Source organism: Trachurus japonicus, chromosome 7, assembly GCF_045865225.1.
Source record: "Trachurus japonicus isolate A0001 chromosome 7, Traja_1.0".
In the NCBI taxonomy this organism is placed as follows: Eukaryota; Metazoa; Chordata; class Actinopteri; order Carangiformes; family Carangidae; genus Trachurus; species Trachurus japonicus.
In genome coordinates this window covers 24,844,767-24,954,968 of record NC_140913.1, presented here as the reverse complement: position 1 = coordinate 24,954,968, position 110,202 = coordinate 24,844,767, and the positions used below count along the sequence as shown (strand labels likewise).

At 41.1% G+C, this 110,202-nt stretch overlaps 6 protein-coding genes across 17 annotated transcripts; 4 read left to right on the top strand and 2 right to left on the bottom strand.

Annotated features, from left to right (window-relative positions):
• Positions 1 to 1,631: 1,631 nt before the first annotated feature.
• On the top strand, positions 1,632 to 10,038 carry abtb1 (ankyrin repeat and BTB (POZ) domain containing 1). Its single transcript, XM_085782297.1, has 12 exons — positions 1,632 to 1,862; positions 3,526 to 3,588; positions 3,675 to 3,730; positions 3,855 to 3,999; positions 4,207 to 4,366; positions 4,479 to 4,524; positions 4,811 to 4,927; positions 5,662 to 5,774; positions 5,870 to 5,968; positions 6,502 to 6,669; positions 7,651 to 7,851; positions 8,881 to 10,038. Exons 1-12 carry the CDS (start codon positions 1,807 to 1,809, stop codon positions 9,085 to 9,087), a joined length of 1,431 nt encoding a protein of 476 aa, XP_085638423.1. The 5' UTR covers positions 1,632 to 1,806; the 3' UTR covers positions 9,088 to 10,038.
• Positions 10,039 to 17,809: 7,771 nt separating this feature from the next.
• On the top strand, positions 17,810 to 36,302 carry slc6a6b (solute carrier family 6 member 6b). Of its 3 annotated transcripts, none has more exons than XM_085782296.1 (14): positions 17,810 to 17,868; positions 22,431 to 22,660; positions 22,774 to 22,908; positions 24,876 to 25,110; positions 25,681 to 25,813; positions 26,548 to 26,682; positions 27,214 to 27,317; positions 27,494 to 27,618; positions 29,240 to 29,352; positions 30,581 to 30,718; positions 31,159 to 31,261; positions 32,645 to 32,745; positions 32,888 to 33,058; positions 34,565 to 36,302. In XM_085782296.1, exons 2-14 carry the CDS (start codon positions 22,432 to 22,434, stop codon positions 34,718 to 34,720), a joined length of 1,878 nt encoding a protein of 625 aa, XP_085638422.1. In that variant the 5' UTR covers positions 17,810 to 17,868; position 22,431; the 3' UTR covers positions 34,721 to 36,302. The 3 variants fall into 3 exon arrangements, with proteins under 3 accessions (XP_085638422.1, XP_085638419.1, XP_085638420.1); XM_085782293.1 differs by having other exon boundaries at positions 17,810 to 17,896; XM_085782294.1 differs by lacking the exon at positions 17,810 to 17,868 and adding an exon at positions 20,269 to 20,334.
• Positions 36,303 to 40,842: 4,540 nt separating this feature from the next.
• LOC146984829 (glutamate receptor-interacting protein 2-like) lies at positions 40,843 to 74,267 on the bottom strand. 10 transcript variants are annotated; one of them, XR_015036177.1, is made up of 24 exons: positions 73,797 to 74,267; positions 67,992 to 68,072; positions 67,115 to 67,250; positions 64,687 to 64,832; positions 63,854 to 63,937; positions 63,665 to 63,740; positions 62,818 to 62,963; positions 60,576 to 60,723; positions 60,308 to 60,477; positions 56,843 to 56,971; positions 56,421 to 56,582; positions 54,924 to 55,110; positions 53,202 to 53,347; positions 53,015 to 53,095; positions 52,558 to 52,621; positions 52,011 to 52,156; positions 51,222 to 51,366; positions 50,719 to 50,858; positions 49,642 to 49,824; positions 49,352 to 49,511; positions 48,156 to 48,734; positions 47,046 to 47,270; positions 43,451 to 43,597; positions 40,843 to 42,961 (listed from the first exon to the last, which is right to left on the bottom strand). XR_015036177.1 is itself a non-coding variant. In XM_085782287.1 (24 exons), exons 1-24 carry the CDS (start codon positions 73,972 to 73,974, stop codon positions 42,761 to 42,763), a joined length of 3,402 nt encoding a protein of 1,133 aa, XP_085638413.1. In that variant the 5' UTR covers positions 73,975 to 74,267; the 3' UTR covers positions 40,843 to 42,760. The 10 variants fall into 10 exon arrangements, 7 of the variants coding, with proteins under 7 accessions (XP_085638413.1, XP_085638415.1, XP_085638411.1 ...); XR_015036175.1 differs by having other exon boundaries at positions 50,713 to 50,858; positions 67,115 to 67,253; positions 73,797 to 74,210; XR_015036176.1 differs by having other exon boundaries at positions 67,115 to 67,253; positions 73,797 to 74,209.
• A 3,742-nt stretch (positions 74,268 to 78,009) lies between these two features.
• On the bottom strand, positions 78,010 to 82,632 carry rpl32 (ribosomal protein L32). The gene is made up of 4 exons (XM_085782284.1): positions 82,605 to 82,632; positions 81,819 to 81,919; positions 81,535 to 81,716; positions 78,010 to 78,177 (listed from the first exon to the last, which is right to left on the bottom strand). Exons 2-4 carry the CDS (start codon positions 81,912 to 81,914, stop codon positions 78,048 to 78,050), a joined length of 408 nt encoding a protein of 135 aa, XP_085638410.1. The 5' UTR covers positions 81,915 to 81,919; positions 82,605 to 82,632; the 3' UTR covers positions 78,010 to 78,047.
• A 146-nt stretch (positions 82,633 to 82,778) lies between these two features.
• ssuh2rs1 (ssu-2 homolog, related sequence 1) lies at positions 82,779 to 87,653 on the top strand. The gene is made up of 13 exons (XM_085782283.1): positions 82,779 to 83,317; positions 83,418 to 83,485; positions 84,091 to 84,189; positions 84,745 to 84,820; positions 84,974 to 85,103; positions 85,283 to 85,343; positions 85,963 to 86,084; positions 86,183 to 86,245; positions 86,338 to 86,420; positions 86,528 to 86,620; positions 86,753 to 86,858; positions 87,095 to 87,202; positions 87,296 to 87,653. Exons 1-13 carry the CDS (start codon positions 83,295 to 83,297, stop codon positions 87,434 to 87,436), a joined length of 1,173 nt encoding a protein of 390 aa, XP_085638409.1. The 5' UTR covers positions 82,779 to 83,294; the 3' UTR covers positions 87,437 to 87,653.
• Positions 87,654 to 87,976: 323 nt separating this feature from the next.
• Positions 87,977 to 107,358, top strand: dcaf1 (ddb1 and cul4 associated factor 1). Its single transcript, XM_085782282.1, has 25 exons — positions 87,977 to 88,211; positions 89,805 to 89,925; positions 90,030 to 90,106; positions 90,211 to 90,284; positions 90,378 to 90,491; positions 91,530 to 91,667; positions 91,869 to 92,465; positions 93,113 to 93,214; positions 93,323 to 93,481; positions 93,920 to 94,099; positions 94,292 to 94,501; positions 94,679 to 94,848; positions 96,296 to 96,420; positions 96,868 to 97,103; positions 98,338 to 99,416; positions 100,037 to 100,235; positions 100,744 to 100,826; positions 101,335 to 101,419; positions 101,512 to 101,745; positions 102,357 to 102,450; positions 103,548 to 103,652; positions 103,838 to 103,911; positions 104,030 to 104,125; positions 104,213 to 104,486; positions 106,019 to 107,358. Exons 2-25 carry the CDS (start codon positions 89,813 to 89,815, stop codon positions 106,072 to 106,074), a joined length of 4,674 nt encoding a protein of 1,557 aa, XP_085638408.1. The 5' UTR covers positions 87,977 to 88,211; positions 89,805 to 89,812; the 3' UTR covers positions 106,075 to 107,358.
• The last annotated feature ends 2,844 nt before the right edge of the window (positions 107,359 to 110,202 follow it).

Genomic DNA, 110,202 nt, shown 5'->3' with positions numbered 1-110,202 from the left:
AAGATTCTAGCATATTTTTGTTTTTATTATTTCATTTAAAAAAAATCTGTTTATGATTAGCTATGTGTTTTGTAGTTATTATTTTTGTTATTGATGTTATGCTATAAATGAAACTTTGAACAAACTTAGGTCAAAGAAGAAAGTGATATTTCAGTAGGGGAATTGTGAACAACATGATCAAAATAAGAAGCTAAAGAAGTGCAGGAATTATTGAATGTGATTTTGATGCACACAAACATGTAGCTAATCCTGGTGAGATCTGCCTGAAATAGCATTTGTCATTGGAGATGGATACAGATGTTATTCTGAAGTGCAGTAAGGGGGATCAGAGTAAAATACTGTCAGGAATGAAAAAGTAGGCTACTTTTAGTAAACTGTCCCTCTGATCTTGCAGGAATTACCACAGTATTTCCAGTGATCTGTTTGACCAGCAGCCAGGCTATGATGGTTTTGACGTGATCCTAGACACCAAATGATGATGATCTACACTGTTACCATGATATTCCGGCACATAGTTCAAAAGGGTGTGTAGGCTTGTTATCCACCTTGACTTATGGCCATCTTGATAATGTGCACTGCATCATTATTGCACTATTGACCACCTCAGACAACTTTTATGTTTTGCCCTGTAGATAAAGCAACGATTAAAATTTCCATTGTCTTGAAAATATTCTGTGTTGCTGAACCATATAGCTACTATTCATATTTTATTAAACGTGTTATTGATGTTAAATAAAATATCTGAATTTATGAAAATGAGGGCAGGTGTTTGGGTTGTAACATTTTTGTATTGAAGCCTTTAAAAAACGACTTTGAAAAACCTACAAAGAGAAACACAACAACTTTTTTTTAATCAACTTTATTGACAACAAGAGTATACACAGGACTGAATACAGTTAGATGAAATAAGTGTATACAACATTAATACACAACCAAACAATCATAAATACGCCAGGGGATGACAGCAAGACAGAAAAAACATAAACTTAAATAAATATTTTTGTAAAGCTTACAAAGATCATACGTTTTAACAGCTTTTTTATTCTCACAATCACAGAGGGAGGAGATATAGGCTATTGACCAACATATGCAGACAGTTCCAAGAAGTTTGGCTTCTTACCAGAAAATTTAGACTTATGTATATAAAATTTGGATAAAATAATTAACAAATTAATCATATAAAACTGAGAATTTAGTTGTTGTTTTTTATCATATTCAGTGTAGCCAAACAAAACATTAAGAGAAACACAACAACATAAACAAAGAAGAAAAACGGCTGACGTATGCTGCATTCAGGTACTTCGTGTGAGCTCCGGAAATGTATCAGCCCTGAAGGCGAATTCTCTCTTATTCAAATACGTCGTGCCTGCGGGAAGAAATAAACCAATAAACAGGACTTTTATCGCCAGAAAAGGTTATGGAATCGTGGATGTGTACGATTTGTTTAGTAGAAGGCGTAACTAAGTTCTTGTGGCAGCAGAATTATTATAAACACTGATCGTTTTTGCCGAGCGTCTTCAGTTCTCCGACATTCTGTACAGCAAGCGAAGGCCACACGCTGGTCACGTGACCGACGGTCCCTTCTCAACCAAAACACCGAGGAGCAGCAGCCGAGCCGAGCCGAGCCGAGCAGATTGTAAACAACAACCGAGCAAGCAGCAAGAAGAAAACTGTGACAGGGCAACAGCCAACGACCCAGCAAACCCCCCTGAAGCTACTCACCGAGCCCCCAGCCCCCCTGTCCTCCAGCAGACAGGCCGCCTCAATGCATCACAGAGGACCGACAACAACAGCACCGAGGAGATCATGGATGTGTACGATTTGTTTAGTAGTTGCAGAAAGGGCGACATTTGTAGAGTCAGGTAACCGACTGCCTGACTGACGCTGCCTGCTGCTGCTGCACTGTCCATGTTTTGGTTCGGTTGTTTTTGTTTTTGCCCCCCTCCCTCCCCCTGTCTAACTAAAGTTTAATTTAATTTACTTCACATTGTTAGCCTTGTTAGCTTCTCCATTTGCTCAGAAAAAAAAGCGGTAGTCGTCATTAATTCACTTATAAGCTAATGGCATCGTTTTTGCAAAGAGGTAAACACCGCAGGTTGCTAACATTAGCCTCGGTGACCCCCAGCTCGTAATGTTTGTGGGTCAGTCCAGTAGTGAAACTGAGGCGCTAACTTAACTTAGCTGTCACTGTCGGGTCCTGAGGAGATGGTACAGTATGTGAAGTCTTTTTCTGCCCAGAGGAGACTTATGACTGACTGATAGGAGACACTTCACTTCCTCTGCCCTGGGGCTGACACTCCCAAAGCTGATTTAAGTTAAATAACATCAGCTACTAACAGCTAAGCTATCTACCTATCAGTCTCTGCAGAATATAGTATAGCTGCAGAATTATGTATAGGCTATAATACAATCATTTCTAATGTACAGTACAGGCCAAATGTTTGGACACCTTCTCATTCAGTGTGTTTCCTTTATTCTCACTGAAGGCACCAAAAAAAAAAGTGTGAAATAACTGAAAACACGTCTTTTCTTCTTTGTCTTCTTTGTCTTCTCTTTCTTCTTCCTCTCCTTCTTCCTCCTCCTCCTCTATCTCTGCCCCCACCAATTCTAGTTTCTTCAAAGTAGCCCCCCTTTGCTCTGATTACTGTTTTGCACACTCTTTGCATTCTCTTGATGAGCTTCAAGAGGTGAACCTGACCTGAAAATGGTTTTCACTTCACAGGTGTTGAGGTGTTGCCTTGTCAGGGTTCATTAGTGGAATTTCAGTGAGAATCTACAATGTAAATAGTCATGAAAATAAAGGAAATGCATCGAGTGTGTCCAAACTTTTGGCCTGTACTGTATGTGTAGATACAAATTACAAACACACTGTGCACAGCAATACAGAAATAGGCTCCGCCCACCCTCACAAAGTCTCCCAGCATCCCCGTTTAAACCAGAAATTAACAATTTTACAAAAGTATGACCATCTGCGGTGTCAAATGCATTCACAAATACTATGAACACAGAGGCACAATGTGTTTCCTCCTGTTTGAGCTGGTGGTGATCAAGTCGTGTAATATTAGTGTGACAGCTGCGATAAACTTACAGGCTCTACAGGTTCTTATTCAACTAATGAGTGACAGAAGTGGGGTTGCATTGGGGTTGAATTTGGACATTTGTTATTGAGATTGATTGGTGCCATCTCCACCTCTAGCAAAAGGGACAGCATGGGCCCATTTCCAGACACTAGGAACTAGGAAGTGATGTGCTGCCTAGAAGTTGGTGTAGATAATCCAAATGATACTTAAATCGTCCACCCATAGGAATATGCATACAGTTTTAATTATAGAAGGGGTCTCTGGGTCAGTCACTCAGTAATAATAACTCAATAACTTGAATTCCGAAATCTTTTAACTCAGTTTTATTTATTTATTCAATTTCATCCAATTCAATTTAGTAAATTCTTCAGGTTATTATGAGCAGTTACAATTATGTAGACTCCAATGCACCGCTTTAACCACTCCCTCTCTTCTTTTCACTCAGATACCTTGTTGAACAAAGAGATGTGGATCTCAATGTAAGAGACAAATGGGACAGCACCCCTTTGTAAGTACAATTTAGCCGAGAGGTTTTTTGCCTGACAAGCTGTCATTATCTCAGCAACTTTAAATGCGATCCCTCTTGTTCTTCAGGTACTACGCCTGTCTGTGTGGTCACGAGGAGCTCGTCCAGTACCTGTTGGCTAGTGGTAACACAAACATAATGAACTCCTCCTACATGTCTAACTGTGCTAACTTTGTTTCTGGGCATCACAGCGTCACTGAAATGTTACTGTAGCACCACTATTCTTATTTTCTTCACTTTGCTTTCAGGTGCCAAATGTGAAGCCAACACGTTTGATGGCGAGAGGTGCATGTACGGCTCCCTAAATGACACTGTTAGACGCCTACTTAAAGATTATAAGTGTGTTAGTGTCCGCGCCATGCAGCGGGATGATTTCAACTACTTTCTGCACATGTAAGGGTCAAAAGTCCTCATAGTTATTCATGTAAATTATCCAGCGTGGCTATAGAGCAGCAGTCAAATCATCTGTTTGAATAAAACAGGAAAATGAGATTAAGCACAGTATACTGTACCACCATTATAGTCTGTTCATTGATCGATTTGATAATCTTCACACAGTTTGTTAATCTAATCCAAATGTTTGTATGTTTTTTGCTCTAGGTTACTGGAACAGGGTCAGCACAACGACGTCAAGTTCCTGGTTCATGGACAAACATTTCTGGCCCATCGCTGTGTTCTCAGTGCACGCTCAGAGTACTTCACTGAAATGTTTGAGAGCAAATGGAAAGGAAAGAACTTGATAACCCTCAAGCACCCTTTGGTAGATTAATATCTAAATATCTGCCTGCTTTGGTATTACATTGCCATTCTGTCATACAATATAATACATATTATATTGGTATCTATATGAATGAAAGCTGTTTTGATTTCAGATCAACCCTGCAGCCTTTGGAGCCATCCTGCGATTTTTCTATACAGGTTTGTGTCTTTTAGAGCACTAAACTCAACCAGTGTCCACTGAATTAGAAACTCACTAATGCATGTTTACTAAAAGACTAGTAGCTGCAACTTGTTGTGTCGGCCCCCAGTTTTTACCATTGTCCGCTGGACACCTTAGTCTGAAAACTAAAAACTCTTCATCTTTGACAGTAGAAGTAGGGTGAAGCATTTTGTGAAAACAGAAATAGTAATGGAAATTAAAAAGAAAAGAAAATGCAGGCAAGTTTATGTCTTTTCCTCTTTCCTTTTTTCTTTGATGTTACAGGACGAATGGATATAGATATAAGCCTTGTGGAGGACTGCAGACGACTCGCTAAACAGTGCAAGATGTCAGAGTTCATGGAGGAGCTGGAGAATAAATGCAAACAGCTATATGAATTTGGTAAGTCAGTCAGTACTTGTGATGTAAGTTTCAATCAACCAATAAATCAATTTGTTTATTTCGGGCATGTCAATTTAAATCATCATCATCACACTTCATCTTAGTTCAAATAATACAATACACATGGCCGAAAGGGAAAGCGGGAGAAGCAAAAGATGATCTAGTCCCGCCCCCATTACCCACAGAATAAAAATCTTTATCATAATCTTTTCTTTTCTTTTTGCTTTTTTACATTTTGATATAACATTCTTTTACTTATGACATTTTGACATAACATGTTACAGCAGTAGGTAGTATACAGAGCTGAAGTTTAGCTCTAGACAGTACATACAGATTACGTGTGTGTTTGCACATGTGTCCATATTTGTCCGTCATGAGTGAACAACAGTCTCATCTTGTAGCTTGGCATGTCACAAAGTCACAGAATGGTCCAATCGACAGAGAGCAAAGTCCAGTGAACTTATTATTTGTTGGGATGGTGTGAGAGCCCTTTTTTTTCCATTTTCTTTTATTCATCCATCTCCTCTGCAGCCTTCGCCGCGTTTAACTTCGCCATATCCTCCCGAGTTTTGGCCACGTCAGTACTTACACTGGCAGTTTGTTTCTGTAACACAGAGATTTTTCAAATATCCTCAAAATACCGAAACACATAGGAATTATGACAGTCAGTGTGTGAGTGATGAATGATGATGTACATGTATGTCTTTCTTTCATTCTGTTCTTCATACTTTCAGTGTCCAACAAGCCAGGAATCTGTGTGAAAGTGCTGAGCCTGGAGCCTCATACCTGTCAGCTCCAGGAGGAGATGGCTCAGTTAGCAGATTGTGCGCTGCCCACCGAGCTCAGAGTGAGGACAAGCTGCACTTATTTTACTCTTTGTCTTCAGCTGCTGCTAGTACTTGTAACAGTGTTCATGAGACTTTTGTGGTTGATTCTGCCCAGGTTGGGTTTGGAGAACTGCCCTTTAACCGTGTCGACCGCTTCCCTACTTATCCTGACATCTGCTTCAGAGTCGATGGTTACGATTTCTTATGTCACAAGGTACAAACTGTAAAATTCAATTCATATTTTCCTCAGCTACATTGCAAACCCTTACACCCTGCCAAATCCTTTAAAGGGACAACGAGGAGTTTTGGAAAAGCGAAGCGTTTTCACACTACATTTATGAGCCTCCGCGCGCACCGTACATTTCTTTGACCGGGCGCAAGACAGACTCATGTTTTCATTCATCAAGAATTTAAGTCAGAGGTTCGAAGAGGTTCACATACCGCCGTAGTTCCGACCATAAACGGTGATTTGGCTGCGTTATTGTCATGACTCGCCACGAAGGAAACGCTGGTCGGCTCAACCAGCATTTCCGCCACCACTAATAATAACAAAATAACGATAGAGACAGAACGATATATTTATCGAAAATGGGCCCATTAACAAGTGTGGGTAGCGGAGATTCATCCACATTAACGTGAGACTTTTTTATAACCAAATAGAAACTCCTCGTTGTCCCTTTAAATGAAACAATTCACATTATTTAGATTTCTTTTTGTGTGTGTGTGTGTGTGTGTGTTTGTCTGAAGGTGTTTTTCTGTGGGCGTAGTGATTACTTTAAAGCCTTACTGGAGGACCACTTCAGTGAGGGGGAGCAGCTGCAGTCCCAGCCCAGCACCCCGGTGATAACTTTACACAACATCTCCCATGAAATCTTCATCGACGTCATGTATTACATCTACACAAACGTCACGGAGGTGGGTGCACAGTTTCTGTCTGAAGTTTGAAGTGATTATTTTTTGGAGTTGAACTTGAACTTGTCACTTGAGTGAGAAAATCAGGCACGTAGCCGGGGGTCTTACAAAGATGGTTCACCAGAGCTTTTAACTTTTAAAAATCCACTAGATACTCAGCACTGATAACAGATAGAGATAAAGTTACCAACTCCCAAGATGAGCTTTTAACCACTAAATTTAGCTGCTGCATTGTTCCTGCTTGTAGAGGTTTTTGCTGTTGCTTAGGGTTTTAAATTTTAATGCAGGTCTTTAAAAGGAAAGTTACTACCACTGTTGTTCCCAGACCTCTGCTAAATTTGTTGTCTTTGGCTGGATTTCACCAGCAGAGCCAGCTCTACAATCATGACTGACTGAGTGATGGTGTTGCCACCACTTCCCAAGTTCCCAGCACAGTGCTCAGGCTGTAGTTTACACAGCAGCTCTGGTTTCCCAGCAGGAGATTAGGATTTATTGGGAAGTGTAGGAGCACTTTTTCAATACACTCAGCCTCATTTCTTATACGGCAATTAAACAACTTTCATGACATGTGTCGTTATTAGGAAAGGAATAACTGAACATAAGACAGACAGCAGAGAGAGCCGGAGAGAGGTAGGGAAGCCATTGGTAACAAACTCTTAGATGATAAGCAATTATAAGAAATTTCTGTTATATACTGCAGGCATATTCTGACAAAAATGTGATATGAAAATCAGAACCAAAAGAAATTCACCCATTTGAAGTAGAATTAGTTATTATGAGCATGAAAAATGACTTAAACTGGTACAATTGTGAAAGAGGTATTATGTGGGATTAAAATGTCTTGGAAAAAAACTGTAGTAAAGCTGCTCTGTTGGTGATGTAGTGGAAAACGAACAATGCGTATGAGCTTCTTTTGCAACAAAGGTATGCTTCTTGAATGCACAGAATTATTGTCTGACACCTGACATTGTTATCGTTGTCTAGCTAACAACAGAGAACGTGTTTGACGTGCTGTGCGTGGCCGACATGTATCTGCTGCCGGGGCTGAAGCGTCTGTGTGGGAAGACGCTCGCTAAGACGATATGCGAAGACAACGTCTTGTGCATGTGGAAGACGGCCAAGCTTTTCCGTCTCTCCCGGCTGGAGGATCACTGCACAGAGTTCATGGCCAAGATCATTGAGCGGGTGGGTGTCTGTCTGTGTTGATACTAGAATGGGCTTTACCATGTGTGGATAAAGAGGCATGTGGCTGGAATATTCAGCTACTGACTCACAAAAATGTCCTTCTTATTTTTACTGCATACACACAGTTACTGATGCCTGGGTAGCATCATTGACACAGATTAATTCATTCATTCATTAATTAAAACCTTTATTTATTCTCGAAAAGGACATTGAGGTTTGCCCTAATTTGCAATGATCACAGCAGTATTCAAATCTAATCTAATGCACAATTAGAACAAGTCACAAATAAACCGTGTATAGTTCGGATGGGACACAAATGCAAAAGGTCAATTCAAAAATTACAAACAATTACAGACTGACGTAAGGAGGTTTGAGATTATGTTTTTGTAATGTCCATAGGATGAAGGAGTGTGATCATTCCAGGCAGACTTAACAAGTTCAGTCTAAAGTGATCTTAGACTTTTCCCTAAAAAAAAATAGTAAAAGAACTATACTATATCTATGTATCTACATATGATCTTGATCACCAGAATTTGAAGAAATATTAGTGCTGTAATTTTTTTCTAACACTTCCTATACAGCACTTCTTGCACATGTACAGTATTGTAATTAGATCAAAAGTCACAATCAAGACTGTCCTCTTACAGTAGGTTATACCATTTTTGTTGTTATTTTTTGACTTTATTGCCATTCACAGATGTTAACAGGCAGTTTTAACTATACAGAACAGAGTAAAATCGCACTGAAATTGGGCTTCATTCCACACAAGGTAACTAAAATAAATTAAATTAAATTGCAAATGCTACATGGGGTTACACCATATCTCCATATATCACACACAGTCATCAACAGTATATGCCTAAGATAGCACTGATCATTGGTAAACTGGGATCCTGGTGTTTTGTCCAATAAGAATAGAGAGTATTCACAATTTAACAGCTCTCACTTTACTCAGCTCTTGATTTTCTAGTCAGGCAAATTCTCTGCATAAATGTACCTGTGCACCTGTCGTACCTGTATATGTCACAGCTGGTGGAGCAGGCCGAGTTCGCCGAGATCATCAAAGAGGATGCCGCGTCGCTGGAGGAGCGACACGAGACCGACTCCGTCCCCCTGGTGGACGACATCCGCTTCCACATCGCCAGCAATGTGCAGACTTACAGTGCGATCGAGGAGGCCAATCAGAAGCTGGAGGCCTTGGAGGAGTTGCTGTCCAGTATAAATATTGACTGTTAAAGGGTTAGTCGGGTCAGTTTGTGGTTGCAGCTGCAGGGGACTGAGGAGTGAGATTTTTAAGATGGATGCTTTAGCAGGAGCTGTGGTGAATCTGCAAAGGAAAAAAACTTTAAAAAACTGTGAGAGGTGAGAAGAAAAAACATATGCTTCCATATGTTTGTAGGAATTATTTTATTTACAGTACATTGTACAGAATATATATTTTGAATGAAATAGAGCTGGTTCTGATTTTACAGAGGCATATTCAGAGAAAGTTGTTTCTGTTGGCTGCTTTAAGTTTGTTTTAGTGAAATATACCCAATCTGAGAAAAAAAAAAGAAAAAGCTTTAGTATCATGTTAATCTGTTTGCAGAATGAGTTTGACAAAATTGTGTGTTACATATATACACAACAGAATATCTCTGTTTTGCACATGCATGAATTTACTTTTGGCATTATTTGAAGCCCCTGGAATTTAGACTAGCTGGTCATGTAGCTCTTTTAAAATAGTTTGGCCACAACAAAGTTCAAAACATCGCTTACAATGAGCACCACTTAATTTTATTTTGATGAGAAGGAAAGCAGAACGAGTCCATGCAATGTACTGACTCACACTTGAAGCCTATAGGTTAAAAGAAGTGTGCATGCACTTATTAAATCCAGAAAGTATTTTATTTTTAATTTTGAACTCTTATTTTGAAGTATAATAGCACTTTTATGATGGATTTGATGCACACAAGCAGTTATGATTTGTTGACCTGCCTGCAGCTTTTATTATGTATTTAATTGCATTTGGCAACCTCACTAATAACAACCAATGACATTCCTCTATAACATGAATACTTACACCTACTACCCTGACATACTTCTACACTTTGTGTCTGTTTAAAATGGTACATTTATTTCCCGCATAACATCATACCTCTCCTGCGCAGTATGTGCGCCAGAAAATAAAGCTGTTACTAAACTGTTTGCATGTCAGTTTCACCCTCATCAGACCAAAATAACGCAATAGATGATTTCAGAATGATGATGTCACGAATCTCCCAGCCTCAACCTGCTGTTATAAATGGATAAATAACTGCTTTTGGTTTTGGCAATTAAACACTGTATAGCAAGCACAAGTAGTTTTTTGTTTTTTTCCCCCAACATATCTGGTATAAATCTGGCACAGTGGCTTCATTTGAGTTCATTGCAATGATCTATTAGCCACGTTAGCACTGCTAACTATTGTTTGGATTCTCATCATATCACTCACACATTGTCATGTAGCTTTAAGCCGATATAAGAGCATTGCTTATTTATGTACAGTCAACAATAATGTCTCCTATGAAAACATATTAAGACTCTGCATTGTAATTCATTAGCTTTATACAGCACCTTTCACTCATGAGGTGTTCACAGGTACAGCTGTCCATAACTGCAGCTGCTTCCTGCTTTTTAAGGTTTTTCAAAGGAGGTTAAATCGAAAGCAACTGGACTTAGTTATTTCCAATAAGAATAGAGTATTATTTCCAATAAGAATAGAGTATTCACAATTTAACAGCTCTCATTTCCTAGACAAATAACTAAGTCCAGTTGCTTTCGATTTAACCTCCTTTGAAATACTATGACCTTGACAAATGAGAATATGCACCGGCTTATTGCTTTTTAAGGTGTGTTTGTGTTTTATGCTTCTAGTACTGCTTATCAGTTGAGCAAGGTAGAGCAGTGTCAGTGACATGCATTACTTAATCTAGTTAGTGTTTGTGTTTAGCCAGAAACCAAAAAAAAAAGTCTCAAGGCTGTGTGGAGGTTGTAAGTTTTCAGCGCAGGATTTAGGAGAAAGTAAGAGAAGAAAAATAAAATCCCTTCCATTTGTTCCATTATTCTATTCAAAATATGAGGATTCAGATGCATGAAAAGAGAAAAACTTTCCATGACTCCCCACTCTAAGATGAAGTATAGTAAGTTACCTATAGATGGCACCATTTCTCAGCTTTTCACTGCAGCTGTAGTGAGCTGAGCTGCCTGTCACAGCGTGGTGGTTTCTTCCAGGAAATACAGCTTTTCATGCGTTGTGGGGAACAAATAAATTCTTTATCCTCGGCTCTGAGCTCATGAGAACAGTTTTTGAATGGGTCCATTTTTCAAATTGCTTATTCATCACAAGTGGACAAAGGTGTGTTGAAGGTCAATAAATAGTGAGGCACTGTTAACATGTTAGCACTGATTTGAATATGTGCATATATATGTCTGCGTCAGTGTACTTGCATTGTAGTTTATAATTGGGGTCCCCGTGGGCTCCATCACTCTGATTTCAAAGAGTCTTGCAGGCAAAGACAAGCTGTATGTCACCTTAATGGAGCCCTGAGGTTCTGAACAGCGGGTAAGCTCAGACTCCCCCGGGGAGTACACTGTGCCGCCGAGCTGCTGTTAGGACACATTAAAGTGCAGCTCAACCAAAACACTGAGGCAATCCGTTAGATAACAAAACCCTTGGCCTCCAGCCCAGCTTCTTGAAGGCTTACATGTTGAAAAAGACAAGAATAAACAACACAATTAGTTATTACCCCAGCAAGCTTCCTTTACAAATGTTTTATGTTTGTTGCTAAGTAACTTTGTTGTTTTGATCTTGGGTGGGAAAGTCCAGTTTATTGGGTTTTCAGACCAGACGGATGAACGGTGTCTACAGGAGGATCCCTATATTTCTCGTCATTTTATTCAATTTCCATGGAGACTGTTTACAAGCCTCTCAGTGATGAAAGCTTAGTGACTCAGTCGGTTCCTGCTGAATGGCTCTGCACCTCCACACTGGCCCCGGGTCAGAGAGTGACAGCGTGAACCCTGAAAGCCGTGAGACTGGGAGATTTAGAAGAGCTCTTTGTCAGTTAAATCTGACTTTTAACGGCTGCAGGGATGTTGAATTGGTCCACCACTTTGGTCCACACTGAAATATTTAGCAATTAAGGACAGATTTAGATGAAATGTTGATTGTTCCCAGAGGATGAACATCAGTGAATTTGCTGATCCTCTACCTTTTAGTTTTAACTGTTATTTATATGGTTTTACAACTATTCTTGGGTGCTACTAGTGGTGGTGAGAGCATGCTAACATGCTAAGCTAAGATGTGTTACAGTAAAAGGTCCTTCAGAGGCTTGTCGCTCTTGAGTCTCTCCACCTTTATTGCACAACTCAGTCCCGAGTTGCCAGTGACTCACACCTGAGTCCCGTGGTCAGGTCATTTGTTTGCACAGCAACAATAACATTTTTCTTTGCAACCTGTCATGCAATTAATCAGATTGCCCTTTTGACCCTATGTGATGATATTTTCGAGAGGAGTTTTACAAGGCCGAACCCTAATAAAGGTTTTTGACATCACACTTTAATTGTCTCTGATGGTAATCATCACTCTTAGCTGCTGTGACTCTGTGTATCTGGTGCAGAATCATCTGAGAGTCAGATGTTTGACAGCATGAAATGTGTATATCATCTCATCAGCGATGCAGAATAATCACATTTTAATGTGGGCTATGCATGATTAACCAGTAGATATTGCAACACTCATTTTCCTTTTCAAATCAATGGCAACATATGAGTATCCAATTCTCAGTTCTTCAAATAAAGTCGCAGTCTCCTTTAAAAAAACCACACTGACTTGTGCTAAAGCTGATATGTCTGTCCAAGTTATGACTCAGGCATCTGTCATGTGTCCTGCACAGTCCTTAAAAACAATTTTTCTGCAGTGACTATATTTTCCATGTTGAAAAAAAAAAAAGTCCTGAAGAATAATAATAGGTCAAATCTCTTGGTGGCTTTTGTTTGATATGGCACCATGTATTTATTGTTAATACAGATCAATAGTAAGAGGTTTGGTTAGGGACAACAACATGTTGAGAATAGCTCTGTGTTTTGCTCCAACTGTTTGCTCTCTCTCTGGTCCTCCATGCTGACTTATTCACGTGGTTTCTTACGCTGCATCAAATTCCACCTCAGGTGCTACATGGCTGACGTGCACAGAGCATGCAGAGTTGTGTCGGTCATACCATCTGTGCGCATGTTTTCCCAGGGTCAGACATGCTGCCATGATGCTCTTCTATATGTGGCTCACATGTAAGATTAATTTCATTTGGAGCAGATGGAGAAGGCCACAGGTGGTCAGATATAGTCCATTTTATCATATTGTCTACCAATAAATGACAACATTTCAATATCAGTGTATATGACGTGGTAAAAAATATGGTTACGCATTGATGCATCAGTGGTAATAAAACTAAGAAAAGATAGTATAACATTATAATACCAATATAGGTCATTCATTCTGCATAATAATCTACTTATACCTTTATTTCTTGCTACATTTTTGCATACACAATCATATTTTTATTAAAATTAAAAGAGATTAAATGGCATGACATTAAAAAAATAAACAAAACCAGACACAAATATCAAAGGATGGAGAAATAGAAGCATAATTATACCATATGTACAAGGCAATGCTTTAAGCTGCGGTTAACGTTTATTTTAGCTCTGAATAGTTCCTCCACCACGAAACTAATGCACAATCTCAGGTGCTTGCAGGATCTTATGATGAGCTTCTATAACACAAAGTCTATGGGATGTCGGCCATCACTGTGTTGTATTCTGTGATGGACACACCTGCACATTTGCGACCTTGTCCCTGAGTATCGATACCGTGTGTCCTCTCAGGCGATGGAAGACAATAACTCAGTGTTGCTGTCACTGCCAATATCCTAATTTGCTATTAGTTAGGGATTACCACCAAAGAGAGAGAGAGAGAGTGGTAAGCCCATGCTTAGCCAGAGACTGACCTGAAAAGCGTTGGCTCTCTCTCCCCCACTCCTTTGTATATTCCACTTTTATATTTACATGAGTGAATATGTAAAAAAACAACAACCACACACAAAACAAAACAACACTGACACACAACACGATATAAATGCATTATACTGTGGTTTTAGCCCCAGTCTGACACCACAGCATGCCTGCATTTACATTTCACTCGACAGCCTTAGGACTTAGGCCAATGTAGTGCAGTCGCAGCCAGCCATTATGTAAGAAATGGCGCTGTAGAGACAACACACTCACTAAATTAAACGACAGGTTCGCGCCAAGATGATCTCTTTATAGGATTGTCTTTAAACGAGAGGGGTTCGGCAGCCAGCCACTTTCCCCTACATTTCCACTCTCATGTCATGCACATACCGGGGGCCGGTGATGCCTATAGAGTTTCCTGAATGTAGATTGCTGCTCAACCTTATCAACCAGGAATTCTGTTTATCTTCCCGCTGTGCGTGGAGGTTCCTCTTGGTGTGACAGTCAGATGTTTACACTTAACATAGCCCTGGTAATATGGGATTAAGCCTTATACGCTCCCTTGAAGTATTAACAGCCCAGACACGGACAAGCAAGTGAGCAGCGGTCTTATTAGTCAGCTCTGACGAAGACAGCCGGCTCTAAGAGAAAGCCGAGCGTATATCTGGCCCTTGTGTACTCAAATCCTCCAAAACAAAGCATCCCTAGCTGCAGCACATGTAATCTTGGGGGGATTTATTCATCAGATAAATGCCTTAGTCTTCATATCATCCCTCGTCATGCTTCTATCTTGTCTGTGTGTTTTTGTACAATAAAAATGCTCCACCTGAGGTGAGTCACAAGGTTGTCAGTGGAGAGCACAGGCAGCTCTGCACAGAGATACAAACAGCGTCTACATGTGAGACAGGATTACACTGTTACCATGTGACTGGCCTGCCCTTAGACAGACCTCTAACAAAAGACAGGCTAAATCTATCCAGGACAACAACCTTTGGCCCTGAACTCTTCAGTGTGTAAACAATCAGACAGTCATCTATCTATCTATGAGTTGATGCAGCAAAACCTGCTGCAAGGACGGCGGATTCTGACCTTGGAGGTACAAGCACCGGCGTCTTCGAAGGTGTTTCGGATTTGATGTTTTAGTGACCGATGCAAAACTATGACTTCTCAGTGGAGTTATTACATCAGATATTTGTGCACGGACTATTTAGCAACACGAGTTTAATTTAGACCTGAAAATATTTGGTCATGTGATCACCAAGATCCCCACTGACAGATATGGCACTGATAGGCTAGCCTACTGCACGTGATAAAGTTTCAGATCAATAATAAACACGGATGTTCCTGGTAAATTTGCTGATGAACTGTCCCTTTGTCTGCTCTTCCTCTTCTTCTGCTCACAAAATGTCCCTCTGCTATTTTATGTCCTGGTCAAGCTGTAAGGTTGTCATTGTCATTCATACACTGTCATCATTGTGCGCCTTCCTCCTCTGGCGTAGCCCCAAAGTCTGGGCCCTGTACATCTGCAGCCTCAGTGGCCCCCATTATAAACATTTAGTGCAAAATCTGCACGATCATCATCATTTTTAAGTCGTTTCAAGCTGAATTACTGCATAAAACTTTCACCCTGAGGTTTTACAACAGTATGGGACATTATGTGTGTTACAGTTTTTTGGTCTTCATCCACAACATTCACTATTTGCACATGTGATCAATGCAGAGATTCAAATATATTTCTTTTCGATTATATTTCTGCTAAAAACATCATAGTCTATTCTGTGCTTTGTCACTGCTTAGATTTGACTCCTACACCTCTTTATTTGCTCTAAATGCTGTAATGTATTTGTCGCATAATAAAAATGGATGAATAAAAGATCAATAAAGTTGATGAATATGTTTTTATGCAAGGAGCAAATTGCACCATAACTGTGAAATGTATAATTTTAAGTTTGTAAAATGGATCTCCAACATGATTTCTGCCTGTGAGTTGTAAAAATAAAATGTTATTAGTCATATTATGTAATTGTTACAAACATGTCTTAATGATAATGCTGAGGTTTTTCCCTGCAGGCACGTCTGCTATGGTGATTAGACAAGTTAGACAAACAAGTTAGACAAAGCTCTCACTGCCCCGTGTGTGTTCAGCTACTTTAGATTCAAGGATGTTTTTTTGCACAGCTACAAACCGTGAGCGTCCAAACTTGCATTTTGTGTTTTTTTTTCCATTCACTTTCCTGTTTCCTGGCCTTTTCACCCTCAGGCATCAGAGAGCAGTTGTCCTACTGACAGAGTTTTTGTTCTCTGCAGGGTGAAACCATCACTGAAACTTAACGAGACTTGGTGGCGACTGACATAAACTGTTGTGAATAAAAGCACGTGCGGCATAAAAATAAAGAACAAAATAATCTTTTCTTTTCTTTAATTGAAATTGCGTGCACTTTCTTCATCAGTTGCACAATGCTTTGCTTCATCTCTGGTTCAATAGGAAAAAAACAACTGCCTTGGTTTGGTATTTCTCAACACCATGTGGCTTCACTTCCTCTTTTTAATCAGTCATACAGTTAAAGTTCAACTCAAGGGACTATTCTCTCTGTATTAGTCATGTGACCTTACTTTCTGTGCACATCTATTGTATTTATTAGACTACCATATTTGTGTTGTATATTAAGTGGTTCAGTGTTATTTTGGTTTATTACATTTAATCAATTACTGATCTCCCTCATGATAACCTTCTTACTAACACACTGTTGTTTGTATTTGTGGAAACCGTTTGGTTACACCTACAGAGACACCTCACCTGCAATAAAGGAAATACATGTGCCACGTGGCTGTGCCACCTGTTTGGCATAGTTCCTGCTCTGGATTAAGACAATACTGAGCCACAGTGAACTATATGCACGAGTCCTGCAGACATGTGCTCCATTGGCATAGATTAGAGGGATTTTATGTTAGATAATGATGTTATAAACTATTAACTAACTTCTGGTTCTCCAGGTGGTGAAGACACTAGAACATAATGATCAAGAGTCAATAGTCATAACAGCTGCCAGCTGCAGTCATACAGGCACAAGATGCTGCTCTTATGTTGTCAATGATTCTTATAACCAACAGACTTATCCAGGTTTTCTGTTCCTCATCTATTGTAATAATACATGTATAAATGTTATCGACCACTAATAATTCGTCCCACATGTGTTGTATTCTTTACACCTTTAATCTAAAATAGGGTCTTCTCAATTCTTGATTAAACATAACAAAAAAATAAAATAGGCTACCTACAGATAGCATGTAAGTAAGTTAATGAATTGTCAATAAATGCTCCAACAGTCCATCAAATCTGCAACTGTAAATGTTAAGCTGTTTATAATGGATCTGGTCCATATGTCCTGCAGGACTTTAGGGTGGTCAGACAGTTTACTGGAGGGGTCTGCAGGGAAAATGAAAGAGAAAGAAAAGGACTTACTGTATACACAATCTGTCGATACAAAAGTCTGAGTCCTTCTAAATACCTGATCTAAATGACGTAACCAGTTAAACATTAACCATAAATCCGGTAATTACGTGTCTTAAAAACAGTTATTTACTGTGTAGTTTTCATAAAATGGCGCCATGCTTGTTTTAAATGGGCTTTACCAGTAGTGTAGTATGCTATTAGACGTTCACGTTGAACATAGGTGCGAAATGTTCCCTGTATTTTTTGCATATCAGCGTGAAAGGCAGCAGTCGAGCTGCAGCACGACCTGCGAAGAGTTCATCGATTTTACTGGTTATTATCAGCCAGACCGACAGAGAATCAGGTGAAGGGCGGACCGAGGGCGTCTGTCGCTTTAAGAAGTTGTTGCATGGAGAAGCTGGTGATTTTCCACTCAAACCAAACTGATATTAACGCGCACCAGCTCATAGAAACTATGATCTCAGAAAAATAGATGACATTGTCAAACTCAAGAGCGAGGAACAACAGGCTGCTTAGAGAAACTAGGAGGACAGGTAACCCAGCATCTTCATCACATATCACGTCAGTAAATCAGGTTTATTGTGTTTTTTATTCAACAACTGAAACAAGAGATGGGATAGAAAAACTATGAGTGTTTTTAAGGTAGTTTTAAAAAAAAAAATATTATTATTTCCCTTAATTGTGACATTTAATTAACACAGTGTTTTATTGTTGGGCTGTAGATTCATTTATTCTCTGATATGAACTGGCCACACTTGCTGTTTTTTTTCTTGATGACATGATGCTGTGTCCTAATTGTTTCCTCGATGCTTCCGCTACATATAGCTACATATAAATATAAATACAGAGAGGAGGGAACCCGCGTTTTAACCTCGCCGTAAAAACAACTTGAGTAAATTATCTGTCGGTTATAAAGAAAAAGCAGCTTTTGGCCTTTGAACCCGCGGCTTCCTCTGTTTAGAGCTGATAAGACCATGTTTCTGTTTGATCATCTTTTGGAGGGCTGCCGTGATGCGTTCAGGCGCATCCGGACTCCACAGTGACATGTGGAGAAAAAAAAGCTCCAGGTGCAGCTTCACTGTGAACAGTCCCACTGAATGAATGAGTGGCTGAATGGATGACTGAGTGATTATCTGTTAGTCACTGTGTGGGCCTGTAGAGGTGAGTCTGCTGAAGTACAGTAGGTCTGATGAACTAATACGTTTACTAGCTTATATCTTCTGCTTACTGGTACATACTTAACCTACTTCCTCCGTCTCCGCCCCGTGCAGTCAGTGCATGATTGATTGAAGGGTGTCCTCTAATAACCCCAATCCGCCCTCTCAGCAGGATGAAAAGCTGAGGTCCACATCCATCCACCTGTTTGAGCTGCTGCAGCTCAGAATAAAGTTTCCAAACTGGGTCTGCGAGGAGTTCTCTCTAAAATGAGGAAGTGGTTCATTTGTGTTCACAACAATTTAAACCGATTATTGGTTGTGAAAATGCAACTTTCCCAGTTAACAGTTCATAATTAAGGTCATAATATATATATTTTCAATATATATTGAAAATAAAAATGTATTGTAGTGTATCCACTGTGTCCAGACTGTGAGCATGGTACAATGATAGTGTTTTTCCGGCTAAACTACTGTAGGAGATAACATTTTCTGCATGCATCCCCTATCTCTTCTCACAGCATTATCTTCACATACACACATCTGCTCCTGCATTGACTTTAAAGCCAATGCACAATCAAATCTATTTACTTTGAAGACTGGATGGCGTCGCTGCAGCTACCATCAATAGAAATGAGATCCAGCCTCACAGTTGTACTCAACAATAACCCAACCTTTCATGTTTAAGTTGCATAAGTTACGGACAAACACAAGGTTTTAATTTTATTGAGGAGCACTGTTTGATTTTTTTTTTTTTTTTTTTTTGAGATTTTTTTTAAGATGAGCAGCCACATGAAACAGGCTTCCTGTCTCTTGCAGTGTCTCTGTGAAAAGTTACATAACCAAAAATAGTACACAGAGCATGACACGAACCAAAATACGGCATAGTGCAAAGCTAGAGCAAGAGGTGTGAAAACTGTGCGTGTGTTTGTATTTGTGTGTGCAGCTTATCATCAGTTGATCCTTGTCCCCCCCCCATTTCACTGTGTAAATCCTGCGGAGGAATTTATTGGTTTTTAATTGACTCTTTAATGCCAGACCTCGTCAGGACCACTGTGAGAGCTCAGAGTAGTGAATGGTGTCTAAACAAACCATAGACAAGCAGAGGAGACATATTTCCTTATTAGGCATTGTTATAAGCTGATACTGTACTGGTTTACATTTCCCAGATAACAAGCCACATGTCACGAGAGAATGGAGGACAGTGATTCACAATGTCCCGCATACCAGAAATTATCACAGCATACTCATGAATAAAAATAGTTTTCACACAAAGATGCTTGGAAGTGGCGTGGTGATGTTATGAGGGGCTTGTTATGAAACCATGCTTCATATTTTAGTGCTGTTTAAGTGTTTGTTTAAAAAAAAGAAAGAAAGAAAGAAAGAAAGAAAGAGAAAGAGAGAGAAAAGGGGCAGTTCAACTTTCTCTTCTGTCTTCAATTCATCCATTTCCACCAGATCATAATTCAAGACCAACCCCCAGTGTTAGAGCAGCCCAGCCTTTCTCTTCCACTGACTTGTCCTCTGTGTCTCCAACATGAATAAGGAGTGTTGTGTGCCTGTGTGACACACACTCATCCCCACCACTTGGCTGTGTGTATGTTTGTGGGCAGGGAGTAGTGGGAAGTGGAAATTTACAGTCTCCCACGTTGGTACCTGAGTTGTCTGTCACAGCGAGGCTGCGTCCAATCTCCACTTTGGATTTAATTGTCTTTAGCCAGGGGGCGGGTCCTGCTGTCAGCTCCACTTCTTGTGACCCGTGTCGGCATAAAGGCATTCAGTACAGAGGAATGGTGACAGCTGAGAGACAGGAACGCTATACATAGTCGCAGCCATGAAGGAAATGTAAGTTTTCTATATTGCTTTGCTGGACTTGGTTTTTCAGGGTGTGTGTTTGCTGAAGTTTGTCTGCTTTTTAAAAAAAAAAAAACTGTTCAAAAGCAGATCAGTGCTTTAGTTGATGTTGTAGGACTTGTGATTTGTCTGTGAAAGGTTAAACAAACAGAGAAGGAGGTGCAAATAGATTTTATTGTTGTCTTTGTGGTTTATATTGACAAGAAGTGGGAAAGAGTCAACGGGTTTAATTCAACATCACTGAGGATTGTAGAGGAACCGATGTGCCAAGATTTTTTTCTTTTCTTTCTTTTTCTTATATGGTTATGGAATTTTTCTGTGATGTACTGTATGTCTGGGTTTTATCACAAGGACAGTTTGCCTTGAATCTTATCTGACGGCCAGACAGCCCCCCCTAACGCCATGTACTGTAGCCAGGTGAAAGCGTACGCTGAGCAGACAAGAGTGAAAGAGGGGAAGAGAGGGGATAAAGAGAGAGAGAGAGGGAGAGAGAAACAGGATGAGAAACAGAGTGGGCAAGAACTGATCCAGTTATGTAAGGAGGAGGTTTGAGAATGGAAACTGGTTCAAGTTGACTTGTCATGCATAACAGGAAGAGAGAAATCCCAGAAAATGATGGGACGCGGTGTGTGCACACACACGGGGGATGGAAGAGTTGTTGTTCCAGCGTTGATTAAGTGAGGAGACACATAGTTCCCAGGAGGAATGTGAGAGGTTTCAGAGACCTCATCATGCAGTTGTTGGCAGAAATGCCCATTCCTGAGAGGTGAACGCTGCCACGATCACTGAGATGATTGTTATTTATTTTTAGGTTGGTATTTCTTACCACTTTTTTTTTGTTGTTGTTTTCCTGTTTGTTACCAACAGATTTTACAATTTGGTTTCAACAGAAATGAAACTGGGGTTAATTTTTTGGAGGCGTGACACTTTTCTGTACAAACTGTTCTTTTTTATATACGAGCTTCTGAATTTATTTTGTGGCCCCCTAAAGAGTTAACGAGAAGTGTCAGCTTCTTTAAAAAAAAAAAAAAAAAAGAGGAAACCTGCCCCGCTAGCATTACAGATAACACCACTCTGTGCAATTAATTATAGCTTTCTCATTGTTCCTCTTTTGTTCTTTATTGCATGGCAGCTGGGAGCTTAAATCACTATCCGTCTTGACAAGTCTTACATAGTCCTGTCCTGTCCTAGAGTTTCTTGTCTCCTCTTTGGCTCATGTGGGGAAATGGGATACTTTGGTCTGTAATAACAAATCCTGTCTTTCTTGGAAAGACGGTTTACAGTGTAAACACTCTGTGAACTTAAGCCGTTGTATCGTCTTGAGAGCTGCAGCCGGGGGCTTTGGGAATGCAGCGGGATATCTTCCTCTCTAAATTTGGATGGCGGTGGTGGGCTGGCCCGTCGGTCGCTGATAGAGTACATGCAAGTGAAAGCTAAAAGAGAAACTTTTCTTTAGGTTCAGACGAGGTCCGAAGGGCGTGTCATCTCTGAATGTTCACTTCCTTTTCCTTCGGTGACAATGTGCCCCCCTCTGAGCAGAAACGTCCACCCTGAGACACAGAGTGAAGTTAGAAAACAGGACTACATGTACAGCTAATAAAAAAAAAAACACTGTTGCGAATGTGCAGTTTTGGTTCTGTAGCGATACCGTTTATAGCCTTGATATAAAATAGGTATGTTTCTGTTATCTATACACTGCCTGACTGAATGAATGAATGACTGATTGAGGCAGATAAAGAAACACTGTGTTTATTCTGCCTGTATGTCGTAACAGTTTCCATTGTACATATACGTTTGCATATAGTTTTTACTTGCTAATTTGTCTTCGCCTCGCGTTTATCGTGAATCAGCTCTGCTAACGTTTCCCCAGACTAAATGACCTCCATGCTTCAGTCGTTCAGATTAGCAAGATTAGCGCCATAGTACTGTGTATCATGTACTCACACAGCACGCTGTACCGCAATCAGGAGACAGCATTAGCTCCTTAATGCTCCGCTCTATCTGTGTCTTATCCCTCTCACCTCTGTCTCTCTCTTTCTCTCTCTCTCTCTCTATCAATGTGTCTCATTCCTTTTTGCCGTCTGCAGCATGGCACAGAAAGAGAAGCTCCAATGCCTGAAGGACTTTCACAAGGACACCCTGAAACCTTCACCAGGGAAGAGCCCAGGCACGAGGCCCGAGGACGAGGCCGAAGGCAAGGTTCCTCAGAGGGAGAAGTGGGCTAGTAAGCTCGACTTTGTTCTGTCCGTGGCCGGAGGCTTTGTCGGATTAGGAAACGTGTGGAGGTTTCCTTACCTTTGTTATAAAAATGGTGGAGGTAGGCAGAAGGAAACACAACAACAACAGCTGGCACAATGAAATCAGGGTGTGGTGTGAGTGACTGTAGCCAGAGGAGCTGATGTGTCCTGTGTGTTCCTGTATCTTCTTTAGGTGCGTTTCTCATCCCCTACTTCATCTTCCTGTTTGGCGGCGGCCTGCCTGTGTTCTTCCTGGAGGTTGCACTGGGCCAGTACACCTCTGAGGGAGGGATCACCTGCTGGGCCAAGCTCTGCCCCATCTTCACTGGTGAGCCGAAACACACTGGAGGGTGCACAGATTCACACACAAAAATAGAGACGGTTCTGCATCACAGCGTATAATCTCCCCTGACGAGATCATTTAATATTTAATGCTGAGTAAAAGCCTCATTTTGTCCCAAAGAGGATTCTGCCCTGATTCTCCTTCCTGTTTCAGTTCAGTATTCATCATTCAGACATCGCGTTGTGCTGAAGCCAACAACAGCAGCAGCAGCAGCAACAACACCCTGCTCTAACAGCCCCCCTCCAGTATAATTGGACCAGTCTTACTTCATTAGGGTGGTTTGTGTTGTGTATACTACATTAAACAGCGAAGCCGAGCAAGGGCTGAACGATGATGAAGTACTGAACATGTAAAATCCCGGGGGGGATGAATGATATTAGTAAACTCTAATACCACTGTGACCCCGAGGTGGAACATATACAAGCATACGCACATGTTCACGTAAGTGTACGAATGCAAAAAGCCTCGTGCCTGAAGGCGATCCAAACTCCAAAACATAAAGTCATCCTTGGATCACAGATTTGCTGTGTGTAATGGATTGATGAGTTCTTGGTTGCCACGGAAACAGGCTAGCAAAAAAAAAATCAATCAAGTTGCCTAGCAATGGGTATATACCTCCTTATGCAGGAGATCTGCATGAAAATCCCATGATCATCTTTGTTGACATGGAGCTGCAGTGAGGATGCACTTTTGTTTTGTTTAAGCTTACAGGGAATTATAAATATTTGATGTCCCTGGTGACAGTGTTGTCAGGCCGGGGCTCTCTCTTGACTTGAAATCACCAACAAGCGAAGCTACTACTACTACTGTCGGCCTGCTCACTGCTCTACGGTGCAGCCCCCTCCCCTCCCCGCCCTCCCCCTCCCCACCCATCTCTACCTATGAGTGACAGCTGTAGACAAGCACTAAGGCACCGCTCCCTCAGCAGCTGCCGCGACGCCCTTACTCATGTTCACGCGAGTAACGTCACATGAAAAGAGAGGAAACTGCGCAGCAAAACGATCCTCTAGCAGCTGCCGACAGTCTCCGCTATTCAAGGAACGATGAGGCTGCTGTCCGTCCATCTGTCGCCGAGTCTGGCACAGCGGAGCGGAGTCCACAAGTGGGGCGAAAAAAAAAAAAAGCTGTCCAATCACAAAATCTCCTGATTTGTTCCTCCCGCCTTAGTGGATTTTTTTTTTTTATCACACACACAGTGGATGCCTGACTTTAATCAACACACACACACACACACCGACACAGTGTAGAGTCCACAAACACACACCTGTGATAGCATTGACTCGTCTATCAGTTTGCATTCGGTAACTATGCAGGAATGAGGAGGTGGGGGCGACAGAGATGATGAGTTTAAAAATACTCCGAAGCAGTGAAGGAGAACCGGGGATTTCTGTGTCCAGGTCCGTGGCAAAGTCATCTAAAAATAGCAAAACAACACTAAGGACATTACAACAGTAGATAGTGGAGTCAAGCTGGGGAAGTTGATTAAGTGTTCGTTGTAATAGCCTTCCCCGAAAAGTTGCTCAACAGCAATTCTTCATCTCACTTAATCAGTTTAATTGTCCTCCTTTACAGAGCTATTCAACAACCAGAGTGTAGATTCTGCTGCACATACACCCAAACACCACACAGACACACCCTGAAGTACACACAGTATTTTCATCTCCTGTTAAAGTGACTATAGATGTGTGATTTATATGTTATGTAATGCTGTGAAAGGTGTTGGAGGTGTAAATAGGCTGATGTATGCAGACGTGTTCCCTAAGATGTAATAAGACTGTGTTATTGTTCACTGCTTGTTTTTGCTGCCCCCAACTGGTGAGAAAAAATCAGATGTTGCAGGTGTAAACTAAGGCAGCACACAAATAAAACATTATTAGTAAAATGTGTTTCTAAGTGTCTTAAGAGTATAAGCTGATATCTTGACCTGTCCTCTCTCTTTTTCTTGTCTCCAGGTATTGGCTACGCGTCCATCATCATCGTATCTCTGCTGAACGTCTACTACATCGTCATCTTGGCCTGGGGTCTCTACTACCTGTTTCAGTGCTTTCAGCCGGAGCTGCCCTGGGCAAAATGCAAGCAGCCGTGGAACACAGAGCACTGTGTGGAGGACACAGTCCGCAAGAACAAGACCCTTTGGCTGGCAGCCAACATTACCAACTTTACCTCCCCCGTCACCGAGTTCTGGGAGTGAGTATTCACTGACAGCATGCCTAATGGACACACACACACACACACATGTGCACACATGAATACACTAAAGTAACACTGCCTCTTTATCGCGCTTGCGTAAGTGTGTTTGTACAGGCACAATTCCTGCAAAAGCCAGTTTACTTTTGTGAATGCGCTTTTAGTTCTCTGCCAGTATATTATAAACTCTATTTGTACTGCAACTTTTATATGTTGCACGCGGCTCAAAGTTTGACTCGAGCTGCCGAGCTGAACTGAAACAACAACTGGAAATCTCTGTGGTTTTTATGCTCATTTACTTTCTTAAATGTTTGAATTAAATGACGATCCATCAGAAAAACTTGTACGGCTTATGCAGTGTCGGACACTTCTAAGACTCCGGCTTCAAAGCTTTTCCAAATAAATGTCCTCAATGTTTTTATTGTAGCGTGTTTAGACTCGTGATAAGCCGCAGGATAGCAATGAGAGGCCAAAAGCTTCCTTGGGTGTGTTTGCAAAATCTGCAAGATAACTTCTACTGTTTCAAGTCCCACAAACTGCCATTAACCTTTGCCTCCGTATCCTCTGCAGACGCAACGTCTTGAGCATCTCCTCTGGGATCGAGGACATCGGGCCTCTGAAGTGGGACCTGGCCCTGTGTCTCCTAGCAGTGTGGGTTATCTGCTTCTTCTGCATCTGGAAAGGAGTCAAGTCCACTGGGAAAGTGAGTGCTGAGGCGTATACACATCCTGTAGTTATTGTGTTGCCTGGATGCTGTTTGGCCTTTACTCTTTAGCCCAACAAGTTGGTGACAAAACACTGTTGCTCAGAGAAAACCCTCAAGCTTGGAAACAAGGTTGATTTACTTGATGTAGAGACACAAGCCTCTGTGCTGTCCTGAAAGCTACTTCTTGGCCAGACTTTCTGTCGGCTGTAAAGAGTTGACTGCCACTCCTTAGCTCTCGCTCTCTCTCTCTCTCTCTCTCTCTCCCTCTGTTTCTGCTCGAGGGACAGAAACTGGGCCTGAGCCAGCAGGAGAAACTGTTCGAGGAAAATGATTAACCCTATTAGGAACTATTTGTGGGATTAGTCCCGTATTAAACACAGGTTCCATTGCTGTGAAAAGTGTGATTTAAAAAGATCACCAGTAATGTTTAACCTGATGGCAGTCCAGAAAATGAAGCCTTTATTCAGAGCTGCAACCGCCTCATGTTTTATTGGGCATGTACGTACGCCATCTCAAACCCCCATGATGACTTCACCCTGCTCCGCTGTTCACAGATCAGGGCATAACAAGAACAATACTTCTTTTGTGTGGCACTAGGAAAAATATGAGCAAGACATGAAAGGTTAAAAGAGAAGCAGAGTGTTTATTCCGTTATATTGCAGGGTTGATGAATCATACGTCTGTAACTGTTGTTTAGTATTTTGGGCTAATAATTCCTTCATCCTGTCCAGGTGGTGTACATAACAGCCACTTTCCCCTTTGTGATGCTGATTGTGCTGCTGGTTCGTGGTGTGACCCTGCCTGGGGCGTCTCAAGGGATAAAATTTTACCTTTACCCCAACCTGACCCGTCTGCAGGATCCAGAGGTACGATCGAAAACTTTTGACATTTTCACATCTGTCGGTATGAGAATAGTACTAGTTTGACATTATTTTCCTTTCTTGCTTAACTGGAAACAGTTAGTCTGTTTGTGCTAACATCTCCATTTTTATTATTTATCTGAACATGGACAACAGAGCAACTGACATCATTGTAGTGTAGATGATTAGTTTGAACGGTGGACTGATTAGAGTTTAGCGGTCAAAGGTCAAAGCTCTGGGTCTCTGTGATCTGTTTTTATCGTTTTATGCTGCTAACTGCTTTAACTATGATAAAACACACTTAAGACCTTTAATGTGATTCTCTTAAAGTGTTCTCAGCTGGTTTCTGCTTCTTTTGTGTGGCCAGAAAATAGTCAAATCAAATTTTATGCGTTCTTAGCGTAACCACATTAGGCGTACTCTTGATTAGCTGGCAGTGAAGACCTCACAGTGAATCTTCCAAAACACATTTAATAATAATGTTATCCAATTTGGAAAATTGAAAATGACTGGACCTCCTCCCCCTGTCTTCCACAGGTGTGGATTGATGCAGGGACCCAGATTTTCTTCTCCTATGCCATTTGTCTGGGAGCCATGACTTCACTGGGAAGCTACAACAAATACAAGTACAACTGCTACAGGTGAGTTGAGTTTCCGCAGGGCAGGGGAGGGGGGGGGGCGGGGGCAGTGGGACTGTGGTAGTGACAGCAACTCGTGTCAGAGACGGTTGCGTGAAGAAAAAAAAAAAAAAAAAAAAATGGGAACTTCGGTTCCGCCTGTGTTCATTAACAACCTCCATGACATATGTGTGACATAGGGACTGTTTGCTGCTGGGAGGCCTCAACAGCGGTACCAGTTTTGTGTCTGGCTTCGCAATATTTTCCGTCCTGGGCTTCATGGCACAAGAACAAGGGGTGGACATTGCCGATGTGGCAGAGTCAGGTACGAGGGTCCAAGGTGATGGCAGCAGCGATGGTGGGCGCTGTTGCCAGAAAAAAAAAAAAAAGAGAAAAAAAAAGCCAATTGGAAACTTGACTGCAAAATTTAGAAAATGGAAAGAAAAACAAAATCCAGTCTTTATTTAAGTCTCGGAAACGATGATGCTGAAATGTAGAGGTATCGGGCAATTGCAAACTCCTTGAATAAAAAAAGCCTGAAAGAAACAGAATTGTAACTTCAGTGTGAAATGCAGTGTGGTCCACCTTTTTGAGGACAGATTACATCGCACTGGGTGATGTAATAATCGGAGACGCTGTGTTTTTTTGTTAAGCACACAATGACCTGCGGTGTTACAGAGCTGCTGCACTGGGCCATCATCATTATCACAGGTCCTCATTGGCACCATTGTGCATCCTCATGTGCCACATTCAACCTGCTCATGCAATTTGGTAGCTTAACATCTTTTTGACGCGGAGACATTGCTATATGAATATTGGCACCCTTCTGTATGCACCCTACTCTACTCTATGTGCTCTGGCACCTTGAAGTGATATTTCTACACTGCACTGTAAGCCCAGTTCTGTTAACAAGCTGTGGATCTCCTGAGCGAGGTTGGATGTCTCCGCTTCTGTTTCTGCCTTCCTTTATTATACTCTCTATGTGGACTTTGAAGGAGATGCATCTTCTTTCAGCATGCTCGCTATGTTGAGTTCAAATTATGCCTCCCGCTGTCTTTGAGACTGCTACTGTGTGAAATCACAATCATGTATGACAATGACAGTAATTCTGTGACACAGACACACATTGAATGTACTTACATACAACGCAGAAACAAAATTCATTAATTCAAACATTTTTTCTTTACTTTTTTTTTTCTTTTTCTACTTTTTTCTACTTTTATTTTTGTTTTTACAGCTGTTCAATTGAGGCTGTAGTTTATATGACTGTTGACTCTGTGCCTCATGATCTCCTTGTGTCCTGTTTAACTGGTTTATCTGCTTTATTTACATTAGATAAGATTCAGCTTCATTGTTATTGCACCAGTACAACCAGTACACCAGCACAACAACATGCAGTTAATCATCTTACAAGACAGTAGCAAATGCTCATTTAAAGATGGACAAATATGACGTAATGCACAAAATGAATAATAGATCATCGGGGTTGTGTAGGAAAAAAGGATGTAACAGTACACAACAACATGCATAGAATGAAAAGCAGCTGTGCAGCATGGACAGAACCTCATAAATAAGGTTTTCTGTTTATTTTGTAGACAATGTAGATTATAAGCTAGCGTTTAAAATGTACATTTGAATACATTTGTTGATATATGTCCTGCAAGTAAACACACACACACACACATAGAGGACACACAGCACTCGAGTAAACCTTCCAACCAAAGCATCAACACGTCAGTCCAGTTAAATTTATCACTGTTGGCCAGAGTAGATCATATTTCTTGTTAATTATGAGCAGTGACAGACCCCGATCAGCCTCTCTAGCGCAGTCTTTACGTGATTTTTTTCCGATCCGCTTACAGTATGTCGTCCAAGCTGAACCCAGGTAGAAATATTAACTCTGTCCTCTGCCCCTTTTCCCCGTCCCCTCTCTGTTCTCCTTCCAGGTCCTGGCTTGGCCTTCATTGCCTACCCTAAAGCTGTGTCCATGATGCCGCTGCCAACGCTCTGGGCCATCCTCTTCTTTATCATGCTGCTGCTTCTGGGCCTCGACAGCCAGGTCGGTATTCCCACAACGACTCCGCTATCAAGCTATGTACAGAATCGTTCTTTGGTGTAGTGCCCATTAGTTTCACACAGACACCACCCAGGCTCCCTCTGGGTTTGTTGGCTCCTGCCACCACCAATGTGTAAAACACATTTAGTGTCTTCTCTAAACCATATCTCATGTCTCCAAGGTATCAAATTACTGACAGACAAGTAATGCAGCCTGTTCCCACAAAGGCATTTTACTACCACACTTGACTGCACCGTGTGAAGATTAAAGCCCCCTTAATGCTCCGTAATGCCTCAAATTAAGGTTTTAGAAGTTGATAGGCATTTGCCAAACATTTATTTTAGAAGGAGCCATTGTTATAGCCTGTGGGTTATTATCTAGCTAGGAGGCAGAGCTTTGATTGAGACAAGATAATCTGAGTAGACAAAACAGAAGTGTACACTGGAGGGATTCTTCAGCTGTATCACATTTCCTGCCTCCAAGTGTAATTCTACTCTTGTGCTAACTCAGTCCTGCACATGGCTGGCAACACGTTTCAGCAAACTGTGAGATCGGGCCAATCCTGTGAATTTGAGCACATGTAAATAGTTGCGCGAGTGCAGCTATTTGGAAAAGTTGCCAATGACAGTCTGTGTGTGTGCATGCGTGCGTGTGTGTGTGTGTGTGTGCGTGTGTGGGTGGATGAGTGCATTTTATGACCATAAATTTCATGCAGATTTGTTGTCTTGAATGCTATATATTGTTAAGATCACTCTCACACACATGCCACTGTTATGTAAGGGCTTTTTGTTTAGTCTTCACATAGAGGAGACAAAATGTCCTTGGTGTTTAAAGACACTGTAGCCTAATTTGATATATGGGAACAATTTTGCAGCTCGTAATTAAGGGTAATTTCTCGTAGTTAATTTGTTACGACATTATGTAGATTATGAGGCGACACAATGAGGAGGCACGAGGGAGCAGGAGAGACACAGACGGGGAGAAGGGAGATGGTGCTTTCATTGTTGTTTTGTTTCTGTTGTGTCTTGGTAGCAACAAACCAGCGTTGCAGAGAAGCCTTGTTTAAATTCTCATTACTGACCAACAAAGACAGCTCTCATTCTCTAATCACTGGTTTGCAGAGGGGGGAAGAAAAAAAAAAAGTGCAGCGTGCAGTGCACACAGGAAGAAACACTGATTGTTTTTTTTTCCCCCCTGAGAACTTCCCCTGAAGTTGCTTTTGTCTCCACAGTTTGTTGAAGTGGAAGGACAGATCACCTCCATCGTGGATTTGTATCCAGCGCTCCTCAGGAAGGGTTACCGGCGAGAGATCTTCATAGCTGTGATGTGTTTCATGAGCTATCTCCTGGGACTCGCCATGGTAACGAAAGTAAGTTCACCAGCGGTCTCGTTCAATTGAGCGCCCTGCACTCTCACTTCTGCCGCTCATCCTGTTTAGAAAAGGAAAAGCGACTCTCTGTGCATTCGGATCAACAGCAGAGATAACGCCACAGACTTTCCACTTGCCTGTTGGCTGCTTCATTGTTACAACCAAATATGGCTTCCTACCACATTCACCACTCACATCCTGTGTGTCTGAATGGAACAAGCTGGAATGCTGTTTTCCGTTTAGCAGTTAACTGTTCTTCAATGACGTCTCAGCACCTGTTGAACTCTGCCTTTATTGGTAGAGTGCCAGCATTCTTGTGCACCTCTTTCAGCACCCCCACTCTGCTTTAATACCCCCTTCTATCTCTGTATCTCTCTTTCGTTCCACATGATACACCAAAGAGATAATTGATGCATTTTTTTTGTCTTTTCTCTTTCCAGGGTGGCATGTATGTGTTTCAACTCTTCGACTACTATGCAGCCAGTGGTGTGTGCCTTTTGTGGGTTGCATTCTTTGAATGCATTGCTGTAGCCTGGGTTTATGGTAAGTGGAAACAATTCTGGGTGATAGGTTTTCTGTAGTGTGTATAGTGTGTCCGTGTGTGTGTCGTTTTTCAAAGTAATGATGCTGAAGAGCTGGAGGGGAAAAAAAGCACAAATGATCTCTATAGTGGTAAACAAAGGTGTCCTTGTGGTCCTTTCCACATTACTACTAAATAAGTTTAACTGCATGCAGGGGTGTGGTGAGGGGGAGTGGGGTGGTTTAACAGACTGTGATTGGCTAGTCCTGGTTCCCTCCTACAAGATTACGCCCCATCATTATTAATGAAGGAAGAATATTAAATCAACCCTGCATCTTTTAGTAGTAAACTAGTTTACTCAACGTGTTACTATTTGTGTGAAGCTATCTGGTTCTTTTGATTGCTTTAAACCAATTATAAGACATCACTCAACAACTACTATGTATTACACTCACAATAGCCCTGCTATTCAAAATGCCTGTGATTGAATCACTCAGAGCAGTAGCACCTCCTCACACTTTGCAGACTCTCTGTCCTAAACAATGTGGACCCCACAAAGGGTCGTAAGATAAATGTAAGGGAAAGCCAAACGACTTAAGACCCAGAGAACATAATTTTTCAACTTCTTACCATGACTGATGGGATCCTATAAGTACTCTGACAAAGTTAGAACAGTTTTGTGTATTTTACGTGATAGATTTGAGTGGTTTTGTTGGTCTCTGCACTCTTCACGCTAGTCTGAAGAGGCCTGGTTTTGTTTTTGTTTCCAGGGTCAATGAACCATACACATAACGTCCAAATAAAATAGATTAGTAGAGTTTTGTGTTATGATAGGCCTAAATGATCACTTTCAGTTACTATAAATACTTAAAAAGGAAAGATTAAACAATTTGAAGCGTTTACTGCTCATAGACATGACATTGCCGGGTATAAAGGGTCACAGACCCAGTGTTTAAATCAGCAAAGGCCCAAAGTAGCTTCTGTGCTTTGTGGCTTGTTTCATTTACTTATTGTGTTAAACCATGGTAAATAGGCCAGAGATAGCCTAGCAGGTTAATTGCATCTGATATTAAAAGAAACTGAAACTGAATAACAACATAGCCTATTGATTACAAGGATGCATATCAGCACATTTGAGGCAGGAAAAATACATGACCCAGAAAACAAGTGTCAGCTGACAACGATACAGTTTGCAATATACAGCATATACTGCAGTTTATGGCAGACAACAGCAATAAAAGGCTCATAAACCTGCTTGTTTTCAGTGATATTATGGTCAGTGTGAAGTTACAAAGCAATAACACGTGTACCAAAGAGACAGGTGATAGCTTATCCTACAATAATCATCCTACTGACTTACATATGGAAGCGCTCATGTCATTCTGTACTGTCTTTGTGTTGTGTAGGAGCTGATGAGTTCTACGACGCAGTTGAAGATATGATTGGCTACAGACCAAACCCATGGATGAAATGGAGCTGGACCATAATCACTCCTGTCCTCTGCATGGTGAGGGATCAGTTACTTTATTGTGGCGTAAGGTTTGGAGATACTGTTGTTGAGGGCATGTGACAAATGTTGATAGTTGGACTTTCAAGGTCACAGGGCGGTGCACAACTTGTACTAAAAGCACCGTGTGTTTGTTTCCTAGGGCTGCTTTGTCTTCTCCCTGGTGAAGTACAAGCCCTTGACCTATAACAAGGTGTATGAGTACCCTGACTGGGCCATCGGCCTCGGCTGGTGTTTGGCCTTGTCCTCCATGATCTGCATCCCAATGGTGATGGTCATCAAGATCCTGCAGTCTGAGGGACCCCTGATCGAGGTGAGCCGACACAACCCCCCAGTGCTTCCAGAGAAATAGTTTGGCCTTTTTGTTCATTAATAGGCCTTTATTTTCTTGCAAGATGAACACAAACAGCACTACTCTAATTTCTAATATAAACTAGAACCTGGAGATGGTTAGCTTAGCTTGGCTTAGGTTAGCAAAACACACAAAAACAAAACAAAACAAAACACCCACCACCACATCTTCAGATCACTAAGTACAAAGTTCAGTGCCATGTTGTCGTAATTATTCGATCATAAATCTAATCCTGCTCGCACTTTGTTATCCGCCACTCAACATGCTAGCACATTCATTTGCCACAGCTATTGCATGGGGGATAGTTCAACATTTTGGCAAATTTTCCTATCACCATAATCCCTATAGTCATAGCAGTAGGTTCATTACCTTTAATTATCAGTGCATGTTGTTTTGAGATCCGCGGGGCAGAGACGTGAGCTGCTCAGCAAACACAATGGAGGTGAACGGTACAGATCCCCTGTCCCTCAAAACTCATCAAATACACAATCCAAGAACTCCAAAACGCTTTTGTGGACAAGTTGTGATCTGCACATTCGCCATGCTATGAAATAATCATGTAACATTATGTAACATTACGACACACGAAGCAAATACTGCGTTTTTGAAATCATTCCGCCCAGCAGACGTGTCTGGAATGTAGTTCCAGCTACGCATTTGCCTCGAAAACAACTCTGTCTCATAATGTTACATTAAATATTTCTTAGCATGAGTAATGTGCAGGTCACAACTGGCCCACATGAGCATTTTGGAGTTGTTGGATTGTGTATTTTGATGAGTTTTGAGGGACAGGGGACCTGTACCATTCACCTCCATTGTGTTCGCTGAGCAGCTCGTGTCTCTGCCCCGCAGATCTTAAAACAAAATGCACCGATAATTGAAGATAATGAACCTACTCCTATGACTATAGGGATTATGACAAAAGGCTTTTCCAAAAATGTTGAACTATCCCTTTAAGGGGTAGCCAGGCACAGGTTAGCTGTTTCCTGCTGCCTCCACTGTGCATGGTGTCAGTTTCCTACTTAAGGAATAAGCCTCTTTTCCCTGCAACTAGCACTAAGCAACCAGGCTAGCTGTTTACCCCTGCTTCTGGGCTTTATGCCAAGCTAACACATAATCTGCGGGTGTTTGCAGTAGCTGCAACCAGGCTAGCTGTTTACCCATTCCTCCAGGTTTTATTTAAATTTTATTTATCAGATTGCAGCATATTCCCTATGTGTTCTCAATATTTGTATTTTATTTTGATACACTTAAACTGCATGACATGTAATAAATGCTACCAGTCAAATCTGTTAGGACACTCTTGATTTCACCTAAATGGATGAATTAGTTACGTAACATAAAAGAGACGTGCTTCACATCGAGTTCTGATTTCTGCCGTTTTAGATTTGATAGCTGTCACTTTGAGCTCTAAACTCTCCCACTTACTGACGATCATTAATCTAATCTCTCATCTCCTTCCCTCAGAGGATCAAAGCAGTGGCAGCCCCGGCAAAGTCAGGCGTGAGCTCTCGCCCGAAAGAGTACAACTTGAAGGGCAGCGAGCTGACACAGCCCCTGGACCCAAACGGGAACAATGGCTTGATCAAGCCCACCCACACCATTGTAGAAACAATGATGTGAGCGCTCTCTGTGAGAGGAATAAGATTGATGTGCTTTCTGTGTTATTATCATATTTGCTAACTTTGATAATGGTAGGTTTACATTGTCGAATATATTCACATTAGAGATACTCTGGTTTGATTTCTATGAAGAGAGTTATATATTATTGTTGTAATTTTTTTTTCTCTTGTAATTTTTTTTTTATTTTTTACTATATCGATATTGTTGATGTTACAATTGTTGTTGCTGTAGTTGGCACTGATCTCAGTTTAGGCAGTATTTTGAGATAGAACATGTTCAATGTTTACTACCTTTCTGTTGATTCCTGGAGAGATGAGGAATTTGCTTATTTTGGTGTAATAGAAGAAAAGATTAAATTATCACTTCTCATAAATTCTAAACACAATTAACCACGCAAAAGGTAGAAAACACATATAAAACACCCTGACGTGATTGTGGCAGTCTCATTGCCCGAGATAACTTCTAATCTGTTGCTGTTGTTGTTTATCCCGCAGTGAAAATGAATGTACCTCCGCTGGTGGCGGAAGCTAATAGCCACCCACATCTCTCAGAGTACATATCCATAACTTGTTCAGTGGCTAACTGCATCATGTACAGTTAATGTAGACAACCTTTTAGTTACAAGTTCAACAAGGCCTTGGCCAAATACGGTGAGAAATGCATTCATAAGAAGAATCATCCTCAAAAAACGACTGAAATAAAAACAATTAAGAAGAAAAAATAGCTAAGTAAAGAGGAAAGAAGGAGAAATGGGAAGTGGCATTTTTAGAGTATTTGTACACTGCCTGTGTGACTACCATAGTCAGTCCCAGTGCATTTATTGAAACCTCTCTTTGCACTTTATATGTCGTTTCACCTTTATTGTAGTATTTGTTTTTACTGTTGCAGGGTATATTGCAGTTACATTTGCAACAAATTTCAGGAGGAAATATTTTTAGCTTCTAACTTTTTGATATTGTAAACTTAAATATACAGTATCTAGTTGTCTCCATGCTAAGACGGTAAATCCGACTCTTGATTCATAATTAGTAGTAGGACCTGTGAGAACATCACTTAAAGTTAAAGCTTTTTTTTTCTAAACATCCTGACAGCTCTCTCCATTGTGCTCATTTCAGTAGCAGAACTACCACTGGATTCTAGTTTCTAATGTTCACTTTAGACATTTGTATGTAGAGTTTGAATTGTTTGTAAATCACATATGCCTTTTTGTAACAATTTTATACTGTACATCATATGAACATCATGACTGATTAATTGTTTTACTGAAAGCTCAGAAATTTCTTTTCTAAATATGGATTACATTGTGGGCCTGGATTACATTTCTCATGGCATTCTCTGCTCATTCAAAAAAAGCATCAACGAAATTCAAACAACTCGTACAGTTAAATGGAAAGTCAGAGGGAATCATTATTCTGAAGCATGTGTAGGAGTAACCACAGTACTGTGCTGCTCAATCCATAAAAATCTCGTGCTACTTGGAAATTCAAGTGTACCAAAGTATTTTTGTCTCACAGTTGTCCCCATTGAGATGCACATTGCATCATTCTATAGAGATTACAAAATAAACATCTTTTTCTTTGGATTTGTTTGTGTCTAATTCTTTCTTTGCTAAACAAGTCAGAGTTATTTATACATAAAGATGCATGCACAATGATGCATTAATGAAGTACCGGACTCGTTCTGCACCTAAAGCCATCGGTAACGCTTTATATTAAGGTCCTTGTAATAAGCATTAGTTAATAGGTAATAAGGCCCTTATAAGTGATTACAAGATGCTTATTAACATTATTATGCATTTATAAGACTATATATGCATTAATAGACTCATTATAATATAGTTAATAGCAGACTATAAGAGATTTATAATAACTTATAATAAACTTAGTTAACTGTTTGTTGATGCTTATGAACATTAATAAAATCCTTATGAGTATCTTATAATTGTTCATAATAACATTACAAACACATATATTGACTCAACTAGCCCAATCATTATGTCTTTATTAATCTTAAGGTCTGTGTAATAAGCGTTAGTTAATAGGTAATAAGGCTCTTATAAGTGCTAACAAGTATTAATAGTCTCATTATAATATAGTTAATAGCAGACTATAAGAGATTTATAATAACTTATAAGAAACTTGTTAACTGTTGATGCTTAAGAACATTAATAAAATCTTCATGAGTATCAATCTAACCCAACCATGATGTCTTTGTCATGCCTTTATTAATCTTTTTTTTGTTTGATACTTTATTGCTCATCTGCGTATTATAAGTTTACTTGTTTACAGTAAACTGTGCTTTTTGCAGGTACTGGATCTAAAGCGAGAACAATGTCTTATTAAGGCTGATAAATCTTTTATTATGCATTTGATTTTGGTTTTCAGAAAGGTGCGTCGGAGGAGAAGAGCAGACTTGTAGAGTTTCTTCTCACTTGAAACATTTTACCCTTTCGCTTTTATTTTGAAGGCAAACAGCAAAACCGGAACTTCCGGTTTTAAGCTAGCAGCTGATAGCTTAACACATGCCCATGTGTAAAATGGAGGTAGTTGCCCAACATTTTTGCCCCCGAGTAGAATTCAAACCCATTCTGGGCCTCGAAAAGAAGCAGCTGACAAGAGGAAGCGTTGTGAGACGGAGGATGACTCTTCTGGTAAGTTTAACTGCTGCTAACTAGTTAGTACAAACTCAAACATGCATAGCTAACGTTAGCCGAAGCTAGTGTAGACCTAGCCGCCTCCTGACTGTTGCTGCCCTACGGAAGCGCTTCTCTGTGTATCAGTGAGAACGTTTTTGTATTAAAATGTAGTTTATTTTGTCTCCAGCTAGGCTTATAAACATACAATGTACATTGTCGAAATATATAACTTCTCTCTTTCGTTGTGCACCGTCTGATATGTTCTTGACACTTTTCTGTACATGATAGCCTACTTACTGCTGTGTACATTCAGCACAGTCATTTGAGTTTGAGTTTGAGTTTAATGAAATGTGCTACATTAAGACTCTATTTTAAAATGCTTGAAAATTAAAACTGTAAAGTGTTATTGCAGGATATATCGAGACTTTTATTTTTTATGTTTTTACATTAAAAAAAAATGTCATTATGAAAACTCAGATGTAAATTTCCTCTATCCTCATTCTCTCCCGACCCCTCCTCAGACTCCTCAAGCTCCTCAACCTCAGATGATGGCAAGAAGAAGAGGAAGAGGGAATTGCTTTTGATGCAAACAAGAGTGCAAAAGAGCAGCTGCGTTAAATGTTCAATGGAATTAAAAAATTAAAAAAAAATAAAAGTGTACTTTTTTTTCAAAGACCTGTTTTAGGTTATTTTTATACATTTTTTAAGTATAAAAATCATGTGCACTTTGCAAAATTGCACTTTTTTGAGTAAATTATTTGTATAATATGCCTAAATGTTTTTAAAGGTGCTTTCTACCTGTTTTTAGGTGATTTAGATTTTTATACATTTAAGGTAAAATGTCTCTTTACTTGACAGCAATGAATAAAACAATGTTGGGCTTCACTGTTGAACATTTGTATTACTATGCAATCTTTTCTTTACATTTCATCAACCTTGACCACATGTATTGTTCATTACAGATGTGGAAGTTGTGAAAATCATTGTTAAACCATTAATGAATGCATTACAAAAGATTTATTAGACTTAATAAGGCATTGTTCTCGCTTTAGATCCAGTAACCTGCAAAAAGCATAGTTAACTGTTAACAAGTGCATAGTTAACTGATAATAAGGGCATAATAACTGCACAATAAAAATATTATCAGCCCTTAATAAGACATTGTTCTCGCTTTAGATACAGTACCTGCAAAAAGCATAGTTAACTGTTAACAAATGCATAGTTTAACTGATAATAAGGGCAATAATAATGCACAATAAAAGATTTATCAGCATTAATAAGACATTGTTCTCGCTTTAGATCCAGTACCTGCAAAAAGCATAGTTAACTGTTAACAAGTGCATAGTTAATTTATAATAGATGAGCAATAAAGTATATATTAATGTTAATAAATCAAACAAAAAAAGATTAATAAAGCATGGAAAAAGACATCATGGTTGGGCTACACTCAATGTGTTTGTAATGTTATTATGAACAATTATAAGATACTCATGAAGATTTTATTAATGTTCTTAAGCATCAACAAACAGTTAACAAGTTTCTTATAAGTTATTATAAATCTCTTATAGTCTGCTATTAACTATATTATAATGAGACTATTAATACTTGTTAGCACTTATAAGAGCCTTATTACCTATTAACTAACGCTTATTACACAGACCTTAAGATTAATAAAGACATAATGATTGGGCTAGTTGAGTCAATATATGTGTTTGTAATGTTATTATGAACAATTATAAGATACTCATAAGGATCTTATTAATGTTCATAAGCATCAACAAACAGTTAACTAAGTTTATTATAAGTTATTATAAATCAATTATAGTCTGCTATTAACTATATTATTATGAGTCTATTAATACATATATAGTCTTATAAATGCATAATAATGTTAATAAGCATCTTGTAATCACTTATAAGAGCCTTATTACCTATTAACTAATGCTTATTACAAGGACCTTAATATAAAGCGTTACCAAGCCATCTTGTATGATGTCTGTATTGATCACTTCAGTAGAGACCTTCATAGACGTGTTAAAATGTAGCACTGACGTCATAGTGAAGTTTGCATTGGACAAACAAACAGCTCAATCAATATCAGCAACTACAACGTGTCAGAAACCATTATTTTTTGTGTCATGACGGGGAAAAACACAAAATATGACAATGATGGCGCCTTGCTTGGATACTCAGGTAACAGAAGTGTGCTCAGAATTAGGACCAAAATATGAGGAGACAATAAGGAAATGAAAATGAATGTACAACTGAAATAGTTGAACCTTGTTGTATACTTTTTCACACCAAACTCTAAAGACTGGGTTTATGATTTAAGTCAAACTATTTTGTGATTCAGGAGGATCTGAGTCCATCTGGCTCTGCTGAAGATTTCTCCCTCACAACAACCATGTCCATCTGAGTTTTGGGAGATTTTCTCAAAGCCCCCCTCTGTGTCCCTGTAGTTTTGTTGCCATGTTGAAGTGCTTCCACTTCCACCTTGCATCAATATTGTCTGTTCTGTGTACGCACCAGTTGTACAAATCACAATAGATCCTGATTCCACCCTTGAAATAGCCGTCTATATTTATTCGAACATCCTCGATTCAATGCCACCGATGTCATCCCGACTACCACCTCATTGACACTCGTCCTAAATTTTTTAGGGCGTCCGTCCCACCATCAATCAATCGCCCCCAAGCAGGTGGGAACTGCATTGACATCTCACTTACAAAGATCAGACTGCCTTAGTTGGACATGTATCTGGTGTCCCAGTGTCCTTTTTGTGTCCTTGAACACTGAACCCCAAAGACTTTATGTCACCTGCTTTATCAACAGAAGTGAAGGGGAATGCAAAGGCTGCATATGATTTGTGGAAAGCACTTTGTGAATCTAGGTCTATGAAGAGTCAAGAATGAGGCTCATTCCCATTTGGTTCTATAAAACCGACTGTTTGATGCTGACTTTCTGAAGTTTTTTTTTTTTTAAATCAAATATAGAGAAAACAGTTTGCAGTAACAGATTGTTGACATGTCTGTAGTTATTTTCTCCAAGTGGAAGATGTTGCCAATATTTTCACATTCTGATCTCAGCTGCCCAAAATTGGGGTTTAAACATCCTACATTAATATTCCATCAAACAACAAATTATTGGACAAATTGCATGTCAAAAAATGTGCCTTTATATCACAAATCTCTGTAACACCAAGTAATAATGCCTCCCAAGTGAAATATGAACGTCTTATTCAAATTTCATGGCAACACATTTAATATTTGTATATTTAAAGCCAAAACACCAACTTCATGGTGGCAATATGGTAAAATCAACAACCAACACCAAGTAGGATTCACCCTGTGGAGATAAAGCATGTCTAATGAAACATGTCAATCCATCTTCGTATTACACTCGAGTGTTGACACTTGACACTTCCAGCGTCACTGTGAGTAATCCCTGTGGGAGAGCCAAACCAAGCAGAACACAGAGCCAAGCTGTCTACGGTTTCATAACTTTATTCTCATAAAAAGAAATACATTTCTTAGTTTATAATAAATTAAATAACAAAAATAAAATAATATCCAATAAATCTTTCAAGTTCCTTTGCACCAATTCCTGACAGATTCAGGGAGGACATGGAAATCAACCAAAAAAAAAAAAAAAGTGCAGCCACATTCAGTATCACAGCTTACATGAAGATACTACACTGTATGTGCATGTACTGTAAGTAAAAAATAAAAGCACTGCATACAATAAAGGTACAATACAGTAAATTAATAGAAAACCTTAAAAATAGGCCTCAGTATACAACATGACATTTAATAAAAGACATGAGTCAGAAATCTGATTGAAAAATGTTACCGTCCCAAGGATGAATCAGTCTCTAAGGCTGCTCTGAATAAGTGCAACTATCTCTTTACATGTTCACATCAGCCACGACATGAATCCGATGTTTATTTCCAGAGAGGCAGCTTGTTAAGGAGGCCAGATTTGTTACACAAATGCCTTATAAAAACACAATTCCATGATATAAAAGGGAGCACTCACAAAGATCCAGATTACTCTGTACTTTTTTTTTTTGTTACAAGGAGAAGCTACTTGCTGAGGACAAACCTTATGCATGCTTAACATGCTTATACATACTGGTAGGAGAAACAGCTAAGAGAAAAATACTGATGACCAATCCAGTCAGATGTGGAGTGAAATCGAAATCATTCATCAGTGAAAATTGAAAGGCATTTCATCCTCTGTTTTGGTAAAGGATGTGATTCACTTAAGGAAGCATCAGTGATAAACCACAAACCGACCTATAGTTCATTCTGGTGCAATACCACATACAGAGACTCAGACTCACACAAGTGAAATGCGAAAAAGTGAGATTTAAACTCTTAGACCGTAAAAGAAAAATGTGAGTAATGTGCAAATGCAGTGTTGCAAAGAAACGTTAAGATTGTGAAACTGAAAATCTTTGTAAACATGTGTTTTAGTCATTAGGCCAGTGTCAAGAAGGAAAAAAAACATCCAAAAAACAACATTAGCTCTGAATGACAGAGTTTCTCTGGAATCATTAGGAGCTACTTATCCCCCAAGGGACACCCACTTAAAAACTGAAAGGGTAGAGTGTCTTCACAAGCATTTGTGGCATTCAGATATAAAGGGGCTTTAAAATATTGTTAATGATACTTGGCAAGTAGCAGAGAGCATTCTGTCTATTTGGAGGCACTGTCCCTTCTGTAGGGCAGGCAGCGTGAGGAGAGACTGGAAACGGGGACAGTAAGCCAAGACGTGGCTGAAATAACTCATCCACTTACACCCTACGTGTCGGTGTGCATGTGTTTAATATGCAAATAAAGCGCTGCATGTGAGTCTTTTGTTGTGTGCGAGACAAAGAAAAGAAAATCTCCTTTCATACAACTGGGTTGCTGCTCTTTAAGTGAGAACATGAGTCCCTTTAAAGCAAGAGACTGCAAATTTATGCAGTGCGTGTGTGCAGTGTTGGGCTCTCTCCAGAGCACAGACGTGTGTGTTGACATCCTGGCTTCGTCAGAAGCTATGACTCCCGTGTTATATAACTCTACATGTGGCTTTGCCTCTGGAAAGGGAAGGGATGTGGTGGGGGTGGGGGAGCAGTGGGGATCTGCCCTGAAGCCAGAGCCTCCTCTGAACTGCATCATGTGAACACAGTGACTAAAACCGGCAAGAGTGAACACATGCACTTGTAACTTTGTGAGTGAGAGATGCTTTCGGGCCGTGGAGCGTGGAGAGCTGCATTAGCCCATGTGAGAGAATGCTCTACGTGCTGAACATGAGTGTGAGGGTCTCTCTCAGAGGTACAGTGTGACGAACCTAACCGTGCGTGACGTGTGCGTGAGCGCGTGCTACAGTGTTTAAAAAGCTAGACGTGTCCGTCTCTGTGGTCACAGGGCGATGCTGTTGGTCCTGTGCTCGGGGAAGCAGAACAGCGAGTTTGAGGGGTGGTCACAGTCTTCAGACAGCCCGGTGTCTGCTGCTGCTGCCAGTGGATTCCTGCTAATGACCAAGTCCAGGCTGTCTCCAGCCTCCATAATTAGGGGCACAGTTAGACAACAGTCCAAGTCCCTGGTCCTCACGTGGTTCACCTGAAAGATTTGAAGCAATTAAAACCATTGGAAAGCAGAAAATGTGCCGTTAGTTTCACATTATCATAGTTGCCTATTGCTCAAGAGTGTCATTATAATTTTTTTTGGGTAGCAATAACAGCAGAGCAATAAAAGTGCCAGAGTATTCCTTGGCCATCTGCTGTTTGCCTGGAAACATCACAATCACAACAACAAAACAAAGCATACAGACCATGTCTCCATGTGTCCAGGCTGTAGCCCTTCATTCAGAACATATGATTAGGTGACATTTAGGGGAGTGCAGAGCTAGGCTAGCAATTTCTCCAAAGTTTCTTAATGTCCTTAATGCTAAGCTAAGCTAGCATCTTGGTAGCAGATCTATACTGAATGAATAGCTGAGAGTGGTATCAATCTTTTCAATCTCTTCTTGGCAAGAAAGCAAATTAAAAAGTATTTCCCCAGTAGTCAAACGTTTCCTTAAAGACGAGGTTTATAAGTAAACAACAGTACCTGAAGTATGCGGTCAAAAGGCTTTAAACCTGCCAGGTCAGCTGGGCCATCCGGACGAATCATATTGACATACACCCCTTTCTCCAAGAGCCCGTCAGACACACTGAAACCAAAGTCATGGCTCTCCAGGTCTTTCCTTATTGTCACCTGCAAACACACGGCACCTTAGATTTACACAGGATGCAGCAAACAGCACATTATCATAAATACCTGGAGGCTCCTACACAGATTTAAGCTATCGTGACCTTTAGTCTGTATAGGTAGAAGAAGAAAAACAACAGCTGGATCTACTGTAACTGGATCTTAGTGACAAGAAAAATGAATTGTATCTTTGCGTTCATCTTCCAAACTAAACTTTTTGGAAGTTGTTCAGGTCACAGTGCTGAAACACAGCAGCAAACAGCATCACAATGTCCCACAAAGAAAAAACTAGACCTAAACAATGTTCTGTTGTATTGATTTTATTTGTTAAAGGGATAGTAGCATTTTTATAAAGTGGGGTTGTATGATCTACAAATAGCCTACTAAGTACTTTAATTGCAGTAGAAGACTCTCTGCACTCCTCCCGTTAGCAACGCCAGCCCATAATAGCCCTGCCCAGAGATTTACAACATACATTGTTGTGACTGGACCCAAAGAAACGACCTATTTTCATGGCATAAAAGAGGTTTTACGTGAAAAAAAAATACACATTGTTCGCTATAATATAATTTTTTCCAGCCCCTCAAAGTTTAGGAAAAACGCAGTTTTTATTTGGAGCTAAACAACTGCTGATTGGCCGGCGCTAACCCTGGGCGGAGGGATACGTGAGTTGGTTAGGTCCAAATAAAAACTGTGTTTTTCCTGCACTTTGAAGGGCTGAAAAAAATTATATTATAGCGAACAATGGAACTGTGTATTTTTATTTCAGGTAAAACCTCTTTTAGGCCGCGAAAATAGGCCGTTTCTTTGGGTCTGTTCACAACACTGTATGTTGTAAATCTCTGGGCAGGGCTATTATGGGCTGGCGTTGCTAACGGGAGGAGTGCAGAGAGTCTTCTACTGCAATTAAAGTACTTCAGGGCTATTTGTAGATCATACAACCCCACTTTTAAAAAATGCTACTATCCCTTTAATATTTCCCTAATTTAATGTTTGACACTAAGGGGAAATATGCTTGCACGCAAACTTACTGAGAGATGAATATAAAAAAAACAAATTTATGATATGGTTAGCCGAGTATAAAAGACTAGAAAGTAGGGGAAACAGAACTGAATTTCATTTCAAAAGAAACAAAAATCAACTATTGGTCCATTTAAAGCTGAATAAAAAGTTATAGTTTGTTGTCGTATGTGCCCACCTCTAAGCTAAACTCACATTAGCTGTGAACTAAGCTAAACTAATTGAACTGGCTGATTGCAGCTTCATATCAAACTGATACAGATCTGGTAATGTTGTTTATTTTTCCATCTTACTTTTTGCAATAAAGTGTATTTCCAAAAATATCCAAATGCTTCTTGGAGGTGGACATAATAAAGTGCAATTCAAGGTGTACCAGATATTTCATACTCATATTTCATGTACAACTTTCAACTTCACAGCTGTCGTAAGTTTTTCTTTGCCATGTATGTACAGGCGTCTTCAATTATCCACCTCCTACACTAAATAGTTACAGCATCCAAAGCCACATGGTTTGTATTATTTGCTTCAGTTTGGATTTGCAGCCACACAATAACAAGGTCAGCAGTTTAACCATGACCAAACAAGAAACGGTTTTGACGACAACGCACATCAGGCTCAGATATCTTTCCATGATATCACTGAAGATGTGTCAACTGAAAATATTTCTACTTTCCACACTGCGGGACGTATCTGGTCTATTGTTGGCCAGTCGTCGCCCCATTCAGTCAGTCAGAGAGAGATAGATGAGATGCACCGATAACACCACACAGTACACCGACACACCCTGGGTTCACAGTGTGTGTGTGCGCACCTGCTCAGGTAATATTGTGTAATTAGTGTTGTTGTCCTACGCGTGGTGCAAGTCCTGACTGGCCGGGTATCCATCTGGGTCCAGTTACATGGTACTGTCAGGTGCAGCGGGCTAAGTGGAGGAAGTACGCAGGCACACACTTGATAACGGGCAAGTTCAATCATGACACTATTGGTTGTACCTTGTTCACCAAGCTGTGAGTGCAGCTGACTGATCCGTCAATAATAATAATGTAGATCATTCAGCGACGCTTTGGAGCACAGCTCGTAAATTACAGTGGAATATAATGTACCTGAGGCTGAGGTATGTATAAAATACTATAGCAACAGGGCAAGTGGAAAAGAGCTTGGTGTAGTAATATTGTTGCCAGATAAAAGGGAGGGAAAATGGGCAAATGTGATATAGGTAGAAAGTCTCTAAATATGCAGTGTGTTTATAGTTTTGATTTACATTATTATTGCCCTGGGCATCAAAACATGTCTGTGAGGACAGGTGTATGGTTGTATATACTAAAGAACACAGTTGTAGTTTTGGGATTCAGTGTAGGATCAGTTTATCGATGTAGTCATGCCAGATAAAGATCTTAAAAATTAGTTGTTTTTGTTGTGTTTTGTATTTGTAGCAGTTACCAAGTGAACCCAGATTGGAAACAGTGCGTAGATAAATTTTATCTTTAGATATAAACAGACAGCAGTGTATTCACATGTCACTGTGCCTCTTTTCACCAAATGGAACATATCATCGGCGTCTGACTCAGGATTTCCAGTCGCAGGCCGATTAGTATGTTTTTCTCCACTGGGATGGAAGTAATTATGCTTTAAATCATATGATTTAATGTCGCGTAAACCTGCTGGTCCCATGTCTGTACCCTGCAACTCCTTGCGATTACCATCATTTCCTACATGTCAGATTTTGTCATTGGTTTTTAAAGTTATTATGCAGATGAGAAATGTTTAAAGGGATAGTAGCATTTTTTTAAAGTGGGGTTGTATGATCTACAAATAGCCCCTAAGTACTTTAATTGCAGCAGAAGACTCTCTGCACTCCTCCCGTTAGCAACGCCAGCCCATAGCCCTGCCTAGAGATTTACAACATACATTGTTGTGAATGGACCCAAAGAAACGGCCTATTTTCACGGCCTAAAAGAGGTTTTACCTGAAAAAAAAAAAACACAGTTCCATTGTTCGCTATAATATAATTTTTTCCAGCCCTTCAAAGTGCAGGAAAAACGCAGTTTTTATTTGGACCTAACCAACTGCTGATCAGCGGGCGCTAACCCTGGGCGGAGGGATACGTGAGTTGGTTAGGTCCAAATAAAAACTGCGTTTTTCCTGCACTTTGAAGGGCTGGAAAAAATTATATTATAGCGAACAATGGAACTGTGTTTTTTTTTCACATAAAACCTCTTTTAGGCCGTGAAAATAGGCCGTTTCTTTGGGTCCATTCACAACACTGTATGTTGTAAATCTCTGGGCAGGGCTATTATGGGCTGGCGTTGCTAACGGGAGGAGTGCAGAGAGTCTTCTACTGCAATTAAAGTACTTAGGGGCTATTTGGAGATCATACAACCCCACTTTAAAAAAATGCTACTATCCCTTTAAAGTCACTCCCTGACTATACTACCTTGTGCAGTGCCAGAGTTGTTGGGGACAACATATCGCCTGGGTCCTCTTTGCCCCTGGCTGAAATGTCCCTGGCTCCAGTCGACATGTTCAGGTTGCTTTTATTCTCACACTCGGCATGGATTCCCTCCCTCTTAATGGGACTAATTTCAGACTGAAACATCAAGTCTTCACTGGTCTTGGTCTCCTCTAGGTACAGACTAAGTGCACTACCTGTCATGGATGCCTGAAAAAGCACAAAATAAGAGGGGGTATTAGAGAATCATGTATTACAAAACATCATGTATTACGAGACTTAAAGCAGAAGTAGGCGATCCGGTCGTTTTGGCTAATGCTGCGTTCCAGGAAGGATTTTGAAACCGTAAATTACAGCTTCAAGTCACGACTTACGACTTTGTAGCGTTCCAGGCAACCCACTCGTGTTTTTCCGACCTGTTTTACCTGTGAAAGTCACTATAACGGCCACTCGTAACTTCCGACCCGTGAACTCGTACCAGATCGAACTGGTACGACTTCACAGGTCGGAAAAACACGAGTTACGGGCTGCCTTGAACGCACCATAACAGTCCTCGTCCCTACGTCACCACATTCAGGCGCATCCCTTGGCTGCACACACAGCCCTTCATGCCGTTCTCTCTCCTCATTGGATAAAACTTGTAGGATACGAGAAAAGTTTTCTCCTCGGCTCAGAGCAGAGCAGAGTGACTGACAGACCCGTGTTTCGGTCCAAACACTCTATAGAAGTGATTGCTGTCGGAAGATATAACTATTTAAGACTTATATTAACACAAAAATATCGCTTACTTCTGCTTTAAGTTTGGAAAAGCAAAAATATACGCATATATAATCTCTCAAGCAGCATAAACGGCGCCTGATTAGAGGCAGTGGCATTGTGCAAATGCCTTCCTCGGTCGGTCAGTGTGGCAGCAGGTGCCCAGCCTGTCTTGTCAAATTTAATAACAGATTACACACTGTGGCGATTATCATAATGCTTCATCTGGCATGATCATTTAGGCCGACACAGACCTATGAATACACGAGGAGGACAAAGCAGATGGAGGAGGAGGAGGAGGAGGAGAGCAAACAGGAGAAGGAGGGGGGGGTCGATTACCTCCAGCTCCCTGAGAATCTCTGACTGGCCACAGGTCTCGAGGTCCTGCAGAGCCTGGGACCAGAAGCTGTCGTCCTGGTTCAGGGTGCCATGGCAACGAGGGGGGCTGATGAATCTATGACAATGCAGGAACCAGAACATGAGAGCAGCCCTGCAGTCTGGAGGCCGGTACTGCGTACAAAGGCAGCATGGGAAATGCAGTTTTTGGGGCTGCAGGCTGGAGAGTCCCTTTGAAAGTCTCTCAGGACCTCAGTGAGGGTTTATTGTAAATTCTCTCACTTGTGGCAGCTCAAACGCCGAGGAGTCCGCTAGATTAGATAAAGCCTTTAATAGAGTTCAAGTTTATAAAAGTAATGTCTCCCCCACAAAAAAAAAAGCAGAAAGTATGTGACACAAAAGTTCAGGGCAAAAAAGTCAAGTGTGAAGAGACAGATAAGGCTGATGTATCCTTGGGCGCTTTAGTTGCTTTTTCTGAGGAAACGTTTTTGGTGTGGACAAGGGGCGACAGAAAAAGATGTATCTATGTGAAACACCAAAGAGCTCGTGGGCAGTTAGTAAAGCAGATGAGAGAGAGAATACCTGAGAAAGAAGAGAAAAGGACAGTTTGGAAAAGCACAAAATGTGAAAGCATACAACATAAAATGAAGAGAAAATAACACAGAGACACCAGTTTGTTTTTGTCACTGAATTTAAAAACGGACAAAAAAAAAAGAGACTTTTACTGATACACAGTGGTGGAAAAACTGCTCAGAGCTTTAACTTTAGATCGAATTTAACAATGTAATACTGCATTATGAGTAAAAGTCCTGCATTCAGATAACTTCATAACTTAACTTGATTACAAGAACAGAGGGATTAGTAAGGCTAAACACAATTGGAAGTGCTCTTTACAAATTGTAAAGGAGCAAAGCCAAAAAAAAAGTTGGGAGCCACTGATGTGTTTAATAAAATTATGAGTAAGTAAAGTGCAATACATTATTTTTCTCTGGGGTATAGTGGAGCGGAGGTAATAAAGTTGCGAATGATATTTTACCTAAGCCCAGTCCAGGGGATGTATTAGAAAACTTTCCACCACTGTGATGGTGTTAAATAAATAAAATAAAATATGTTCTTTGCTGTGAAATCAAAAACACTTAACACTTAAAGCTGCACCAACATAAAAACAGGATGTTGACAGGAGGGAAAGATGCACTCACCCTGGTATCTTGTCCCACTCATCCTCAGTGAATCTCCCATCATACAGCACTGAGTGGTGGACTAAACCTGCAGAGCTCGAACTGGTTTGACTCCTGTTCTTTGAGCGTCTCCACTCATTTGGATTGAGCAATATATCAGATGTTTTGTGAAGATATGTCCCTGAAAAAAACCCCCCAAAAAAACCAAATCAACAAACAAACAAACCGGATTAAAAAAAAGGCACATATTTCACTAAATGTGAGACAGGAAATGGGTCATTTTTAGGCAGCGAATATCCAACGGGCCTCACCTTGGCTACTGTAGCCTGCATCGAACCCTGAGCTATCCCAGGAGCTCATGGCAGAGTCTATACTGGGAACGGTGGCAGAATAGACCTCTGAGTGTTTACTGGTCTTCTGGGAGCCCGTCAGTTCATCTTCTGTATCACTTAGAAACGCAGCTTCTCTCTCTGCGTGATGTCGGCCATCAGACTCTGGGAGCAAACACAGACTTACTGTAAGTGAGTGTTGAAGTAGGAATAAATGCATTTTCTGACATTTCTAAAACTGTGAAACACCACACGTTCTCTCTGCCTACACATAAAATGCACAGTTTTCACAAAAACAATAAAACTTTTCTTCTAAATTTGTTTTTTTCTTTTTCTGATTAGCATTTGTCTCTAATTGTTGGCTCTTTCTCATCCAGTCCTCTCTTTTCCTCCTCCTTTCTAAGTAAAAGTGTCGGGATGCGAATGTAACGGTGCACTGATTCAGTTGGACTATTCTTTCCACCAGATTATTAAATAAAAAAAAACAACTACACTGCAAAAACTCAAAATCTTTCCAAGAATATTTGTCTTATTTCTTGTCAAAATGTCTCATTTCTGGTCAAAAGTAAACTCTTTTCACTTAAAATTAGACTCATCACCTAAAAATTCACTTGTTTTTAGATCATTTTCACTTGTTTCAAACAAATTTTTAATTTGAAATAAGTAGAAAATCTGCCAGTGAAAGCAAGTTTTTTGTGCTTGTAATAAGAAAGACAAAAAAAGTGTCTAAAAACAAGCTGCTTTTTATGTGATGAGTCTTATTTTAAGTATAATTTGATTAGTTTGGACTAGATATGAGACATTTTGACTAGAAATAAGACAAATATTCTTGGTAAGATTTTGAGTTTTTTCAGTGTACGGATGGTAGGAAAATGCTTATCAATGTGTCATGATGTAATTTATCTAGTCAACTATCATGTGTTTTTTTTTAAATTGACGTTCATTTCAGTTATTCCCCTTGTGTATTTTCTATTTTAACTCAGTGCTACAGTGCATCTTGATTTCTTGGCAAACTTTTAGGAGAAATTAAAAATAATTAAGTATAACCCAAACCCATACGGTCGGCTTGTTTCTTGATCTTAAGAGTGACGGACTCCCCGGCCATCTGCAGGAGGTGGATGGCCTCGCTCAGCGGTTTTCCTTTCAAACTGACACCATTGATGGCCAGGACTCTGTCCCCTATATGGATGGCCCCAGTCCTGCAGAGTGAGGAGAGCAGAGGAGACAGAGATACCAGAGTATACCAGACAGTACCGACAGGCGGGTCAGGAAACCTGTCATGCTGCCAGCGTGCTGACTGAGACAGACAAAGAGGCTTTTTGTTGCAGGAAAAAGATGAGACAGCCATTGTTTATCGGCTTGTTTATTTAAAAAAAACGAAATGTCTCGAAGAGTTGACCACGATAGATTTCCCTGGCCTCAGCCTAAGTGACACTTACTATGTCAAGTGTCACCAGCTTCTCAGATAACTACCTCGACCCCTCCGGCCTTTCATTCCTCAGCCCCTTCCCCCCACTCTTCCCCCTCTTCACCCTCTCACCTCTCCCCTTCACCTCCCTCACCTCTCTGCCAGGCCTTTCTTGGTGAGGCCAGAAATTACGATGGGGTCAAAGGGCTCCTCGGTGCCAGAGATGGTGATGCCCAGGGGTCCGTTATATCTCTTCAGCTCAACTGTGTAGATGATGGAGCCTGACATCTCCAACTCGTCTACGGCACATGGATGGAAACACAGCAGCACAGCAATGAATAATATGGTGCTTGGTGACGTTTCAAATTTCACTCATTATCTCCTCCCCCTCATGTGGACTAAGGGCTGGGAGAAGTTTCAGAGTCCTCCGTGGCTTCTCTGAGTTACAGGGGGTCTCGGCGTAGCAGTGCATGTCCATATAACGGTTGCAAATGGATACCAACTGTCTTCGTTAACAAAAAGACACACCAAAAAACATCCAAATACCTCCATGCTGCTCGTATGTAATGTCCGTCTCGTATTGAAGCCCCGAAATGTGAAATAGCTCCGTCACAAAACAAGCTTGAAATATAGACTTATTTAATTTTTTTCGGAACAATTTCGCATTTCGGGGCTTCAATACAAGACGGACATTACAGACGAGCAGCATGGAGGTATTTGGATGTTTTTTGGTGTGTCTTTTTGTTACGAAGACAGTTGGTATCCATTTGCAACCGTCATATGGACATGCACTGCTACGCCGAGACCCCCTGTAACTCAGAGAAGCCACGGAGGACTCTGAAACTTCTCCCAGCCCTTATTAGTCCACATAATGAGGGGGAGTAGATAATGAGTGAAATTTGAATTTTGGGTGAACTATCCCCCTTTAAAGTGATAAATGTACCGATGTTGTCCTCGTCCTTCTGGATTCGCAGTTTGACCATGTCCTCGGCCTGCTGCAGGACGTGCATGGCGTCCTCCATGGTGCAGTTCTCTAGACGCACGCTGTCGATGGCCAGCAGCCTGTCCCCGGGCTCCAGAGTGCCTGTTCTACCGGGCACAAGAGGAAGAGGATCGCAGCCATTAACTGGGACCAGAGAGTCGTTGCCCCTGACTCACTATCAGAATCCTATTAGCCCAGTGTCTCAGTGGGATCCTTGGGGGTGACCGCAACCTCGCCCTCAACATAATCGACACTGAGCCCTCCTGAAATGCAGCTGCTCTGCCCTACTGATCCAGTTTTGATAGCTCAATCCAATTAGGCTTGTATTACACAGTGGATTCACAAAACAATTTTATTTTGCTCCACGAATAATCCCACACAAGCCTGGAGTTGTTAAGTGTTCAAATGCTGTCCCTGCCACAGGTCGTCCGTGTATTTACAAGACGACGTATAAGCCTTAGTGCTGTGAGAGCAGGAACATTATTAGTGTGATGATGAGAGGACATACCTGTGTGCTATGCTTCCTTTTCTGATGTCAGAGATGATGAGGGGCTTGCCGGGTTTTTTGCTTGCTGGTAAAATAAAAAAATAAAAAAAAGGGGGGGGAAATTTGGGAAAAGGAAACGTTTATTTCAGGAGACATGACACAAGGATGAAACCATGGTAACTGACTAAATATTTTTAAATTAGTCATCCTCCTTTTCTTTTTGTTGCACTTGTCCCAGTTGGCCTCCCGTTTGCATTTTTTCCCCTCAGCTAGTTAGAGCAGAAAGGGTAATGATGAATGTCGATACAGGCCAGCATTATTCAGAGGTAATGAGGTATGTGCCCTCATGCTTTTGCAAGCCTGGGTTTTATGGATCAGAGAACATTGATTCAAAGGAGAGAGTTACCGTTAGCAGGTCTGTGGGACTACATTGAACAACACTGCCCCCTGCTGCATGTACGCTTGCCAACAAACTCACCACTGATTGTGATGCCCAGCTCCACTCCTCTCCTCTTGGGCAGTTTAACATGGAAGGTGCCACTGCTGGGAACCACTGACTCTAGGTGACATTTAAAAGAAAAGATGTGAGCAGAAAGCACAAATAAAAACATGAGTTCAGGACAAGAAATTGCTTAAAAAGTGCATTAAAATGCGCTTCATGTTACCTGCAACATCAAACTCGATCTCTACTGTGACCTTATTGGACAGAGCGGAGTCTCTGAGCAGCTGATGAGCTTCTTCCAAAGTGCCGTCTTCAGTGGGAATCCCGTTGATTGACAGCAGCCTGTCTCCAACCTGCAGCAGCCCACACCTAGGTGATGTTTTCAAATTAGAAAGTTAGTTTCTAGCTTATTCATTTATTCATCTTTATCCATGATATTCATTTATTCAGAACATTTGGAGGCATGAGTTCAAAACATACACTCAGCTGTCAGGTACAATTATTGCATTTTAATTAGAAGTTCTGCCTTAAACCTCACATAATCAAGATTATAATATTCAGTTATTATTAATATACGTATAAGATATCTTAAGTTAATTAGCCTATACCTTCATAAACAGTTACCACACACACACACACACACACACACTTATGAGTCAATTAGAGTTACAAATACATCTTTTAAAATCTTTTAAGTAATTTTTAAAATATACTATATAAATAGAAAAAAGGTGCAACTTGAACCATTTTTCCCTGTTTGTTCAATTGACACCCCAAGGATAGTTTATTAAGAAAAGTATAAAAATCTAGAGCACTTCAACCCTCCGTATTTGCAAGTGTGTTTTTCCTTCATGAAATGCCCACAAAAATAGTCAGAAAATAATAAAATATCAGTTAATTAACTTATTTAATGGAGTAATGGTTTCAGTGTGCCAGCATCTGCAAGATCTTTGAAAAACAAAATATAATTGCATAGCCTCTGGGCTTAACATAAACACAGAACTGACTTATTTGAACCTGAAAACCTTCTCAGCGAGGAAAGGCACATACAGTATAGGAGAAAAAAAAAAAGCCCATCACATTTATTCAGACGTCTAATTGCGAGGGCACACTCTGAAGCACTGTCAACTGATGTTAATTCATTAAGGGCCACCGCTCATTAACCTTGTGTGGAGGCTGAGACACCAACATCACAGTTGGATGCTGTACTTGAGTCACTCCTGTCTAACTGCTCCTGGACTAAATCGTGTTACAAGACCCAGGGGAGAAGGGCCGGCGCTGTCGGCACAGACACTATCATTAATCTTTCGAGACAAGGACAGATACTGCGCGGTGGTCTGATCAGAACTGTGTGTTAATTGGACTGCAAACATGTAGCTCTGAATCAATACTACACATGGATATTGGGGAAGAGGGGTTAACCATTAAAAAAAAAAGAAAAAAAGAAGGTGGTACTGGCTGGATGAAGAACAGTGTATGATAAAGAAAGCCAGTCAGTATAGGCTTTATTCTCTAGGGAATTGTACGTATACACTTTCATGGCAAGTATATATACACAGTAGTTGTTGATGCATTTCAACCGAGCGATTGACAGACCCACAGAGGTCTCCCTTGAGCCAAAAAATTGGAAATATATATAGAAATATTGTGTATCAGCATGTTTTTCCAGCTTTTACCCATCTAGTGACCCCTCCAATTTCATTTGTGACTGAGTCTGTGGGTCCAGAGTAGACCCCCTGTTTGGGAAGCACTGCTGCAGGACACAAAAGCAGCTCCCCTGCCCTCAGATGACATACTCATTGAGACACCGGGCTAAAATTAGCCTTTTTTTTTCCACATGTGGTGTTTCATTGCCAGGCTGAATGATTAGCGCTAAGGCCCTCTAGTTCAAGGTGACTCTCTCTCTGTGACATTTGTTTACTCGTTAGGTGTCTCAGCCCGTTACCTCTCAGCCGGGCTGTCGGGCTCGATAAAGCGGATGACTGGGGGAGCGGAAAGGGTTTCTGTGGCAAAGACACCCCCCTGCAGCTGGATCCCAAAACCTGTGAGCGGGTCCCCCCTCAGGACGACCTCGCTTGTTTCCACATGAAAAATCTGACCCCCTGGGCCGACGGAACTGGACGCCAGCGATACTGTGAGGGGAGAGGGGGAGGGGGGGGACATCAAAGAGAGATATTACTGGAGAAGTGGCAGATAAATGGAGCAAGAGGGGGATTATGGGGGACAAAAAATGCAGGAGAGTAAAGGGGAAGAGACATGCAGCCACAGGGACGACATGGGAATGGAGAGGGAATGAGTCACTTATCAGAGTTTACATCAGTCATGTTGACGTCAGCGATCAGTCAAATCTGTTCACACAGCGAGGGGGGCGAAACAGGAGGGAAAGGTGTTCAAAAAACGGCTCTGCAGCAGCAGCAGCAGCATTTTAAAGGGTCAGCTCACCCAAATTACTGCAAAACATTTTCTTACTTAACCTCTATTAAGAATCCAGCCCTACAATTTTGCCTTTGGGTTGAGATTTTCTTCTTCGTTGTGAACAGGAATTCATTTGTGGTGCTTGCTTGCTAAGAACACTTCAAATTACATTTAACTCCTTTTAAAAAAAGGTCTTCTGGAGAAAATAAGTTTTAAACGGCCTGGAACACAGCAGGATGGATTGCAAGGTGGTTAGCTGTGATGTAAAGTGCAAGCTATTTGATCTAAATGGGCTAAAATAACACAGTTATGCTCCTTTAAATTGCAGCAAGTAAAAGACAGAAATAAGCACCAAAATATCTGACCAACACACTCGTAGCTCAGTGAGGCTTTACAGGCTTAACATCACCATGTGAACATTGCTGATGTTAAGCCTGTATGCCGTGGTCACCGTCTTTGTTTAGGGTGTAAATCTGCTAACATTTGCTTATTAGCACATAAAGTAGTAATTTTAGTTTAAACTGGTGACTGGTCATGTAACCAAATACCGAAAGCACTAAATAAAATAGAACATTCATTTTTTTTGTTTGCCCATTAGTCTGTATGCTTGCGAGCCTCTATCGCCTGGGGGCAGAAATCTTTACATCACTTTGCTTAAACCAATGCAGCGTAGCTCCATGCTCCTGCAGTAAATCCTCCCTTTCCATGAAGGTTGTACTATTCAGTTTCTGTTAAAGGGGACGGACTGATTCAACATTATGTAAACAGTGCTGTGTTAAATACAGAGATGTACTCCTGTTAGTCAGCCTGTCCTCAGTCAGTGATATAAACCATGTGGAGAAGAACATTGACCTTTCGGTATCACATAGTTTTGCTGAGGTGTACCTACTAAACTAGCAACAGTGTAAATATGTCACAACTCAAGGCAATGAAAACCAAAACTATGTCCACTACACCACCACACACTGATGAGGAATATTCTTGAGCTGGATGGAAACAAAAGGGGAAGGTAAGCAGTTGGTCATACGTGAGCTTTTGTGATCCTTCTTCCTGGTCCTCCTCTTGCCCGTGGAGCTGCGGGGGCTGGTGGGCGCGATGGGAGGGATGGGGCAAGGCAGCGTGTTGCTGCCCTGGCTGCTGAAGCCTGAGGTGGCTGTGGATGAAGGGGAGAAGCCACCACTCACCAGAGCTGAAGGTGGACATAGCACTACGTGTTATCAAAAGGCTGGTACAGTAAGAACATCATCACAGTGACACCCATCCCCAGCAGCAGCAGCAGCAGCAGCAGCAGCAGCAGCAGCAACAACACACACTTATGGGAACATGCAACAAAGGAAAGGAACAGTGCCGGGGTAAACCTCTTGGAAAAAGACTTAAGAAACGTGCAGAAGAAAAGGCTCCTGCTCTGGTGTCTTGCCAGCAGCGGTGCTGTCACTAGTGATAACTTACATTTGCAGTGGTCCTGCTGGTTGTGTGGGTGGCTTGGGCTGCTCCATGTCTTGCTGTGGCTGGCATGTGGGGGATGGCAGTAGTTGCTGCTTTGGTCCCAGTGATGATGGTTGCTCTTCTGCACTTTTACTGCATCGGCAAGGAGGCAAACACATCCATTAAGTCAAACGGATCCATTTCTCTAGATCCGTTGTTGTCACTTTTCTAAATTCTACCCATGAAATCATGCTTTTCAGTTCCATATCTAAATCTGTGCCACACCACACGGCGCCTGGAGGATAAGTCAGAGCATAGTAATTGATATTTAATGTTTTCGTCATGGTACACTAGATTAAATCCTGTGGTTTAATGTATTTTGATGAGCATCTGAGACTCAGTTAGACACAAGGAGATGAATGGGAAGTGATTCAGGGTCTAAAAAAAAAAAAAATCTTACTTTTACTCGCAAGCTTCCAAAGAGCCGAGTGCAAATTTGAGATCATTTTTATCATTTCATTTTCAAAATGGCCTAAAGGTGCAAAACCAGTCTGAGTAAGTTGGCCACAAGGCATGATGAGGAAACAAACGGGCTGTTTTTAGGCATGTGGCTGATTGGGCACAGCTGAATGTTTGCTCGCTGATGATGTGGTATGTCTGTCTCTTGAATCTGATTGGAGGACATTTGTTGACTTTTTCTTGCTTTGAAGCAAAAGGAGAGCAGTTTTTGTTCATCCTAAAAAGGCTTTTAATCCCTCTTTTGAAAGCCTGTGTAACAAAGTGCATTCAGTCCAACAGTATTCATGGAGCATGCAAAGAGAAACAGCTGACCTAATGTATGACACACACCTCCATAATTAACTTCCCTTTACAGATTCATGCGGCTAAATTTGTCACTGAATGTTACATGTGACAGTAATCCTTGCTGCTTCATTTGCAGGGGTCTGATATTTGACAACTGGCTCACATGGATGGAGGATTTGCGGGAAACATGGATGACTACAGTAGTCCATGGGGCGTTCAGGGGACCTGGTTAAATCCAACTGCACATAATCAGAATACATGCAGGAGAACCTCCAACCTTTTGCGGAGAACCAGTTTCTTTTGGACTCAATCAAACCTGCAAAGCTCTACGCCGGCTTACGTTAAGCCCACCTAGGGGAAGCTCTCCAAGAAATGGTGTTTTCAATCTATGCTGGTGGAAGGAAACATTAACTCCTAATCTCTTAGTGGCCATATCAGTCTTATTAAATCCCCAGAGGAGATTAGACAAATTGCATCTTATAATTGTGCCTTATCCTGGAGGGAAAAGAAGCAGGGGAAATATCTTATCATAACGTCACAACTTTTTCAAGAACAGAATCATTATTGAATTGGGGTTTAGAAGATACATGCCAGTAAGTTTTTGATAGAGAAGTGATGCCTGTGCTGTTCTTTGAATTGAAGCAATTTAACAGTAAAAGTGAGTCACAGCGGTTTGGAGAGTCTTCATTTGTGTGTTTTCTGTGGTGGTGGGATGTAGCTAATCAAATACTGAAGCACAAATTTTAGACACTCAAACCCCTTACAAATAAAACATGAAAAGCTTAATAGATGATTTTTTTGGGGGGTGTAAACAATGCAGATGAGCTTCTAACTTTCTATCTGAGTGATCCTTTTACTGGTAAATGTAGCCACCACAGTCACAGCAAATCCACAATTAACAATTAACATGTTGTCTTAATGGACTGCTATTTCATCCTTGTTCCATTTCATCTGACAACAGAAAGAGAAAAACATGTAAATGAGAACAGCTTTATTGTGAATTCAGCTGCAATAAAATACTGTATTTGTGAACACAGAGAGGGGGAGAGACCGAAATGATAAAGAGCTAAAACCCGCTGACACCAGGCAGAATGCAAATATGATGCAGTCCAGCCACATACTAGGTTTTGACCTAGTCTTGTTTATATAAAAGCTTATACACTTTATGATGTCGCCCTCTCAAATGTGAGGATTTGTTACGTCTTTTTTCTTTTTCTATTCTATATATATATATTATTTTTTTATTTTTTTATTTTTTTGAATTTTGAGATATACACTGTTGGACAAAATAAGCATTGTGGAGATGTTACTCTGAGACCTGAGTAATGTTACCAGATACAAATTCTTCCTACTCAAATAATCAGTTGTTGGAAGACAATCGGCAGATTAATGCAAAATAAACACATTAATGAATATAATGAATATAATCATTAGATTACACTATTAAAAACTGATGAAAATAGTTCAGTAAATGTGGGTAAAACACAGATGGAAGTTTAGCGGATAAAAGGGCAGCTTGCACACTGAACCAGCCACATAAATGAGCAAAGAAGAAAACAATCACAGAGGAAAGGATTCAGTGATCCCAGAAAATACTGAACTCCGGCTTTGTCATGTTGTATGATTCTTCCCGTGCTAACATGTTATGTAGTCCCTGCAGCTGCTGACCCAGAAATAAGTCTGCAGAACATGGCACAAACATGATCTCTGACAGAGAAAGTGTGTGTGCATTTGTGTGTGTGTGTGTGTGTGTATCCGTATCTATTTGTGTGTAGCTTGTTGGTATGCATAAGAGGCCTAGTGCGAAGGCAGAGGGATTTCGGCTGGCAGCGCGCGCACACACATACACACGCGTCACAAACGCGTACGCACACAGAGGCTGATTCACAGCACATGGAGGAGGGCAGCTCCAAGGCAGCAAGGCTCTTTACAGCTCGAGGTAAAGTAGCTAAGAGCAGAACAGTCACAATACATATGGTAAGAACAGAAAGTCTCTCCACTGTATATCCTCTACACACAGAACTACTACATGATGTAGTGTTAAAACTATTAGTCACATATTTCACATCCTCCCCCTGTATATCCTTTGCAATGTCCTGCACATTTAAATATTTGCACTCCAGCGTGCATATTTATGTGGAAAAACCTGACAGTCCATCTATACAGTGGGCTTATATATACAAATATTTAAATATTACAGTGGGGAAGAAGTACACAGGGCCCTTATTTAAGTTAAAATACCAGTACAATGTAAAGATAAATACTTTAAGTCCTTAAAGTATAAGAGCGGTATTATGAAAATGAGCTTGTTCTGCGGTGAACTGCTCCCTGGTTATGTGTGACATTCATTTTCAATACAGATGCAATCTGGAAACAGGTTGCTGCTCAAGATAAAGCTAGTTTTAACTACCTCATGTACACCTTGGTAATTTAAACCAGTGATATCTAACCTGGGGGTTGAGCCCCTCCAAAGAAGATACATCTGAAGGGTGATGATGATCAACAGAAAAGGGACAGAAGAAAAAAAAAAACTATATATTTCTTCTTATTTGTTTAAGCTTTTCTGTGAGGTGTTTCAGAATTCAGCCTGTTTTGACTTCATTGTTTTGCACACATACTGTTATTCAATATGTCGCATATGCTTCATTTCCTTGTTTGTGTTTTTGTGTCACCTGCAGGACGTACCTGTGTCCTGTGGCCTGACAGGAAGTCTGCTCTGACTGGCTGGAAGAATCTCCAGTTTGACGATATCTGAGGTGCTGGCTAGTAGCTGCGTGGCCTCCATCAGGGAGCAGTGCTCTGAGCTGGTCCCGTCTATGGACAGAAGGATGTCGCCTGCATGCAGAGCGCCGCACCTGAAGAGAGAGAGAGGAATACACAGTCAGACAGCGTTAGGAAAGCTTTAGTTAGAAAACTGTCTGAGGGGCAGGAAAATAAAAGAGATTGTTTTCACCTTTCTACCACACTAGCTGGTTTTATCTTGTCAATAATAATGACTTGTTTGCTTCTGTATATTGTTGTGGTGAGGCTGATCCCCAGGCTGGAAGAGTGACCCTTCACTATTTCCACCAGCAGAGGGCCCGAGGCTTGCTGCACTGCCTCTGAAACAGATAAAAACGCACAGAGGGCAACAAGATTACAGGATGCATCTATAGCCAGGACAACAATATAATCTTTACAATCGCTTCACTCTTAATCAACAATGGAAAAACTCCTAAGCAGTCACGGATGAGCAGACTGTGATCACATTGTTACATTGTTATGGGTTTTCTCTGTTGCTGTGGCAAAGTAAAGTGAAAGTAACGGATTCTCTGCATTTCTTGTTCCTAAACTGAGTGATTTAATGACTCTATCTTGGTGACCAAAATGGATTACACTGCTTTTCTAATGCTTTGTATCACTCATCAATGTGCTTATTGTGTAAACTGTCACATTCAAAGAGGCGAAAATCAACTACAAAGAGCTGCAAGACAATCAGAATAATAGTATTGCTCTTTTAATTGTTGTAAGTTGATAGTATGGAAATGCAGTTTTCTCATTTACAACAATGATGTTCTTTTAAAACAAAATTAAAACTGAATTCTCAGACATATTGTTTTTATAATACTGCACGTGTCACATTTACCCGGCACATATTCGACTTCAGAGAAGGACAAGAGGACGGTCACGGGAGGATGTGGACACAGTGGGAAGACAGAGTCGACCTGCTGCAGTGAGGACGGCACAGCAGCAGAGGCATATGTGGCTGAAAGTCGCATCATGCTAAAATATTTCCCCGTTGTTGCTATTTATATATAATGTTCCTAGATTGCGGTTCTAAAATACATTTATCTTATAACTGTGAAAACTCTGACTCGTTCAGGCTGAAGGCAGGAGGTCTGACTCCTAATTTCCCACATACGGAGAGATAATGTGTGTCAACTGTCCTTCGTGACCTGCCCTACTTCGCACAGACCAATGCAAAGCGTGCCATCCTGAGAATAAGTCACTATGGCCAAATGGAGCTAATAATCAGCATTTTAGTCATGTCAGTCAGTCATGGGCACCTTCCTTTTTAATGGCATATTTACTACTTGACCAAAGGTTGAGGATATTGTGATTGATTTCTTGTGTACTATGTCTGTCAGACTGGCTCTGTGTTGTTTGATTACAGATATAAAAAGGTTAAGAACATTGCATTTTGTTGATTATCCTGTTTATTGTTGGTACAGGAGGTGAAAATGTAGACTTTCATTTATACCAATAAATTTGTCTTTGAAGCATATTATTTTAAGGCATATGACTTCACATTTATTATTAGGACATTATTATTATTAAAATAGGTTCGGCTTCCCAGCATGTCTGCTTGTTAATTGATTGATTCATTCATTGCCAGCGTGAGTGTTAGTTTCTTGTCTCTCAGGATCTGTGAGGGTTGACTATATTTTGGACTGTGTCTAATTGTCCTCTGGTGTATTTGGGTCAGGTCTGATTGATTCTCTTGGATCAGATCCTTTCCACAAAAAAGGGTTTGGGGAGATTTTCCACAGTTTTGTTTTGGATTAAGTAAAGGTCTCTAGTTAGAAATCTAGGCTGTGAAGAGCATCCTATTGTCTTTTGTAGTTTTAGAAAAGTTTTGAGCTTGAGAAAGTGACCCTGATGGACATGGGAAACTATGCATATACTGTATACTGTATAGCAGAAAGCCTGTGTTTTAAATTGGAAAATAGAAAATATGTTAACAAACTGCATCATGGGAAATGTAGGATCAAGGACTCATCATAGGAGCTACAGATCTCAGCCTCTTTTGCTTATACTGTATTTCAATCAGTGTTTTATAAAACATGACAGTGCATTCTTGGGGTCATGTTAAAAATAAATGACAACTATTCCTGAAATGTGTCCCTACTGACATATTTTGCCTGAAGAATAAAGTCAAGTACATACTACAATGACTCTGGCATAGAAAAAATATTTAATAAGCTGAGATGAAACCTGCTTTGATTGAGGGGAGGAGAGACCAACACGTTAGGATAAAACACTGCGTATCATCTACCCTTTTCCTGTTGAAGTGTGCTCTTGGGCCCGAGTGACTCCCCTGGTGGCGTCTCTAGCACCGACACTCACTCGTATCCAGCCAAACGGCCACATTATTTACCCTCAGAGCAACACTGCCCTACCATGCCTCCACATATCCCCTGTGTGTGTGTGCTCACCCATGACAGAGACGTCATACTCAATCAGGAACAGAGCTTCCTGGCCGCTCTGCATCAGCATGGTCAAAGCGTCAGCGTGCTTCTCTCTGTTTAAAGGCATCCCGTCTATGCTCAAAACTCGGTCTCCTGCCTTTAAAGTGCCTTCCCTGGAGACACACAGAAAAGGAAAGAGAGGAGAGAGAGAGAGAAAGAAAGAAAGAAAGAAAGAAAAAAAACATGGGCGACCAGCACAAGATGCTCATACAAGCGTTTAAGCACCAGTCACAGTAAATCATTAAACAGTTCCACATGAGTGTTCCCTCCCAGGTGAGATGAAGGATAAACGAGATAAACGGCCGTAAAACTCTTTGATGGTGAATTATGTTTGCTCCAGTGTTTTGGTGCTCACAGTTTTCATGTGGAAAAGTGCAGTGCTGCATTAGCCTCAGGATGAGCAGTGCCCTTTCTGCTTTGAAGATAACATACTCTATATGTATCGACGCCACAGTTTCATGCACGGCCCTGAACACAGACGGATGCAAAGGACATAATAATGTGCACATTAAAAATATTGCTGCTTTTAAATCCTACGGATGCATTAATCTGGAAAATACAACTCCAAATGGGTAGCAGGCAAATATTGTCATTGCAGTCTAAGATAAGGCAATTAGTAAAACACATACCCATTAGTCTAGCCATCCAAATACACACGCATGCATGCACGCATACAATAATCTGAATATGCTCGTTCATGCATGAAGAAATCATAAAATGTATACAAGCCATTGACTTAAATGGGAAAGAGGTCTCAGACTTTTGGAACGTGCTCTTTATATGAAAACATTAACTCATCTACCCATGACCTCACCTGTCGGCAGGGCCCCCGGGTCTGACGCAGGTAACCACCAGAGGACGAGACCTGCGCCAGTCTTCGTGGAAGCCACCTAAAACCCACATCACAGAGAAAAATCAGTGTAAAAAGCAAGAGCCAACTGATTTTTATTACAGAAAGCTTTATAAAAAAAAATCATCATATAAAAAAACCACGTACACTTACCTCTCATGACAAAACCAAAGCTGTTTCCCTCCTTGTGTAAACACACCTCTATGGTTTTCATGAGGACCCCTGAGGGGGTCTGGACTGAGAGTAGGGAGAAAATGGTAAATTATTATTGTTAATAGGATGATTTTTATAAAATAGGAACAGAAAACGTTGTCAGTGTCTTGTATATGAAATAAACAATGTGAGAATATATTATTAAACTCAGTAGAGAAATTAATGATCTGTATTTAATCAATGTTAACTCTATCTGTGGTTTTAACGAAGCAGAAATTATTTGGTCAATGTAAAGCAGGAGTGCCTAACAAAGACATAAATGTAATTCGTCAGCCAAATTGAAACATTTATAAATCTAGATACTGTCTTTTGACCTGCTAATGACAGGAGTAATTCTTATGTCATAATACAACACTCATCAGAAAGCCATGACAACTTGCATTTTGTTTTCACTATTTGTTTTTCTTAAATCCAAAATCATTGATTCTCACACTTTTGTTAATTTACTTACTGATCTTCCAAAGCACATCTGTGCACTTTAGTCAACTTTTTCAAGTTTTTAAATATGCTCAATAATTAAACTATCTTTTTGACTTTTTGGTATGGGAGGAAATTAAAACAGCTGAATAACAGAACATGTGCAGATTTGAAGCCTCAGTGTGTCTTCAGTCTGGAGCCTCAGACAATAATCGTGTTGATTTCTTATCTGTGTGCATTTGGAAACGCGTAGCATTTGTGTCCGTGGCAGAAAAAATTATCTAAATGTCTGAAATTTTCCTCCATGCAGCTTTCTCTGTCTGCAGAGACTTTCAGGCAGAATATTTATCACCTACCGAATGGAGGCAGCTCATACTCCACCTCCAGCACAACCCGCTCCCCGATGTTCTTCAGCAGGCTGATAATCTCGTCATGGCGAAGCTTTGACAGGTTGATGCCATTCACTGACTTGATGTAGTCTCCTACATTCAGCTGGTCGCTCCTGTGGAAAGTGATGGACAGATTCACAGACTCAATTTTTTTTTAGGATTTGTACACTAACGAAGTGTAATGAAAACTATCAGCTCAAGAGTCCATCATCACCTGGAGCTTGTGGTCATTTCTTACTGTGGAGGCAGGTTTCAACATCTTACAACTACAAACATCTGTAAACTGACAGATGTGGCTCACAATGATGAAACCACTGATAATGATCAACAACTTTTAGCTGTTCAATGTGTTAAGAAATTGACCATTCATAGCAAATGCATATAGTTCAGTTTAGCAGAAAGGGCTCTGCTGTTGCTGTAACCCATTTTAGCGCTAATCCACCTGATAACACCTACATGAATATGGATTTTACTTAAATCAACAACACAAATCTCCACTTCAGGAGGGGGGAGGTTGGGATGGTAAACAAAACGTTGTCAGGTTGAACACCTGATGATGATTTTAATGAAGCTAGTCGTTGTGATGCCTTTGGCTGTACAGGTGCTCTGCTGTAGAGCAACCATCGGCTGATACCTCAATGCTTCGGTTTCACATATAACAACTTTCCCCTCCCGCTTCCCCGTGTTATTTGTAAGTTGGCCAATGTACGTAGCCAATGTTTGCTACGCTGCATTATCAAAACTAAAAAAATAACTAATTTAAACTCCTTCTAAGCCACATGTTTGTCACAAGGCCCAACACAAGCTTGCTGTTTTTTGTTTCATGTACCTGTGCCTGATGTGTTGATATTGTGTCACTATTGTGTTGAACCATAAACTCTTTGTACTGATGGAATTGCCTTAGATGGTTAGGGTTAGGTTAGATTGTACGTTAGAAATAGGAATTGTTATTGTCATAATATACTACATTGTTGTTTGATGTCTCTGGGCCCCCGTTCATAAGCTACAGAAGCTTCTGGGGTTACCCTTTTTACAAGATCATGTCTACTGTATATTGTGAATTGAATTTGTATTTTGTATTTTTTTAATGATTTGTAAAATAAAAACAAACCTTGAAAACCTTGAAACCTTGAAACTGCATCATCATGATCATGATGATACAATGAAATGCAAACATCTAATCTGAATAAATGTTACAGCTGCTCATGCTGCATAATCCTGCGATGTTAAAGAGGCAGAAATATAAACTGATGCAGTAATGGAACTATGCAATGGATATTTACAGAGGTAGTCGTGATTGGTGTAATCATTTGTGTTGAAACATTGTGGTACTTTAATTATAGTTCCCTCTGCAGACTAATATACAGAGGCAGCTGTGTAGGGGAGTCAGTGTGTGTGGTGGAGTATGATGGAGAGGGCTGGCTGAAAGCCTCTCCTCCTCACACACTGACAGAGATGACTGTACATGGTGTCTCACATATGACATTCTGAGTCAACACGCTGCTCATTGGAGAGCTAATTAAATAAATGGATGTTCTGCCCTGATCGCCTCTCTCACCTTTGGGCTACTGCCAATCAGCAGTGACAGCAGACAGACAGACAGACAGACAGAGAGAAAGACAGACAGACACAAACACACACACACACACACACACACACACATACACACGCGCGTCTTAACCAGCAGCGCTCACTGGCCTGTCATCTGGTCCAGTCTCATCACACAGTGTCTCTGCTCATCGCTCCTGTCTCTCCACCCAGTAAATTAGCTACCACTTCCACACAAGCATGAAGTCAGCTGTGGGAAGACAAGCTGCTTGGAAGAATTAGCACAGTGTCTGTCTTTAAACCTCCTTGGAGTTGACAAGCGATGGCATATTGGGCCAAGACATTTTCAGAGGGGCTGTGTCATTCTTACAAAACTGTGTGTGTGTGTGTGTGTGTGTGTCTTCTGTCACACGCTGCTTAATCATCATGAAATGTGAGTCTTATGCTGAATTTCTTCGCGAGATTGGTGTTGAGGAAAATGAGTTTCAATGTCGCTGACTTTGAGGGAAATCTGTTCAATTAAACTGTAATTAAGCCATCTTTGAATTTATAAAAACAAGTGTTATTGAATAATTACCAATTGAGCGATGAGTAACCACCAATATATTAATGCAACTTAAAATACAATTTATGGGCAAATCCTCTGTGGTTCCTTGGGGATTTTACTTTATAACAAGCCCTGTTTGGGCGGCATCAAGCTGATATAACACAACGCCTACAGTCCTGCGGTGAAGGTGAGCTGGTGCAACTTTGCAACACGTGCACGTTTTGTGGGGGCAGAATAATGTGTACGGACAACCCGGTGAGGTTGCCAAGATTTAACCGCATCACAGAGCAGAGATCTCACCTGGCAGCTAGCCCACCTGGCCGTAGGTTTGACACTCTGGGCTTGCCGTCCTTGTCAGACCCTCCGGAGATGGTGAGGCCAAGGCTGCTGCCTTCTCTTTTCATCAGGTCCACCGTGGTGACTCCTCGGTACTCTTCTGCTGACAGACACAGAGAACGGCACAGATCCGCAGCATTAGCGACTGCTTGACAGAATCACCCTGTCTGAGAGGCAACAAAAGACCCCTCTCCGTATTCCTTTTTCTGAATCTCTCACTGAAATGCTCTCTGACACGCAACCACATACTTTATTTTCTCACTGTCCTGTCTTTTCCTTGTTCCCTCAACTCCCTCAGACTGAGTGAATCTCTGTGACGGCTTCAGAAGGAGCACAGGAAGGAGATGAGTCTCAGCGTGGTGTTTTATTAAAAACCAATTCTAAATACTTGCCACAGAAAGGAAAGTGATGCATTATTAAATACAACACTAATTAAAAATTGAAAATTGCAGCAGTTCATTAATTGAAATCCAAATATGTTCGGAAGTGAATGAAAATGAGTTTGACATAACCTCTGATGGATATATAGTTACATAGTGTCGTCAGAGGACTCATTCTGTCTTGTGCTCTTGTGCTGCGCTGTTAAATCACTCCATGTGAAGTCTACCGAGTGTGGTTTAGTACCAATGACAGGTGTGCCACACAAGCGTTATTTTTGCCTTATCTAAGCATTCAAAACAATGCAACATCAAGCAAAACACAGCAGACATACGACTCCATACGTGCACACAAAAACCTACAGTGTGACTCTTTGTTTTTGAGGACGCAGGTGAAGTAGATGCAGTCGCATGAATCAGACAGAAATCTCAATGATGTAAAGTCAGCTTTGACTGTATTGTACCTGAAAGGCTTCGCCTCCTGGACGAATGTGATTGGTCAGTTCCCCCGGAGTCCTTGCTCCCCTTTGAGTATGGTCCTTCATCTGAGGAGACAGCAGAGAGACATGAAACACTAGTTATAAGTAGGGAGAGTCTGCAGCAGAAGGATAAATGAACATGGCCATCTATTGCACATCATGACAGCTGCCCACACTTTCATGCCTTGAACTGCACCCTGGGTAACGCAGGGGCTCTGGGGGCAGGGGGGTAGTGAGGGGACATCACCAAGCCAACAGTCACATCCACCCATCAGGCACTGGCTTAAACTAAGTGATCAGCCTGGACTCAGGAACCTGGAAGGTCATTGCACTTTGTTTCCACGACAATCGTACAAAAGGGTCAAGAGTTTAAAATAGCTCCTCTCTGCGGCACAGACCCTTGAAAACCATTCATTTAACACAAGACTACATTTGCGACGACGAGCTTGATGTATGCGACCGCTAAAGCATGGGAATTTTCCTGAAGGAACAGCATGCGGTTAATGGACTGTTCGGCACGAAGAGAGAGAATCATCATTTTCATGTCATTTACAGCAGCTGCTACAGAAAGCTGGGAAACGTTCAATCTGCACTGCAGTGTGAATGTGTTCTTTATTTATTTATTTATTTCTCACCCACAGTGGGACCCATTTCTGACACAGCAGCACTGGACTGGGCTCAGATTAGCAGAGCCACTGCCCGGCCATCTGAACCTGAATGCAGCCACACGAGCACGTCAGCAGTCACAGTGATGAGGAAACTGACTTGGCACTTCTCTAATCCCGTCCACTGTGGATTACCTTTTCAGCTGTCCAGCACAGTGATTGAACATCATATTATAAACTTAAAGAAGAGCTGTGCCAAGTCCCCCTTTCAAAGAGTGGAGGGGGGCATGTTAGTGTCAAACACAACGGCCATCAAACGTAAGTCATCACAAACTTAAGTCTCCAGTGACCGAGGTTAATGCCGCAGGTTACAGACACTGATCAAAATCTCCTTTTTCTAACACCCTTTTGTCAGAAAACCCCTAAGTACCCTATAAAGCAGAGGTTTTCAAACTTGTAGCTTGGCTCATTGATTTGGTCTGTTCAACACAGGCGGCGCTCAGAGGCAGCGGCAGTGGCTGTGGCTCCTAGAGGCAACTGAGGTACTTCAAAACCCTTAGCGCCCAATTACCGCAGTTTGCTTCAAAAATCGTTCTCCTTTCCAGGAGACAAACTCAGTCAAATTTCAACATGATTCTCATACCCAAAAGATTCAGCGTTACTTTCTTTCCATGAATATAATCAAACCCAATATACATCAGAATGAATGTTCATATCTGTTGAAAGATTTAGTGGAAAAGATGCTCCTTATAAGCTGCCGACAATCAGCACATTTTTAAGTTTTATTCAGTGTCAAAGTAACCCAACTCTGGGTGTGTATAGGGATTTCTGATAGGGAGGCTAATAATATTGATCTATTCTTATAGGCCTGAGTGATATATAGGAGGTTGTCATCATTTGGTGACATTTCAGTTACACTGACATGTCTTTCTCTTTTAGCCGTGCTGATTCGTACAGACGGAACTGGGGGAGGCAAGAGCTGGGAGGGCATCCGACCTACTGCCTTCTCTCTGTCCACATCAAGTCTCCACATGTGCCCAGCTGAGGATGAAGCCTTCAGACAGCTGAGAGGCATGGATCCTTTGTCAAACCTACTCTGACCTAAAACCTTTGGGCAAGCCCTGGATGAGTCCAAGAAGGAAAAAAAAATCAACCTTCTTGAGCAAACAGCTGGATGAGTCAGAGCTGAACTACAGAAATATCTCTCCTGGACTTGCATACATTAGTGATGTATAGTACATACATACAGGGGATATGCATAATATGGTATTTCACACACATCCCTGCACAGATATCCTGCCTTGTTGCTGTGAGGCACAAACACACACAAAGTGAGTGACACATCACAAACACATAAGGCTAAGGCAAGAGTCTTGGAACCACACAGGCTCCTGAGGGGCCCTGACAGTCCAGCAGCTGTCATCGCAGTCAAAAGGCAACATTAGCTCTGGGTTACACAGACTCAGCGCACTGCACGTGACTGAATGCTACTGTACCATCAAACCATCCCTCAGCCGTCCTCCTGAAGCTTACAACAACCACCGCTGACCCCAACGGCCAGAAACTGGACCAGGATGAAGCCTCAACTATAAACCAACTACTGTTAAAATAAAATAAAAAACACACACACCATCTCATATCAGTTGTCTTTGTAGAGCAGGTCAGTTAGTGGCTCGTGGATATTATATCTGCCAGAGAAGACGAAGAGTCTAAAGGAGCTCAGAGCGCCACACTGATTAAAATAAAATCTGCACATAAATATGTGGTGAGTTAATTAACTCCTGGTGTAATTCAGGGCACTGTACGCCATATCCAATCAGGATGTAGGTTAAATATGGGGGCAGCACTGACAATGACAATGAAATCATAATGCTATTTTAAGGAGTAAAACTTTATTTATAAACTGAGCCCTGCCAGACCCAGTTTATGTTGCTATATCTGCCCCAAATACACATGGCAGGATGGTATGAAGAGCTGGTGGTCGAGTCCGATGACATTTAAATCTCTTGCAATCTACCACAGCCCTAATGCGTGCACTGCAACAACTCCACAGTGTAATGCATTTTATGCAAACGTATTCTTAACAAAAATAATTAACAAGAATGAATCAACAATTTTGCTGTAGATTGAATGCTTTAAAACTTGTGGCTGCTCCTTGGATTAATCTACATTTAGGACATAAGCAGCTCTTTACAGGTTAACAGATAGTCCAGGGGATCACTCACCCCCTCCTCCCCTAAAATCCTCTACACACAAGCAGCAGACCCCCGTCACGATCAAAGTGTGGTGCTCTTACCAACGCTGTTCTTGGCGTCTCTCCTCAGACCACACAGCATGGCTGTAGTTTAGTCAGCGCAGCCACCCCTCAGGAAGTAACCCTGCTGATCTTTAGTAGTGGGCAGACAACTGAGGTTCCACCTGAGGGAAAAGCAGGCGACCCGAGAGACTCAGAGTCTCAGCCGCTCAGATAAAACACAAACACCATCCTCGTTTTGCCATTCCCTCTCTGTCCAGTCCAACATTTGCTTAACCCCTGTCCCTGTTATTAAACCCCCCAGTCAAGTCTGGAGCTCCAGAGGGCAAATTCTGATCCTCAGATGATCTCTAGTTCCCCCTCTCTATTTAAACTTGGTGACAAAAAGATGCCAGTGTTAAATTATTCTCCTCGATTTCTTACAAAAAAGCATGCATCTGCTAAACTCTGTCTTTCTATTAAATCCAAAGCAGGGAGGGAGATGGTTCACGTCCTTTTCTTGTCATCTTGCTGTGGTTCTGTTTTTCAGCTACTCTTACTAATCGCTCGTCCTTTTTCCAGAGGATTTATCATCCCTTGTTCATACACTCACATGAGCTCACACATAACATTTCTCTCTCTCAGACAGAGCTAGAGTGAGTGTGTTTGCTCTCTCTCCCTCTCTCCCTCTCCCTCTGCCAGAGGGGTTCAGTGAGGCAGGCACACACGATCACTCCCTCACTCCCTCCCCCAGCGCATACGCACGCACACACATGCACGCACACACACTTTATCCATTTCCCACCGAGTCAAACATCCTCAAGCCCACCCACCCACCCACACACACATAGACAGTGAGATTAGACATGACAAAACTGCACACTTCCCACACATTCAACTCTCGGCACAATTAACACCACCTGCACATTCATTGTCAGACTGAGCCTTGCACAGTGTCACGTTTTTCTCACATAGACATACATACTGTCACACACACACGCACACACAATCACTCACAAGCACATAGCAAATGAAAATTCTTGTGAGCTGCCTGTTAGAGAAGAAGATGTCTAACAGCTGCAGTTCATTCAAAATGTTGTGCCGTTTTGTGGGAGTGTATTGTGAACATGTGAAAACAACTGAATGATGAAAACAACTATACAAGAAGAAAAAGCGACACTTAGACTCTGGGCAGTTGTCTGGAAATGAAATGCATGCGCAGGGGGACAAACGTGTCTGCTGGCTGACCCGTCACCACACCTGTCTGACCATTTGTCAAGCACACAAGCCTCGACGCCTGCCACTTCCTGACCCTCGCTGCAACCAATACCACTGACAACAAAATGCCTTCCCCCACCCTCATTCACAGCCACAGACCATGTCTTGAGCATTTGTACTATGTCTAGGTGCAAACACATAGTTGTCAGTGAGACATTGAGAGTATAATATACTCCCAAAGTCTCATTGATGACATTTTTTGGCCTTGTTTGCTTTCTCTCTCTTAAGCAAACAAGGCCAAAAAACAGCAAAACCCAAACAGTACACTAAAAACACACAAAACTCATAATAGAGTATACTCTATTCTACCACAGCCAATTTTACAGGTGTGTAAGGTGATTACAAACAAATATTTCCACGTTTCAACCCGTTGTTGCATGAAGCCTAATTAGTCAGCTGTACCACTGGACACAATACACTTTGGTGTAGATAATTTCCTCTGAGAATTTTGTCCTTAATACCCCATTTACAATGTGAGAAAGCGTAGTCTTTCAGAGCGAGACTAATTAATTTCCAGCAGAAAAAAAAAAAGAATCAGGAGACAGAGCTGTGTGCTGGACTGATAAAAACCACTGGGAACAGGGTGGCAAACGTTGGGTTATAATAAAAATTGACTCTTCAGCACATCCTCCAGACTAGAAATCAACACTATTGATGCAGAGGGAGGGGATAACGGAAAGATCAGGTTAGGAAAGAGGAGGGAAACAAAAAAAGTGGCAGAGTTTGGAAAGCTTGCTGTGTGGGCTTCTAGTATTTTGTGGTTTGTTAGTTATTCACCTGCAATAATCCTCTTGAAAACATGTTGTTTTTCATTCTATATAGAGTGGGTGTTCTGAAATACAACCTCCTCATCGATCAAACTGACCACACTGCCATCTTATGGTGATTGGCTTCAGTTGCAAGTGAAAATCTGAAAATGAAAAAAATTACTAAGTCTCTTGTTTGCCAGCACAGATCAGTGTGTGACAAAAACAAGAGCCTGTGGATAGGGATGTGTCAGACACACTCATGCTTTAGTGTTCACCTCCAAGCACATTCAAAGTCCAAGCAAAGGTTCAGTTAGTGTGTTAGAAACCTGCTGCTCACACACACACACACACACACACACACACACACACACACGCATTTTTACTCTCTTTAAAATGGCTTCAGATGATGATTTTAATTTAATTAGGTGACTTGTTCTCTATGGGGATTCATTTAAAGTCAAACTTGTAATGAACTTGTAATTTTGCATAGGCATCAAATCTCTCCTTGTAAATACTTATAGCCTATTAACCTTCATAAGCAGTATAAACATTGAATTTCTATACAGATGGTATATTTACAGTATTTTTCAACAATTACAAACTTCTATTATAAAGACATTTCATATCACTGAACTGTGTTTTCACTATTTTACTATTTTGCCATTTATGGGCGGTTTACAGCAGCTTCCACTTGTGGGGGTCAACTTGCAGCAAATGCATTAATAAGGACTTATATGTATGCTTGTAACTACAATAAAGCTTTGTGAACATTTGAAGTAAACTGTTTTCCAAAAGTGCATAAATTGACTCATAATAAAATATTATTATTTACATACATGTCTTTCTTTATATACTACATACATTAGAGGCCTGAACTAAATGAATTTCCATTTGTCAAAGTATGACATGTCCAGTAGGTTTTTACCTTTGGTTCTCCCTCTGATGATGCCCAGTCGACATCGGAGAGAAAAAGAGAACATCTTCCTCTTTCCTCCGGAGGAGCGGCTGCCTTTCCTCAGGGAATCTGTCTGAGGGAAGGCGAAGGAGAGCTGCTTGGGAGTGAGGCGCCCCTTTCCAAACACGACCCTCGCCGACATGTTCATTTTCTGTCTGACCTGTAACAAAGAAAAAAAGATGGATTCTCTCCTCTCCTCTCCCTTCACACTCTCACCATCTCTCAGACGTTGCAGTCTCTGCTGGTCCTGCTGTTCTCATGCTCTCCTCCCTCTCTGGAGAACGTCCAGTCCTCTCAGGTGAGTCTTCCAAACCCCCTCCAGAAACAGGTGCATGTTTTTTAAAAAAGGAGGAAAGAATCAGATCCAACGCTGTGCTTCTTTTTTCCACCCCAACCACCTTTGGTAATTCACTTCCTCATCCAAACAGCCACAAGCTGACTGGCTAAATAAATGTTATGTTTTAGCGTCTTTGGCAATGTCAGTTTTGCAGGAACAGATGGCAGAGGGCTCAGGGCTGTGGGGCACAGCTTGCCTGCCAGAATGCAATGGAAACTTTCTCTGCAGGAAGCCGGCGCTGAACATCCCAAAACAATGTATATTCTGGCCTGGCCATTTCAGAGGAATCACTTTCAATACCCTATTTCATTTATTGATTAGGCAATTAGATGAGCATGTTGGGGCAAAGATTTGTTGGAGCATGCTGACACGCAGTGCCAAACCGACTCCTTGCCATAAGTCTGAAACCTGCAAGGAGACCGTGAGCTGGCATCTTCACAGTTGCCAAGGGCCTCCAGTATGAATCCATTCTTGGCTGCTCTATGAAAGTGGAAATGAGACACGGAGAAAAATGTGATGATTCTGACAAATATCTAATACCAAAACAGGCGGAACAGGGACTTTACATAGGGGAGAGTGGGGTAAGTTGAGCCACTTTCTGTATTCAGGATCACTAGGCTACATCAAGACAATTATAGTTTTGTTGCTAACTAACACATCTGCATATATTTCAGGATGTTTTGCATCCCTACAAATTAACAGAATGAGTGTAAATATAACTGTTTTTAAAATATAGCATGTTCAAAAAAGTGGTCTTGTGACTCAACGTTGACCATAGGAGTGGGGTAAATTGATCAACCCCCCCTTCTTTCCTTCCATCCATCTCCTACCTCCCCCTTTACTTAATATTTCATCTGTCCAGGCTACAGGTGAACACAAACTGCAGGGACTTCCTGCTGAGCCACCAACTCACTGAGATTTGGGGGGTTTTGCAATTACATCGCATCTTGGGAAGAATCCCAGATATTATTCTTTGAAAGTAAAGTTTGGCCTCACTATAAACAACTTTTCCTGTTTATAGGAACATACTTACTGTAATCACAAACATACAGAATCTTGATTTAATCATCTGGACATATACAGCCAAAATACATTCACTAAGTGTATAGGATAGGTGGCTCAACTTACCCCACAGCTACCTTAGCTTGGGTTTATTGCTCTCACAGCTAAAATGGTGCAGTTTCATGCTAGGTTTACTACCTCATGTTGTAGCCCATAGATACCACAACCCATGTATAAAACAAATTTGCAATCATCTCTTTTGGTCCAAACACAATTCTCATGAAACTTATGATCGACGAAATTCACTCTTGAGAGTGAAAAATGTCTTTTTTTTTGGTCATAAATGTTAAACCACTTTACTCACGTGGTTCTAATCTTCACAGACTCCATGAAATGATGCCTGCCTCCCAAATATTTGATCACATGCTAACTTTTTCCTATAGTTTCCTAGAAACAAGGGGTGGGTCATCTTACCCCACTGGCTCATCTTACCCCACTGTCCCCTACTATAAGAGAAAGAAGAAGAAACAGTGCACACAATATTGTCTCTTGGTGGTGATAGTGAGGATATGGTCATAGGAGAAAATGTTGTGCATCAATGGAAATGCATTGATGTATTCTACCTCCATACAATAACTCAAGCGGGGGGTGTCACCTGGAACATACCCATGATGCTCCTATTGCTCAAGTGCCCTTGTGATCAATGTCTGTGACCAATAGATGCAGCAGCACATCCAAAATACACAGAGGAGGCGAAGTGGCGCTTGGAAACTCTTGCCAAGCTTGTCACACCCTTATTGGTATGAACGCTGTGTGTGTGTGTGTGTGTGTGTGTGTGTGTGTGTGTGTGTGTGTGTGTGTGTGTGTGTTGGGGATGATCAGCCGCCCAGTGTAGATGAGATTGAGTGAATCCACTTGGAATATCACCTGAACCACAGCAGCAAGGCTCAACCAAATGAGCAGGATGACAGTCAGCATCCCACAGAAAAGCAAAAAACAAAGTATCTCTGACTGACATAATGAAGCTAGTGAATTTCCTGAGGTGGATGTTGTCAGAGAATCAAGCACAGAAGGAACAACCACTTGTGTTTACAATGAAAAACGCCACCCAGATAATGACTTAGCAGAGACAAGTAGGAATGAAAATCTGTCCGTCATATGACCAGGATGGACAGTAAGAAGAACATGATTAAATTCACATTGTGCAATAAACCTGGTCTGTTGCAATGCTGACTTTGTTATCTGCTGATTTTGAGTTTCATCAATTTTGAAATCTACCAACATTAGTAGAAACTAGATGAGGACAGAGAAACAGGTTTAGAATTAGGAGTATACTCTCACTGATACAGGGAAATTTGCAGTAGCTTTTAAGTCTCGTCTCATTCTGTTAAAATGCCATTTAGCACAATTAAGTGCCGACATAACTGTGGGTATTTTATGAGAAGCTGAGAAAAATTACCTCAATAACCAGAACAAATGAAACCGCCTGAAGTGAGGATCATGGGGCTGAAAGGCTTCTCTGTTGAGGTAGGACATAAAATGCTGGTTGTTTTGCCTGCACAGTCGACTTGTTGTTGCCTCAAGCTGTGAGGACCCACTCGGGCTGTAATTTCGATGAGTTACATGTATCAAAACCAAAGCAAGAATATTTTTTTAATCATGCAACAGACCACACCTATAGCTGACACCATATGATTTTACAGCTTAGCCGCAATTTTATCAGTTTTGAGTTTTGACCTTTCACCTTGATTGCTCCAACAGAATGATTGAGAAATACCAAATCTCCGAAGCCTCCCTTAAATCCCTTCAAATCTTCAAACTGACAGGTCATGCTCCTGGCTAAACTTTCCATTAAATTATGATATTAGGTCTTTAAATCAAGCTGGAGTATTTATACTGTATCAAAACTTGCTGTAAGATTATATTGCAACTCTGATCTTGTTTTTAAAATTGTGTTTGCCCCTGAGTCCTGGAGTAAATTCCCATAAATTATAAAATAAAAGAGAATCGAGTCCAGAACGTTCTTTGATAGCAAAAAGCTTTACAAACTGTAAAAGCATGTGCTCTTTCATAAGCTACCCTGGATCACATCTCGGAGGCAAAACTGTGTTTACACAAAGTTATGAAGCCTCTTCCATTTATAATATGGGTCAACACTGTTCTTCGGGCGTCTTGCCCCTTTTGTTCTGTTCCAGCATCCAGTCATCTGGAAGGAGGTGAGGAATAACCCCATCCATCCCAGGGGGGAATACAACCAGCTCTGTCGCCAGCCAACTCACGTGGACATTTCCTTTACCATTTTGACGCCTGTGCAACATATGAAAATAGCTGCAGTCTACTAAGTATCATGATACAAATTAACTACCTATTTATAACTCCCTGGTGACTCCGTTGCCTGTTTAGATATTTTGCTTTTTGAAACTAAATGATTTCTGCCCACCAACCAGTGAGTCTAGTCTCAATCAGAGGGAAACTTGTCTGCTGCCATAAAAGACTTAACTGGAACACCACTGTTACTCAACAGTAACCCCAGGCATACAAGCAATTTTGACTAAACTCTAACCAAATAAAAACACTGCTTTGACTGATCCACTTTAACATGTGTTCCTCCTTGGACCAATATCCCCCAAATTTCCAGCAGCCGGAGGACAATTTCATGTCCTTCTGTCCAATTTCCCTAACTTCCTACCATCTCATGTGGAGATGAACCACTCATGCATTAAGTTGGTGTCAAATACAGAATTTAATTTTCCTAAAATGGAAGTTTACTCATATTTAACATTAACATTTTTCCAGACCTGTGCTGTGCAACATCTGTCATGACAAAAACAATCCACAAGCCAGTTTCAATTTTTAAACATTTATTATTGTGAATGACCAGTTTATTCGTTCTCCTCGCTCCTGAGCCTGGCGTTGGGGTTGGTGATCTTGATGGCCAGCTGAGCCGCCCTCTCCACGATCAGCTTCCTGTTCTTGGAGGAGACGTTGTGGGCGATCTCGGCACAGTGAGTCCTAGAGGGGGTAAAAGGACAAGGGGCTATTAGATACAGACAAGACATTCAACAATGAACAGATTCACATCTACATCAAATCCAAGTCAGTACAAAATCCAGGAAAAGAATACAAAAAGACAAAAATAAAGCCACACCTAATATACAAATGACTTGAATGATTCACCACCTAGGAAAACCGGCTTAAGTGTCACAACATTTTTGGTCTTTAGCCACCCATTTATATAATTTCTTGTAGAACTGGAGGGCAATTTTCATTCTCTATCAAATCACTCCAGTCCAAGAACATTTTAGTGCTACATTTACATATTCTAATCATTGATCGTGCAATAATTTAAAACATATACATATTTATAACATAAAAGCTTGGCTGAGGACAAACACTGGCGCATTTAAACCTTCAGTGTTTCTAAAACATGTGAGGAAAGGAGGTCATGAAAGCGTCAGTAAAAACACCACACTCAAGTCCCAAAGCTGGAGCATTCAACCACATCCAAGTGATGACAGCAGCAGTGAACAAGCTTTTAGAACAAGGAGTCACAATCATAAAATAATGACTTTACACGGGTCTTAGAAATATTGATTCAAGAGTCACCATTTTGAAAATAAGTTCAAAATGGTCACAAGCAAAATCAGTGTCACCACATGTAGGGTTCATTCATTCGTAAAACAGTATGGTGAGTTGTAAACTCGTCTTAGCGCTGGCTGTTCCTAAACTTTGGCTGCATAGATTTTGCTTGTTGTGAAACATCCGTGACCACTATGACGACTAAGCAGCAGGCATTTGCCCGACACCACAAGATAAAATAAGTGTCAGCATTTTAAGACCAGTTAGTCAAACTTGGCTATTTCCAAAGATAAAATGGGCTCAATGACCTTAAGAAGACAATGTTAACGCTGGATGACAGGATGTTGTGACTGCTGCATTGAAAAAATAAAAAACCACAAACCAGGACTTGGGTAATGCAAGTTAGTAAATCCAAGGTTTTCAGCAGTTACTGCACAAACCCATCACAGGACACTTCCCTCTGACAGATGATGAGGGAAGTGTCCAGGGGGGATTGTAGACAGGCCGGGGATGCATATTATTGATATAAACCGCTCTTAAGTGTATTTTGCATAATATGGGACCTTTAAGTGAATCAAATAATTTGCACACTTAAATTCTGCTGGGCTACTTCTCCTTTGTTCCTTTTTATTTTGAACAAATATTGGTTATTCCCACCAGATAGGACATCCTGAGAAACAACACTGTCAGGGTAGTTTATAACTTTCTGAATGAAAATGGGCTTTAGGTCTGGTTGGAGATGCCTTTGAGCACTAACTGACCCCAGCCGGCTCCATTTATTGTCTTACTCAGCCTTCAACTGGATCCTAAGTTGACTTGAGTCAGAAAAGTTACATCACACAATTGTGCTGTCATTCAGAGTTCAGCTTGCCCATTTCTCCTTGACGTGCAAAAACAGTAAAATTTGCTTTAGATGTGAAGATCTGTAACCCAGACTTCTGCTGCGACCTCAACAGAAATACCAGAGATAAACAAAAATATTTGCATTTGGTTCAGGGGACTGTATTTAATCAAATTTGGAAGCTCAGTGACACAAAGGACCCAGCAAGACAAAAATTTAAAAAACGCAATTTCAGATACTAGTAGGGCTGCACAATTAATCGAATTTTAATCACGATCACGATTTTGGCTGCCACGATTAAATTAAGATGATCGTCACGATTATTAACATGTAAAAAAACGGGCTGTGCTGCATCAAATCAAGCGCTTTCTCAACCAATAGTCCGCCAACCACCAGGGGGCGAACGAGAGGTCAGGGCTCCATGAAGCTGCCTAACTAACAAGCGAGCGCTTCCTCCCTTTACATGTTGTTTACAGTCCAGAGTGTGTGTCCCGGCCGGTCAGTCGGCACCTTCAGATGCTGCTGTACTGTGTCACCTTCTGCGCCCGGTGTTACGTCTCACTCATAGACTGTATGGATCTCACTCTGCAGTGAGAGTGAGACGATGTCGGCAGCAGACGGTGACAGTAGACATGACGTGTGTCTGTGTCTGGTCAGTCAGCACCTCAGGCTGTCTACTGTCGCCGTCTCGCTCTGGATCGGATCGAGGTCGGGCTGCGGGGTGGTGTCGAAGCTGGACCGAGACCCCGTCACCCCACGCGGCAGTTTTGGTGTTAATTACATGTTACGTCGTGTAATTAAAATGTTCCGACTGCGATCATAACGGCCGGTAACGGCGATCTATGGCCGTTTTGGTGGCAGCACAGTTGAGCTAGGCCGACCTGCTGGACGCTGCCTGTGTGAAAACACTTGGTCTGTTCATTAAATGTTTTTAATTCGTTCCAAATTGCTGCTGAAGCGTCCGTGCTGTGCTTTGGTCCATGCTAGACAGACTCTTGCCCACACATCTCTGTGTATCATTGATGGCAAAAATAAATTTTTACCTATAGCCTACTTTGAAATTACATTTCAGAGCCTGTACTTTCTTACTTTTATTTGAGTAAAGGAGTTGAATCAGCAGCTACTTCTACCAGATTTATTTTGTATTTTTTGTTTTTTACACAAGTATCTGTACGCTACTGTACAGAATGACACCTCTGCACTCTGCAATGGCATTTATTTTTCGCTAGCCCTTTGTCTTGGGTAAATTTTATTTTAGGCTATTATTTATTTTTATTTTATGTTTTATTTTGAACTGAAAGCCTTGTTCACATAGCCTATTGTTTGTTTCAAATAGAAAGTGCAATAAAAACATGTTTTATCTAACATAATGTATAATCGTGATTAATAATCGTGATTTCAATATCGACAAAAATAATCGTGATTATCATTTTGGCCATAATCGTGCAGCCCTAGATACTAGTCAATTCCTTCAAAGCGTGAATAAATGTGAACTTCATGATTTCTACATGTTAAAACTTGGCATTGTTCTGCAACAAGCAAGCAGCATCACAATAAAAATTCAATTGTTCACAACTTCTTCTCCACTTGTTGGACCAACAATTGCCTTAAATTGTTAACAAATTGCCAACTTTGTTGTAGAACAGCACGAGGCTGAAAATATACAATACATTTTTATACAAAGAGAACTATCTGTTCACTAAATGGTGTCAAATCATGGTTGCTATTAAACTCGAGAATTGTCTGGAAAAGGTCATGTTGGAGGAGAGGAATCATTTTTGCAGTAGTTATTTGTTGAACTACCACTTACACAACTCATTTTCTATTAAAAAAAACTGGGGTAACAGCACAAGTCCCAGCAAGAATCTCAAAAAACTCTGTTCAGACAAACGAAAACTATGTACAAGTCTGGTGGTAATAACCCCGGTGTGTGTTCTGCATCATCTTACTTGTTGCTCATCATCAGGACCTCGAGTTCCTTGACATTGTGTACCAGGAACTTCTTGAAGCCAGTTGGCAGCATGTACTTGGTCTTCTTGTTGCTACCATAACCGATGTTGGGCATCAACATCTGACCCTTGAACCGCCTGCGAACCCTGTTGTCAATACCTCTGGGCTTACGCCAGTTTTTCTGCAAAAAAGGAAGGGGGAAGAGAGACATTAATTCCACATTGTTCCTCCATCCTGGACAGTAAAACAGATGATCCAACCTTTAAGGAACATCTTGACTTACCGCAATCTTGACATATCGGTCAGACTGATGGCGAATGAACTTCTTGGTTCGCTTCTTGACAATCTTGGGTTTTGTGAGGGGTCTGAGGGCTGCCATGGTGACTGAGGACGGAAACAAACTCAAACTTAGGACAATTTACTCACGTCAGCGTCAACATTACAACGTGCTGCTTGCTACCTGCACTGGGTATAGTAGCACTTGTAGCACAGCAAAAGCAGCAATAATTGGCGGCTAATACAGCATGTAAAATGTGTGGCGGATGTTACTGATAACTGGGACGCATTGGGAAACATTGGCTCTCTTTTGGGGGTATGGCAAACAGCAATGAACCGTCTATCTATGCCTTAGTAGGAGCCTTTACGTAAACGTGTTGATTAGCTTTTGGCTAGCTAGCTATCGTCCTCCCTGTGCTCAATGAGTAACTAGCTTACTAGCTAACCGTGCTACGTCAAGAAATCAACACTATCCGTTTTGTCTCTACAAAATGAAATAAGTAACATGTGTCTGAGGTTATAAAATACTTATTCTTATTTTCACAGTGCCTCTTGGTAGTGTCGTGTGTGTTGCTCTTGCACGACCCCATTTTACGACGAGAGCACCGGCAGCCACTTTAGCAGCGTTACCTTACCTCGCTCCGAAATAACAAGTTTAACACGATATAAAGCGCTAAAATGATCAATATCATCAAATATATGTGGGATGGATGTCTAAGTTTTGTGACCCCACACCGGGATGATCAAATAATGCCTTAAACCATGTGGATTATCATAGATTGCATCGACTCACCCGCCGATGTAAATCCAAAAGGGACTTCGGCGACGGCGGAAGGAAAGAAAAGGACTTCCGCGGGTGTCGCAAAGGCTTATGGGTAGTGTAGTTTATCAGACCTACGCGAGTTTTACAGCGCCTGCGCTTTAATTGCTCCTTACTCAAGCGTCTTATGACACAATATCCAAGTCGGTTGTACTTATAAACTGTACTTATGGGTATCGACGATAAAAAAAAAAGAAAAAGGTATCGATTTAAATGTTTTTATTTGCACGCACACACATCTGTAGGCCCACTTCTCATATTACAAACTGTAGCTATGGTGCGCACTTCCTGAAATTAGATGAGGCTGGATGGAGGCAACGGGGTGGACCTCTGAACTTGTGTTAAAAAACAAAAACCACAAAGACAGAGAGAGAGAGAGAGGATGATATCAACACGCAAGGCTTACTAAACATTCGTCAAAATCCAGAGGAGATTGCAAAAAAAAGTGAAGTTTGAGTTCCTGTTAAACTGTCAGAGAAGAGTCAGCTGACAGTTGGAGGAAACGGGGGTGGGTGTGATCAAAGGTGAATGATTATCTATTTCTCTCACATGATTTTTCAGTGACAGATTTGTGCATGTGTGTGGTGTTTACTGGTCGCAAACGAAGATTTTAATTTGTTTTATTTATTGCGTCTTTGTTGTTTTCAGCCTCTGTGGTAGCCCATGGAACATCAGCCCATCATGAAGTAAGTTTCATTTTTAAAAACGAAACGTGGTTTCCCGTATACTTTCACCACTGAGTGAGTGTGTGGCCTAACTGGAGTGAGTGTTTCCCGTTATTTACAGCCAATACCCGAAAACCTACGGAGGAGTCGCCAATCCTGGCTACGTCCCAGCAGCAGAAGGGGGACCCGGTAAGATCAATGTTATTATGTGTATTAAAAAGTTCTATCTAAATAATCTAAATCCATTTAATCGTCCAAAAAATCCACATAAACTGAGTCAAGAAGTGTCATTGTGATAGCCTATACACTGCGGCGCACACCTCAACGTGACGTCATTCTAGACCTGCAAGTTATTTGAGGTTGTGTGACTGAGGGTGTCACATCTGCCGGGAGTTACGGGTCAAAGAAACTTCATTAACAGAGGGTACAGAGGGTTTGTTTGGGGGGTTATAACCACGTGTGTGAGTCTTTTGGAGCTGTGTAACCTCTCAGAATGGATACTACTACTAACAAGCGTAAGTCACGTAGCCTGATACTCTCTGCTTTGTCTTGTCTTATTGTGTTCACTACTAAGAAACATGTTAAAACTTGGAAAGCTTGAGATTGATCTGGAATTTCTGGAAAGACTTGAGTTGATAGTGATGTCTGTCTCGCACAGATTTATAACCTAGGTCACGTGATTGTGTGTGTTATGCATAAGAACTGTACTAGAATCTTTTAACATATAGCTATAGCATTTGAAAACTTAACATTTTGTGGACATGACTGAACTGGTTCTTCTGGTTTTGCATTAGCCATGTTTGCCCCACCCGCTGCTGAGGGCCCCAGCGCTCCTCCGGCCAGCATGTTTGACAGCGTGCCTGGCTATGAAGGCACAGTGGCAGGCGGAGGAGGTACAGTATGCTGCTTGTTTTCCTTTGTAGCTGTTTCCCCACATGGACTGGGACAAAAACACTACACCCATAAACACTGTGTATTAGTTAAACATTAAATATAAGTTATTAAAAGTAAAGTGAGGGTACACACAAACATTTAACATGCTTGTAACATCCATCTTGTTTTTTTTTTTGCTGTGTGGGATTGTTGTGATGTAGAATGGGTCTGGACATTGATGGATAGACGAGAATCTAAACAAGACCGTCTATTGTACAGCAACAATGCTTCACATTCTCCCTTTACAAACATATGGTACCATAAGATTTGTTTGTTAATGGTGTGGAGGGCTCAATGATAAAAACACCTGCCGCCACTATCATACTGCAAACATGAACTCGAATCATAAACATGAAGTGAAATGAGCACCTTTATGACTTTGTCAATCAAAACAAAGATAACTTAATTTTGGTTTACTTCAGGTAATAAACAGTGGTCACAAAGTGTATACTGTGTGTAAAAAAAACAAAACTTAAAGGAATCTTCACACCAAACATGATCAATATTTGCTGTAGGTGGATTTCTGCCTCCTCCCATGCCTGCTTACCCAGTTCCTCAGCCTGAGCCTGGACCTCATCAACCAGATTGGAAGTAAGGCTCAAACTAATCACTTCCTGTTAACATGACAGCTTAAGGAATTTGAAAACATCCTCCACAATGGTGGTGTGGAGTTGCACTTCCTCTAAAATATATTTCACTTCTTAATGACATGTGACTGTGTGTTATTCTTTCACCACTGGGCAGTATCCCATCTATAACTGAAGACACTGCTCGGGACGCATTTGCCCTGTTTGCCTCCAGTAAGTGCTGCTACAGTTCAGCACCAGTAAAGGACGGTGTAATCAGCAACATGGAGGCATTCAATACATACAGGGTAAGAGGAGGTCTGTTCATGTGAGTGTTTAGAAAATCCACTAGAATGAAAATCAACACATGGAAAAGATCCTACAGTTATTTTGTGTGTTCAGTCAGTGCATGACTAAACTAAGGAGATGCCAGTAGATTTTTTGATTATGTGTAATGCATATTTTCTCCACCCCTGCTTTGTCTTAGTACCGCCTGGAAACCTTTACTGAAACAAGATCGACAGAGTGGAGTCACGAGGCATATAATGGTATAGTACTGTCACTCAATGCATCTGCTGCCCGGGATCATCATCATCTTTGCTGTTTAGAGTATCTTGTTGATTATCTTCTCGATACTTGTTCAGACAAAAATTGAAAACACTCATCAGAATTCATTCAACCTCAGAGTGACATATTGATTTTTTTTTTTTTGCAGACTAACAGTTGAACACAAAGATAATCAATTTGTAACTATAATATTATAATCCTCAAACCAAAAGTTCCAGGAGCTTTAAGTTCCTGGGACTCTCTTTTCAGGAACTAAAAGGTTTCAGTGGCCCATTGTTATCTGTGTTTCCACCTAGGCCTAAAGTAATTATGCTAATCCTGTGTAGTTATGCAAATCCTACTAGCCTAGTAGCCTAGCAGTCTTAAAATTATGCATACAAGAACAAAGATTTCTTCTCAAACGCATATTTTGATCATGCATGGTGAAAAACTAGTGAAGCTGCGAAGCCGGAACTAGAAACTCAAATAATTGAATATCATAATAGTTAGTGGTTCATTTTCTGTTGACTAAATAACCAATTTGAATGTGCTTCTGCTGTCAGTTCGCTATTCAGTGTGACTCCACAGTGGCAATCTACTATTTTGTTTACTTTGGAACAGGCCAGCCAGTGGATGCCTATGCCCAACAACCTCCTGGGCCCTGGGAGATTCCAGCTAAAACCCCAAATTTTTTTGAGGATGGCAAACAGACTATCAAGGTTCCCTACACATCATCTGTAAAGGTATGTTACAGTGATGTAAAATATGTTTGGCAAGAAAAATATTCTGTGACTGCCCGACCGTAGAGATTTTTACCTGATGAGAAACATTTCATCTGCAGACCTGCCATGTTTGTATGGGAATGGGGCGAAAACCTTGCAAAGAATGTGCTGGTGCTGGAAATGTAAGTAATTTCCACAGACCTCACTGAAATCAGTAGTTAAAGTCTTTCAATGAGATGAAGTGATTATTTCTTTATTTCCTTGCTCCTGTCAGAAAGTTTGCTGGGTGTGCAATGGATCTGGTTACCGCCACGGAAATGATCGATGCATGCACTGCAATGGAAGAGGAAGGGACAAGTAAGTTTTACCCAAACATGTGAAAACATTAGCGAGAGCAATTTATAATCCTTAAAGTTTGTGTTTATTTCTAAAACATACTGTTATTACACATTATTCTGTTACAGCTGCAGCCACTGTCATGGTCAAGGATCAAAGCAATGTGGCACATGTCATGGCAAACAACAGCTTCTGGTCTACATCAACCTCCGTGTGAAATGGTGCTGATTCCTTATTATGGTTTATTTGTCAAGGATAGATCTGACATTTATCAACATTTATGATGACTTATATATTATTCTGTATTTCTAAAGTTATCAATAATATCTTCTTTTTTATGTTTATGTTTTCAGGACCAACAACTCTGACAACTATGTTGTTGAACAACGTAGTGGACTACAGCTGGACAACCTCAGCAAGGTGTCCGGCAAGGAGCTTTTCAGAGACTCTCAGTACATGGTAAAATATGCAACACAATGATTTGTGTTAAGACCATAAAATATAATACAAAAAGATAGTTTCATACTTTTTCAGAGGGTACAACATGTTCTATTATTCAATGCAACATTTTCCACAGCTCACAGAACTTGTTGCACTTGTGCTTTAAGATGTTCTGCTTTAAGAGTAAATTAGTATAATTCAAACAGTGATGGTGACTCAGCACTTGATCTTATCTCTCTGATCATCCTTCACAGATATACCCACTGATGGGTTTCCCAGACCATTCTGTGGTGTCTGCTGCACAGCGCCTTGTTAATGAACACCAGGGAAAGTTTTCCCAGACATCACGCATTCTACAACAGGTATTGATAACACAGGATTTTTTTTTGGACGAGACAACAGTTACGACCAAAAATTTGTGTAAAATGCTAATTATTGTATTTCTTTGTCTTCAGCGTCAAACCATTGAGCTGATCCCTGTCACCAAAGTCACGTACTCGTGGAAAGGAAAATCACACATCTACTTTGTTTATGGAAATGAATTCAAAGTTAGTGCAGATGACTATCCGGCTACTTGTTGCTGCTCTGTAATGTAATTACAGCGGTAGTGTATGAAGTGTATGGTGGTGTATGAAGTGTGCAAAAGTGTACTTGGAAAGCCAGTGGATATCTAATCATGTCAGTTTTACTTATAATTCAGTTCCATCAATTAACAGACATGTGGGCAGTTTTGACCTTATGAAATGTTGCTTTTCAATTACTGTATCACTTTCTTGATCAGGAAATGGTGCTTTCTTGATACAGTATACCATACCGCAGAAAAAAAGGTTTACGACACAATATAAATCGCAATCAAATTATATTCTCTTAATTCTTTTATATCAGCAGTGACTTTTGTAAAACTTTTGTGAAGCCAACAATTTATTATGATTTCTATATGTGTACTACACTAAAACTTTTTTTCATGTTACTGAAATGCATTTAATCTAATTGTCACGGCACTTTTTTTTGTTTTTTTTTTTGTTAATTTTATTGAATGGTGAGAAATGATGAATTGAGATTGTTACTACAGTACAAAGTTACTATAATACTTGCCATGTGAATAAATAAATATTATTTCGCAATGTTTTGCTCGCGAATCGTTTCGTCATTAAAAGTGGACCGTCGCACGCCGAATGACGTGGAGAACGTGTTCGCCATAATGATAATAAACCGTGAACACAAAGCTACAGTAAAGCAAATTAAGCTTTGGCTGTGAAGCAGTGGTCGAAGCGCCGACACAGAGGAGCTTACGAGCTTGGACTAAACATCTGTGGACGAGGGTGTCGGCGAGATTGGTGAAACCCGAGAAGAGCTGAGCGGCGCAAAGAGGTGAAGTTAGCATGCTAGATGCTAAATGTAGCCAGGTTTACCTGCAGTGAGGCTGCTAGCTGCTAACACCTGGTCTGGTGCCTATAGTGGTGTCATGATCAGGGGGGGGTTTAATTTGCTTCCACTATGATCTAAATTTTACACCATAAGCCGAGCATGTTAGGACTCTTGAGTATGAATGTAAAATATAGCAGTGAATTCCCGAAAGCTGGTAACTTAACTGGAGAGGGTCGCTAACTGTTAGCTAAGTAGACTGTAGCTTCCTAGTTTAGCTACAGCCAAACATCGCAACAGGCAGTGAGTGTGTGTGTGAGTTCCCTGCTGCCGAGGGGGGCATTAAGTATTGGCTGTAAGTGAATGTAGAGACATATATTAAGTGTTGGGGCTTACAAATGTATTTTTCAACAACTTAGCGATGGTATTTAAGCGTTTTTTTTAATCGTAAGTGTGTATTTGGAGCGGGACAGCGGCTGTTTGACAGTTACAGTCCCCTGAGGTTTTTGCTGCATCTGCTTCCTGTGATGTTTGTGAAGCGATGAAGCAAATCCGCTTCTTCGCTCTTTGTTCTCTCAGTCTTAACCACACTTGTATCAATCTATCAAACTGTGTCATCCGGCTGAAACTCGATCCGAGCCTGTGATTGACGTCTTAGCTGTGTGTGTTTGTTTGTTTGTTTTGCCCTTTTCCAGCCACGTGCGCATGTACAGCGTAATGAAGACAGCCTTTTCTCATTACCATTATAATACCCCAGTTACATTACATATGGTGAATTTCATTGGGGGGAGAAATGTACCACAACCTTTTAAATATTAGTAAGTTAAAACCTTTAATAATTAAGATTTATGCATTCAAAACACGTAAGTAGCTTGTTAAAGATGGTTGACTGACTCTTCCTCATAATTAAAACTAATCAGTTGCACAAAAATACAGCTGATGAGAAGATTCATAGATGCTGTCTTCTGTTTATCAACATTTTGGTGATACTTAATTATTTAAATCATCTGAAAGTTTGATGTTTGAATTTATTGGATGGTCAAAATGTAGATTATTACCTAAGTGGCCACTTTGTTCCCTCAGTAATAGTGACACTCAGGCATTGGTAATTTAACTTTTACTGATTATTACTTGAAAATTGCTTTGACAGTTATGCACAATAAAATAATCTAGTTATTAAAAATAATAATAATAATAATAATAACAGAACATTGCAAACATTTAACATTGCATTATTCTTTATATTCTTATACTATATGTTTGTTATCGTCACTGTGTGTCTGTGTCATGCTGCTGCTGCTGCACTGTAATTTCCCAGATTGGGATCAATAAAGTATATCTATCTATCTATCTATCTATCTATCTATCTATCTATCTATCTATCTATCTATCTATCTATCTAGTGCTTTGAGTACTTAAACTTCTGAAACTTCAATCACATTTGCCTGGTTGTGGTTACTGTACAAAGCAGAACATTTACTTCTAATGGTATATTGTAGTATTCAAGTACCTGTGCTTAATTATAGGTCTCAAAACTTGTTCCACCACTGGTATTGACAATGAAATGTACTTACATCAAGTGTGTTGCCATCCTGGCAGGCAACGCTATGGCGTCGGCATCTGCCAGTGTGGACTCAAAGGCAGAGCTGACCGCTCTACTGGAACAGTGGGAGAGAGATCAGCAAGGCAGCACACAGGAGCTGGTTACCATCCTCACAAAGTAAGTGGCTCTGCTTCCTGTTGTCATGGCGTCAGTCGGATGAGTTGAGGATGACAGACAGAAAGAGAGAGAGTTAAATGTGTTTGATGTGCCATAACTTACAGGACCTCTGAGCTCGTGGAGAAGGAGACAGAGGAGTACCATAAAGCAGACCCAGACCCTTTTGATGATCGGCACCCTGGTATGACAAAGAAAAGGGAAACACATAATACTGTAGTAAGATCAAAGAAAGGATATTTAAATGTTGTCTGTGCATGTTTTTGACATTTCCCCCTTGGCCACTAGGGAGAGCTGATCCAGAATGCATGTTAGGGCACCTGCTCAAGATCCTGTTCAAGAATGATGACTTCATGAACGCAGTAAGAACAAACTAGTACAAACTTGTACAAAATCAGGGGCAATTTTTTTTTGCATCTAAGTTCCATAGTGATTTAATTTACTTCCCTTTTCAGCTGGTGAATAGCTATGTGATGACAAGCAGAGAGTTTTCCCTCAACGCAGCGGCTTGTCGCCTGCTTCAGAACATCATGCCTGGATTGGAGACGGCAGTGGTCTTTCAAGAAAAGGTACCTTAATTTTTTAAAAACTTTTCCTGCCCAATTTCCTGTCCAACAATACCCTTTTATTTTACTGCTAGTTTTTACAGTAGTCTACAGTGTTCTTGTATACCCAACATGCTATTCAGTACATTTAACTATATTTTTGCGATTGGCTTTACCATCGGCCTCTAATTCTTTTAATTTTTTTTTTGAACTTTATTTTAGCTGTAATATGCATATCAAGAGCAGAAGAAATTCTTGCAAACTGTTAACTTATATCACCAAGCTGATAGGATAATGTATAATAATAAATGTTGTGACAAAAGAAAATATTTTTTTGCACTCAGAGCTGTAAGAGTATGGAACGAGCTTCCTGAGGACGTAGTACAGGCTCCATCAGTGAACTCTTAAAAATAGACTCGATCAATGTTGGTCAAACAAGGACTTTTTATATAATTACAGGGCAAGGGTATGAATTATTTTGTTTTGTGTTTGTTTTTTTTTCTCTTTCTTGTTTTTGTTTTTCTCTTGTAGTTTTCTTGAGATTTTTGGGGATTATTCTGTCATATGTATTTTAGTGATTATGTATGAGTTGGTATATTTGTGTTTAATTTTTTGTATGTTGTTATTTATTGAGTCTGATGTAAAGGATTTATATCCTGTATCAGATATTTTTCATTAAATTTCATTAAATTAAATTTCATTAAATTAAATAATGTTGTCATTAGCAGGCATATAAAAAACATATACATATAAAAGAAAAAGGTAATGAACCCATCAAATTTAGCTTAGATAGTCAGAGACAGCAACAGATGGTGTTTAACATGTTGTTTTTGTGTGTTGAGTCCAGCCTGTTACACTTTGACCCTAAGTGTCAGTGGACACAGTCAGTTAGAACTATGCTTGTAAAATTGTGAGGCACAAGGTGGGGAAAATATAGTACTCAATATTTTTCTGCTTTTTTTATTTATTATTTTTTTAAATTTTTTATTAGGAATCTCTTCACATTATGTTCATTTTCTTGTGTTATATGCATTTCATCTCTTCTGTGTTTGTTATTCACAGGAGGGTATAGTCGAAAGGCTGTTTAAGTGGGCTCAGGAGGCCGAGCAGCCCCTAAGAATCTACGCCACAGGCTTGTTGGCTGGTGCCATGGAGAACCAGGACATCGCAGCCAACTACAGGGAGGAGAACTCTGTTTTGGTCAGTAGGGCAGCCCGCTGCATCAAATGTCAGATTTACATCGACAAATAATGCGAAAGTACACAGACATACATAGACACAGAGTTACAGCACAGACAAAACTGTTATCCCACCAAGAATCAGAGCAATCTGCTCACCATCACTAGGTGGTGTGAAGCAGTAACTGCCCATTAACCTTTTTTTCATGCTTTCCTTTGACAGGTGCCTTTGATGCTGCATCGGTTACGGGAGCTTCAGGATAAGAATGCTGAGAACAAAAGGGAAATCAAAAGGCCCAGCCCCAGGAAGACTTTGAGTGAGCCTTTGCTGCCTTTGGATGAGGAGACTGTCGACGGAGGCTTTGATGAGAAGGCCTTCACGCCGGGCAGAAACGGAGCTGAAAGGGAGGGGACAGGGCCCGAGCAGGAGGGCGATATTCCCTTCTCAACCATTGAGCCCGAAAACGAGGTTTCGTTCCGTTTCATCTCCCCTCATAAGACCAGCAGCCGTGCCAACTCGGCTGTTAAAACCATGATGAAGCCCATGTCTGCCCCGGGTTCACTGATACACCAAGGCATGTCTGATGGCAGCAGTTACCTAAAAAGGAAGTTGGAGAGGGAGAGTGGCAGGACCTCAAAACAGAAGCTAAATTTCTCCCTGCCCGAGCCGGACAGGAACTTCAGCGAGCTTTCCAACAGCAGCTGGTCTGAGATGAGCCCCTGGGTGATTGGCAACAACTATCATCTGTACCCTCTAACCCCAGAGATCGAGCAGAGGCTCATCCTGCAGTATCTCACCCCGCTGGGGGAGTACCAGGAGGTTGGTTCATTAGCATCAGCCTGCACACTGTAAAGTAGAAAGAAAACTGTAACAATTAGACAGTTAAGTAGTTGACATTGATCTGCAACTACTTAGATAAGCAGTGAAACATCTTTGTTAATTTTTTTCATTTCAGCCTCCATATTATTAGGCTGTGATGCTTTCCTGTTTCCTGCATTGTAGAGAACAGTATCTTTTAGGCTTTTGGAAAATAATTTAAAAAGATTGTACCATGCTATTTTCTTTATAGTCACATTTTTGTATAAAAAACATCAGAAGACAGGATGAAAAAAATGATTGACAGGCAGATTGATCGTGTAACTAATCATTTGTTGCTGTCCTTGTTATATGATATTTTGCAGCATTTATCAGTGTGATAATTTTTAGGCTTTCATGCATTTCCCTTGTCTTGTCTAAGATTTGCCAGTAGATGTCAGTCTTTCTTAAGTATAATTAAAGAAAATACTCAGTTGTGACATTATAAAGAGTAAGGTTTGTAAGGTAACCTCATGCTTAGTTTGTAGTGGAATTATTCATAGCAGGCTTTATTTTGATTGAAACACATATTTAAGCATGTAGCCATCTAGTTGGTCTCATTGTAAACTGACGTGACTTGTGATGCTCCTTCCTCCTCCTTCTCCGTACAGTTACTGGCAGTGTTTATGCAGATGGGAGCTCGTGAGCTACTCATGCATTATATGGATCTAAAGCAGACCAATGATGTGCAGTTAACCTTTGAGGCTCTCAAGGTAAACCCTCTATCATGTGGTTGAACCCACATGGTGCCAAGGCACAACAAGGCCAAGCTTGTTAGATCCATCAACTCAACTCTCCTCTCTTCTCCTCTCTTCTTCCAGTACCTGGCGTCTCTGCTGCTGCACAAGAAGTTTGCTGCAGAGTTTGTGGCTCACGGAGGAGTTCAGAAGTTGCTGGAAATCCCCAGGCCGTCCATGGCTGCCACCGGAGTCTCTCTGTGCCTCTACTATCTTGCCTATAACCAGGACGCCATGGAGAGGGTACAAAACACAAGACATACACCAGTACACTGTAAAAGATGTTGGCATGGATGTGCTAACCAGGTTTTTCCTACCTTCATGTGCATGTGCAAAAGACAAGAAGGCAGGGTGTCAAGTGTTTGTAGCTACACTTTCATTATATTTGGGTTGTAATGAGATATAATTTAAAATACTGGATATAGGACTATTGTTGTAATTCATAGAACGTAAAGGTTGCTTTACAATTTACTGATCAAACTTAACCTTTATATATTTATCCTCTGCAGAGTTTAACAGTAGAAAATCACTATATGAATGATATTAATTTATAGAATTGACTGACTTTTATACGAAGGAATTTGCTGAAAAATGATACTTGATTTTTATCACAATCACCTAGTACAGTGGATTCAGCAGCACTGCACATTTGTATTCATTGCTGTGTCCTCTCTCCCGAAGGTGTGCATGTTGCCCCACGCCATCCTGTCAGATGTGGTTGGTTACACGCTGTGGCTGCTGGAATGCTCACATGCGTCCGGCTGCTGCCACGCCACCATGTTCTTTTCCATCTCCTTTTCTTTCCGCGCTGTTCTGGAGCTTTTCGACAAGCAGGACGGGCTCCGGCGCCTTGTCAATCTGGTAGGCCAAAACCAGCAGTCCGCTGCATGTGAACCTCGCTGTAACAATGTAAAGCTAACCATCTGTATCGCTCGGAGAAAATCTTGTATATTCCAAGGACGGATAAACTGAGCAGCGAATGAAATATCAGATCACGCAAGCTATCAGATGGTGATTGTGTACTAATGCGTAATATGAATTGACTGCTTCCAGATTAGCACGCTGGAGATCCTGAACCCGGAGGACCAGGGAGCGCTGCTGAGTGATGATGAGATTTTCTCCAGCAGGCAGACGGCCAAGCACACCTGCATGGCCCTGCGCAGGTACTTTGAGGCCCATCTGGCAATCAAGGTGGAGCAGGTGAAGCAGTCTCTGCAGCGCACAGAGGGGGGTGCCCCTATTCACTCTCAGCCATATTATAAGGTAAGCAGAGGACAAAGCGTAACTGTGATTAATGTTAGCGGATGCTTGATTAATGATGTAAATATTTTTAAATGAATTATGCAAAGTTGCCTTGTTTACGCTTTGGTTGCTGTAAAAGAAACACAGGACTTGTTCCTTTTAGTGATCGCCGGTGCATTCGTCTTGTTTGTTTCCCAGGCGGTCAGCTATAGCCGCGAGCAGGTGGTGGAAATGATGGAGTTTCTGATAGAATATGGACCACTGCGGCTTTATTGGGAACCAGCAGAGGTCTTCCACAAACTGTCCTGTGTCCAGCTCCTCCTGCAGCTCATCTCCATCGCCTGTGACTGGAGGACCTACTATGGCAGGTATGTAACAAGGCCATTGTTGATATATTCATTGTTTTAAAGCAGAAGTAAGCGATATTTTTGTGTTAATATAAGTCTTAAATAGTTATATCTTCCGACAGCAATCACTTACATAGAGTGTTTGGACCGAAACACGGGTCTGTCAGTCACTCTGCTCTGCTCTGAGCCGAGGAGAAAACTTTTCTCGTAGCCTAGTTTTATCCAATGAGGAGAGAGAACGGCATAAAGGGCTGTGTGTGTGCAGCCCGGTGCAGCCAAGGAATGTGGTGAAGTAGGGACGAGGACCAATAGATCCATGACGAGGGCGGGGGCTGCTAACTCCGTCGGCTGACAAGACGTTATGGTGCGTTCAGGGCAGCCCGTAACTCGTGTTTTTCCGACCTGTGAAGTCGTACCAGTTCGATCTGGTACGAGTTCACGGGTCGGAAGTTACGAGTGGCCGTTATAGTGACTTTCACAAGTAAAACAGGTCGGAAAAACACGAGTGGGTTGCCTGGAACGCTACAAAGTCGTAAGTTGTGACTTGAAGCTGTAATTTACGGTTTCAAAAGCCGGCCTGGAACGCAGCATTAGCCAAAACGACCGGATCGCTTACTTCTGCTTTAACATCCCTCCCATTACACGGTATTCAACTCTAAACTGAGATAGAGTTGTTATTTTGTGATAATAGTGGTGTTAAGCCACTGTCCCCCTGTCGATCAACGACCAAGCTGTAGAATCTGTCCAGCAGTATAAATATTTGGGGACAGTAATTGATGACAGGCTGTCCTTTGAGCATCAGGTTGACGCCGTGTGTAAAAAGGCCAACCAGCGCATGTACTTTCTCCGCAAGCTCAGGAACATAAACATGGACTCTAAATTCATGGAAATGTTTTATTCTTGTTTTATCGAATCTGTCCTGACTTTTGCTTTTATTTGCTGGTTTGGGTCAATTAACCTGAAGAACCGCAACAGACTTCAGGGCATAGTCAGAGTGTGCAGCAAAATTGTTGGTGCTCCACTGAAAGACATTTCCTTGCTGTACAAAACTAGGGCCCTGAATAAAGCCAGACTCGTCCTGACTGACCCTAGCCATCCCTTGGCACCTGAATTTAAACTGCTCCCATCCAGACACAGATTTCATGTGCCAAGATGCAGGACCAACAGACTTAAAAATACCTGGGTTCCAGTGGCCATTGGCCTTCTTAACAATTGACAGCACTATGGTCACTTTAAATCCTGTTTCTTCCAGGATGGCATGGTTGCACTTTATTGGTTGTTTTATCTATTTTATTAACTATTGTTAATTGTTGTCCTGTGTATGTATTTTATTGCTATTTCCATTATTAGCGTATGTTGTGTCACTGTTGTTTACTGTTGTCTTATGCTGCTGGCTGCACTACAAATTGCCCTCCGGGGACAATAAAGATCTCTTGACTTGACTTGACTAATTTTTCTTTCCCTGTAGGAGTGACACAGTGCGTTACGCCCTTGACATCCTGAGTATCCTCACAGTTGTACCAAAGACCCAGCTGTTGTTGTCTGAGGCTGTTGCTGTGCTTGATGAGGGAGGATCCACTGTGTCCACTGTTGGTACGTGTTCTCAGTTAACATCCTTCACTGAAAACCTTTCTTTTAGTTAGTTATGTCATGATTTATTTAGGTTATTATAAGGAGTTCTTAACAGGCTCAGAATATGTTTATACTCACACAGTGTAAGACGACTTGGATCCAGACTTAAACAGATTCAAGCAGCATGATTTCTTTAATCAGCAGTTCCTGTAAACGTGTCTCTCATGCATTGGTACATTGGGTTTTTGGCCTGGTTTGATCATTAAGTTAAGTATTTGTCAGCTTTTTGGGGATGTAGCATAATAAAGTAAGAATTATTTTTACCATCCACAGAACGTAATACAATTCAGTGGCCTTGTATTTTCATTGTTGTTTATTTCATAAAACCTGTTCCCAGCTCTGCTGAGTGGTGGCACAACTCCAAGTTTTTATCAAGGTTTCTCATTTAATTTTTGTATTTTCTCTCAGGAATGAGTATAGTCCTGGCAGTGGCGGAGGGAGAGGTATTTGTGAATGATGCCGAGATTCAGAAGTCGGCTCTGCAGGTTGTCATCAACTGCGTCTGTGCTCCAGACAAACGCATGTCCAGTATTGGCAAGTTCATTGCGGGCACCCCCCGCCGCCGCCTCCCCCAACAGACCAAAGCCAGCGAGAGTGTGCTCACCAAGATGTGGAATGTGGTGCAGTCCAACAATGGCATCAAGGTAGAGCTTTTGTGAATTTCTTGAGGGCTGCACTTAATATTTTTTATAACAGCAATGCCAGTGGGTGCCTTGAAGCTTTTCTGGTCATTCTGTCTTAAACAGGGTGTCTCAAGTTACGCCAGTGGCCAAACCTTTGAGATATATTTGTGCTTCTTGACAGGTGCTGCTAAATACTTCAATGTTAAATGGATTTATATGGTGCCTTTATAGTGGGACCAGTGCAAAGCTCCTTGTAAAGACTCAGCCATGCAATCACAAAGACACACACATCCATACACTGAATGCGGTGGAGATGCCGGGCGCTGACCTGTTTATTGGGATGTTTGGAGCTCAGTGTAAAAATAAGACGCCTTACAGACGGGGCGACATGACAACATACTGATTAACAGGGAGTAAAAAAGTATATCACTCACCAGTTGACAGAAGTATGACTTCTACATGCACATGATTTATACACACTCTTGGCAGTTTATTAGGTACGCCCAGCCAAAACTACAACTATAGTCTAATACAGCAGCCCTGCAATAAATTCTACCTGCATGAAGGTTATAATGTTCAGTTTTTATTGAAACTGCTCCAGAGAGGAGGTGATTCACCTACATGACCAGTTTGGAGGATGTAGTTTGTTGTGCTGTTGAACTGTATTGCATCATACAGGGACGTGTTGCTGAGATCTGGTTTATCCGATTCCTCACTGATAATATATAAAATGCACTGTCTGTTAATATAATCTAATGGAGTCACTCTATTATACTTCATTTGTTTTTAACCAGGCATGAGTCACTCATATCAGGCTGTAAAAATGGTATTAAGGAGACGAAAACCATCATGTTAAATGGCTCCGGCTACACAGAGTTATGTAAATGTAAAACTTGAAACAAACATAAGAAATGTATCAGTATCATTTTTGCACAATCAGGTTTAATTATTAGAGTTGAATCTTTAGACAGATGGTCTCTTCATCATTGGCAGGCTTAGTGGTGTAATGCCTGAAAAAGGACTTGTAGCATAGCAATATCTCATTTGCTCTCTCAAATGAAAGCAAATGAAAGGCTGAAGCACTTTTCTTTATCACTCAGAGAATTTGTCCACCTCTTATGATGGGTGCTACACCACTGGGTAAATCACCTGAGCTGGGAGCCTTTGTAAACAGAAAATACCTTTCACACGTGTTTCACCTCTGTTTTATCAACTATTGTTTTTAACCTCTGTTCGTTCTGCGTCCGTCCTGCAGGTGCTGCTGTCCCTGCTGACGGTGAAGATGCCCATTACAGATGCAGACCAGATCCGCGCTCTGGCCTGCAAGGCCCTGGTCGGTCTGTCTCGCTCCACCTCAGTCAGACAGATCATCAGCAAGTTGCCTTTGTTCAGCAGCGGACACATCCAGCAGCTCATGAAGGAGCCCGTGCTCCAGGACAAACGCAGCGAACACGTCAAGTTCTGTAAGTTCGCGGCCGAGCTGATAGAGAGGATCTCTGGGAAGCCGCTGCTGATCGGTACGGACGTGTCCCTGGCGTGGCTGCAGAGGGCCAGCGTGGTGGCCCAGTCCAGGATCACCTTCCCTGAGAAGGAGCTGCTGCTGCTGATTAGGAATCACCTCGTAGCCAAAGGCCTTCACGACACGGCCACCACGCTCACCAAGGAGGCAGATCTCCCGATGGCGTGCCTCTCTCTTTCTTCACATTCGGCGTCGGCTTTCCCCCCCGTCGCCCCTCCTCCGCCCGCCACCCCCGTCGCCACTCTCCCCCGCACGCCGCGGCTGGCCAACGGTGTCGTGTCGAGACTCGGAAGCCATCCTTCTCATTCATCCACGCCCGGGTCCAGCCATCCACAGACGCGTCCGTCTACATCGCAACCCTCTGGGTCTTCCTCTGCTGCTGCTTTCCCCTCGGTGTCCACCCCACACTGCAGCAACGGATCCCCGCTGATCGGCCGGATCGTCTTCTCACGTGAGCGGCAAGCGGGGTGCACCACTGTGAGCTGCAAGAAACCGCGAGTGCTGAGGCAGAAGTCCGACCACGGGGCCTTCAGCCAGAGTCCGGCCATGAAGAAGCAGTTTGACAGGCACCTGCCCTCCCCTCCTGCGTTAGACAGCATCATCACAGAGTACCTGAGGGAACAGCACGCACGCTGTAAAAACCCCGTCGCCACATGCCCGCCGTTCTCTCTCTTCACACCCCATCAATGCCCTGAACCCAAACAGAGACGCCAAGCACCCATCAACTTCACATCTCGACACACACGGAGAGTTATATATCCTAAGTACGGAGGAGTGGATGGAGGATGCTTTGACCGACACCTCATCTTCAGCAGGTAGGTGTTCAATTCACTCTGGGCTTTGCTACATTCACGTCTCCAGTTCTTAAGACCTTACATTGGCTCCCAGTCAGCTACAGAATAGATTTTAAAGTTCTGCTACTGGTTTACAAATCACTGAATGGTTTAGGTCCAGGATACATGAATGACATGTTAGTAGAGTATAAACCCAGCAGAGCTCTGAGATCTACTGACTCAGGTCAGATAGTGGAGCTCAGAGTTCAGACCAGACATGGTGAAGCAGCATTTAGCTGTTATGCTGCACACAAGTGGAACAAACTACCAGCAGAACTGAGATCAGCCCCAACTGTGAGCACTTTTAAATCCAGGTTAAAAACATTTCTCTTTTCACGTGCTTATAGCTGAGAACTTAAAACTTTATCTATTTTCTTTTCTTTTACTTTTATTTGCTCTTGCTTTTAACTCTGTTTTTAGTGTTTTGTTTGTTTTTATTCTGTCTTATGCTTCTTTTTTTTTATGTTTTGTCTTTATGTAAAGCACATTGAGTTGCCTTGGTATGAAATGCGCTATATAAATAAAGATGCCTTGCCTTGCCTCCTTGACTGCCTTCAACAACTATTTCTCTGTAATATATATTTTTTTTTCTTCTTGTCCAGGTTCCGTCCCATCTCTGTGTTCAGGGAGGCCGACGAGGATGAGAGCGGGTTCATGTGTTGTGCCTTCTCAGCTCGCGAGCGGTTCCTGATGCTGGGGACGTGCACAGGGCAGCTCAAACTCTACAATGTGTTCACTGGCCAGGAGGAAGCCAGCTACAGCTGTCACAGCTCAGCCATCACTCACCTGGAGCCCTCAAGGGTCAGTAGAGAAAGCTACCAATACATCAGGTTGTTGTAGCTGCATGTAATTACACATGTCCTCTAACATGTAAGATATTTAAAGCTTCCCTCCATTTGAAAACGGGTTTTTTCTGCTCTGCTTGGATGTTTGACTGTCACTGTGCAGAACCATATAGGTGCCCACCTCCAGTTTGAGACTAGTCCAGAAGCCAGTCCAGATCTATAGAGCACATATAAATGATGAGGAAACATACACTGAGAATAGACTTGAGGCAAAGCTGTCTTACATTCATTGGTTTTGGAATGAAAAATATTTGCAAAATCAAAGATAGTTCCTCCCTCAGTGAGAGGGGAAGGCACAGATGTAAGGTTTTTTGAGGCACAGATTCAGGGTTTTTTGATTAAATAAAAAATATTTTCACAGAAAAAAACACATCATAAACATTATATCTCCAAGTAGAGTTTGATCAGGTCTTAAAACATGTCTGGAGGGGATCTTTAACCTCCCAACACATTTTGTATTTTAGGATGGGTCTCTGCTGTTAACGTCGGCCTCTTGGAGTTACCCTCTGTCTGCACTGTGGGGCATGAAATCAGTGTTCATCATGAAGTAAGTGATGTTTGCACAGGAGACTGAACTCATATTTTCACCAGCCACATGCAAGATGCATTTGTTCAAATATAAATCTCAGCTATTAAGACATTTGTAGTGCTAAAAGTTCCATAAAGTACATACAACATGACTGCTGTCTGACCACAAAGTATCGATCAACAGTTCAATTAGGGATTCATGCCTGTCTGATTCCACTGACTCTGTGTATGTGGTCTTCCAATGGTACAGCAGCTTCATGCTGTCAAAAGAGGGAGCTGCCGAAAGGAGATGACATGCTGTTTAATTATGCACGCTAACAGCCTGAGGGCTGCAGTCTTCAGTTCATGGAACACAAGCACTTGGCTTCATTCATCCGCAATTTAACCAAGGCAACACTCTGCAGATTTATTCAGAGTTGTCTTGAGTGTCTTTAAGCAATTATAAAGTTTAGACTATCCAGCTTTTATGCTCACACTGGCTGCATGTTCTCGATGAAATGTTGAAAGGTTGCTCTTGTCGTCTCCAGGCATTCCTTTCTGGGCGACCATTATGTGGAGTTCAGTAAGCTCTCACAAGACCGCGTCATTGGTACTAAGGAACATGTAGCACGTGTATGTATCAGCATTTCAATTTGAGATATTAAATACACAATCCACTTGAGGCGAAATGGTAAAGGCTCATTTTCAGCTGCTCTTTTTGCCAGATTTACGACATCCAGACGGGCCAGGTGACGCTGACTCTCAACAACCCGGACCTGGCTAACAACTACAAGAGGAACTGCGCCACCTTCAACCCCACAGACGACCTGGTACTGAACGACGGCGTGCTGTGGGATGTGCGCACGGCTCAGGCCATTCACAAGTTTGACAAGTTCAACATGAACATCAGCGGCGTGTTCCATCCCAACGGCCTGGAGGTCATCGTAAACACGGAAATTGTATCCTTGAGACAAGAATACTGCTGTTGATGAGAGCGTACGGTACGGTCGGAGCTTTTAGGCAAATCTATGACGATTTTTTAATTGAGTACAGGACATCTATTGATGATGATGTAGAAAATTGAATCCCAAGCTCATCCCTTATCTCCTCATGAAATATAATTGTCCCTTTTTAAAGTATGAGGCTTTAAAATGAGAACTGTAGAATAGGTATTTAAAATATATGCATTAAAAACTCTGAAATCTTAAATCCCCTATACATAGTACAGTTTTTGGCAGCTGCGGTTATCGTTTGATAGTTTAATTTATTGGTAAATGAATTGCTTAAGTTAACAGCTAAAATAAAGTTAAGTAATTAGTGTATAGAGAAACATCTCATAAATCTGATCAGGGCAAAAAAAAGCTTGGATCAGTGATAGAGTCTGTTGTCTCTCCCATGATGGCACCACTATTGAGCATTTATTTCACTGCTTGGCATTAAATATGTATAGCAATAAAAATTGATTGTACTACCCTGGGGAGGGTTTTTAATTGCGGTGTAATTAAATTTGCAGCAGATCTAGTTGATAACAAATGAAAAAGAATGTAATGGTCCTTAGCTGATGTTTTAGTGGGATCTGCGGACTTTCCACCTCCTTCACACCGTTCCTGCTCTGGACCAGTGCAGAATAGTCTTCAACAACAACGGCACTGTCATCTATGGAGGTAAATGCAAGAGGCTACTGCAACGATGGGCAATGTGGAGCAGTTGGCATTAAAGGGATAGTAGCATTTTTTTTTAAGTGGGGTTGTATGATCTACAAATAGCCCCTAAGTACTTTAATTGCAGTAGCAGACTTTCTGCACTCCTCCCGTTAGCAACGCCAGCCCATAATAGCCCTGCCCAGAGATTTACAACATACATTGTTGTGAATGGACCCAAAGAAACGGCCTATTTTCGTGGCCTAAAAGAGGTTTTACCTGAAAAAAAAATACAGAGTTCCATTGTTCGCTATAATATAATTTTTTCCAGCCCCTCAAAGTGCAGAAAAAAACGCAGTTTTTATTTGGACCTAACCAACTGCTGATCGGCGGGCGCTAACCCTGGGCCGGAGGGATACGTGAGTTGGTTAGGTCCAAATAAAAACTGTGTTTTTCCTGCACTTTGAAGGGGCTGGAAAAAATTATATTATAGCGAACAATGGAACAGTGTATTTTTTTTCCACGTAAAACCTCTTTTAGGCCGTGAAAATAGGCAGTTTCTTTGGGTCCATTCACAACAATGTATGTTGTAAATCTCTGGGCAGGGCTATGGGCTGGCGTTGCTAACGGGAGGAGTGCAGAGAGTCTTCTACTGCAATTAAAGTACTTAGGGGCTATTTGTAGATCATACAACCCCACTTTTAAAAAATGCCACTATCCCTTTAAGCTTACAACTCACTTGACAGTCAGTGCAAGTGCGAGAAAGGTGTGTTTCGAGTGGAAAGCTGGTGATTATGAAGCAAAATGAGCATGTGCGCACTTGGAGAGAGGTGTGAACAGAGCCTGTAGAGGTGTGTGTGTGTGCCTGTGTGTGCGAGTGTGTGTGAGTGTGAGTGCTTGACACAGTCACTCAGAGCCATATGGACAGAAGGATCAGTGTTGGATTGGCAACAGACAGAACCAGCTGGTTCACGCCACCTCACAGGAAGAGACATGGGTGTGCCATAATGGCTCTGCTCATTCAACGGCCACTTGAAGCTCTCCGCAGCCAGAACCACCGCGGCTCACCAACTCGCTGTGCACAGTTTTTTATTTTCCCCTCTCTCTTTCTCATGTTGCAGCAATGTTGCAAGCTGATGACGAGGACGACATGATGGAGATGCAGATGAAAAGTCCCTTTGGCTCGTCATTCAGGACCTTTAATGCCACAGACTACAAACCTATTGGTAAGGCTCTCTGCCCTCGCCTCACTTTAATTGATTTTTCCCTAAAGTCTTTGATAATAAAGAAGTGTTTGGCTTGGATACCTTTTATATTGTACCCTGTAGTAGTTGATAATCATTTTAATTACTGTAATATCTTATCTTGATATTGGTAATGTACTGAGTGGTGTTTTTTCCTCTCCTCTTAGCTACTATTGATGTCAAGAGGAATATATTTGACCTTTGCACAGACACAAAAGACTGCTACCTGGCTGTGATTGAGGTAAATTCATGTGGCTGTAAAATGCAGTTTTTTGCTGGCTATTGGCATCATTTCTTTATTTGTAAATACAGTATATGACATAATTTAACTTTCTGTCCCTGCTGCATCTGTTTGATAGAACCAAGACTCGGTGAACACCGACACGGTGTGCAGGCTCTATGAAGTTGGTCGGCAGAGACTTGCAGAGGAAGAGGAGGAGGACGAGGAGGATCAGGTTATACTTTGTTCTTTTATTTTGATCAAATTTTGATATTCAGGCAACAATAGACATGGATTATAACTGTTGTCATTTGTGCACCAGGAGGACGATGATCAGGAGGAAGACGACGACGATGACGAGGACTCGGACGATGATGTCGACACAGACCCCCTTATCGCAGAGCTAGAGAACGAGAACGGTGGAGAGGACGAGGATGACGAAGAGGAGGACGATGGGAACGATGAGTTCTCACCCTCTGATGAGGAGGTGGCTCGTCTTCTTGAAGAGGACGTTGATGTCGGGGATGACGACGATGAGGATGATAACGACGAAGACGACTCTGATAATGACGATGTGGATCTGGAAGGCGACAATGGTGAGCAGCTTTAACTGAACGATGTTCAGGGAACCAGTGGGTTGAGTTATGTTGATACAGGCTTTAAAATGTCTGTTTCTTTGTTTCATTTTTAATTGTCCTGAGCCTTGTGCTTTGTTTGTGAACGACCCAGGTGACTTTTTTATTTTATTTTATTTTTTACAGATTTTTAGATCAACAAGGATAGTTAGCTTAAAGCAGAAGTAAGCGATCCGGTCGTTTTGGCTAATGCTGCGTTCCAGGCAGGCTTTTGAAACCGTAAATTACAGCTTCAAGTCACGACTTACGACTTTGTAGCGTTCCAGGCAACCCACTCGTGTTTTTACGACCTGTTTTACCTGTGAAAGTCACTATAATGGCCACTCGTAACTTCTGACCCGTGAACTCGTACCAGATCGAACTGGTACGACTTCACAGGTCGGAAAAACACGAGTTGCCTTGAACGCACCATAACGTCCTCGTCCCTACGTCACCACATTCAGGCGCAACCCTTGGCTGCACACACAGCCCTTCATGCCGTTCTCTCTCCTCATTGGATAAAACTTGTAGGATACGATAAATGTTTTCTCCTCAGCTCAGAGCAGAGTGACTGAGAGACCTGTGTTTCGGTCCAAACACTCTATGTAAGTGATTGCTGTTGGAAGATAGAACTATTTAAGACTTATATTAACACAAAAATATCGCTTACTTCTGCTTTAAGAGGAGTTTCTAGGGTTGACTCCATACGTGAAGTTATTGCCAAAATAATCTAAACAATATGACATTTCATTTAGTCATTAGTCATAAATCATAAATACAGATACGTGGATTTTTACTTCTTTACCAATGTTTTCAAACCGGAATAAGTTTCTAAACTAAAGGCATAAAAAAAACTGAAGTATGGAAAGTGAAAAGGCCCAATATAAAACGAGGCATTACCAGAAACAATGAAGCAAAAAGACACGCATCTGTTCCTGAAGTGCATGCTTTGAAGTGGTCATCACGTGATCTGCATTTAGACAGTTACATGAAATAGTTTTCATGGTCTTATCTCCACTCATGTGCCTTTATTTCAAAATAATAGCACACAGTTTTTGAAATAAATTTACAAATCAATCTTCCGTTTCTGCTATAAAAAAAACAAAAAAACACCAAGCTGGACAAGAATAAACTAGATCGCTTTAGCCTGGTAAGAGCATGTTAACCTGGTAAGATGCATTTAAAGAACAAAGTCTGCAGTCTCAAGTAAATGATGCATGATTCATGGGTGAATTTTTGGTCCACTTTCTGTGTTTTCATGCTTGTCTGGTCACTGTGAGGAAATGTTGTCTCCCCCTGTGGAATTTAAAAACTGCTGTTGTTGTATACTGCAGATTTTGAGAGTGAATGACAGAGAAAGCATGAATTTGTAAAAAAAGAAAGAAAAGAAATGGATGGTAGTGCTCTTTCACATTCTGCCTTCTTGGCAGTTTTCCTCCTTTACCCACTGACCTCTGCAGCACCACATCTCTGTGTCCCTATGTTTCTAAATATGTATTCCGTTGCACAAACAGACAGCTCCGACAACTCTGACCTTGAGGATGACATCATCTTATCCCTGAATGAGTGAGAGAGAAGCCCTCGGCATCTGGGACCGAGAAACCGGACAACATGTCAAGACTCCTGCCTCACAGACATTTGAGCTGCAAAAACAGGAGGCGAGAAAAGAAGAAGAGAATATCAGCAGATGAGGTGGGAGATAATTTGGAGCACTGCCAGTTTGAAACTGTAGGTATCTGCACACTTTGGTGAGAGATGGGACGAGGAAATTGACTTACTGGTGGGTAAAAATGATTGTATGTGATATAGTTTTATAAAACAAAAGTGGGCTTGATGATGACTGAAAAAGTGTGTAGATGCAGTGAAGAAAAGTTTTATATTTTATCAATCACATTAATGGCTCTTTAAATGAGCCTCTTCATTTGATATTGATTCACTTACTTTGTAACTCTCTATTTGGCCACAGATTAGTCTTTGTAGGGGAAACATTGCAGGGCTGTGATTTTTTTTTTCTTTTTTCTTCCCCATTTGTATTGCAGAGGCTCCAATGCCCTCTCAAACTTGTATTTCACCACACCACCTGGAATAATCACAACAACATACTAATGGTTTGAATTAGGCAGCTAATGCTTTGCACAAAAATGTTACAGATGGTTCATCATACGTCAAACCCACTTTAAAGGTTTTACTTCTCACCATAAACAGATGACCAAAATACCACACGCAGCAGTGCCATTTGCGAACGTCACACCCTCATTTCATTATGTAAATAGAGAAAATGAAATCAGCTTGGTGCTCTTGAATTGCTGAAGAACCCATTACTATAGCGTGGAAGCCACAACAAAACTGTATTGACACATCTGCTCACTGTCGGCTAACTGGAAGACCTAACAGCGCAGAGGCTTCTACAGCGCTCCAGTTTTGTGTTATTTCACACCCCTCTACATGGATCTTGGTAGAGTGAGGAGGAGCTTTTTATGAGAGGGACTTTGGTTCAAGACTGAAAACATAGCAAACTTCAAACATTTGATCTTGCTCAATCCTGAACGAGAGCTTAAAACATTTGAAAATATGAGCTGATAACAGAATTCAGCAGAACATACATTTAAAATGTATTTTCTCTGAAACAGGCAGAAAGCTTCATACTTTTCTCAGCATTGCGGACTGATGCCTAGCACTTGCACACTTTTTTGAAAGCAGTGCATTTCATGATTCTGTTCCTCATGTTTTCGCCTTGTATCTATTCATTTGACCTGTTTTGTTTGGAGGCATTTACATTGAGTTTCTTGAGACGGTTTATGTACAGCTTGTATGTATCTAAAGTATTTTTACTATAAATAAAGTTTCAAAATTAGTTTGGTGTGCTTCTTTAATGAAGCGTGAATGCTGCTCGCAACCGTTGACAGTTAATAAGCAGTTACAGCAGGGGTACGTTAACATTTGTGTCTTTTTCGAAGAGAGAAAGCTAGAGCACAGCCTGTAACCAATGCCATCAGTGTGTTTTTCAGCATAAGGTTGTGAAAGTCTTGACAAAGCATTTTAATAATTTTCAAGGAAAAACGATTTAATGATTTTATGCATATTTTTCTTGCACGTGATACTTAACTCTATATGATTTGGTATCAGAGTGTTGGCTGGACACATTAATACAGGCAAGCTTTTGAACCCGTAAGTCACGACGTCAAGTCACAACTTACGACTTTGTAGTTAGCTTCATTTGTGATAAAACAGATAATTTTTTTTAAATGAATTGTTTTGTCCATAAAATGTCAGATAAGAATGAAATGTGTCTTATGGTGCGTTCCAGGCAACCCGTAACTTGTGTTTTTCCCGACCTGTTACCTGTGAAAATGCACTAGAACCGCAGTCAAGCCCGTAACTTCCTACCCGTGAACTTGTACCAGATCGAACTGGTACAAGTTCGAACATGAGTTACGGGTTGCTTGGAACGCACCATAAGACACATTTCATTCTTATCTGACGTTTTATGGACAAAACAATTCATTTTAAAAAATAAACAAATGAAGCTAACTAGACTAGTGTTGGATCAGCCTTCCTTCAAAAAACAAAGGGGATGCCACAAGGTTCTGCACTTGGTCCACTCTTTTTTTTTTGTTGTATATGCAACAACAAAATTACCCTACAACAACACACATCTATGTCCCCTTTTGTGCTTATGGCAAAATTTAAACGTGTCTATTTCAAATCGAGTCATATTTAGAAAGATTCTAGAGAATCTTTTAACGTCTTTTGGAAATTGGTGCACGGTCTGATCTGTCAGGGTGTTTGGTTTGATAGCAGTCTTTTAAACCTCATGTGGAGCAAGTGGCAGAGGATAGAAATTGGTTTCTTATATCAGAACAAAGTGTGCATTTCTCCTGAGGACAGAAAAATTATTGTGCAATCGACCATCATGTCTGTGCCGGACTGCGGAGATATCCTGTATTCTCATGCGGCTCATTTCACCTTACTAGCAACAAGATGAGAACTACACACTACTACTATTGTTGGTGAATATATCCTACTACAGCAGCCTTATTTTTAAACTACAGTTCGTCAAACCAGACCCCAGGTGGACAGCTCTTCAGGTAAATGCTGAACTGGGGCCGTCTTCCAGTACTTGGCACCATGTAAATTTTATGAAAACACAGGACTTTAAATTTGAAAGTGTCATCCCACTACTGAATTTAAACTTTTAAGTGTTTTATATATGTGTGTCTCTGTTTCTGTTTCTGTATGACTAGCTACTTTTTAATTGTTGTGCCTTATCTGTTTTCCCCCTTACCTGCAGAAGAGATCTTGATCTCAATGTGACTCTTTAAGGAGACTTATTATGAAGGTTATGTCACATGTCATTCACTCCTTAAATTTAATTGTTTGGAAGCAGCTAAATTAGAAACGGAAATTGTAACTTTTTAGACTCATCAAGCTTTTAGTCTTCCTTCCTCATCTTCATGTCTTTGAATATATAGAGTACAACATGTACATTCGTGCACTACAACAATTTTCCAATTGAATTTTCTTGCATGAGCTCATTGAGCACTACTAGAAATGGAACTGTACACAAGAACAAGGCGAGCTTGTATTTTTGCTGTTCCCATAATGAAGAGTGTGCAAGACGCATGCAACATTTAGTGGGATCATATCAAGTTTGCTCACACTGGGATTATAAATTCAAGAATTTGTCTTTTTAAATCCTCAAATAAGTCACATTTTCAATTTCAAATATTTCAAAAATGATTTCATATCGAGCATCTACTGTAATTGACATTGGATTAGCACTTTGTGGTGACTTTGTTTTAACTTGCCCCCAGCTGCTTCGCATCCTTGTTTTAAAAAACATTAGGTGACCCACAGTATATTAATATATTAAACAGCAGGCCTGTTAGTTTGGGTAAATTATTGTGATTATTGTGTTGTGTTCGGTGAGATAACATTATGGTTTTCCACGCTGCTTTTAAGTGGAAGAAATTATTCAGGAAACTGAGCTAAGAGACAACCTGCTGCTAGACAAAGTCTATGTTTGCATTAAATATGAGAAGCATCTGAGATTAAATATAAATGCTGGTCATGCTATACATTTGTTCATGTGAATAATCACATCTTTGAGTCTGTAGATGCCCTTAAAGTGTCTCTCTGCTGTACAGCTCCATGAGAAATGACATTAGTCAGGTCTCTTGATTGCTGAATTGTGCATACAGGGATTTGCCACTAAATTTTCCTGTGGCCTCCCCCACTGTTAATAATAGAGCATATTAAAATAGTCACCAGAACCACATTAACAAGGATCAAGTAAGTCCTAAACTGTGTGTGTGTGTCTACAGAGGCACGTGTGTGTGTCCATGTGTACGAGGGGCATCGAGTGCATGAAACGTATGATTCTGCGGTGTGTAAAAGAGATAAGAATGTGTGTGTTTGTCTGAAGGCAGGTGATGGATGAGATGGTAGGACGTGCTTCTTATTGCCTCCTCGGCTGGCTCCTATTGTCTGCTGGCTTTGGGAGTGTTGAAACAGATAGCAGCTCTCACTGTATTAGGCAATCCCCGTTTGCAGTGGACCTGCGTCTCATCTCCACAGTGCAGCCGCATCAGAGCAGAGGCTAAATGCAACCACAGCATGTAAAAAGTTCATTATTTCCAGAAAAATGACAAATGCACGAGGCATTTGAAAATCTTTTATCATTGAAGGTGTTGTTTTT

Coding starts and splice junctions, on each gene's coding strand:
- abtb1 (XM_085782297.1), top strand. CDS start 1,807: ATGGATGTGTACGATTTGTTTAGTAGTTGCAGAAAGGGCGACATTTGT. Junction 3,731..3,854: donor CCAGTACCTGTTGGCTAGTG/GTAACACAAACA, acceptor CTTTGCTTTCAG/GTGCCAAATGTGAAGCCAAC. Junction 6,670..7,650: donor TCTACACAAACGTCACGGAG/GTGGGTGCACAG, acceptor ATCGTTGTCTAG/CTAACAACAGAGAACGTGTT.
- slc6a6b (XM_085782294.1), top strand. Junction 22,909..24,875: donor GCTCTGCCCCATCTTCACTG/GTGAGCCGAAAC, acceptor TCTTGTCTCCAG/GTATTGGCTACGCGTCCATC. Junction 31,262..32,644: donor TGCTGTAGCCTGGGTTTATG/GTAAGTGGAAAC, acceptor TGTGTTGTGTAG/GAGCTGATGAGTTCTACGAC.
- LOC146984829 (XM_085782285.1), bottom strand. CDS start 73,974: ATGAACATGTCGGCGAGGGTCGTGTTTGGAAAGGGGCGCCTCACTCCC. Junction 63,741..63,853: donor CTTTGGTTTTGTCATGAGAG/GTAAGTGTACGT, acceptor TGTGGGTTTTAG/GTGGCTTCCACGAAGACTGG. Junction 43,598..47,045: donor CAACTCTGGCACTGCACAAG/GTAGTATAGTCA, acceptor GTGTGTTTGCAG/GTGACAATAAGGAAAGACCT.
- rpl32 (XM_085782284.1), bottom strand. CDS start 81,914: ATGGCAGCCCTCAGACCCCTCACAAAACCCAAGATTGTCAAGAAGCGA. Junction 81,717..81,818: donor ACCGATATGTCAAGATTGCG/GTAAGTCAAGAT, acceptor CCTTTTTTGCAG/AAAAACTGGCGTAAGCCCAG. Junction 78,178..81,534: donor GTCCTGATGATGAGCAACAA/GTAAGATGATGC, acceptor TACCCCCTCTAG/GACTCACTGTGCCGAGATCG.
- ssuh2rs1 (XM_085782283.1), top strand. CDS start 83,295: ATGGAACATCAGCCCATCATGAA. Junction 86,421..86,527: donor AATGGAAGAGGAAGGGACAA/GTAAGTTTTACC, acceptor ATTCTGTTACAG/CTGCAGCCACTGTCATGGTC. Junction 86,859..87,094: donor TCAGAGACTCTCAGTACATG/GTAAAATATGCA, acceptor CATCCTTCACAG/ATATACCCACTGATGGGTTT.
- dcaf1 (XM_085782282.1), top strand. CDS start 89,813: ATGGCGTCGGCATCTGCCAGTGTGGACTCAAAGGCAGAGCTGACCGCT. Junction 90,107..90,210: donor TTTTGATGATCGGCACCCTG/GTATGACAAAGA, acceptor CTTGGCCACTAG/GGAGAGCTGATCCAGAATGC. Junction 100,827..101,334: donor AAATCAGTGTTCATCATGAA/GTAAGTGATGTT, acceptor TGTCGTCTCCAG/GCATTCCTTTCTGGGCGACC.